Source organism: Schistocerca serialis, chromosome 3 (genome assembly GCF_023864345.2).
Source record: "Schistocerca serialis cubense isolate TAMUIC-IGC-003099 chromosome 3, iqSchSeri2.2, whole genome shotgun sequence".
In the NCBI taxonomy this organism is placed as follows: domain Eukaryota; kingdom Metazoa; phylum Arthropoda; class Insecta; order Orthoptera; family Acrididae; genus Schistocerca; species Schistocerca serialis.
Window position 1 is genome coordinate 405,720,961 of NC_064640.1, and position 144,179 is coordinate 405,865,139.

The following is a 144,179-nucleotide window of genomic DNA, read 5'->3' on the forward strand; positions in this document are numbered from 1 at the left end:
TATTTGTCTTGGAGAAGTGTTTCATCTTGAAAGTCTAGACTCTCCCAAAGAAGTCAATAATTCTGACGCATTATACTTACTAAGATTTGTGGACCTTTCGCTCTGAAATTTTAACCACTTTTCAAGATCAATGTCGCTTTTCAGTACTACCTTACGACTGAGAGGTTCGTATTTTGTTGTGGGGGATATTTCTTCCTTACTAAGGAAATACAGACTTCGAATTAACGATGACAATGCTTGGCGGTTTAAAGCTTTTTCATTTTAATTTTGTTTAAATATCTGTGTATGAATTGGAGCGTTTAATCCCTGTAATCTACAATTTTCAAGTGCAACGGCTCTTGCACGTTTTTCTGAGTTGGCGTGCTTTTCTAGTTTTCCCGTGCTTCCGGTAGCTTATTGAATTGAGTGAAAGGTACAGAAATGAACACTCCTATTTTCTGTAGAGCTTCGATATAGTTTTTTAAATGCATTTCATACAATTTGCAGAGAGCCCCACCCCGTAATCAAAGTACAACTCCCATTTTTTGCTGATACTTAATCTCGCGTTCAATACTTTGTTTAGAATTGCAATTTACAGATGAGCCAGAAGTAGCACATTCATCGTTTGAAAACTGTGGAAGGGAAACTGAATACTTGGTAGACCTACGCAATTCGTGACAATCACTAGCACTTCTTTCAGTAGACTCACGCTCGTCTTTGTCTTTTGCAGTACATGGTCTTTTATTAGAAAAGAAAGAAATTAAAGTTTGTTGTTTCGACATTGTATTTCGGCACTAACACTTCTTTTTATGTTATAAACTGACGAAGACTGCACGCAGTACACTACATAGTCACATCACACTTCCATAGTAGCCTGTCGACTGACAGTTACAACCTTACAACAGTTTCAACACTGCATTGAGTTTTTATACAACAATGAAAGCTTAGATTATACTCGTAAAGCAGCGTTGCCAAACGTCCCACTCATGGTGCATGTACCGCTTCTTTAGGCAAAAATTGTGTATCCCCATTGACATTGCGAAAATCATTGTCAAATGTACACAAATATTTGGACTCATCGATTAGGAAAAATCTATATGGCTATTAAATCTTGGAAATATTCCCAGTAACGTAATAAAAAAATTAAAACAATCTTTTATAATGTCAGATGCTACTTCCAATTCCGTAGCAATACCCGGGAACGTGTTTTGCGGCATCATATTTATTCTAAGGGCAAATAAAGGATAGATACGAGTGGCGGATAAGAATAAAGTTCGCAGCGAGTGTGGGCTGCGTAGCTAAGGGATTAGCTTACACGTTAGGCCGATTGGAGGTGCGGTGATGGAAGACATGAGAGACGAAAGGCTGACTTATTCCACAATCGGCGTTGCCAACACACCTTGCAACGTTTAGCTTTACCGCACACTTATTATACAGCAACTGCTAATTTGTTGGTGTTGGCAATAATAATAATAATAATAATAATAATAATAATAATAAACAGAAAAATCGACGCTAAGTGTTCCAAACCGAACCGATAAGTAACGAAACCAAACTATAGGGACCCAGCCGACATCTATTGTGTTACACATTCATTTGGCTTGTAAAAAAATGCATGTCATCACCACTTCTCCATAACTGACTCCAAACTTCGTTAGCAACAGCAGCTGGGGTAGTTTAAATTTTGTCGGAACGGTACAAGTTAACAGACCAGGTGATAATTTTTGTTTCACCACAACTATGAATTTCTTGGGGGGCGGGGGGGGGGGGACCCCCCCCCCCCCCGGGCCACCCCCTGTATTCATCACTGTAATAAACTGATTTGTAAGTGTAATCACCAACTTACTGTGAAAGTGCGCCAAGCTGGGAAACTTCAATTTTAACTAGTAAAAATACATTCTAGCTAGCAACATTTACTCTGCTATTATTCATACTAGAAATCTGAAAGAGTTCTGATAAATTTTCCACCTCAACGGCCACAGATCTCACTGGTGCACAGCACATCTCGAGACAGAGGTTTCTTTATGGAGGTTTTAACCATCCTCACGATCTGGGCAGTCAAGGCAAGATCGCCGTCCCTGTGACACACAATGTTCCACTGCTGCACTACATGGTGGTCGCTGAAGCATGCCCAGAGCTTACAGTGACAGGACTGGTGCCCATTACGGTATCAGCCCCAGCTCAGGAATCCTGGGGTCGCCAAGCCCATACCTAGCAAACGAAAGTTGAGTCCCTGAGTGCGTCTGTGCCAGAGTGTACTCACTGGTACAACACTCCTGTCCCATAAACTATCTGCATCTCCCTCCCCAACATCACCCACTCTTTTCTCTAACAAGGGAACCTCCCCATTGCACCCCCGTCAGATTTTGTTGTAAGTTGGCACAGTCGATATGCCTTGAAAAACTGAACACAGATCAACCGAGAAAACAGGAAGAAGTTGTGTGGAAGTATGAAAAAATTAAGCAAAATATATAAACTGAGTAGTCCATGCGCAAGATAGGCAACATCAAGGAGCACCTGGTTAGCGTGAACAGCTGCGGAACGAGAGGTCCTTGGTTCAAGTCGTCCCTCGAGGGAAAAAAGTTTACTTACTTTATTTTCGCAAAGTTATGATCTGTCCGTTCGTTCATTGACGTTTCTGTTCACTGTAATACACTCCTGGAAATGGAAAAAAGAACACATTGACACCGGTGTGTCAGACCCACCATACTTGCTCCGGACACTGCGAGAGGGCTGTACAAGCAATGATCACACGCACGGCACAGCGGACACACCAGGAACCGCGGTGTTGGCCGTCGAATGGCGCTAGCTGCGCAGCAGTTGTGTACCGCCGCCGTCAGTGTCAGCCAGTTTGCCGTGGCATACGGAGCTCCATCGCAGTCTATAACACTGGTAGCATGCCGCGACAGCGTGGACGTGAACCGTATGTGCAGTTGACGGACTTTGAGTGAGGGCGTATAGTGGGCATGCGGGAGGCCGGGTGGACGTACCACCGAATTGCTCAACACGAGGGGCGTGAGGTCTCCACAGTACATCGATGTTGTCGCCAGTGGTCGGCGGAAGGTGCACGTGCCCGTCGACCTGGGACCGGACCGCAGCGACGCACGGATGCACGCCAAGACCGTAGGATCCTACGCAGTGCCGTAGGGGACCGCACCGCCACTTCCCAGCAAATTAGGGACACTGTTGCTCCTGGGGTATCGGCGAGGACCATTCGCAACCGTCTCCATGAAGCTGGGCTACGGTCCCGCACACCGTTAGGCCGTCTTCCGCTCACGCCCCAACATCGTGCAGCCCGCCTCCAGTGGTGTCGCGACAGGCGTGAATGGAGGGACGAATGGAGACGTGTCGTCTTCAGCGATGAGAGTCGCTTCTGCCTTGGTGCCAATGATGGTCGTATGCGTGTTTGGCGCCGTGCAGGTGAGCGCCACAATCAGGACTGCATACGAACGAGGCACACAGGGCCAACATCCGGCATCATGGTGTAGGGAGCTATCTCCTACACTGGCCGTACACCACTGGTGATCGTCGAGGGGACACTGAATAGTGCACGGTACATCCAAACCGTCATCGAACCCATCGTTCTACCATTCCTAGACCGGCAAGGGAACTTGCTGTTCCAACAGGACAATGCACGTCCGCATGTATCCCGTGCCACCCAACGTGCTCTAGAAGTTGTAAGTCAACTACCCTGGCCAGCAAGATCTCCGGATCTGTCCCCCATTGAGCATGTTTGGGACTGGATGAAGCGTCGTCTCACGCGGTCTGCACGTCCAGCACGAACGCTGGTCCAACTGAGGCGCCAGGTGGAAATGGCATGGCAAGCCGTTCCACAGGACTACATCCAGCATCTCTACGATCGTCTCCATGGGAGAATAGCAGCCTGCATTGCTGCGAAAGGTGGATATACACTGTACTAGTGCCGACATTGTGCATGCTCTGTTGCCTGTGTCTATGTGCCTGTGGTTCTGTCAGTGTGATCATGTGATGTATCTGACCCCAGGAATGTGTCAATAAAGTTTCCCCTTCCTGAGACAATGAATTCACGGTGTTCTTATTTCAATTTCCAGGAGTGTAAATTTAGTGCCACCGCACCGCAAAACCGTGCGATTATTAGACAAAAGGACGCGCCTCTCCAATGGGAACCGAAAACGTTTGATCGCAAGGTCATAGCTCAACCGATTCCTCCACAGGAAAACACGTCTGATATATTCCATACGACACTGGTGACGGCATGTGCGTCACATGACAGGAATATGTTGTCGACCGACCTAACTTGTACACTTGGTGAATGGGTAAAAAGATTCTTCTACCTTGCCCGATTTAGGTTTTCTTGTGGATGTGATAATCACTTCCAAAAGAGTGATGAAAACATAAGAGTTTGTCACATGAAATGCAACAGTTTCACAGTCGCACAGTTTTCCCTGTGCTCTGTCAACACATATGTTTTTAACGTTTTCAAATTTTTCCGTGTGTAGACCGTCAAATCCTGCATATGTCCAAGCAAATCTGAACATGTCCTGGAATTTTGGAGAGCGAAGTTGATTATGTGCGAGTGCCTGAACTTTGATAATTGACACGATCACGTAAACAATACTGCTCTGTGTACCTCTGCAGCTTCGCAAAATCATAGAATCTTTTCACAAAGTATTTCACTTGCCAAAAACCATACACATCTAACGGTTACACAAGAGGTGTACAACCTGGAGGAATGGTAATCACGTCTACTCCCACACTAAAATTGTACAATGCCTGATCCTTCTGTCCTGTGTAGCTGTCAAGGAATAAGGCAAAATCTTTGTCGGCGTAAGGAGCAATCACACGTTCATTTAAGTATTTCACTAGTCTTTTCTCCATTTTTTCTGACGCACTGCAATTCACAATGACATTCGGCGTTTGCGCAAGTACCCTATTCACCTGCTGCTGAACTTGCGGTCCAAATACACCATTTTTTCCCTGCAGACATAAATAAAAATGTAGGTAAAAGAAATCCTGCTTTGTTTAGAGCATATTGTATGGCATAATTATGTGAAGTGGCATGCAGCTGATCAACAGTACATTCCGTGTCGCCTTCTCCAATTAACGATAACGTGTGAGTCGATTTCATTTCATGGTTAAAACCGGACTTACCTGTGTTGATAATATATACGTCATCATACTGTTGGAATCTGACGTTAGTTTCTGTAACAAACGTCTTGGAACACTCTAAAAGTTATTCCAGTTTATTCGCGTAGTTCTTGCTTACATATTTCGTAATCTTCCTGCTCGTAATTTTGTATTTTCTTTTGAACGTGACAAGCAAATGAGATGGAACCTTGAAGTCCAGGCCGATTTGTTTAGCGCAATGCAATCCCCAAATCTGTAGGTCTGTATCATGCACTGCACTTAATTCATTTCTGGCTTTAACAAATTGTCGGTATACATGGTTTTCTAGTTCACTGAACTTTTGTCTTCGGGTTCCACGACTTCTTTGCAATATTTAATTGTGATTTTTTCCTCCATCCCTTTAAATTTATTACTTCACTCCATCATCTAATTTGTGTCTTTTAATTGGTTTGGACAGTAACCTGTGTTTCAGCATTTCCTTCATATAACCCAAAGAAATACCATCAGATTGTGTTCTTCGTACGGATCGTCAACAATCTCATCATCTGGTACGTAAAGCCCCGCAGCAATCAGCAAGGTATCGTCATCACCACACGTACTGTTTATCAACAAATGTAGGAAATAATCATACAAGTGTTCGACAATCTTTCGATCCCGTAAGGAACTTTCAGATTCCTTACAGTTCGTAAAATATTCATTGACCTTGTTATTGAAGCCGCGAGCTATATTTGCTGGATTCATATTGCCCACGGAATACATCTCGCGTATTTAATGCACTCTCGTCCAAAGTAGCGAACAGTCAACTACCAGCCAGGGAGCCTCGTTAGCAGGAATACTCTCTCTTCCGTGCGCTGTAGTCGACTGACGTCTTGTGTTTCGATGTTAGTTTAGGCGTAGCGTCCCCATACTCGATTGATCTGTGTGCAGTTTTTCAAGGCCTATCCACTGTGCCAACTTATAACTAAATCCGAGGGGAGTACGATAGGGAGGTTACCTTGTAAGTCCCGGATAATGGTGGAGCAGCGCAACAGTTCAAAGCGGAGCTCCGCATGGGGCGGCTGCCGCAGCAGGCAGGCTCTCTTCGCTGTGTGGACAGTGAACACACAAGCGGGCCAATCTGCAGTCTTTCTCGAACGCTAGTAAAGAAACTAGTCGGGTGAAAAATATATTGATTCTCACACCTCTCATACATTTACTCGTCAGCTTCACGATGAGCTGCCTATCGTTTCGTTAATACATCTACATCTACATCTGTACTCCGCAAGCCACCTTACGGTGTGTGGCGGAGGGTACTTATTGTACCACTATCTGATCCCCCCTTCCCTGTTCCATTCACGAATTGTGCGTGGGAAGAACGACTGCTTGTAAGTCTCCGTATTTGCTCTAATTTCTCGGATCTTTTCGTTGTGATCATTACGCGAGATATATGTGGGCGGTAGTAATATGTTGCCCATCTCTTCCCGGAATGTGCTCTCTCGTAATTTCGATAATAAACCTCTCCGTATTGCGTAACGCCTTTCTTGAAGTGTCCGCCACTGGAGCTTGTTCAGCATCTCCGTAACGCTCTCGCGCTGACTAAATGTCCCCATGACGAATCGCGCTGCTTTTCGCTGGATCATGTCTATCTCTTCTATTAATCCAACCTGGTAAGGGTCCCATACTGATGAGCAATACTCAAGAATCGGACGAACAAGCGTTTTGTAAGCTACTTCTTTCGTCGATGAGTCACATTTTCTTAGAATTCTTCCTATGAATCTCAACCTGGCGCCTGCTTTTCCCACTATTTGTTTTATGTGATCATTCCACTTCAGATCGCTCCGGATAGTAACTCCTAAGTATTTTACGGTCGTTACCGCTTCCAATGATTTACCACCTATGGCATAATCGTACTGGAATGGATTTCTGCCCCTATGTATGCGCATTATATTACATTTATCTACGTTTAGGGAAAGCTGCCAGCTGTCGCACCATGCATTAATCCTCTGCAGGTCCTCCTGGAGTACGTACGAGTCTTCTGATGTTGCTACTTTCTTGTAGACAACCGTGTCATCTGCAAATAGCCTCACGGAGCTACCGATGTTGTCAACTAAGTCATTTATGTATATTGTAAACAATAAAGGTCCTATCACGCTTCCCTGCGGTACTCCCGAAATTACCTCTACATCTGCAGATTTTGAACCGTTAAGAATGACATGTTGTGTTCTTTCTTCTAGGAAATCCTGAATCCAATCACAAACCTGGTCCGATATTCCGTAAGCTCGTATTTTTTTCACTAAACGTAAGTGCGGAACCGTATCAAATGCCTTCCTGAAGTCCAGGAATACGGCATCAATCTGCTCGCCAGTGTCTACGGCACTGTGAATTTCTTGGGCAAATAGGGCGAGCTGAGTTTCACATGATCTCTGTTTGCGGAATCCATGTTGGTTATGATGAAGGAGATTTGTATTATCTAAGAACGTCATAATACGAGAACACAAAACATGTTCCATTATTCTACAACAGATTGACGTAAGCGAAATAGGCCTATAATTATTCGCATCTGATTTATGACCCTTCTTGAAAATGGGAACGACTTGCGCTTTCTTCCAGTCGCTAGGTACTTTACGTTCTTCCAGCGATCTACGATAAATTGCTGATAGAAAGGGGGCAAGTTCTTTAGCATAATCACTGTAGAATCTTAAGGGTATCTCGTCTGGTCCGGATGCTTTTCCGCTACTAAGTGATAGCAGTTGTTTTTCAATTCCGATATCGTTTATTTCAATATTTTCCATTTTGGCGTCCGTGCGACGGCTGAAGTCAGGGACCGTGTTACGATTTTCCGCAGTGAAACAGTTTCGGAACACTGAATTCAGTATTTCTGCCTTTCTTCGGTCGTCCTCTGTTTCGGTGCCATCGTGATCAACGAGTGACTGAATAGGGGATTTAGATCCGCTTACCGATTTTACATATGACCAAAACTTTTTAGGGTTCTTGTTTAGATTGTTTGCCAATGTTTTATGTTCGAATTCGTTGAATGCTTCTCTCATTGCTCTCTTTACGCTCTTTTTCGCTTCGTTCAGCTTTTCCTTATCAGCTATGATTCGACTACTCTTAAACCTATGATGAAGCTTTCTTTGTTTCCGTAGTACCTTTCGTACATGATTGTTATACCACGGTGGATCTTTCCCCTCGCTTTGGACCTTAGTCGGTACGAACTTATCTAAGGCGTACTGGACGATGTTTCTGAATTTTTTCCATTTTTGTTCCACATCCTCTTCCTCAGAAATGAACGTTTGATGGTGGTCACTCAGATATTCTGCGATTTGTGCCCTATCACTCTTGTTAAGCAAATATATTTTCCTTCCTTTCTTGGCATTTCTTATTACACTTGTAGTCATTGATGCAACCACTGACTTATGATCACTGATACCCTCTTCTACATTCACGGAGTCGAAAAGTTCCGGTCTATTTGTTGCTATGAGGTCTAAAACGTTAGCTTCACGAGTTGGTTCTCTAACTATCTGCTCGAAGTAATTCTCGGACAAGGCAGTCAGGATAATGTCACAAGAGTCTCTGTCCCTGGCTCCAGTTCTGATTGTGTGACTATCCCATTCTATACCTGGTAGATTGAAGTCTCCCCCTATTACAATAGTATGATCACGAAACTTCTTCACGACGTTCTGCAGGTTCTCTCTGAGGCGCTCAACTACTACGGTTGCTGATGCAGGTGGTCTATAGAAGCATCCGACTATCATATCTGACCCACCTTTGATACTTAACTTAACCCAGATTATTTCACATTCGCATTCGCTAATAACTTCACTGGATATTATTGAATTCTTTACTGCTATAAACACTCCTCCACCATTGGCGTTTATCCTATCCTTGCGGTATATATTCCATTCTGTGTCTAGGATTTCGTTACTGTTCACTTCCGGTTTTAACCAACTTTCCGTTCCTAATACTATATGCGCACTATTTCCTTCAATAAGAGATACTAATTCAGGAACCTTGCCCTGGATACTCCTGCAGTTTACCAATATTACGTTAACTTTTCCTGTTTTTGGTCTCTGAGGACGGACGTTCTTTATCAACGATGATAATGTCCTCTCTGGTAAGCCGTCAGGTATTTTATCGTTTCGCCCAAGGGGGGGTCCCTCTAACCTAAAAAACCCCCGTGTGCACGCCACACGTACTCTGCTACCCTAGTAGCTGCTTCCGGTGTGTAGTGCACGCCTGACCTGTCTAGGGGGGCCCTACAGTTCTCCACCCAATAACGGAGGTCGATGAATTTGCAACCATTATAGTCGCAGAGTCGTCTGAGCCTCTGGTTTAGACCCTCCACACGGCTCCAAACCAGAGGACCGCGATCGACTCTGGGCACTATGCTGCAGATATTAAGCTCAGCTTGCACTCCGCGTGCGATGCTGGTTGTCTTCACCAAATCAGCCAGCCGCCGGAAGGAACCAAGGATGGCCTCAGAACCCAAGCGGCAGGCGTCATTCGTTCCGACATGTGCTACTATCTGCAGCCGGTCACACCCAGTGCGTTCAATAGCTGCCGGAAGGGCCTCCTCCACATTACGGACGAGACCCCCCGGCAAGCACACCGAGTGCACACTGGCATTCTTCCCCGACCTACCCGCTATTTTCCTGAGGGGCTCCATAACCCGCCTAACGTTGGAGCTCCCTATAACTAATAGGCCCGCCCTCTGTGACTGTCGGGACCTTGCCGGAGAATCGGCCACTGGCCCAACAGGCGAGGCATCCTGTGGTGGCTCGGAAACGATGTCATCACCACTAGGAAGCACCCCGTACCTGTTGGAAAGGGGTAAGGCAGCTGCCACGCGGCCAGATCCCACCTTCGCCTTTCGGCCAGGCACGCGCGAGCCCACCACTGTCCGCCATTCACCCTGGAGTGATGGCTGACCGGTAAGATGCTCACTGCCGGAAGACGCAGCGACATCAGGGGTTCCATGTGATTCCAAGGCCACCGAAGTAGGCATAGGTCTCACCACAGTTGCCCCAACGCCACTACGAGCCGACGCCTGCGCCTCGAGCTCGATGAGCCTAACAGACAAAGCCTCCACCTGCCCCCGAAGAGTGGCCAATTCTCCTTGCGTCCGCTCACAACAACCACAGTCCCTACACATGACTATGTTTACCCTACTCTATACGGTGACAAATTCCCAAGATAATCTTCTGATGAGCTACTCTGATAATCAAGAAACACTCACTGAAATACGAGACGCGAAAACTACGCTAGGTTTTCCCAGAAAAATAGTTACAATTAATGTAGTATTTCGAAATTAAGTAACATACTGCACTAATCTCGAAAAGTTTCCATTGAAAAATAGAGGTCGCAATGGATTTGCGTTTGGTGCATGTTAGGTGATTTGTTTCTGCGTATGAAATGGGGCTAACACTGCATTAGTCTTTAAACTAAGGATATTGCCATAAGGATTTAAACTAAGGATGTCGCCATCTATCACCAGTCTCGAGAACATGGATCTTACGTAAAGCTCTTCATCCCGAACTAGCACGCCAACGAAAACGCCACAATGAAATATTCGTAACATTCCGTATACCTGAAACAGCTTGAGATATCGAAACAAGGAGGAGAATATTTTGCCCTATGATTAATAGGCGAAACTTCCATATCTAACTGATAAGTCATGCAACTACAAATTGTTCCAATGAAATAACGTCATTTTTAAGAGACATAGATAGCTGATGAAATTAGAATTATTACAGGGTCCTAGAAACCAGAAGTGGTTTTCGAAATATGGGTTTAAGTACTGTGGAGTCAGCTACGGAAATATTGGGTAACTGCCACCAGCCACTCCACATGCGAATATTTTCTTCTAAATACTGCAAAAGCTTTACGTAAATACAGAACTTCGCGGAAGTGCAGTCTGTGATGTCGACAGAAACCACACACATCTAAAATGCTAAGAAAATTCTGGTACAATGTTTTATTGTTATAAAATTTTCACTCACTCGTACTACAAGCACTTGCAGATCCTCAGGGGATACTCATTATAATCTGTTTTGGGGATATTGGAAGAAAGGGACGGTAGTAGATTTTATTCTGCTAGTGCATTGCGCTTGATGCAATATGGAGTGGGGGGGGGGGGGGGGCTAACACACCGCCAGACTTTCCACTACTAAATACAGGGTGTTTCAAAAATGACCGGTATATTTGAAACGGCAATAAAAACTAAACGAGCAGCGATAGAAATACACCGTTTGTTGCAATATGCTTGGGACAACAGTACATTTTCAGGCAGACGAACTTTCGAAATTACAGTAGTTACAATTTTCAACAACAGATGGCGCTGCGGTCTGGGAAACTCTATAGTACGATATTTTCCACATATCCACCATGCGTAGCAATAATATGGCGTAGTCTACGAATGAAATTACCCGAAACCTTTGACAACGTGTCTGGTGGAATGGCTTCACATGCAGATGAGATGTACTGCTTCAGCTGTTCAATTGTTTCTGGATTCTGGCTGTACACCTGGTCTTTCAAGTGTCCCCACAGAAAGAAGTCACAGGGGTTCATGTCTGGCGAATAGGGAGGCCAATCCACGCCGCCTCCTGTATGTTTCGGATAGCCCAAAGCAATCACACGATCATCGAAATATTCATTCAGGAAATTAAAGACGTCAGCCGTGCGATGTGACCGGGCACCATCTTGCATAAACCACGAGGTGTTCGCAGTGTCGTCTAAGGCAGTTTGTACCGCCACAAATTCACGAAGAATGTCCAGATAGCGTGATGCAGTAATCGTTTCGGATCTGAAAAATGGGCCAATGATTCCTTTGGAAGAAATGGCGGCCCAGACCAGTACTTTTTGAGGATGCAGGGACGATGGGACTGCAACATGGGGCTTTTCGGTTCCCCATATGCGCCAGTTCTGTTTATTGACGAAGCCGTCCAGGTAAAAATAAGCTTCGTCAGTAAACCAAATGCTGCCCACATGCATATCGCCGTCATCAATCCTGTGCACTATATCGTTAGCGAATGTCTCTCGTGCAGCAATGGTAGCGGCGCTGAGGGGTTGCCGCATTTGAATTTTGTATGGATAGAGGTGTAAACTCTGGCACATGAGACGATGCGTGGACGTTGGCGTCATTTGGACCGCAGCTGCAACACGGCGAACGGAAACCCGAGGCCGCTGTCGGATCACCTGCTGCACTAGCTGCGCGTTGCCCTCTGTGGTTGCCGTATGCGGTCGCCCTACCTTTCCAGCACGTTCATCCGTCACGTTCCCAGTCCGTTGAAATTTTTCAAACAGATCCTTTATTGTATCGCTTTTCGGTCCTTTGGTTACATTAAACCTCCGTTGAAAACTTCGTCTTGTTGCAACAACACTGTGTTCTAGGCGGTGGAATTCCAACACCAGAAAAATCCTCTGTTCTAAGGAATAAACCATGTTGTCTACAGCACACTTGCACGTTGTGAACAACACACGCTTGCTTACAGCAGAAAGACGACATACAGAATGGCGCACCCACAGACTGCATTGTCTTCTATATCTTTCACATCACTTGCAGCGCCATCTGTTGTTGAAAATTGTAACTACTGTAATTTCGAAAGTTTGTCCGCCTGAAAATGTACTTTTGTCCCAAGCATATTGCAACAAACGGTGTATTTCTATCGCTGCTCGTTTAGTTTTTATTGCCGTTTCAAATATACCGGTCATTTTTGAAACACCCTGTACATCAGTATTTTGTATTCATTGAAGATAAAGCACATCCATTCTGGGGGCATTTTATCAAAATTTACGTGTTTTTCATGCATGGAATTAATATTTCAACAAACACTTTTACAGACCACAACGATTTATATAATGAGCTTTTGTAATAATGAGCGCTCAGTGGAGCATATTTTGAAAGCTAATAGAAACGTCACCAAACTTGTTGACGAAATTGTAAAAAATATATGTTCTCCACAACACTGTCGTTGATCTACAAGGATCCTCAAGTGTCGATGAGCAAGTGAAAGTAACACTGGGCGTTCGATGAAAGACATTTATCAGACGGGAGGAAATTTAAACAGACCTTCAGATGAAGCTGTCCAAATGAAGTTTCGAAAACTTTTCTCACATAATACACGATTGATTTGCATGTGCTTCTCAGCTACGTTGCTTCACCTTTATTATCGCCTCTCGTTTTAAGACACTGCCGGAAGTAAGAGTTTACTGAAATGAATACTGAGCTTTTAGTCTGTAATTCTGTTGCCACTGCAACACAAAACTTATCCAAAATGAATCAGTTCTGTTGATAGTTGTTTCGCTGGTACCACAAAGAACGATGAGAAAAAACAACTGCTGGGTAGGCTTCTGCTGAAACCATTCTCTCGACAGAGACTCAAGCGCCAGCTGCTACCCACATCAACTGCCGTATGCTGCAGGCGTTGCCCAAACGCAGCCGGAGTCACTCGAAAAGCTCTGGTCGAAACGGGCAGCTCCACTACAACCGCAGCCTAACCCACAAGACAGCACCTCACTTGAAGCTCGACTCCTCTACTCAACCCAATACAACCCCTCTCATCAGTCGAGATATAATTTCAGTTGGCTGGGCTAATATAGCCATGAAGGTGTATGTGATGTGTTTCCAGTTATCTAGAAGCTTAACAATATTATCAGTCTTGTTTATGCTTCTATCGACCATTCAGTGCCTGAACTATGTGGATGTCATTAAAATTGTGCTGGAGAGTACTATTACAACTCACTATATAGCTGAATGTTGCAGAGTTTTTGTAACTTTTCCAAAGCAGTATTCCACTGTCCAAAAAAACGTATAAAGAAGTAGCCATCACACTTTCTTGCTGAAGATCCAATACTTACACACTGTGGGATGATTCCTCATGTTGCATATGTACATATCTTGTTTTTTACTGGTAACCTACATAAATTAGTGTTACCAGGTTTGAGGAAAGCAGTTGAACCGAGCGACAACTTATTTTAAGTACAAAAGGGTACAGCAATCACTCGCAAATAATGTTTATTTAGGTGTCTGGCCATTTTCCGTGTAGCAAATGTAAATGTTAAAGCCGTTTATATATGCACATAGTACCAACTGGACAGTGCATGTCAAAGCTTGCCATCACCCTCACACTCAACCATTGACATTAACAATAAAGTTGATAGTATGTGAACATATAAGTGGTTTTAATGTTTTAACTTACATTTACTGCACTGAAGATGGCCACACAGTGACTTAAATCTGGATATGCAATAAACGTTATTCACAACTGATTGCTGTGCCCTTTCTACGTGAAAGATAAATTAGTATATTGTGAGCCCCCAATAGACTACCTACAGTATATGTATGAAAAGTTGGTCACAGGCCCCCAAATAGCAACTGGTAAAGGTCAGCACCATTCGGAACAGTCTATCGACTGTTCTCTGATTCAGATTGTTGCCAACCTCAGCAACCCCAAAGTTGTGACACTGGAATTGCCTGACAGTGTCATTGTACTGCCTGCATGACAGGATGGTTGACTGATTAACAACAGTGATTGGACTTATATTTAAATGCACTACGCAACACAATTACAAATGTTTACTAAATGCCCTAATTGTAATTTTTCTTCTACTCATTGCTTTATATTACAGTAACTTTAATTTCACATTCCTTGCTACAAGTATGTACAGCATCTGAAGAAGACTGTCTTGGTTAATGAAACCGACCAACTGCAGGGACAGATTCCTGACTGGAAATGAAGGAAAAAAAAAGTCCTATGGACATGTGTCTGGAAATGCATTGTTGCCCCAGTAGATGGCTTGAATGAAAGTTCATCTGACCAGGTACCTTGTGTGTTTTATGCTGTGTGTTCGACATATTGCACTGTAAGCAGCAGAATGGACTGGCACTCATGTAGGAAACAAACTAACATGGTGATTTGTATGGGCAAGCATATAGAAATGGTGAAAAGGCAACAGGGCTATGGTATACCAAAACACCCCCCCCCCCCCCCCCCCCACAGACACTAACCACATCACACATTTCAAGCTCTTTTTGGGCATTTGTGTGATCATGGGTTCTTTCAGACAGATGCCCAAAACGGGCTTGAATGAAACTTTATTTTGCTCACTGCCAAATTCACCATCAATTAAAAGTAAGCATTTCTTGAAAATATTACTGCCTCTCTAAATAACTTTGTTTGTTACTTAGCAGGAAAACTACACTCTTAAGAAGCTCTTAACGTTACTTGATCTTTCTGGATTCTGTTGTTAGTACTTCAATGCGTATTGTTATTATTGGCCGAGAACTGCAGGCTGCATGAACACCTGATTTGGGCCACATGTGGCCCACAGGCTGAAGTTTGACAACCACTGCTATAAAGTATACTGCCACAAATCCTCCCAAATCCCTTCTCAGATGTAAGACACACACCAAAATGCATAGAAACAGAAATAGGCAAAAGAGTGAATTAGCAAATTTAAGAATCTTAACAGAAACCATACAGCAGAGTGGACTAGAAAAATTTGCATTAGAAGGTGTGTTGCTTAAATAAAAAATACCTACATTTGTTGATTTTCAGACTTTGTAATTTGAGAGAATGAAGTTTATTACACCTAGTTTCATATGATGTGATAACACAACGAACCTGTCAAAATCATGACAGAATTAGAAAAGTGATAACTTTGGCACCAAAATCTGGCTGCTGTAACATTTGCCACTAGATTGTTTCATCACATCATTCATGTTTGGTGCCAGCAGGCCATGCACCTAGAGTCAAGTAAACCATGTTTCTGACATTTCTTCAGCAAAAGCATTAATCTCATACAAGGCCCATAAGTTGAACAATAATCCATTTACACAAAATGAGTCAATAATTATGCATTTATCGCAACTTCTGTAGGTGTACCCTAAATGAACTTTGTTGTTGTCCTTAAAATGGAGCCAACAAATTATAGTCCAGTTAAAAAAAAATACTTACACTGATACGAGACATGGCAACCAGTACTTACCATAAGGATTAGGATATGACTCCTGTACTTACTAAACAAGACAGCCTCTACATAAGGCCACAAAAGTATAAGTCTGGAAATTTTCCATATTGCTAGGGCTCCACTCTAATTCAATTTGGTGGAAATTTTAAAGTATTTTGAGCTGTTACATCAGCCTACATTTTGAGAGATCAATCACCTACCTATACCCACTTTATAATTTTAATGAAAAGGGGGGGGGGGGGGCGGCAGCAGCAGAAGAAAGAGCTAACACAAAAGAGCATATTGTGAGACACTGGATATCTTATGTTTGGTAAAATTTAAAGAAAACATGAGTAAATACAATCAGATAAACAAATCACATAGTAGACAGTGCTTTCTAGACATACATACGTAACTACAACTTTTGGCATGTGGTACATTTGAAATCAAAGTGATCTGTCTAACCCTTACTAAATTGAGGGCTAGCGCTTTCTTCCACTGACCACTTCAATGTGTTTTAAAGAGCTACAGATTTGAGATTTAAGTAGCAGGCAAATGTAAACATTAGAGTGCAATCAATATAATAGATTTTTAGTTCATTTTAAGTATTTTACTCACCCCATTAAATAAAATTACATGACAGGCCACATATGATCTTCCCCTTGAGTACGCCAATCCAACGCCATAACCAACCATAATATTAAATTCATGCTTTTAAAAGACGATCAGCACATGGTACTGAACATATTATGTTAAATATCATTACTTTAACAAGGTAAGCTTGCAAACAACAGATCATAGAATGCAGGATTTCACAGCCAGTATCTGTGTTAGTGCTGATATTTGATTTATGGACATAAGGATATGGTCCAAGGCATAATTCTCTGCCTAAAGTTTCATCTAATGCTAGAGACATCAGCAGAAGCTTTAATGACTCAAAGCTGTCAGACTCAAGTTAAACAAGCCAAACTGACTGTATGTATCCACATGATGTGCAATTTGTGGCATCATAATACCACTGCCTAAGAGCATGGAGTGGCACCTACAGACGCCATGGAACTTGTAGTGGGCAAGCATTGAAGCTGTTCATTGCATTTAACACCATGGCACAACAAATCTAATTTCAATCCTCTTCCTTTTATCTTGAAATTTTTTGTGCTTTTGAATTTATGTGGCCTCTCCGTATGTCCTAATCTAGTAATTATTAGATCTTGCTAAAACCACAGTGTCAGAGTAACGAATTTGGTGGCTTCCCAGTCCTAGTGAACAATCTACTACCACTGAGTTATCACTCTTGCCCTGGTGACAGTTGCTCTTCTGCTCCTTAAGGTGGGTTTCATTCTGTAGTTCCTATGAAATTCATTCTTCCCATGAATCATGGACCTTGCTGTTGGTGGGGAGGCTTGCGTGCCTCAGTGATACAGGTAGCTGTACCATAGGTGCAACCATAATGAAGAGGTGTCCGTTGAGAGGTCAGACAAATGTATGGTTCCTCAAGAAGGGCAGCAGCCTTTTCAGTAGTTGCATGGGCAATAGTCTGGACGACTGACTGATCTGGCATTGTAACATCAACCAAAACGGCCTTGCTGTGCTGGTACTGTGAATGGCTGAAAGCAATGGGGAAACTCCAGCTGTAATTTTTTCTGATGGCATGCAGCTGTACTGTATGGTTAAATGATTATGGCGTCCTCTTGGGTAAAATATTCTAGAGGTAAAATAGTCCCCCACTCAGATCTCTGAGCAGACTCTACTCAGGAGGACATCGTTAGCAGGAGAAACAAAACTGGTGTTCTACAAATAGGAGTGTGGAATGTCGGATTCCTTGATCAGGCAGGTAGGTTAGAAAATTTAAAATGGGAAATGGAAATGTTAAAGTTAGATATAGTGGGAATTAGTGAAGTTCGATGGAAGAAGACTTCTGGTCAGGTGAATACATGGTTATAAATACAAAATCAAATATGGGTCATGCAGGAGTAGATTTAATAATGGGTTCAAATGGCTCTGAGCACTATGGGACTCAACTGCTGTGGTCATAAGTCCCCTAGAACTTAGAACTACTTAAACCTAACTAACCTAAGGACAGCACACAACACCCAGCCATCACGAGGCAGAGAAAATCCCTGACCCCGCCGGGAATCGAACCCGGGAACCCGGGCGTGGGAAGCGAGAACGCTACCGCACGACCACGAGATGCATTTAATAATGAATAAAAAAATAGAGACCCAGATAAGCTATTATGAACAGCATAGTGAAGGCATTATTATAGCCAAGATAGACACAAACCTCATGCCTACCACAGTAGTACAAGTTTACATGCCAACTAGCTCCACAGATGGCGAAAAGATTGAACAAACGTATAATGCAATAAAAGAAATTATTCAGATAGTTAAGGGAGATGAAAATTTAATAGTCATGGGGGACTGGAATTCAACAGTAGGAAAAGGAAGAGAACGAAAAGTAGTAGGTGAGTATGGACTGGGGGTAAGAAAAGAAAGAGGAAGCTGCCTGGTAGAATTTTGCACAGAGCACAACTGAATCATAGCTAACACTTGGTTTAAGAATCATGAAAGAGGGGCATATAGATGGAAGAGGCGTGGAGAGACAAAGGTTTCAGATAGATTATATAATGGTTACACAGTGATTTAGGAAGCAGGTTTTAATCGTAAGACATTTCCAGGGGCAGACGTGGACTCTCATCACAATTTATTGGTTATGAACTGTAGATTAAAACTGAAGAAACTGCAAAAAGGTAGGAATTTAGGATGATTGGACCTGGATAAACTGAAAGAACCAGAGGTTGTAGAGGGTTTCAGAGGGAGCATTAGGGAACGATTGAAAAGAACTGGGGAAAGAAATACAATAGAAGAAAACTGGGTAGCTTTGAGAGATGAAATAGTGAAGGCAGCAGAGTATCAAGTAGGTAAAAAGATGAAGGCTAGTAGAAATCCTTGGGTAAAGGAGGAGATATTGAATTTAATTGATGAAAGGAGAAAATATAAAAATGCAGTAAGTAAGCAGGCGAAAAGGAATACAAACGTCTCAAAAATCACATCAACAGGACGTGCAAAATGGCTAGAGGACAAATGTAAGGATGTAGAAGCATATATCAGTTGGGGTATAACAGATACTGTCTACATGAAAATTAGAGACCATCAGAGAAAAGAGAACTACCTGTATGAATATCAAGAGCTCAGATTGAAAACCAGTCGAAAACAAAGAAGGGAAAGCAGAAAGGTGGAAGGAGTATACCGGGTGAGTCACTAACTATTGCCACCAAGAATAACTCCGAAAGTACGATAGGAGCTGGAAAGTGTGTAGGACAGAAGTTGCGTGGGACAACGAGGGCCATAATATGATGGTGGTTTCTTGTTGCTAGGTGGGGTTGCTTCAGAGACATGGTCAGCTTTTTCTTTTTTTTTTAAAAAATAGGATGCTATAGTTTGTTACTTATTTTCTGATAGTAGTTATTGAGACGAATCCAATGATGTGTAAACAGTAATTTCTTTGAAGGTCACAAAGGTGGCATGAACGTCCATTTACAGAAAGTGTTCAAAGTGATAACTAGACCGCAGATTTTAGGTAAAAACCTATTTTGTTCCTGAGTTCCTATTTGCATAAAAGTTTGCACTTACGCGTTTCATGACTATTTACACTTAATAGCGTTAATTCTATAGGACCTAAAAAAGCCTATTTCGACGTTAGTGCCTATTTCGGCTTTAATATCCTAAAAATTGCGTATTTCATCATATAAGACAGTGGCTCCAAGGTTTTCCACACTATATAACAGATGGAAAAATATATTTTCTGCCCAGCGTGCAGCAAGGTGGCTAGTTGATATGCGCTCATGCTTCGTATTTGCCTAACACTTCGGTCTTTTTTATATCGCTGTCCCTGTTAATACCAAATACTCTTTATAGGTGTTTTATTATTCATATGTAAAAAATATGATCACGGATCTTTAGGTTAAAACCTATTTTTCTTCCTAAGATCCAATTTGCATATAAATTGGTACTTACGCGTTTCATAACTAACTAAACTGAATACAGTTAGTTCTATAGGACCTAAAATTGCGTATTTCGATGTTGACGCCTAATTTTGCCTATTTTGGCATCAAAATCCTAAAAAGTACCTATTTCGTTAATCTGACAGAGTTCTTGTGTTTTCAAAGATTAGAAAAAGGAAGTAAACTTAGGGCTTTACGTCTCGTCGAAGGCGAAGGTCGTTAGAGACTGTTTACAACTCCTTTCCTTGTCTTACTACCAACAGCACTCGGCACGGTTGAATGGTCGTCCATCGAACTACGCGCTGAGCGCGACAGTGCTTAACTTCGGTGAGCGAATGGGAACTGGTCAAAGATTTTAGTTACACATTAGAATCGAACGTGGGAGTACTAAATGTTATATTTGAAAATATTTCGTTCCTAGGATTCTGGCCAGCTGTGTATTTTCGCAAAGAAACGGTTTCATAGGCCTTAAGCTGAGCACGGATTAAAAAATCACAATGTTAATCACAAACGCCCTCTATAGCTAAATTACTGTCCTTCGCGCATCTTCTCACTGCTGTCTACAGGCAGTCCTATCAAACTACTCGGTTCTAGGCGCTCAGTCCGGAGCCGCACGACTGCTACGGTCGCAGGTTCGAATCCTGCCTCGGGCATGGATGTGTGTGATGTCCTTAGGTTAGTTAGGTTTAATTATTTCTAAGTTCTAGGGGACTGATGACCATAGATGTTAAGTCCCATATTGCTCAGAGCCATTTGAACCTATCAAACTACTCTGTGTCGTGAAAGGTATTATACGTGAATTTTCCGGTTCGAAAAATAATTTGCCAGTAGTGAGATGTTTTCATCAAAAGCACCGGTAGATTCCATTCGCTTGTTCAGAAGGGGCGACCATCTGTTAGGTGCCATATGTCCAGCAACGAGTACAGTACTTCCCCTACCGCTCCCAGGCACCGCAAAAAAAAAAAAAAAAAAAAAAAGAGGTCATCGTTCACTTTTTCCTAGCGAAAACAAATCAGTACATTGTGTAGCGACCAACGTGGTAAGTGTTACTGACGTTCTAAGTGCAAAAAAAAATTCTAGTTTGTGTGTGTGAGAATGCTACGCCATGCCGAAAACAGCTAGTTCAAAGTCTACTCATATAAGGCAGTGGCTGCAAGATTTTCCACATTATACAACAGATGGGAACATTATTTTCTGCCAAGCATGCAACAAGGAGGTTGTTGATGTTTTTCTTAGACTTCTTATTTTCCTGTTACTTAGGATTCTTTTTTATCGCTATCCTTCAGTAATACGAAATACTGTTTATATGCGATTCTAAACTGCATTTCCCTTTTCTCTCGGATTAGGTTTCGAGTGTTAAGAAATCTCACTTAACTCAGCATGCAGATGGAATCGCAAATAAAGCTAATGTTGAACGAAAGTCAAAATTGAAGGAAACTCTTTTAACCAATAAATCTGGTGAATCCTCAAAAAAAAAAAAAAAAAAAAAAAAAAAAAAAAAAAAAAAAAAAAAAAAAAACCCACACACACACATCCCCTTTCGGAAAAAAGAAAACCCTATTTTCAGAGGTTTTCTTGAGAAGTACTGCCATCAGTCTATTCCCGCAGAGTCAATTTTACGTAAGAATTATTTGGATTCAGCTTACAATGCTGCATTGCACAGAATCCGAGATGATGTTGGAGAAACTTGTATATGGATTTCTGTGGATGAAACTACTGACAGTCTTGGCCGTTACATTGCAAACCTGATTATTGGCAAGCTAGATCCAGATGCTCCATCCAGGGCTCATTTGATTTACTCAAAACAGCTTGCAAAAACTAACCAACAAGCAATAGCACAGTTTGTGAACAATGGGCTTAAGGTGCTATACCCAAACGGAGTGGATGAGAATAAGGTACTTCTGGCCGTCACTGATGCTGCTGCATATATGATAGGAGCGTTTCAACTATTAAAAGTATTCTACCCATTGATGCTGCACGTAACTTGTGTAGTGCATGGTATCAACCGCATAGCAGAGCAAGTAAGACTACAATTTCCTAAAGTAAATAAGTTATATCTATGGTGAAGAAAATTTTTGTTAAGGCACCATCAAGAATACAGGCATTCAAAGAACAGCTTCCAGATGTCCCATTGCCGCCAGAGCCTGTTGTCACCCTCTGGGGCATGTGGCTGATAGCAGCAGAATACTATAGTACGCATCTCTCAGCTATCCAGAAGGTGGTTGAAAATATACCGGAGGATGCTGCATCCGTAACTGCACCAATAGAGTTACTCAAAGATTCTTCTTTAAAACGGGACTTATCTTACATTAGGGCCGACTACACATTTATGGCAAGAATAATGTCACAATTAGAAGGCTCAGGGAGATCTATCTACGGCAATATTTCTTTGCTTGAAGAAGTCAAAATGAAAATTAATGAAGCGCCAGGTGAAGTAGAGGAAAAAGTAAGGGCAAACGGTTTTGCAGAAGAACACTGGCCTGAAGGAACTGTGTGCAGCTGCCGACATACTTAGTGGAAAATCCAGCACTTTTGACTGCAGCATTCCTGCCCAACATGTGCCGAAAATGAAGTACGCCCCTATCGCAACGTTCTTTTTCAGCGTATAAATTGATTCTGACTGACAAGTGCCACAGTTTTTCACTAGGAAACGTAGAAAAGATTTTGGTTATTTATTGTGAAGCCAACTATGGTCAGGATATGTGAAACTATGAGTGTATTAATTAAACCATTGCCACATCATTTTTACAGAGATCTTTATCTTGCAGGAACTCAAAAATATTTGGAGTTATGTTGAACACTAATGTTGTAGATTGCTGTGCTCTGTAACTGTGTAAATATTCATTCTCCTTGTTTTAATGACTAATAAGATGTTCATACTGTCAACACTGTGTATTTTAATTTATTTTTATTTTCTCTGCATCATTTTTATTAGAGCCTATTTTAGGTTTTATATGGCCTAAATGAACTACTGAAGGAGCCTATTTTAGGTGCCTAAAACACACTTTTTTATGACCTAAAAATCCGTGGTCTAGTGATAACCAGTGGTATATGCAGTGCTGCAATCTTTGTATCACGGACTGAGTAGTATTCCTTATCACATCGGTACTTATTGAAGCACATGCTCCGACAATACTCTCTCGCGTATCTTCAGGTGTAGCCGTGCGGTCTAAGGTGCCATGTCACGGATAGCACAGGACCCTCCTGCCAGAGGTTCGAGTCCTCCCTCGGGCATGGGTGTGTCTCTTGTTCTTAGCGTAAGTTTAAGTAATGCCTAAGTCTAGGGACTGATTACCTCAGCAGTTTAGTCCCTTAGGAATTCGCACACACATCTTGAGGTGTAGTTGGAATGTCTTTATCAACAATGTCTTTTACGAATCCCCACAAGGAAAAAATGCAGGTGTCAAGTTTGGAGAACGAGCCGGCCATGACATCTCCTCCACCTCCAATCCAATGATTTGGGCATTGTCTCTGCAACTTATTTCTAGCCATCAGCAAACAATGTGCTGGACACCCATCGTGTTGATAACACATTCTGTTCCTTGTTCGTAAAGGTATTTTTTCCAATAACAGAGCTAATGATTCTTGCAGAAATGTGGTGTACTTCTTACCATTTACATTTCCTTCGATGAAATTGGGGCCTATGATTCTGTCCTCCAGAATCCCGCACCATACATTCACTGACCACTGTTTTTGGTGTGCAGCCAACATGGATTTTCAGTTGCCCAATAATGCATGTTATGCAAATTAACATTTCCATGGCTCGTGAATGTAGCCTCGTCAGTAAATAAAACTGAATTAATAAATGTATCATCCCTCTGAATCTGAAGTTGAGCCCATCGGCAGAATTCAATGCAACACATACAATCCATACCAGTTAATTCTTGGTGGAGACTGACGTGGTAAGGATGATATTTACGGCGATGCAGAACACTAACACTACAACTCTGGCTCATGCCAGATTCCCTTGCGATTTGATGTGAACTAACACAATGATCTTGAACCACAATGGTGGGAGTACCGATTTCCGTTTCATCGTTAGTAACTTTCCTTTGCTGGATATGTATCTGATGCGTTAAAGATCCAGTTGTTCTGAATTTATCATACACATATTTAAATGTACGACGTGTAGGGCGAGTACATTGAGGATATCTTTCAGCGTATAAGTCTCTAGCTCTCACTGAATTTCATTGACATTCTCCATAAATGAGAAGCATATTGACTTGTGTTCTTCAAAGGAATACATCATTCACATTTGCCTGATTCAATGATACTAGTCTTACCATTCCTATTAGTGCTGTATTGTGAAACCGATGCTGGTGTGTTTATATGTCAATGGCACGTTTAATGGATATGCTGTATTCGACGAATATTTACTATTTGCACGAATATGAGAGAGAATTGTCAGAGCACGTGCTTTGATAAGTGCTGAAGTGATAAGAAATATCACTCAATCCATGATAAGAAGATTGCAGCACTGCACTGATACCAATGGTGATCACTTCGAACACCTTCTGTAAATGGACGTTCATGCCACCTTTTTGGCCTTCGTTAACCTTCAAAGACCTTACTGTTACACATCATTGGATTTATCTCGATAGCCGCTATCACAAAATAATTACCAAACTACAGCATCCCATTTAAAAAACAAAGTTGACCTTCACATGTCCGAGGCAACTCCACCTAGCAACAAAAAACGAATGTCATATTATGGTCCCCACCTTCCCATGCAACATTTGTCCCACAAACTTTTCAGCTACTATCATACTTTCAGAGTTATTCTTAGTGACAATAGTTAGTGACTTACCCTGTATGGAGGGTCCATACAAGGGAGACATACTGGACAGCAATATTATGGAGATGGAAGAGGACGTAGATGAAGATTAAATGGGAGATATGACGCTGCATGAAGAATCTGACAGAACACTGAAAGACCTATGTCGAAATAGGGCCCTGGGAGTGGACTACATTGAACTAGAACTACTGATAGCCTTTGGTGAGCCAGCGATGACATTTGGTGAGCAAGATCTATGAGACGGGTGAAATACTCGCCGACTTGCAAGAAGAATATAATAATTCGAATCCCAAATAAAGCAGGTGTTGACAGGTGTGAAAATTACCAAACTATCAGTTTAATAAGTCACAGTTGCAAAATACTAACACGAATTCTTTACAGATGAATGGAAAAACTGGTAGAAGCCGACCTCGAGGAAGATCAGTGTGGATTACATAGAAATGTTGAAACAGACGAGGCAATACTAACCCTATGACTTATCTTAAAACATAGGTTAAGGAAAGGCAAACCTATGTTTCTAGCATTTGTAGACTTAGAGAAAGCTTTTGACAATGTTGACTGGAATACTCTCTTTCCGATTCTGAAGGTGTCAGGGGTAAAATACAGGGAGCGAAAGGCTATTTACAATTTGTACAGAAACCAGACAGTAGTCAAAAGTCGAGGAGCATGAAAGTGAAGCAGTGGTTGAGAAGGGAGTGAGACGAGGTTGTAGTCTATCCCAATGGTATTCAATCTGTATATTGAGCAAGCAGTAATGGAAACGAAAGAAGAAGTAGGAATCAGAATGAATGGAGAAGAAATTAGAACTGAGATTTGCCGACAACATTGTAATTCTGTCAGAGACAGCAAAGGACCTGGAAGAGCAGTTGAACGGAATGGACAGTGCTTTGAAAGGAGGATGTAAGATGAACATCAACAAAAGCAAAATGACGATAATGGAATGTAGTCAAATTAAATCAGGTGATGGTGAGGGAATTAGATTAGGAAATGAGACACTTAAAGTAGTGTATGAGTATTTGGGAAGCAAAATAACTGATTATGGTCAAAATAGAGGAGATATAAAATGTAGACTGGCTATGGCCAGGAAAGCATTTCTGAAATATGGAAGTTTGTTAACATTGAGTGTCAGGAAGTCCTTTCTGAAAGTATTTGTATGGAGTGTAGCTATGTATGGAAGCGAAACATGAACGATAAATAGTTTGGACAAGAAGAGAATAGAAACTGTCAAAATGTGGTGCTACAGAAGAATGCTGAAGATTAGATGGGTAAATCATGTATTTAATGAAGAGGTACTGAATACAATTGGGACGAAGAGGAATTTGTGGCTCAACTAACTAGAAGAAGGGATCAGTAGTTAGGATATGTTCTGAGGCTTCAAGGGATCACCAGTTTAGTACTGGAGGGAAATGTGGAGGATAAAAATCATAGAGGGAGATCAAGAGATGAATACACTAAGCTGATTCAGAACGATGTAGGTTGCATTAGTTACTCAGAGATGAAGAGGCCTACACAGAATAGAGTAACATGGAGAGCTACATCATACCAGTGTCTAGACTGAAGACCGGAACAACATCATGAAATTCGTTTAATTTTTGTTATACAACTTCACAGAGAAAGAACCTCAATTTCAAAATTTTCTGGATAATATTAATTCTAGTAAGTTCACTATGGAAAAAGAGAAAAACTATATACATTTTTGGATGTACAGGTAATTAGAAAACCTGACGGACCTTTAGAGCATGAAGTCTACAGAAAGCCCACTGACATGGATAGATACCTTCACAAAAATTCCAATCATCATCCCAAGCAGGAAAGAGGAGTGATCAAAACATTAGTGAACCAGGTTTAAAGAATCTGATAACCACAGTACTTGGAGGGAGGACTCTACTTAAGAACAGTCTTTAGGAGAAACAGATATTGTGATAAATATATAAATAGGGAACTATATCTTAAAAGGTCTAGAGCTTCTAGTGAAAAAGACACTACAAAAGGAAAGGTTTTCCTTCTATTTGTAAAAACTACCACAAATTGCATCCGCTAAGCACTCATAAAACATGGTTTGATAGTGTTTAAAGCAAGAAATATGTGCAAATATCTGAACACTGTAAAGGACCTACACCCACTGCTTGCCATTGCTGGATTTTATAAAATTCTCTGCATCTTCAGCCAAGTGTACATGGGAACTATGAAGCATTGGCACCCATCTTAAGGACTACATGAGCAACTGTTGCCTGGGCAAGATGGGTAAATCAGCAATAGCAGGTTACGAACTAGGACTGGAAAACCATCAAATCTGTTTCTCTGACATTTCGGTTTAAGCAACATTTAATGATTATTACACTAGGATGTATGTAGGCAACAGAAATTTGAAAGCACAAAGCCAATTTCAATAAAAAGTAATAAGACTGAAATTAGACAAGTTGTGTGCCTTTGTGCTAAATAAAACAAACAGAGCCAACTCTTCACCACTAGAAGCTCCACGGCATACACTGGAGCAGCTCCATGACTGTAGGCAGAGGTCTGATGATGTCATGAATTGACCGATGCATGGATATACAGTATTATAAACAGATCAGTTTGCTGAGCTTGTTTGAGACTATCTACCTTCTGAGTTGTTCAAGCCTGTGATTATGTCTCAGAATCAGAATCTCCAGCACAGGAAGATGAAATATTAAGACATTTATGCCTTGGACCACAGAAAGCCTTATGCAAATAAATCGAATATACGCAGTAACATATATTCCTCAACTTTTGCATGAATACGGTAAATTGTTGGGTGTAAGAAGTGGTGCTCCAGTATGCTACACTTATGAAGCATTTGTGAGAAATTCAGGCTCACAGTTCTACCATGTAAATGCACCACCAGTCAAGCAGCAGAGTTAGGGCAACCAGCTAAGATAGGAGACTACAGGTCTACCCATACTGCATTTGAGTCTTCTTTTCTTCTTGTTCTAGTCGTCAACCAAACAATTATAACACTGCAACAAATCGTGTTTCTTTGGAAAGGAATAATAATACCACCACCACCACCACCACCACCACCACTGGGACATTCATGACGAGGTTTAGTAAGGTACTGTAGCGAAATGAACCATTATTATTGACACATTCATGCTCGTCTTAAAATGATATATCAGTTAAATCACTGCAGTCTGAATTCTTCATTGTCACTGGTGGGCTAACAGTATCCGAACTGAGGTTTATCGTGAGAGCACAAAAAGACCTAGAACAGAACTGGGTAAAGCACATTTTATTAAGGCCCTTACTGAAAAGCACATTTGGTTTTTAATAATGACAGCAGAAAAAACAGTACACTAACATTTAAAAAGAATAGCTTTTCAGACATACACTGATGAGCCAAAATACTGTTTCCAGCTGCTTAGTAGCTTGTTTGTCCGTCTTTGGAATGAAATACATAATTCATTCTGCATATCAGGGATCCAACAGTTTGTTGGTAGCTTTGTGGAGGTATGTGGCATGAGATGTCTATGCACAGGCCATGTGATTAACATAAATAATGGGCCGCTGATTAGCGTACTCGGTGATGGTGCCTGACAGCAAACCAGACGGGTTTCATGGAATATACACCAGGCGAACTTTGTCACTGAGGCATCAACGTGAATTCATTATAATGCTCCTCAAATCACTGTATCACAGTTCTGGCCCAAGACACGGACAATTATACTGCTGAAAGATGACACCACAGTCGGGGAAGACATCAAGCATGGAGGGACGCAGATGCTTCACAGCTGACAGCCTATGATTGATTGTCCTGTGTAAGCGCAGGAGAATGTCTCCCATAGCATAATAGTGCTCCCTTCAGCCCGCATCCATGACACACTTCATGTTTTGAACCGCTGTTCACCTCTATGACAGCATTTGTGGAGACAACCAACGACCTTATGTAGCAAAAATGTGATTCACCCGCAGAGCCAACAGCTTACCAGGTCAAAGCCTGATGGTCCCATGCCCACTACAATCTTAACTGACGATGCCACTGGGTCAACATGTAAACATGTATGCCTGGTCTGCTACAGAGCTCCATGTTCAACAATTTACGATGAATAGTGTGCTCTGAAAAACTTGGGTGTGCATAAGCATTGTGTTCTCTAAGCAGTGATCCAACAGTTCACCATCTATCTTACTATACAGAGCAGACAAGCCTCCGAACCCCACAATCTGTGGAGAGTCGTGAACGTCCGACCATTGTGTCAAGCGGTAGTAGTAGTAGTAGTAGTAGTAGTAGTAGTAGTAGTAGTTTCTCTGTCTTCCTACCTCTTTCCATAGCTGCTCACAACAGTAGCACGTGAACGTTTGACCAGCTTCGCTGTTTTCAAGATACTCATTCATTCACAGGCTCTTTGTAACAATAATCTGCCCTTTGTCAAAGTCACTTATCTCAATGTATTTCCCAGTTTGCAGCTCATATTGTTGCTAGGGTGATCTCCTGTTGTGTGTCTGCTCCTCTTACATACTTTTGTTACAATGTCACATGCTTGCAATGCCACCAGGTGGCATCCAGCATTGTGGTGGGCTGTGGTCATAATGTTTTGGCTAATCAGTGTAATTTTTCATACATACCTTATGTACATGAACATAAATATGAATAATGGAGCTATCAAATGATGCAGTACCAGGGATTGGAGTGTAATACAATTTTCATGACATGATGATGGTGATATTCCTTTCCAAATAAACACACTCACTGAACTGATACAAATATTTGGTGGAAGATTTTTTAAAAAAAAAACCATGCTCGACTCAAACACAGCAAATGCAGAGTTCTCGTCTTCTCTCATAGCCAGTTGGTGCTCTCATATGGTGCTCAACAGGCTCATTAAACCTTGATATCTCAAACACGTCTGAGAAGTGCATCTCATTAGAGCAGCATTTGTTAGATCCAAGTACGTGGTAGAGTCAAGCAAAAGATAAGGGAAACCTCACCTGTTGAGTGTGTAATTCCCTTGTAAGTAACAAATCTAAAATAATCACGAAGCCTGTCTTTAGCGTTTAATTTTATCGGTTTCAGAAAACAGTGCCAAGAGACTGTCAGGCTACTGTCGGTCTATTATTGTACGTAGACAACCTAAATCAATATGTTTAGTCTCTAGAGTGTTGTCTGGCCTGTCTATGATACATTTCTATTAAGATTTTTGCGCACAGTACTCATTTGTTAAATCCAGTAGCCTTGATGAAATGTATGTAGATTGAGCACGATAAAAGTGGATTATATGTAAATATGCCACTGAACCTTCTAATAACAAATAAAATAGAGAGAGAGAGAGAGAGAGAGAGAGAGAGAGAGAGAGAGAGAGAGAGAGAGAGAGAGAGAGAGAGAGAGAGAGAGACTGTAGCTTAATTCAGTCAATATACGAGTTGGAAACCACATGGTGATATACACAGCATTTCCAGTTTTCACATTTTCTGCAATCACTTTAGAAAAACATTTTTTTCCCTTCCTCACAGTTTTTCAGGGTCAAAGATTATCAATAAATGGAACAATGGTTACACATGTGGCAGTAACTATAAAGTTACAACAATCTGAAATGTACAACTGTATTTCAGCTACAGTTCATTGAAACAAACTCCAAGTAGGATACTTTTCTCAGATATCAATAGGCCGATAAAGTAAAAACAATGCATATAACATAAAAATCTCAGTTACTATTTGTACAATAAATAAATATATAATCAGTTTATGATACTTTGTTGAGAGTATGAGGCTATAGACACAGTAGACATTGTAACAATAAACAGACATTTAAGTTATGATTTATGGAACCAATAGTGTGTTTACCATTTAATATTCACTACGTTTAAATATCTTTTAATAATCACAAACACTATACAAGTAGTTTCCCAGCACAACTGCTTTCAGCCCCCCCCCCCCCCCTCCATATGCATTACAGAAGAGCCATTCAAACAAGTCACAAAAAGTTATTCTTGGTGTGGATGTATTTGGGGACAGTAAAGGGAGAAAATCACTAATTGTACACTACTGAAGCGTTGGTCTACGCGGTATGTTGAAAGAGTGCTAGGACCTCCCTCTCATTCAGACAGCATCCAATCACAGCTGCTGTTAAAAACTACTGTTTGTAAAACTTTTTGCACTGTAACACAGTTGTAAGTAGAGTGTCTGAAAATGATTCTGGAAACATTCAGTCTATATATTTGATAGTATGTAATGGGAATTGATGAAAATACATTCCCATACTGAGTACACAAAAATGTGTCCCAAATCTTCAAATGGATAAATCAGTCGTAATATTCAGTAGCTTCAGTACTCATCAGAATTCATAAATACTTCGAAACCAGTGTCAGAGGCTGAAGATTCATTAGCACTGTCATGAGCGATAACAGTGACATCTGCATCTCCAACAACTATTCGGAAACGAGCCCATTCAGTAGCTTCAGTACTCATCAGAATTCATAAATACTTCGAAATCAGTGTCAGAGGCTGAAGATTCATTAGCACTGTCATGAGCGATAACAGTGACATCTGCATCTCCAACAACTATTCGGAAACGAGCCCTTTGGTTACCTGGATCATCATCGTCATCGTCGTCATCATCCGGAAGAATATCAATATCATCATCGTCATCATCATCATCAACAGGCCTTCTGCACATTGGGCAGTTATCATTCTGCTCAAGCCATGGTATTATACAATTTTTGTGGTATAAATGGTCACAAGGCAGCTTATGTACTATTTCATCCAGTACAAAATCTAACAAGCACACTGAACATTTCAGACCTGAGTTAACTTGCTCCTCATTTATTGCAACTTCTGGAAGATCCTTGACCTCACGTTTCTGATTTCCAAATAACATTGCATTCACATAGGCAGCAAAAATTTCATCCATGTACTGCCTCATCTGTGTTCTCAATTGTGTCCGCCAATTTGGTTGAGTTCTTCTACGATGACCAGCAGCTACACTGTAATTTGGTCGCTCACCTCTTGGTCTAAGTGAATAAGGTTCCCTTTCTTGATTTGTACTGTTTCTTCTGATACCTCGGTCTGGCAAAGCACGACGTCTGAGCCTAGGGCAAGGTTGGTGACTAGCAGCTGCCTCGCCATGTTCATCTGCAACACTCATTTCTCTGCCATTTCTGGTTGGGCTGTCTGCCTCTCTGCCATGAGCTACAGGGGCACTTGCCTCCCTATCTTGGCTCTGAGTAGCATTAGTCTCCCTCACATGACTCCGGTGCCTGAGTCTTGGGCAAGGTTGACGACCACCAGCCACCTCACCATGTTCCTCTGTGACACTCGTTTCTCTGCCATTCCTGGTTGGACCATTCGCCTCTCTGCCACGAGGTGCAGATGCATTCCCCTCCCTACTGTGGCTATGAGTGTCATTTGTCTCTCTCGCATGGCTGCGAGGAGAACTTGCTACACGAACACGAGTGTACGGAACATCTCTTGTCACACTACGTCCCTGCCTATCACTTGGCACTGTACGACGACTGTGAGAGACATTCACATCCATAGCTTGACTGCAAGTGGCTCTCACTTCTCCATGATGAATGGGAGACATACTTGTCCCTCCAACAGATGGTTGTGGTATAACTGTATCTCTGTCAGATCTTTGTTGTTGTGAACTCTGCTGTTCATCACACTTTTGCAAAACAACAACCTCCCTACCAATTCTTTCATCAGAACTGGCACTGAAGCCTTGTCCATGTGGTGGTCGTGACACCCTGCTACGGGTACGCTGTGTGACTCCTCTTGGCATTAGTTCAAGTGCCGTGTTTGTCCCATCACCAGGAATGTGCAATGCATCCCATCTGCGAGACCGCGCTGTTGTACTTCTGAGACTATGTGCTGTAGGTTCAGTTGCACTTGTAGGGTCTTCCATTGCAATGTTATTAGTGTGGTTCTCCAACTGATCTGAAGTACACTCTGAATGAGTTACAGGTTGTACAGGGTTTGACAGCACTCCATTTAATCCCACATTGTGTTTCCTGTAACATCGAGGCTGCTCCACAACTGCTTCAGACATTAATGGACCTGTGAACAATGATACAGACAAGTAAATTAGCACTGAAGATAGGTAACAGGTGGATGTAGGTGGCTCAGTTTCATCAGATTGGGGGGGGGGGGGGACATATTACAATTACTCCTTCAAATTGACAACATGCTCTGGAGTCAAAACAACAAATAAAAAAGAAAGGAACAACATGCGCTCACTTTTAGACAATCCAAAATCGCAAAATACCTTCGCTATCAACTAGGGGGGAGAGAGAGGGGGGGGGGGAGTGAGGGAGGGAGGTGGGGGGGAAGGAGAGGGAGGGAGGGAGGGGGGGGGGAAAGAGAGAGAGAGAGAGAGAGAGAGAGAGAGAGAGAGAGAGAGAGAGGGGGGGGGGGGGTAATTCCAACCTCTTCAGCACTGGCTGCCTTGTGCTGAGAGGAGGATCCAAATGCATTAGTTCTGAAGCAGTTGTTGCCATATTAGCTATTTTTGTGTGCAGCATGCTCTGAAACTAGGCAGTCAAGTATGTGGTTAGTCAAAGTTTGGTGGTGGTCATTTATCCAAAACAACTGTTTAGCTTACATACCCACATAAAATAATCCATATTAATTGCAAGACAACTGGCATATGAAACAGCTGCTTTCACATGTGCCTAACTATGATTAGATACGAAATGCCTGAGATTGGATTGTGATAAGATGTAGTGGGAGTATATATGAAACATTTTAACAACTGGGCTGTCCACAGGTTAATGACAATGACAAGGCTGGTTCACGACTATAAGCTGTGTCTATGTAGTGTGGCCAATTGGTTGCTATTTTGGAGAATGAAAGTAGGATTTTAGGTGAGAGATTCTTTACTTCACACCACAATGAAAATTAGTTAAAGCTCTAGCAACAGATAATGTTGAGTTTAGCAAAGGCTGAGTGTCAGGGGTTCAAATGGCTCTAAGCATTATGGGACTTGAACATTTGAGGTCATCAGTTCTCTAGACTTAGAAACTACTTAAACCTAACTAACCTAAGTACATCATCACACATATCCATGCACAAGGCAGGATTCGAACCTGCTACCGTAGCAGGAACGTGGTTCCAGACTGAAGCGCCTAGAACCGCTCTGCCACATCAGCCGGCTTGAGTGTCAGGGGAAGCGCTAATCAATGAGAAAATTGCACTGGGTCATAGGTTTGTCAGTTTCAGATTACTCCTGAAAATGAAGGTGCCAATATAGTAGGGAAGGTACTTTTTGTGTGTGAATAAAAGGCAACTGTCAAAACAGAGATTGGTATGTGTGATATGGAGGAAGGTTCTTACAGAGCACAGAAGAAGTGAATGTCAGCTCTGACAAAGATTGATTGTTAAGCTGAGAAGAACGAAGTTAAGGAGATTTTGTAGTAAATTCTGACATTCTTAACGAAAAAGCAGAAGATTTCCTTATCATGGATCAAAATCAAGAAGATAGTACCAACGAATGTGGAACAGGTATGTGGCTTAAAGTATTGCAGGGAAGATTGTGGTTTAATGTCACATTGACAATCAGGTGGTTAGAGATCGAGAACAATCTCACAGATGGGAAAGAAATTGGCTGTCCCCTAGCAAAGGAATTATCTAACCATTTAACTTAAGTGATTAAGACAAATGGCAGAAGCATAAATATGGATGGTCAGACTGATTTGAATCACAGTCCTCCTGAATAAAAGTTTGGGGTCTTACTATTGCAAACCTCAATTTAAGATCAGATGAAATTCTACGGTTCCAGAGACTTTAAAAAGTCTAAAACATCTATAATGTTTATATGTAGACTTAAGTGATGAATGAAAATTTGAACCAAGGCAGGCATTCAAACCCAGGGTTCCTGTTCACTAGGCAAATGCACTAACCACTATGCCACCCTGGCACAGTGGCTTTGCACAACTTCACAAACTACCCTAGCACACCTCCTTCCTCAATCCAAATTCCCATTCATATCTCAGTCCACTTGGTATTCCCCCTACATTCTAACAGCAGTGCAGAGACTTGCCAACTGTATTGGAATAGCACCTCAGCATCCAATGATCTTGCTCTTGCCTGAAACCCAGGCATAGGTGATTTAATCAAGTGAAACTATATGGTTCCAGAGTGACGTAGTGGTTAGCACATCTGCGTAGTGAGCAGGAGACCCAGTTCGAATCCTGACCTCGGTACAAATTTTCATTCGTCACTTCAGTCTGTACATATACAACACTCTATGGCACTGAGATTGATTAGTATGGCCAAATAGGAAGGTACGCAGCTGCAAGCTTAAGGCATGTAATACACTGAGACAATAGGAATGACATCAGGGAACAATCTTCAGAGACTAGTATTCTGGAGGTGGGAAATGGCTCCTGTTCCAAGCTCGGCTGAGAGTGATGGATGATGTAGAATATTCATATTGAGGGACTAAATAACTATATGTGGCAGATGAAATAAATAATCAGCAAATATGTCCGCATGAAGATAGTAAAAGGGCACAATTACTGACATCACCGGCTTACTTACAACTACTACTTTACATCTGATACCTAACACAAACGGGACAGCTCAAGGTAATAGAAAAGTAGAATTAGTTCATGGACAATTCAAGGTAAGATACAGATTGACACACAGTGGCCTGCCATTCTGAAATCACAAAGCCATATAATTCAAGATCAGAAGATGCAACAAACTCATATTTACGTATATAAGCTGTTGATTAATGACGACACAATTAGGTAGACAAATTAGGAAAAAAATACAAAAACATACATTATAGTATTTAATTATGAATAATTTAAATAATTTCCATTGTAGTTGCGAGGTACATTCCGATGTTGAGGCTATACAGAAGCCGGCCGCGGTGGTCTCGCGGTTCTAGGCGCTCAGTCCAGACCCGCGCGACTGCTACGGTTGCAGGTTCAAATCCTGCCTCGGGCATGGATGTGTGTGATGTCCTTAGGTTAGTTAGGTTTAAGTAGTTCTAAGTTCTAGGGGACTGATGACCACAGATGTTAAGTCCCATAGTGCTCAGAGCCATTTGAGCCATACAGATGAGTCTTTAGAACAACAGGAACACAGGTGTGCAGGTAGTGGTAGACGGGGGGTAGTGAGCATGAAAGCACACTGGTGACCTGTTGTGTGATAGGAATGGTCGGTGGGAAGCGGTGGTGGAGCTTTCTATGGTAACCATTATGTGTTGAACAATAGCTTTAGCAAGGGATCAACCACATTAATAAATTGAATAGAAGTTAAAGAAATATTTAGTAAGATTGAGGACTTATTGTCACGTTGTTGAGTAATTTGTGTTACATGAACTTGTGTACCGAGTTTGGTTTACAATAAAATCATATCTTCCTGTTTTGAAGTGTACCTGCTCTGATATAGCTTGTACTTTCTATCAAAGGACTAATTAGGATGAACATTAATTTGCCACAAACTTTTACTGAAACATATACACCATGTGTCACCTAATTATACAAATAAATTTTTACCTGGTCCTCATCTATTGAAATTTCAGAGACTTTCAGCAAGATGCTGGAGTCCTACACTTAAAGGGAACAAGTAATAATAGTGATGCACCCCTAAGAGCCAAAAGTATTCAGTGCACTTAACTGTTCAGCCGGAAGTATTAAGTTTCGCAATTCTGCTGCCTGATCTGGTGTACCAGCTTGTACCTACAACATAAAAAAATCTCCTTTTAGTTCACAGTTAACATTGTATGATATTAATTTTTGTACATTCAGAAATATTGATCATTAACGCTTGTTATTTATTTCTCTGATGTTGTATCATGTATTCTCTACAGATGTAGAATTCTCAGAAGTTTTACCAAAATTAAGAAACAGTCTTCTTTACTTTTAGGAAACATTAATTATTACAACCAAGACGAGTAATTTTGTATACAAAAAGAAACATACACCTAAGGATATTCTGATTAGTGAACAGAAAGGACTGACACAAAGGAAAGTAAAAGTTTGCGTAAGAAGCTGGGGTGTGTGCTTGTGGCTGATGTACTGTGGTAATTCTTTAACGGAGAAAACGATAAGACAGACTGACTGCTGAACTGCAGAAACAATGTGGCTACACAAAGATGTTCACTAGTAATTATCGTTGGTGTCCCACGCATGTACATTGTTACAGTGAGAGGCGACTGGAGAGAAAAAAAAAAAAGAACCACAATGGATACATATTAATTAAACAGCAAACTAACAGGGATGCTGCCCTGCTCATCATCACTGATTTTGTCCAAATTTATGGGATATAAAGGGCTAGAAAATAATGAAAGAGACAGAAGTGGAGATCCAGATGGCCAAACGTTTACAGAAAATAGCGTTTTTAATGCAGGTCAAGTGAGGGATCAGCCATTTATCTCAACACTATTTCCACATAGCGGCTGGCGCAGTGGAAAGAGTACAGAACAGTAATCCCAGGATGGTGGGGTTCAAGTCTCTATGAGGGAACGTACTTTTTTATTTCCCATTTTCACATGAATTGCACTGAAAGTGCAATGTACTATAAAACCTTTATGGTAAATTATTGCCAACGGTCTATGCATGCCTAGACAGTACTGGCTCTTTTGGACCATGGATTCAAACATGGTGGATTATTAGGTGGCATAAGATAGGAATGTCATCACTACTTTGGCCACTCTGGAAAACTTGCAACAGCATTTTACAAAAATCTTGACTGGTGAAATGAAGCCCTTAGTGCAGGAGAACAAATTTCTTCTGTTAAATCTTCAGGGAACAAATCCCCAATTACACACAAATTTTTTTAGGACAAAGGATTTCCATCGTGCAGTATTAAATTAACCCCCCCCCCCACCACCACCACCACCACCACCACCACCACCACCACCACATTACGAACTCACATCCTGAGAAGACTTCATCAAAATGCTTTACACTGTAAACCACCACCAGCTATCCTCACCAATATTTGGTGAAATGATACATTACACACAGTTTGCTGCCAAATTGTGTGATTAAGAGTGAACCTTTAATGAATGTGAACCAAGATTGTTTTCTACAGAAACTTTAAAATAACCACGCAATAGTAAAAATGTGGTGTTTATACAGGGTGTATACGTGGACAAGGAAAAAAAATTCCTGGATTTTTTCCAGATCTCCCGGTTAAAAATACATTTTCTCCCGGGTGAAAATACACTTTTTTCATTGTAAGTGACAGTATACTTTCTCTTGGATCTGTAAAACTTATCCTTTGAATGGACACGGTTTTATACAGCAGCGTAGAATTTCCCTGCGCTTTAGGAAATGAAACTCGGGGGGGGGGAGGGAACACATTTTGGAAAGATCTTTGATGTGCAGCAACATGTACGTTGCATATTTTTGTGTTATGAAAGTATAAATTCGAATTCCACCAACAGGAAAAGTTAATGGTTTAAATTAATATTCATAGTGTTGCTATAGGAAAAGCAAAGCTTTCACATATAATATTTATCTCTAAGATTAATAAGCTACAAGAGAAGCTAAGCTTTCACATATAATGTTGATCTGTTTAGCGCATATTACACTTTAAGAGACATCACACAAATAGACGAGTAAAATTTTTAATAGCGACTTAAATCTCTGATCTTCTGGGCTCGAAATTCTTCTAAATGGCTCATCATCAATGAGTTGATTTTTAAAAGAGAGAAAACGTTCTGTGATTTAAGAAATTCATCGTACATTCTCGCACATAGTTCATGTGTAAAACGCAAATTTACTTTGAAAATAACTCTTTTCGAACAACAATTCGCAATATTTTCCTGCGACCTGTTAAAAATAGATTCATTTCAGCAGTTTCCAGAGAGACCCAGATAAGAAACGTTACCACACTTGCACAGCTACCCTTATACAGTGCACATTCATATGTCCAGATTCCCAATGACGTAGGCCTCGGCCTGACAGGAAGCTTTTCAGTGTGGTTTTCGTGACGTAAATTTTCTTAGAGTACCAGTACTGTATTATCGCATGTTTGCTTCTTTATTATGACATAATCCCATATGTGCTAGAAGATGAAAACGTGCACTTTAAATGCAGCGAACAGTTGAAACTAACCAATAGTGTGGAATTAAACACTTCGTTTCAAATACATTGGCTGCCTCAGCAGGAAAGCTTAATAAAAACCAAATTTCTTTAGCAAACCGACAAAACTAACTTTATTGTTCTGCAAGGTGACTAATGCGTAACTGTCAGAAAGGCGGAAATAAAATAAAATAAAATCTACAACTAGTAACATATTTTGGCCTTCCGTAATTAAAGTATGCAGTGCAGTGCCACGCCTCTTCAAACAACATTCTTATACCGCACGTCACTGTATTTCGCCCTGTGGAATTCAAGGGTGTATATTTTGTAATGGATGTCATCAAACTATTTCAGGACAGTGGAAATTAAACACCCTGCCCTCTTTTTATAATAAAAACACCTCGCAATTAGTACTGGGTAGGATTATTTGTAACCAGGAGAACAAGAATTCTTCAGAAAATCTGGACTCTTTATTGCCTATTAACTAGTAACTTGCTCTTCTGTGTGACAAAATTAAAGATAGGATACCTAAAACTAGTAAAGACAAGAAACAGGCAAGACAGTATATATTTCTTCAATCCTTAGGCCCTAGCAACTTTTCTCTCTAATCTTGCTACAGCTTTACATGGCGTGCTTTCCTTTCAGCAAAAGGACTATCACCTTATAAAGTTCGTGAAACGTTTTGCTACATGAAAAATAGAAATGTCGTCGTCTAATACCGAAAAATGTGTTAATACAAATAGTACCCAAGACTGGTATGGTTTCTCGATCTGATTACGTCTATTTTGTCACTGCGTGCTGGATAAAACAGAATAGGCCTTTCTAATATTGCATCAATTGCAACATACACCAAATACGCGAGACTGTTTTGGCAATGACGATCATTTTAATAATACGACAGAATATAATTCACTTAGCACCAGAATACCTATTTGGACTACTACAAGCAAAAGGCTTTACATTAGGAAATAGTTTCACATTTCATTCATATGCTCCAGTTTCTCACGCACAAGACCGAAAAGCAGTAGTAACAAATTTTTGTATAAATTTGAAATCGTCATATACTTCCATAATTTGTGTGATTCCCCGTTTCTTCTTCTGTGTTCTAACAAAGTCTTATCACTAGTTCTGTAACTATTTCTACCACTGTCAAAACTCATTCTCCGGTTAACTTTATTAACCCTGCCACAATCACCGGTTTAGTTCTGCAGCGATTATTCTCTGGTTAGGCGTTATTACGTCTTCGTGCAATGCGTTTTCCGCGCTACTCAGAATGGAACTTAAGCGGCTGCTAGCTGGGGACTACAACTGGCCCTGTCTAGTGTAAGGATCTGGTCGAATATTTTCTGTGAAAATTTCACTTTCTTGGATACACCGAGAAGATAATACGTAACCTTTCTCACTAGTTATTCCTGGTAGTCGTTTATTTCCATTCCGGTAGTCTGAATCTGTGGATTTCGCTAGTAATTATAACAACACTGAGCATTCGCAAACCGAATCAACCACATAAACAAGCAGCAGTTGGCATTCACTGGTTCGGCTTCATTCCGCTCAGCTCGCATAGCCCCGTCCCATATTGTCTGCAGGAAAGTTTATTTCTAGATGTGACGAGGATTCCCCTGGCAGAGACATCACGTACACTATGCACGCATTCAAAAAATCAACTTCTAATTGATTCAGAAATCAACTTAAAATGTGTCCAAAAACCAGCAGGGGTGCATTTCAAAATCATATGAGTAAATGACAGACCGACGTGCGCTGGATGCTAGTTGCTTAGTGAAACAAGGTTTTTCCTCTAGAATATGAATATGCCCCCTGCCTGCGAAATTGCCGCCCGGTTCAGATACCCCGGTTTGCTTCCACCCCCCCAAGAGATCCGGGCCTGCTGCGCACGCATGAATCTGGCAGCTTGGGCATGCCAGTAAATTTTTTCGGATACCATATGGCTGGTTGAAGCTACTGCTGCTTACGCAGCCAACAGCCACATTTCTGTAACCAGAAGCGGGAGAAGGTACTACTTGTATGCGACTTAACTGCGCATGTGTATGAGCCCGCTTGTAACTGATTAAATGAGTCGAATGTAAAGAGTTGTGACGTCACGCTCATTGGAGGCAGTTTGTTGTTAGAAAGCATTGCGTAGTCTTCCGAAAGCCTTCGACACATTTTGCTGTTCTCAGATGCTCGTACGAGCACTGTTGTTTTATATGGCGCATTTCCTTTGCAATTTAAGTTTTATTTTCGTTTTTTTTTCTCTCGTTCATGTTTTAATGCTGCAGTATTATTCTGCAATAGCGCGATACAGTAATATTCTTTGTTTAGAGTATCGGTTCTTACCAGTCCAAATTACAAAAATTTAACTGAAAACTAAAACAACAAAAAATTCCCGGAATTCTAAAAAATCCCCGGGTTTTCCCGGTTTTCTCCCGGATGAAAAAATTCCCGGGTTTTTCCCGGATCTCCCGGGTTGTATACACCCTGTTATAACTTGTAAAGGATGCCGAATAAATTACTGCTTTTCCATTTTTCACGATTTTCATCGCCCCAGCACATGTAAATCGTCGATTGTAATGTAATAAAAGTGATTTTATATAAGAAGTTGTCATGTATGCCTTACATTTATTTCCAATCCCACATTTTCATTTGCTTTTTGTTTTTATGGTTTTTGTGAAAGTATCATTAAATACTTGGCATGACTCTTAGTTAAAGATTTAAGAGGAACGGCTGAGAAATATATATTAACATATATTTCTCAAAGATATATTGTTGTTGTTGTTGTTGTTGTTGTCTTCAGTCCTGAGACTGGTTTGATGCAGCTCTCCATGCTACTCTATCCTGTGCAAGCTTCTTCATCTCCCAGTACCTACTGCAACCTACATCCTTCTGAATCTGTTTAGTGTATACATCTCTTGGTCTCCCTCTACAATTTTTACCTTCCACGCTGCCCTCCAATGCTAAATTTGTGATCCCTTGATGCCTCAGAACATGTCCTACCAACTGGTCCCTTCTTCTAGTCAAGTTGTCCCACAAACTCCTCTTCTCCCCAATCCTATTCAATACCACCTCATTAGTTACGTGATCTACCCATCTAATCTTCAGCATTCTTCTGCAGCACCCCATTTCGAAAGCTTCTATTCTCTTTTTGTCCAAACTATTTATCGTCCATGTTTCACTTCCATACATGGCTACACCGCATATAAATACTTTCAGAAATGACTTCCTGACACTTAAATCAATACTCGATGTTAACAAATTTCTCTTCTTCAGAAACGCTTTCCTTGCCATTGCCAGTCTACATTTTATATCCTCTCTACTTTGACCATCATCAGTTATTTTGCTCCCCAATTGGCAAAACTCCTTTACTACTTTAAGTGTCGCATTTCCTAATCTAATTCCCTCAGCATCACCCGACTTAATTCGACTACATTCCATTGTCCTCGTTTTGCTTCTGTTGATGTTCATCTTGTATCCTCCTTTCAAGACACTGTCCATTCCGTTCAACTGCTCTTCCAAGTCCTTCGCTGTCTCTGACAGAATTACAATGTCATCGGTGAACCTTAAAGTTTTTATTTCTTCTCCATGGATTTTAATACCTACTCCGAATTTTTCTTTTGTTTCCTTTACTGCTTGCACAATATAAAGATTGAATAACATCGGGGAGAGGCCACAATTCTGTCTCACTTCCCTCCCAACCGCTGCTTCCCTTTCTTGTCCCTAGACTCTTATAACTACCATCTGGTTTCTGTACAAATTGTAAATAGCCTTTCGTTCCCTGTATTTTAACTCTGCCACCTTTAGAATTTGAAAGAGTATTCCAGTCAACATTGTCAAAAGCTTTCTCTAAGTCTACAAATGCTAGAAATGTAGGTTTGCCTTTCCTTAATCTTTCTTCTAAGATAAGTCGTAAGGTCACTATTGCCTCACGTGTTCCAATATTTCTACGGAATCCAAACTGATCTTCCCCGAGGTCGGCTTCTACTAGTTTTTCCATTCGTCTGTAAAGAATTCGTGTTAGTATTTTGAAACTGTGACTTATTAAACTGATAGTTTGGTAATTTTCACATCTGTCAACACCTGCTTTCTTTGGGATTGGAATTATTATATTCTTCTTGAAGTCTGATGGCATTTCGCCTGCTCATATATCTTGCTCACCAGATGGTAGAGTTTTGTCAGGACTGGCTCTCCCACGGCAAATGCCTGATATTGGGGCTGTAGAGATCACCTAGCTCATCAATAAACAACTTTTTAAAAGAATTAGAAGTATTTTTAGATAAGGTAATACGTGAATTCCATTATATAGTTGTAGTGGGGGATCTAAATATTGATACATTAAAAGACTGTTGCCACACAAGAAGTTTCTGTTATCTGATCAATGCCTACAATCTCCAGTTAGGTGTACAAAGCCCAACAAGATGTTGCCAGACCTCACAAACACTGACGTTATCACGCAATTACTAATATTCCTCAGGGCAGACAAACAGAGCAAGTAATAAACGCTGCTATCTCAGACCTTTATGGACAAGTACTTGAAATACAAGGAATAAATGTTAACTGAGTAGAACTACTACTAGAATCTATACAGCTAAAAAAGCAGACTACATACATTAGTAAAGGGGCAAGATTGGAAGGAAAAACATTCCATACATAATGTTAATGAGAGCATTTTTGCTTGAAACTATGCTAGTATAATAATTGCTTGCCCCATTGTATCCAGGAGACTAAATAAGGGAATTACTAAGCATTGGATCACCTCAGGTATAAAATCAATGGAGAATCTAAAAATGGCATACAAAAATTGCCAGATAAACAAAGCTACAGCTAACATTGACACATATAACGAAAAGAGGAGAGCCTACAGTAGAATTAACAGAGGAACTAAAATTAAATTTTACCAGAATGAAATTTCAACATCTAAAAACATTTTGAAGATGGTATGGTCTCACAATTTTAGAGAAAGATGCTAAGGAATGTAGGGATCCAAATGATATCAGCAATATTTTTGATCAACATCAAGTTGGAGTACTGGAAAATTTATAACGCTTTACAATAGTTCCTAAACGCCAAGCAATATGTATAAGATATCCAATATTGCAGAATGTTTTTTCCAATGGCAACAAGTTAACCAGAGATAGCAAAAATAAGACACACTCTTAAAGTCCAAAAACACAGAATGTCTTCATTGGATACCTACCTGGGTAGTGAAGTACTGTTCTCAGTGGTTAGTGAGATATCTGACAGATTTAATAAACTCAGCCACATAAAATGGGATATTTCCTAAATATCTGAAAAAGATTAGGGTTGTGCCCATTTATAAGGGTGGTGGTGATGAAAATCCTGCAAACTACAGGCCAATTACTATCACAGCTGTCTTATCTCAAATTGTGGAAACAGCCTTGAAAGACAGAATATTAAATTTTATAGAGAACAACATACTAAATGAGGTACAGCTTGGTTCAGAAAATGTAGCTCTACCACCACAGGCACAGTTAACTTTGTAGCTGATGTTACTGGAGCGTTAGATCAACAAAGAAAAGTCTGTGGTATTTTCCTTGACCTCTCAAAGGCATTTGATTGTGTGTGTGTCACTGCAAACTAATTTAGGGGTAAGGCAGCTGATATATCAATTATAGAAGTAATACATAAAACAAGGGGCACTATTGTAAACATACACTAATTTTCAGGTAGCTAAGTATAGTGTACCTCAGGGGATCAGTGTTGGGCCCCCCTTTCCATTCTGTACGTAAATGATATGACACCAGCAGTATGTGACAATGTAATAATGTTTGCAGATGACTCTTCACTCAGAGTAAAAAGTGACCTGGTAAAAGAACTGGAATCCAGTGCTCTTGCAGATACGAGTAAGGCTTACAAATATTTCAGTGAAAACAACATGTTAGTAAATGCGAATGAGTTAACATATGAAAAACTACAAGTGAATAAAACTTCACAGACTGACAGTATTTCCCTTGAACTGTGTAATGCAGTTATCAAAGAAGTAAGGAATTATAAATTCTTGGATGTCATCGTTGATAAGCATTTGACATGTGAGGGTCATATAAGCAAAGTACACTCAAAATTATGCACTAACATATTCTTAATGAGAAAGATGTCTAGGACAGTATACACAGACTATTAACAAGGCACTATGGTTTAGTCTACCCTCACTTATACTGCATTTTAGTCTGGGGAAATGTTGCACATATGCATATCTGTAGGGTAGGCAAAGCTTCAAAAGAAGGCTGCTGGATGCATTGCAGATCTGACCCCAAGACAATCCTGCAGAAATAAATTCAGGAAACTATATACACCGAAGAGCCAAAGAAACTGGTACCCCTGCCTAACCTCGTGTAGGGCCCCTGTGAGCGCACAGAAGTGTTGCAACACGACATGGCATGGACTCAACTAATGTCTGAAGTAGTGCTGGAAGTAATTAACACTATGAATCCTGCAGGCCTGTCCATAAATCTGTAAGAGTACGAGGGGGTGGAGATCTCTTCTAAACAGCAAGCGGCAAGGCATCTGTAATGTGCTCAATAATGTTCATGTCTGGGGAGTCTGGTGGCCAGTGGAAGTGTTTAAACTCGGAAGAATGTCCCTGGAGCCACTCTACAGCAATTCTGGATGTGTGGGGTATCACACTGCTCTGCTGCAATTGCCAAAGTCTGTTGGAATGCACAATGGACAAGAATAGATGCAGGTGATCAGACAGGATGCTTATGTACATACCACATGTCAGAGTTTTATCTAAACGTATCAAGGGTCACATATCACTCCAACTGCACATGCCCCACACCATTATAGAGCCTCCAACTGCACATGCCCCACACCATTATAGAGCCTCCACCAGCTTGAACAGTCCCCTGCTCACATGCAGAGTCCACGCATTCATGAGGTTGTCTCCATACCCGTACGTATCCATCTGCCTGATACAATTTGAAGCAAGACGTCCGACCAGGCAATGTGATTTAAAAATCACCCAATAGCAAACAGAGACAAGTGGTCTGGCAGTGAACCAACGTCATGTTACCAGAAGTCCCTGTATGAGTTTCACCCCTGTGAATGCACATGTGTTTGCAAACCCAGCAGCAGCTGCTGACAGCCTGCCATGGACATAGCTAGTTTGGACAGGGAATTGTTCATTGAAGGGGTGAAGAACCATCCTGACATAAGACACACATTTATTAAGGAGTATTGTGATAGTATTAACAAAAGAGCCGCATGGTTTCAAGTGTGTGTAAAATTTTGTGAGGGTTTTGCTGCAAAACCGAATCAGGAAAGAAATTATGTAGGTAAATGTCACCATTTAACTATTTAATGTTCTGGAGGTGGCATTATTGCCTGAATGTTCATACTTAATACTTGAAATAGCACTAAGCAGCATATGCTTTGCCCCCTAGTGAGTGACCTTTCATCAGAACAAACCGATCTTCAGTCAACAACAACAGATTAAAATCAATTCTGTTATATCAGCTGATTCTATGTAATCAACGCTTTATTGTAATGCATTCAGAAAATATGTAATTGCACACATTTCAATAGATATAAACTGAATAGTCTTCCATACTTGGGAATAAACTGAATCAGTGTTCGCCACAGATTGTTATTGACCAGATTTTGATTTATTTGTCTTGCCACAGTATTTTACCAGCATTTCCTATAAAATCATCAGTGAAAACATTCCTTCTACTGTTCAGTCAACTTCCTCCTTGGGCTGATGTGCTTTCATTTTCCAGATCACATAGCCCCTACATACTTTAAGTGTGTTCAAAGTGAAAACATCTCTGGAACAGCAGTTCTAGTAAAAGACACAGCAACATAATGCAATTCTAACAGTAACATTAAGCTCAAAATTGATATGTCTGTGAAATATTCTCTATTTATTCCTTAGAATTCGAGATGTGCAATTCACATATCTCCGGGTACAACTTAAACAACAATTACAGCTCAATTTTTTTGTAGGAGTGGACAGTTCCAGTACATGTTCTCATGACAAAAATAGACTTCTCTAATAAAAAGAAAGGCACAGGAGGTTCAGTAGTTTCTAGTAGTGGTTGTCCTTCTGGTTGGCTTGCTTGGCCATTTCCAATCATTTTATACATCTTACAGTTTCAAATATACTGGTATCAGATTCTGTACCATGAGATCCAACTTCCACAAATAATTGGCACCTGCAACCACAAACAAGACTAGAGAAAGGAATTTATTTTAGTTCAAGAATTGAGAATCACTGAAATCTCAATTAACTGGTTTCGTGTTTTTGTCATCCAAGGTGCCTAAGTAGATGGGGAAGTTTGCATCCTTTTCAAATTCCCTAGCATTTTTCAACCATGTTTCCTCTGTGAGTTTTGGTCTGCACCCTTTGTGCAAAACTTCCCACACAGCTTTACAAATACAAACTTTCCTTACTGTTCTACACAGTGCTGGGTGGCCGACTCTGTATTGGTAGTACATACCAGAGTCCAGCCACTACCCAGATATCTGAAAAATAAATTACTACTAATGCTTTCCAGTTAATTCATCAAGTGACTGCATATTGATTCAAAAATAAAAAATTTACTTTCATCTTCTCTTAAATCTATAAACAGTGTCATGAATGCTTCGAGCAGCTGCGAACTAACCACTTAGCGAGTCCAAAACCTGTTGTGTTTCTTATACGTTAAATAAACAAACATTGTCCTGTTTCCTTCTGCCTAGGTGCATACTGACTGGCTTCGAACCTAGTAATGCTGCGCAGTTATTGCTACAATGCTGCCTCATGTGCACTGAAACAGTTTACGATATCGTGATCTTGCTGTGAGCTGTGCACAGCTGTTATGCGCTCATGTGCTTTGAGCCTAGGTAAGGTATATGGTGCAAGTGGCTTACGGCTTTGAGTAGCTTTCTATCTATTCTGTCTGGGTCGAGAAAGACCTGGCATTGTAGAACATTTCCTGGCATTTCACGTTATTGACCAAAGATTAAATGCTTAAAGTTTAGATTTGGAAACACAAAACTCATTAAGCATCCAACACAGCAAACATACACTGCATTTAAGTTTCTGTCCAGTATGATTTGTTGTGTTAAAGTTTCGTGAAGTGTGGCATCGGCAAATAAATATGCTACTTATAGATCTTATCATGAAGTTGGCTTTTGGAGATATTTAGTAGTTGGTTATGAAATAGAGATACAGTATGTAAACTTTTGGCAAGATTGTGATATTCGGCCCTCACCTGAAATCTTGGTTGTGGTGGCGACTTACCTGTAGTGTAGTCCAAAGAGTAGGTTAGTTCAGGACACAGTAAATATAGCAGCCTTCCCCAGCACGGATACCACAAGCCGCACCTGCAAATACAATATATTGAACTTTATTTCATTTATTTAAAGTAAAGAAAAAACTGCAAATAAGAAGTTTCCACTTGAGGACTCAACCCCACGACCCTCTGATTACCATTCTGTACTCATTCCACTTCAACCACTGCAGCTAAACTATGCTAACACAAATAGTAGATGGTCTCACCCAGCCTGCACCAAAACATGATATTTTCTCTGAACACTTGGCCACCTGAAGCTCCGACTTCTGTCACTCATTTCTGCCAAGTCCTGCATATACCATACATTTGGACGAAACTGGTGATGGCAAGTAGCCGCCCCCTCATAATATTTGGATATGGGAGGGCAGAATTTGTATTTTCAATGCACCTAAAAGTGCACATCTACACAAAGGTCACTTTTACACGTTATTATTGTTTTTATTAGAACATTTAGAATATTTATGGGGATTGAATAATTGTTTTAAGCGGTATTTTGGTGGTTTCTGTGACTCGCTAGCAATGCCCCTATCCTAACCATGCTGTACAATGCACCACCTAATGACAAGCACAGCTGAAACTGTAGCCCTTGTCAGAATCATCTAATGAATTGGGCGCCGACCAAAGTATCTACAACTACATAGATACTCCGCAATCCACTGCATGGCGCACGGTGGAGGGTGCCCCACACCACTACTGGTAATTTATTTTCCTGTTCAACTCGCAAATAGAATGAGAGAGAAATGACTATCCATCCATATGCTGCCATATTAGCCCTAATTTCTCTTATCTTCATGGTCCTTATGTACAATGTATGTTCAAAGCAATAGAATTGTTCTGCAGTCAGTTTCAAATGCCAGGTCTCTAAATTTCCTCAATAGTGTTCCTCTAAAAGAATGTTGTCTTCGCCCTAGGTATTCCCATTTGAGTTCCTAAAGCATGTCAGTAGCACTTGCATGTTGTTTGAACCTACCAGTAACAAATCTCACAGCCCGCCTCTGAATTGCTTTAATGTTTTCCTTTAATCACACCTGGCATGGATCCCAAACACTCGAGCATTATTCAAGAATAGGTTGCGCTAGCACCCTACATGCAGTCTAATTTGGAGATGATTCACACTTCTCTATCCCAATAAACCACAGTCAGCCATTTACCTTCCCTACCACAATCCTCACACACTCCTTCCATTTCATATCACTTTGCAATATTATGTGCAGATGTTTAAACAGCGTGACAGTGTCAAGCAGAACACTACTAATTGTTTACGGGTTTGTTTTTCCTACTCATCTGATCAACTTACATTTTTCTACATTCAAAGCTCGCCCCCATTCACCGCACCAACTAGAAATTTTTTCTAAACCATATTGTATCACCCTACAGTCACTGAACTTTGACACCTTATCAGTAAACTGCAGCAGACTGCTGCCCACCCTGTATGCCAAATCATTTATCTATGCAGGGTGTTACAAAAAGGTACGGCCAAACTTTCAGGAAACATTCCTCACACACAAAGAAAAAAAATATGTTATGTGCACATGTGTCCGGAAACGCTTACTTTCCATGTTAGAGCTCATTTTATTACTTCTCTTCAAATCACATTAATCATGGAATGGAAAGACACAGCAACAGAACGTACCAGCGTGACTTCAAACACTTTGTTACAGGAAATGTTCAAAATGTCCTCCGTTAGCGAGAATACATGCATCCACCCTCCATTGCATGGAATCCCCCATGCGCTGATGCAGCCCTGGAGAATGGCGTATTGTATCACAGCCGTCCACAATACAAGCACGAAGAGTCTCTACATTTGGTACCAGGGTTGCATAGACAAGAGCTTTCAAATGCCCCCATAAATGAAAGTCAAGATGGTTGAGGTTAGGAGAGCGTGGAGGCCATGGAATTGGTCCGCCTCTACCAATCCATCGGTCACCGAATCTGTTGTTGAGAAGCGTACGAACACTTCGACTGAAATGTGCAGGAGCTCCATCGTGCGTGAACCCCATGTTGTGTCGTACTTGTAAAGGCACATGTTCTAGCAGCACAGGTAGAGTATCCCGTATGATGATATGATAACGTGCTCCATTGAGCGTAGGTGGAAGAACATGGGGCCCAATCAAGACATCACCAACAATGCCTGCCCAAACGTTCACAGAAAATCTGTGTTGATGACGTGATTGCACAATTGTGTGCGGATTCTCTCAGGCCACACATATTGATTGTGAAAATTTACAATTTGATCACGTTGGATTGGTTGGTTGGTTGGTTGTTTCGGGGAAGGAGACCAGACGGCGAAGTCATCGGTCTCATCGGATTAGGGAAGGACGGGGAAGGAAGTCGGCCATGCCCTTTGAAAGGAACCATCCCGGCATTTGCCTGGAGCGATTTAGGGAAATCACGGAAAACCTAAATCAGGATGGCCGGACGCGGGATTGAACCGTCGTCCTCCCGAATGCCAGTCCAGTGTATAACCACTGCGCCACCTCGCTCGGTGATCACATTGGAATGAAGCCTCATTCGTAAAGAGAACATTTGCACTGAAATGAGGATTGACACTTTGTTGGATGAACCATTCGCAGAAGTGTACCCGTGGAGGCCAATCAGCTGCTGATAGTGCCTGCACACGCTGTACATGGCACGGAAACAACTGGTTCTCCCGTAGCACTCTCCATACAGTGACATGGTCAACGTTACCTTGTACAGCAGCAACTTCTCTGACGCTGACATTAGGCTTATCGTCGACTGCATGAAGAATTGCCTCATGCATTGCAGGTGTCCTCGTCGTTCTAGGCCTTCCCCAGTCGCGAGTCATAGGCTGGAATGTTCCGTGCTCGCTAAGACACCGATCAATTCCTTCGAAAGTCTTCCTGTCGGGACACCTTCATTATGGAAATCTATGTTGATACAAACGTACCGCGCCACAGCTATTGCCCCGTGCTAATCCATACATCAAATGGGCATCTGCCAACTCAGCATTTGTAAACATTGCACTGACTGCAAAACCACATTCATGATGAACACTAACCTGCTGATGTTACGTACTGATGTGCTTGATGCTAGTACTGTAGGGCAATGGGTCACATGTCAACACAAGCACCGAAGTCAACATTACCTTCCTTCAATTGGGCCACCTGGCGGTAAATCAAGGAAGTACAGTACATACTGACAAAACTAAAATGAGCTCTAACATGGAAATTATGCGTTTCCGGACACATGTCCACATAACATCCTTTCTTTATTTGTGTGTGAGGAATGTTTCCTGAAAGTTTGACCGTACCTTTTTGTAACACCCTGTATAGAGAATAATAGCAGTCTTATCACAATCCCCTGGGGCACTCCTGACTATATGCTCATCTCTGATGAAACATTCACCATTGAGGAAAACATACTGTTTTCTATAATTTAAGAATTCTTTGAGCTATTTGCTTATCTGTGACTCTGTTCCATATTCTTCTTCAACAGCCTGCAATAGGCCACTGTCAAACCACTACAGTTCATAGTATATCATGAGAGAAAGTCACAAGCCGAGTTTCGCACGAGTGGTGCTTGCTAAAAACCATGCTGATTCATGAACATACGATCCTCAGTCTCAAGAAAATTTATTATATTTGATCTGAGAATGTGCTCGAGGAGTCTGCAGCAAATCTATGTTAGGGATATTGGCCTGTAATTTTGCGGATCCATTTTTTGCCCTTCTTATATACAGGAGTCATCCGCTCTTTTTTCCAGTCATTTGGGACTTCATGTTGGGTTAGAGATTCATGATAAATGCAAGCTAGATAAAACTGAATTGAAAAATTGAATTGGGATTCCGTTCATACCCGACGACTTATTTGCTTTCAACTCTTTCAGTTGTTTCTCCCTGTCAGGGTTGCTTATTACTTTGTCATAAGTTCTATGGTCAAATGACAGTATATTTGTATGATTCTCCTGTTTGAATGATTTCTTAAATGTGATATTTAAAATTTTGGCTTTAGTTTTGCTATCTTCAACTGCCACACCAGACTGGTCAACAAGTGACTGGATGGAAGCATTTGACCTTCTTAGCAAATTGACATAGGAGCAGAATTTTCTCGGGCTCTCTGTCAGATCTTTTGCTAAGGTATGATGATGGTAGTTGTATGCCTTGTGCATAGATTTGTTCCACAGAAGCACAAATCTCTACTAACCTTTGCTTGTTGTCATTTGCATATTCTCTTTTGAACCAAGAGTATAACAGCCTCTACTTCCGCAGAATTTTCCTAATTTCATTATTAAATTATGGTGGGTCTTTTCCATCCTTGTTTACTTTGGCCTTCAGTGCTGTTGCACCATACAGCCATGCCACTATTTATCAAAAATTCTAATAACAAAAGACACAGTCTGGCAACTAGGAAAAATTTACCTGCAGCACCATGAGACACTACCTGTGGAAGATTGCTAGTGTTCACTTCGCCTCTGACCTGGCTGGATGGAAGTGCATCAACATGGGTTTCTCTACATTTCATACGTGTAATTATTGTACATGTATGTATTATCTTCTACAAAAAATTAGTATCAGGATGCCAATGTTTCCTTTGTGTAGTTACAAGGTAAAACCACAACTGAGAATTCCGAAATTTCATTTCAAGCCATGTAAAACAAAACTGCTTCCATTTTGCAATAGCTTGACCAGCAGATGAGAGGGCTATAAACTTCAGCAGCAGTGGGCCACTGCTACTTTTTGTTCTATTGGTGGATCAGGATTCTGGAATACAAGCTAGTACCAAATGATTGACACGTGGTTCCACAGAGAAGCTACACTGACGATGAACAGTCTTGCATATAGGTTTGGGGGCAGTTTTCTTCTACAGATCCCACTTGGAGAGTACCAAGGTTTCAGGAGCAGTATCACATGAAGGACAATTGGCGGGAAAAATTATTTTTGGAGCAGCAACATGGCTCCTTGCTTCGCAGTACAAAGAGATCTTGCACTGTTTAAAATCCATGCAAAGCAAGTACAGAAGATCCACTGCAACCAGACAGCTACAGTCTCAACAAAAGTCACTAATTCTGCAACTGTATGAGCAGCAGAAAGGGTTGCCCTGGGTTTAAGTGTGACTGTCTCAGGGAGGAAGACTCTGCCTTATGCAGGTTGGCAGCATCACGTAAGTACTACTATAGTGAAATTTCTTTGTAGAAACAGCTCTGCACGCTGCAGGCAAGAGCATCTGCCAAAACAACAGATTGAATTAGTCAACCTGTGCCTACTGTCAGCGATAAAGACTGGTCAGTCACTCTGTGGCACCCATGCCTTCAGCGCACTAGTGACCAGGATCAAGAACTATGTTCTCGAGAACCAACAGGAATCTAACACACATCCAAGAACAGTGAACTTCTGGTGTACTAGTACAACCTGCTTGGGAGGAAAGTGTACTAGGGTTACCACAAGTTTCCCCAAGTGAAATTCCCTGATTTCCAGACGGTTCTTACTATATTTCCCTGACAAATTTTGATATCTCAAAGGTAAGTTAAGACATAAGCTGACAATCTGTCTTTGCAGCTACGGTACAAGAAACAATAGTGCAAAAGAGGAAATATCTAAAACAACTTTCAAGCAGATTGCGTTTCCCGATGGGAGCAAAAATCTTAAGTACTAACATCAACTTCTTTTGTAATTAACTGTTTTTAAATGGAGAAAGCAAGCCAGATGATGTGTGTGTTTCATTAGGATCACTGATGTTATTTTATTCCCATAAAACGAAACACATTTGGTGACAAAAATATGCATTTGCTTGGAGTCACAAAAAAGATTTAAAATACCTTCACTGATTTAAGAAAGAACCTCAGAAAAATGTAGGCCTCTTGAAAGAAGTGTATACGGTGGGGAGGAATTGTGTAGGTGACCGCCAATAAAATTTGGTTTCACTATGTTCGTTATTGTCAATTATTACCCACTGTGTTATATCTATTACTTTACAGGTATTTTTTATTTTTCTTTCAAGAAATATATCAGTACATAGCGAATAAGCTGCCAGTGACTGACAATTTTCTTCTTATGACCCATACTTTCTAACACACAAGCCACTTTTTAAGTGCCAAAATGTACTAGAACACATAAAATGTCAATAAAACGCTATAATGTACAATGTACTTGCAGCAAGACAGTCTTAATTCCTGAAATCCGTCACCTGTTGCCTCTGACCTACTGAGGAGCAGCACAGTCCTAGGTCCATGAATAAACCATGAAAATCCCCTGCAGTATGCAACACACAAACTGATCCGGCCTGCGGGCAGAGCGGTCAGACTAGATCCATGGGCAGGGCCTGTACATTAGTGGGAACCAAATGGTTTTAGGTTGACAGGCTCGATCCATGACACATACTCACACGAACGGCCTGCAGTTTTTGCCTGTCACGGAAATCCACTTGTGTGGCCAGCTATTCACAAGCCACAGACTGCATCTTGATGAAATGAGACCACAGTGATCAATCCATGTAACAATCCATTACACAGCTCTACAAAATAAAATTTTTTTTTTCGTTGCCAGGGAAGTCTGAACGAAAATGGGATATTGTTATGATACTCATTCCGAGTATATTTGTACTTTTTCCAAATTGGCTCTGGTTTTTGAGATATAGGTTATTTGTGGAAATGAGAGTTTCATGTGGATAATATCAACTGCAGGGTCCATATATGGTGTAATGTATTTGCTACCTGTTTTTTAATTAGTGATTTTGTACTATCTTTATTAAACAATTGTGCTCAGGGAGTGCATCTGTGTGGTTGAGGATTACATCATGCAAACATCACACTGTCAGCATGTGTTCAGTCCTGTTGTGCGGTGCATGTGTTGAAGATATTGAGGGTTGTGCAGATTTGAATTCGGCGGTACTCGACATTCATTTGTTGGCCGAGGTAATCCCCGCAACGGCCGATAGGTAGCGTTCAGTGTAAACAAGAAAAATGGCGATGGTCGAAAGTCACACACATGTGCAGTGCAGCTTCAAGGAGATAGAACCTTTTCATCGTGACGTAGCAAATAAGAGGTGAGTATTCATTTCACACAAATTAATTAATGATGTTTGTTGGATGTGATTGACATGCAAATACAAGAAAGTTCTGCATAATATGTAGTATTTGTGCAATTTTGTTTTAGGAAAACATGAGTTCTTCACGCCGTCTTTGCGTGAACCACCCAGATGAGTTCTGCTACATTTGTGGTGAATACGTTCTTCGAAAGAACAGGAAGAATATCACTCCTTTTGTGAAGGAAGCGTATCTGGCATATTTTGGAATTAAACTTGGAGATCAAGACAAGGCGTGGGCACCCCCATAAAGTTTGTAAATGCTGTGTGGAGTGCTTACGGCAGTGGACAAAATGAAAAAGGAAAAGCTTAAACTTCGGAGTGCCTATGGTATGGCGAGAGCAGAAGAACCATACAGATGATTGCTATTTTTGCATTGTTAATGTGAAAGGTTTTAATAGGTTCAAAAAACGAAAGTGGGAATATCCCGATTTGGAGTCAGCAAGAAGACCGGTGGTGCACAGCAACGATGTTCCTGTACCAACCTTCACAACATTACCCACGCTAACATCATCAGATGACGATGTGCACGGTGAGGAATGTACAAGTAGTGGTTCGGAATACGAAGGACGTGAGACACAACCCCAGCAGTTCGACCAGAAGGAGCTCAGTGACTTGATACGAGAACACAATCTTTCAAAGCAAGCATCAGAACTCTTAGCATCCAGGCTTAAGGAAAAGAACTGTCTTCATCCAAGTGTTAAAATAACAGCTTACCGGACGAGAGAAGAAAACCTTCTTCCATACTTCAACCAAGAAGAGGTTATAGTGTATTGCAGCAATATACCTGGACTTTTACTTGAATTGGGGCTGCCGGAATATAGACCAGAGGACTGGCGTCTCTTCATAGACAGTTCCACTAGAAGTTTAAAATGTGTTCTCCTACACAATGGCAATTGTTACGCATCTATTGCAATTGCCCACTCAACAAAACTTTGTGAAGCATATGCTAACATCAAGATGGTTCTGCAGAAAATTCAGTATATGCAGCACCAGTGGCTGATTTGTGTTGATTTGAAAATGGTGAACTTCTTGCTTGGACAACAAAGTGGATACACAAAGCACCCATGTTTTATCTGCATGTGGGATAGTAGGGCAAAGCACGAACATTGGAAGCAGAAAACATGGCCTCCAAGGGAACATATGGCTGTTGGTGAAGCAAACATCATTAATGAACCTCTGGTTAGTAGGGACAAGATTGTTCTTCCACCATTACATATTAAGTTAGGACTAATGAAGCAATTCACCAAAGCTTTAGACAGAAATGGTAATTGCTTCACATACATCTGCAATACGTTCCCTGGACTCAGTAGTGAAAAACTTAAGGCAGGAATATTTGATGGTCCTCAAATTCGCAGGCTCATCAACGATACCAATTTTACAAGTGTCATGACTGTCACTGAAGCATCGGCCTGGAACAGTTTTGTCGCTGTTGTAAAATGTTTTTTGGGCAATCATAAAGCTCCCAATTACGAGGAACTGGTCAAAAACATGCTCACTAACTTTCAAAACTTAGGAGCTAACATGAGCATAAAATTGCACTTCCTTCACAGCCACTTGGATCGATTTCCTCGTAATCTAGGTGATTTCAGTGAGGAACAAGGAGAGCAGTTCCATCAAGATATGAAAGGAATAGAGGAAAGATATAAAGGAAGATGGGACAGGCATATGATGGCAGATTATTGCTGGAATCTGCAACGTGACTGTCCTGAAGAGACCTATAAAAGGAAAGCGTGCAGGAAGCGGTTCGTCATGGACGGAAAATGATATACTTATAGAGAAACTTTTCAATTATGTTTTATACGTGGACAAATGCCTATCAGGTTTTCATAGAAGCTATTTATAAAGATTATTTTCTTTTTTCATTGTAGTTTGTAGCGCTCGAGTTCAGTATTAGCAATTTTTTCTAATTTTTTGAATAAATCATGCATTATCTCAAAAACTAGAGCCAAACTGCATAAATGGTTGCTATATTCGTCCTCAGCACCACTAACCCATCCTAAAGCCACTCAAATATCCTTGGCAAGAAAATGAGAGTTGACCAATGTTATTATTGATTCCCACAGTGATCAATCCATGCATACTCTGAGAATCAATAATAATGAGAATAGGTAGCAACTCACCATAAAGATGATTGCTGAACCGCAGACAGGCACATAGAAAAGATAACCACACTCTCACAACCAAGTCATAGCTTTTGTCAGAAAGTGAGACGACGACACACATTCACCCACACACAACCTACGCACACACGGCCGCCGTCTACAGTCTCAGAATCAGATCCAAACAAACCACTTCTCATGCCTCCCTGCCTCTCATTGGCAGCTGCTAGGCTAGCAGCAACAAGTGGTGGCCACACTAACTGCAAGCTGAGGGGAGTGGAAGGAAGGGGAGAAGCAGTAGTAATGAGAAAATAGGGAATCGGCACACGTACTCAGCTGAACCCAGCCAGTGACGATGCAAGACACCTCAGCAAACAAACCATTTCATCTACCGAGACAAAAACAGATTTTTCCAAATTTCCCTGATATTTCCTTGACATGTTTGAAATTCCCTGACTTCAAGAAAATGTGGCAACCCTATGTACATTTCAGTTATGCAGCAAGTTGTACATATTCAAGTTTTCAGGTCTGTGATGTGTATGTGCGCTCTTCATTAAAATAACCTTGTAATTGTTGTTTTGGGGAGTCAAGTAGAGGCCAGCCACCAGCCAATTCTAGATCTTTCTTGAATGTCATGTACTTATGGCCTAACTTGTTTTGCAGATACAGTACATATATTGCTGCCATGTCAAGTATGGCTTAATGCAAGCCAGTAACACTTGTCACCCAGCACTACATTCCAAAGTTATTTTACTGGAGCTGCGGCATGCCTGCATGAATCTTGTGTGATTCCATGTCATCTGCCACACCTCTAAAGCCATAAATTGCTGCAAAAGTCGTCTTTGGACAGTTCACAAAGTAAGAAACACTATTATGCCACATATAAAAGAAAATACCCTTGAATTTGTAGAAAGAGACAAGACTGGAACATTTGAAGATATTTATGATAAAAAAAAATACATGACCATAAATGTTTGATTCAGACTTGGAACGGCAGTCATTTAAAAAATCTAAACATTAGCCGTATTAACAGTCACTTGTGATAAATTGTTACGCAAGTACCAGACAGTGAAATTATGCTATTCTTTCCGATACACCCTCTGTGACAGTTTCTTACAGTGCAAGCTACACACTGCAGCGATCGTGCAACAAACGAATCATCTTTGCGTGCATTCTGTACAAACTTATTAGCGAGACAGGGACAATTACTGTGTGAACTGCTTTATAGACTGTAGTTCTCCAGGCACACACACCCTCAGACTTACGTGATTCTGAGATAGTTTTTTTTTAATTTGGAAAAGTGGCACAACTTCATTTTTGAGAAGTGGAGAATTGTATGCAATGATCAATTTTAGTGATGTCATGTCTCAACTAAGGCCCACATCCCTCTTGTCACTTCAATGTATCATGGCATTAGCACCTTAACTTACAACCCCCTTCCAACTGCTCCATTATTTCTGGACAGTGCCATTACAGTTGTTAATTTCAAATTAACAACTTTATCCACATTACTGTCAACATTTGATTATGGGCATAAAGCTGCAGTCCAAGGCATAATTCTGTGCCTAACATTTCATCTTCCAATGCTTGAGACATCATCAGAGGCAGTTAGAAGCAGTTAGTCTCAAACAAGCTGAGCATGCCAAACTGTTTCTATGTATCCACCCAACGGTCTGTTAGTGACATCAGACTGCTGCCTAAGATTGCGCAGTCACAGAGACGTATGCTATGGAGCTTTTAGTGGGGAAGCATTGAAGCTGTTTATTATATTTAGCAGTAAGGTTCACAACTTGCCTAATTTCAATCCTCCTCCATTTCTGTTAAAATTTTTTCTGTGCTTTTGAATTTCTAAGCCCTCTCTGTACATCCTAGCATAGTACATAGTAGCTCTTCTAAAAAACCACTATCAGACAAACAAATCTGGTGATTTCTCATTCCTAGTTCATGATCTGCTACAGCTGATTTATCCATCTTGCTCAGTCAACAATTGCTCGTGTTCCTTAAGGCGGGTGTTAATGCTTCTTTTTGTAGTTCCTATAAACACTTGGCCACAAATGCAATTGGCGGGCATAGGTCCTTTGCAGTGTTCAAATACTCGCGTACCTTTCTCGTTGGCTTAAACACTTTGCCAAACCGTGTTTTCTGAGTACTTTGCTGATAGTTTTTACAAAGGAAGGAAAACTTTCCCTTTAATTGTATCTTTTTCATTCAAAGCTCTAGACCTTTTGGAATGTAGTACCCTATTTACCTCTGTGTTGCGGTACCCTCTCTTCTGAAGGCTGTTCTTAAATGATCGAGTTCATCCTCCAAGTACAATGGTTCACAGATTCTTCTAGCCCAGCCCACTAATATTTTGACCACTCCTCTTTTCTGCTTGGGTTGGAGATTGGAATTTTTGTGAAGGTATATCTGCGTCAGTGGGTTTTCTGTAGACTTTATGCCCTAAATTTCCGTCGGGTTTTCTAATTGCCTGTACATCCAAAAAAGAAATTTGATTGTCTTTCTCTTCTTCCATTGTGATATTTATATTATAATTAATATTATTCAGAGAATCTAGAAATTCAGAGTGTTATTTGTCTCCACAAGGCCATATAATGAAAGAACTCTGTGAAATTCTAAATTTTCCGAATAATAATTGTGGCTGCAAGTACCTTAAAGCCACTTTTACATGATCAACTTTCTCTCAGTTGATTGTTTCATTCCTGTACCGAGCCCCATCTCTTTCTAGTGCTTGTTTTTGTTTACGTGCCAGCACCACAATTAAGAGAGATGTGACAGCTGTCTGCTCTGAAGTTTGGCATGTTATCGCTGAAAATATGTTATGAGGGACTATTCTTTTTTTTAAAAAAAAATCTGAATATGGTAACAAAATGTAGGAACAAACAATGATTGAGTGTTTACTACTGCCCAAAGCAGAATTCCTAGTGGCAATTCTTGGCAAAGGTCAAGTGGTAAATTCCTTACACTCCTGAGAACTGAAAGATAGGAAAGTGTCATTCAAACATTTCAGAACATTTACTTGCTAGAGAAAATATGTACTTGTAGACCAATCACACAATATCTAGAACACAGTAAACCACCTTTTTACTTTATCCACTGTGTCTTATTTTTTTTTTCTAAGTACCAAATAACACCAAATATATATATATATATATATATATATATATATATATATATATATATATAAAAAACAAAGATGAGGTGACTTACCGAACAAAAGCGCTGGCAGGTCGATAGACACACAAACAAACACAAACATACACACAAAATTCAAGCTTTCGCAACAAACTGTTGCCTCATCAGGAAAGAGGGAAGGAGAGGGGAAGACGAAAGGAAGTGGGTTTTAAAGGAGAGGGTAAGGAGTCATTCCAATCCCGGGAGCGGAAAGACTTACCTTAGGGGGAAAAAAGGACAGGTATACACTCGCACACACGCACATATCCATCCACACATACAGACACAAGCAGACATATTTAAAGACAAAGAGTTTGGGCAGAGATGTCAGTCGAGGCAGAAGTGTAGAGGCAAAGAAGTTGTTGAAAGACAGGTGAGGTATGAGTGGCGGCAACTTGAAATTAGCGGAGATTGAGGCCTGGCGGATGACGAGAAGAGAGGATATACTGAAGGGCAAGTTCCCATCTCCGGAGTTCAGATAGGTTGGTGTTGGTGGGAAGTATCCAGATAACCCGGACGGTGTAACACTGTGCCAAGATGTGCTGGCCGTGCACCAAGGCATGTTTAGCCACAGGGTGATCCTGATTACCAACAAACACTGTCTGCCTGTGTCCACTCATGCGAATGGACAGTTTGTTGCTGGTCATTCCCACATAGAATGCGTCACAGTGTAGGCAGGTCAGTTGGTAAATCACGTGGGTGCTTTCACACGTGGCTCTGCCTTTGATCGTGTACACCTTCCGGGTTACAGGACTGGAGTAGGTGGTGGTGGGAGGGTGCATGGGACAGGTTTTGCATCGGGGGCGGTTACAAGGATAGGAGCCAGAGGGTAGGGAAGGTGGTTTGGGGATTTCATAGGGATGAACTAACAGGTTACGAAGGTTAGGTGGACGGCGGAAAGACACTCTTGGCGGAGTGGGGAGGATTTCATGAAGGATGGATCTCATTTCAGGGCAGGATTTGAGGAAGTCGTATCCCTGCTGGAGAGCCACATTCAGAGTCTGGTCCAGTCCCGGAAAGTATCCTGTCACAAGTGGGGCACTTTTGTGGTTCTTCTGTGGGGGATTCTGGGTTTGAGGGGACGAGGAAGTGGCTCTGGTTATTTGCTTCTGTACCAGGTCGGGAGGGTAGTTGCGGGATGCAAAAGCTGTTTTCAGGTTGTTGGTGTAAGGATTCAGGGATTCCGGACTGGAGCAGATTCGTTTGCCACGAAGACCTAGGCTGTAGGGAAGGGACCGTTTGATGTGGAATGGGTGGCAGCTGTCACCGACACCCCGCACCCCTACCTTCTACCTTCTTCCTAAAATCCACAAACCCAATCATCCCGGCCGCCCCATTGTAGCTGGTTACCAAGCCCCCACAGAACGTATCTCTGCCTACGTAGATCAACACCTTCAACCCTTTACATGCAGTCTCCCATCCTTCATCAAGGACACCAACCACTTCCTTGAACGCCTGGAATCCTTACCCAATCTGTTACCTCCGGAAACCATCCTTGTAACCATTGATGCCACGTCCTTATACACAAATATTCCGCACGTCCAGGGCCTCGCTGCGATGGAGCATTTCCTTTCACGCCGATCGCCTGCCACCCTACCTAAAACCTCTTTCCTCATCACCTTAGCCAGCTTCATCCTGACCCACAACTTCTTCACTTTTGAAGGCCAGACATACCAACAATTAAAGGGAACAGCCATGGGTACCAGGATGGCCCCCTCGTACGCCAACCTATTCATGGGTCGCTTAGAGGAAGCCTTCTTGGTTACCCAAGTCTGCCAACCCAAAGTTTGGTACAGATTTATTGATGACATCTTCATGATCTGGACTCACAGTGAAGAAGAACTCCAGAATTTCCTCTCCAACCTCAACTCCTTTGGTTCCATCAGTTTCACCTGGTCCTACTCCAAATCCCATGCCACTTTCCTTGACGTTGACCTCCACCTGTCCAATGGCCAACTTCACACGTCCGTCCACATCAAACCCACCAACAAGCAACAGTACCTCCATTACGACAGCTGCCACCCATTCCACATCAAACGGTCCCTTCCCTACAGCCTAGGTCTTCGTGGCAAACGAATCTGCTCCAGTCCGGAATCCCTGAATCATTACACCAACAACCTGAAAACAGCTTTCGCATCCCGCAACTACCCTCCCGACCTGGTACAGAAGCAAATAACCAGAGCCACTTCCTCGTCCCCTCAAACCCAGAATCCCCCCACAGAAGAACCACAAAAGTGCCCCACTTGTGACAGGATACTTTCCGGGACTGGACCAGACTCTGAATGTGGCTCTCCAGCAGGGATACGACTTCCTCAAATCCTGCCCTGAAATGAGATCCATCCTTCATGAAATCCTCCCCACTACGCCAAGAGTGTCTTTCCGCCGTCCACCTAACCTTCGTAACCTGTTAGTTCATCCCTATGAAATCCCCAAACCACCTTCCCTACCCTCTGGCTCCTATCCTTGTAACCGCCCCCGATGCAAAACCTGTCCCATGCACCCTCCCACCACCACCTACTCCAGTCCTGTAACCCGGAAGGTGTACACGATCAAAGGCAGAGCCACGTGTGAAAGCACCCACGTGATTTACCAACTGACCTGCCTACACTGTGACGCATTCTATGTGGGAATGACCAGCAACAAACTGTCCATTCGCATGAATGGACACAGGCAGACAGTGTTTGTTGGTAATCAGGATCACCCTGTGGCTAAACATGCCTTGGTGCACGGCCAGCACATCTTGGCACAGTGTTACACCGTCCGGGTTATCTGGATACTTCCCACCAACACCAACCTATCTGAACTCCGGAGATGGGAACTTGCCCTTCAGTGTATCCTCTCTTCTCGTCATCCGCCAGGCCTCAATCTCCGCTAATTTCAAGTTGCCGCCACTCATACCTCACCTGTCTTTCAACAACTTCTTTGCCTCTACACTTCTGCCTCGACTGACATCTCTGCCCAAACCCTTTGTCTTTAAATATGTCTGCTTGTGTCTGTATGTGTGGATGGATATGTGCGTGTGTGCGAGTGTATACCTGTCCTTTTTTCCCCCTAAGGTAAGTCTTTCCGCTCCCGGGATTGGAATGACTCCTTACCCTCTCCTTTAAAACCCACTTCCTTTCGTCTTCCCCTCTCCTTCCCTCTTTCCTGATGAGGCAACAGTTTGTTGCGAAAGCTTGAATTTTGTGTGTATGTTTGTGTTTGTTTGTGTGTCTATCGACCTGCCAGCGCTTTTGTTCGGTAAGTCACCTCATCTTTGTTTTTATATATAATTTTTCCCACGTGGAATGTTTCCTTCCATTATAGTGATATCATATATATATATATATAGACACACACACACACACACACACACACACACACACACACACACACACAAATTAAAGCACATTTATCTATCTATGATTATTGATTAATGAATCGTCAAACATATTCACAAACACACTGAAGCAGAGGTGTATACAGCGATGGAAGGTGACGAATTATCATTACTGTTAGAATAGTGTGATGCATTTCTTGCTATTCTGTATGGAAGGGATGCTGCTGGATCAGAAGGAATAGAAGTGGAACTTCTTTTGTCTGAGAAATGGAGAATACAGTTTTGCATATCTGTGATACTACGTAATTGCTCCATGGAAATTGTGGGGTTCCTCAGGTTTTGACTTTTGGTCAATGCAGTTGGAGAGACTAAATAATAAGGTTGCTGTCATATCAGACATATGGAAGAGTGTCACAGCAAACTGTCCAAAAATGTACATTCTTTGTCCATATATTTGTGCTGACAAGCAGTAATTCCTGTCTAAGTTTACATGTCGGGTCCCTCATTTCACGACTTAAAAGTTAACAAGTATGGACAGAAATACTGAATGGTTGTCGAGAGAGATTCCAAATATATGCTAAATTCTTTCACACGTCTTGATAAATATGAAACTTGTCACAGTGGTGAACGTCTTAGAGACTTTGTAAGGAAGAAACTTTTATGTCCCAACCTACCTAAAGAAAGAAATTTTATGTGAGAGAAATACTTCGCCTCACTTTCACTAGCTTGATATCTGGAAACAAACCTGACAAGCTCAGTTGGTATAATAAACAAAATTAGAAGGGAATTGCCTGAGTACATGAAGAAATCTCACGAGAACCTATGCAAAACTGCAGCTTTCAGAAAAGGTGATATGGCCTTCACAGTATATCAAGAAAAGCCAAGAATGTTTGTAATAATTCTCCATTCCTTGCATCAAAATGTACAAACTGAAATGGACTTTAAGCCTAACAGTGACCCACAACAATGAAACTACATACAGAGTAAATAATGTTGACCAGAAGACCCCCAAGTAGTCAACAAAAGATGGTGGAAGAATGTGGCCTGTTCAAATTTCTATAATACTCTAGATTTAAAAGGCATCAATGCTTGGCTTGGTTGGTTTTTTAAAAAGAGGGGCAGGGGGTGGGGGTGGGGGCAAGGGACCAAACTATGAGGTCATCGGTGTCTTGTTCTGAAGGAAACAATGCCACAAGGGTGAGAATAAGACAATGAGACTTACAACACAAAACAGAATGAAAGGAAAAATCACAAACAACGACTGAAGGGTAACAAACACTTAACTAGACTAAAGGGGACAAGAAAACCACAAAGACGCCAGGAACAGGTGGAAGAGATTAAAACAAGAAAGCATGTTACCATGGCTGGCTGACCATGAGGATAAAAAGGAAAAGCCAGCCACTCTGCAACACATTAAAACCTTCACCCTGAAAGCACTAAGTTGGAGGACATGCAGGGACAAAGGACATGTGCTAAAACTTGGAGAAAATGATAAAACTCGCCCTCACAAATAAAATGTAAAACTGAAGCTGCTGTTGAGGCATTGTCGCCCAACACCAAAGGTAGGGTGCTGGGAAAGTTATAAGTCCGCCGCAGAGCGGCTAAAAGTGGGCAGTCCAGCAAGAGATGAATGACCATGATTTGTCAGCCACAGCTACAGCTACAGCTACACCGAGGTGGGTCCTTGCCACGGAGGAGGTAACCATGTGTCAGCCACATATGGCCAATGTGGAGCCGACCGAGAATCACAGAGTCCCTGCAAGAGGCGCGCAGTCTTCCACACATTCACAGTTTCCTTAATGGCACGCAGGTTCTTGTGTGTACGGACGTTATGCCATTCCATCTCCCAAAGCCGCAGAACTTTGCGCCATAATACTGAACGCGGGTTAGTTTCAGAGAAGCCGATCTCCATAAGCGGTTTCTGTGTAGTCTGTTTGGCCAGCCTGTCGGCAAGTTTATTGCCTGGGATTTCGAAGTGACCTGGGATCCAGACAAACACCGCTGAATGACTGGATCATTCTAGGGCATAGATGGACTCATGGATGGTCGCTACCGAAGGATGACGAGGGTAGCACTGGTCGATAGTTTGTATGCTGCTTAAGGAGTCAGTACACAGGAGAAATGACTCGACAGGGCATGAGCGGATGTGCTCAAGAGCACGAGATATGACCGTCAGCTCTGCAGTGAAAACACTGCAGCCATCTGGTAAGGAGTGCTGTTCTATATGTCCTCCAAGAACATAGGCAAAGCCAACATGACCATCGATCATCGGTGTAAACCACTTCAGGGCCCCGGTACATGTCGAGAATCAGGAGGAAATGACAGCGGAGAGTCACAGGGTTAACCGAGTCCTTAGGGCCACTTGAAAGGTCCAGGCGAAGTCACAGGCTTGGTGTACACCATGGAGGTGATCGTGAATTAACCTGGACTCCAGTTCGGAGAGAAGGGATCGCACACAAACTGCAACTGTAAGCCCTGACCTGGGCCGCCCATGACGGAGATGGAAAAGGAGACGGTAATTCAGATGTGCAGGAGAACTATGAACGTATGTAACTTAACTGGAGAGCAATTGCACACACCTAACCTGCAATGGAGGGACTCCGGCCTCCACCAGGATGCTGGTCACTGGACTCGGCCTAAAAGCTTCTGTCGCTAGGTTAACACCACAGTGGTGCACTGGGCCGAGTAAATGCAATGCTGAGGAGCTCTTAAGAATCGATATGTCTCCACTACAGTGAGTGGATCGTCATTAAGGTAAAGTTGTGGTTCCAGATGAACAGTACGATGCTGTGGCCGAAAACTGGAAACCGTGAGCTAGAGCCCATGACTGCACCTTGTGGATGGCTCCCTGTAGACGCCACTCAGCACTAACAGTATTGGTGGAGCAGTACGAAATGCAGAAGTCGTCTGCATACAGAGAAGGCGAGACCGATGACCCTACAGCTGCTCCTAGACCATTAATGGCCCCACAAAAAATAGAGATACACTCAATACAGAGCCCTGTGGGACCACATTCTCCTGGATATGGGGGGGATCTATGGCAGGCACCAACTTTGACATGGAAAGTACGAAGGGACAGGAAATTCTGAATAAAGATCGGGAGTGGGCCTCGGTGACCCCACTCATATATTGTAGCAAGGATATGTCACTAGGTCATGTCATACACTTTTCGTAAATAAAAAAAATGCCGACAAGATGTTGGCATCTGGAAAAGGCTGTTCAGATGGCAGACTCGAGGGACACAAGATTATCAGTGGTAGAGCGACCAGGGTGGACGATGCCCTGACATGGAGCCAGTAGGCCACGTGACTAGAACCCAACCCAACTGCAGACACACCATTTGTTCCAGCAGCTTACAAAGAACATTGGTGAGGCTAATGGGCCAATAGCTATCCACATCAAGCTGGTTTTTACCGGGTTTGAGCACAGGAATGATGGTGCTCTCCCACCATTGCAATGGGAAGATGCCATTGCACCAGATCCGGTTGAAGATGAGGGATGTCACTTTTAGTCAGATTTGAGATGTTTAATCATCTGACTGTGGATCCAATTTGGCCCAGTAGTAGTGTCAGGGCAATGTGCAATGGCACTGAGGAGCTCCTGCTCTGTAAATGGAGCATTATAGGGTTCACTATGGCGTGTAGCGAACGAGAGGACGTTCCTTTACATCCGCCGTTTGAGGGGGCGAAAGGCGGGAGGGTAGTTCTCCGACACAGAGGCTCCAGCATAGTGCTCCATCGCGTTTGCGTCAGTAGATAACACACCATTTATGTTAATGCCCGGGGCACCTGTTGGGGTCTGGTACCCAAAAAGACATCTGATCTTCTTCCAGACTTGGAAAGGTGACATATGGCACCCAACGGTCAAAACATATCTCTCTCCCAACACTTCTGCTTCCATCTTTTGATAAGCTGGTCAACGGGGGCACGGAGCCGCTTAAAGGCTATGAGGTGCTCCAGGGAAGGGTGCCGCTTAAGCCGTTGTAGAGCTCACCAACACTCCGTAATTGCCTCAGTGACTTCCAGCGACCACCAAGGGACTGCCTTTCGCTGGGGGCACCCTAAAGAGTGAGAGATCGATTTTCCGCTGCAGTAACAATTGTTGTAGTACCTGCTCAATCATCACATTGATGTTACCATGTGGGGGAGAATCAACGGCAACCACAGAGGTGGAAGTTTCCCAGTCTGCCTTGTTTAAAGCCCATCTGGGTAGGTGTCCATGGGCCTCACACCGGAGCAGTGACAGGAAGATGGGGAAGTGGTCACTACCACACAGGTCATCATGTGCTATCCAGTAGATAGACAGGACAAATAATGGGCTGCAAATGGATAAGGCACCGATGGCAACCTGGTTATCCCTCAGACCCCGATGGATGTGCCAGACGAACTGAACACCTCGTCACTCTAAATTGCTGCACAGCTCGTCGTCAGACTGTAAAAGAAGTTCCCTGTGGAATATAATACCATGGACCATACTTAAACTCTTATGTGGCGTGATGGTAACAGGAACATCCCCAACTTGTTACTAGCGAGTAAAGCCCATGACTGGGCACTGGATGCTGTTTTTATCAAGACTGACTCTGAGCACGTTTTGGACAAGCCCTCCTTCATCGAAACAAAGGAGTCCCCATCACTTCTTGTACATATGAGGTACCGGGGTGAATAAGGTTCACTGCCATCCTTAGCCTGACTGAACGCTTAGGGACTACTGGTCTCTGATCGCCAGCAAGTGATGACGTGGTACACTTCATTGTGCGTCATACGCCCTGATGCCACCTACTCCGACCAGGGGTGGGGGGTGGGAGGCGGCGGGGGGGCCTCCCCACAGGCGCCACCCAGCCATAGCAGAGGCCTCCTGGCAGGATGGCCTTTGCTGAGAGTTCTGATGCCCCAGGGCGACAGGCACCTACACCTTGGCATATGTGGGGAGTTAACAGTGCAGGCATCAGCAGAATGATCTCTGTGTTGTCAGGGTGCTACAACCAACAGGGTACAGGGTACATGGTGGCCCCACCACAACAGACTGGCTACCATGCTGGATATGAGGTGCATAGAAGTCCATGGTCATCTTTGGCTCAGAAAGAGCGGCACTGCATAGTACATGGTGGAAAATGCACCCAGCAAGGTGTCCTCACCCAAGAGATGGAGAATGAGCTGGACTGCCATGTGACGACGAGAAAGTGGGCTAAAGATCTGAAGGCACAACGGACATGATGCACCACATAAGGCACCCTTCCCCAGTTGGCTCGCTCTTTGGAAAAATTTTGAAAATGGAGGTCAAACCCCATGGGGGACCATCATATAAAGGCCAAAACGTGAGAGACTCCTTTTAGTCGCATCTTACGACAGGCAGGAATACACCGGGCCTATTCCAATCCCTGGACCTGCAGGGGGAATGCTTGGTTTATCTACAGAAATATAACAAAGCACAAAATAACAACGCAAGATTTCCTTCACAAGCTCATGGTGGAATTTGCCAAATATTATACAGAAACCAAGGCCAGTCTGCAAAAAATGTTTGGAATCAAAAGTTAACTTATTTGTTTAGACAAATTGTAATGTTTAATTTTACATAATGTGTGTCAAAGTGTAGACCTCTATTAGATTATGGTAACATACTGTCTCAACACTAAATGTCCTTGCTTAATTGTAGAAAATATTTTGTTTAAAAAAGATTTTGTTATAATATTATGGACACTGGATTTTTAAATTGATTTGAACAAAAAATATGAAAATATTCAGTGTTTAGAGTTAAAAATAATAGATTATTGCTGCGACTATTTGTTACAAAAAACTTCATTTCCCAAAATAAGAGACTAAGAACGAGTTGTAAACACACTGACTACAGTTTGGATGTTTTTGTCCCGAAGACGGTTCTAGGGGATTGAAAAAAATCTAGCAGTTCTAGTGATAATTTTCAATGTTAGCAGATGCCACCATAGTCTCTTGTATCCGAGTATACAGAGTGTGCAGCATACTCTTAAAATTTTGGACTCCACACTCGGCGCAATCTACAGATCATTGGTGTCACTGACACACTCGTGTATTGATTGGTTGCTGACGTACAGGCAGGCACGAAAGGTGCACGCACTTCGAATGGTCGATTTTGACCAGAATATCGCCCATGCTGAGGCAGCTCATCCATGCGGCATGCAATAGAAGCCGAAGTTCGCCCGCTACACCTGACATCTGCGCCATGGCAGTTGAGGAGGGGGGGGGGGGGGCCAAAGACACTAACAAGGTAACACCAACTCAATCTCTTTTTTTAAAGGAGAGAAAACACACACTTGCAAGATATCAGCCTACCTACCAATCACAGGCGAACATTAGGGCTAAATTCTGATAGCATGCAGTTATAGCTGTCTGAAAGTACAGTTTTTTCAAACTTTTCTTGCACTGGTTGTTTGTCATTAGCTCTATCCCGCTACAGCCGCTTAATGGTCGAGCGTGAAGTACTGTACACAGAGCCCTTCTATTCGTGGGGTGTTGAACGCAATGGGAGTAGTAGGCAGACACAATTGTTCAGCGTGTTTTGAAGTACTGTTTGAGAACATGTTATTCTGCGTGAAAATTATTAAATACGTAACATGCCAACCTCACACACATATACGTTCAATAATAACAATATTCTAGTACTGATATTCTGCAGGCATGTATACACATCAAAATAAAAATGAATAAACCTAACTGAAGAATAATTATGAAATGAAGTTAATTCTTTTCTATTTACAATTTAACCATGTTAATCACACTGACGAATGGTGCATGTCCTGCAAACTAACTTCACTTTAACAGTGCCAACTTGAGAATCCAAAGAAAGTAAAGCACAACTGCGGTGTTAATAATGAAATAGCGCTAAGCTACTTCTTTAATGACACACCAATTCATTTACACTGTGTTTGTGAATTGCAACCTAAAAATGTTCAAAGCAAAGAGATCTCTGGCACCAACTAAAGGATAGAAACTGCGTACTTTGACACAATGAACAAAGCAATTTATCATCATTAAAACAGCATTTCACTCATTCCTTTGTATAGAGTATTTCGCTCTCGGGCGGAGTGTGTGACAGACAACCTGTGCGCGCAAAGTTTAAAAGCTATACTGTTAAGTCATAATTGCGTACTATTAGAATTATGGCCACAATTTTCGTGCGGGATCGACCACTGTGACATCTTTCACGTGTTTTTTCTCTTTAAAATACGATGAAGAGTTTTGATGTTTCCTTGTAACGAGGACAGCACGACTGCCTGTCGCCTGTGCTCCAGGAAGCAGAACCCGGCATCTGCTCGTCAAAAAGGGCGCTCGTGATGGCACACCTTAAAGTCTGTCAGTCCATCTCCCTGAAGCAGTCGACACACAGGACGAGTTAGCTAACGTGGTCGTGGCGCTCTAACAATTTTGTGACGATGCTTCCCTCTACTTCACGTTCAGGAGCCGTTTCTTCACGTGAAACACAAAAGTTCTTCGATATTTCGGCAACGTGCCACCTTAACTTAGAACCAATAAAAAGAAAAAACGCTCCCTACGTCACAAGTAGAATGTAGAGAACGCGTCGTTTTTGGTGCAACTTCTTGTAATAAAATGCCGGGAAACGTCACTGTGGCGGTTAAATAATTTCCGTATTTAGTTATTTTCACATTACAATTCGAGTGTTATGAACGTAAGCCGTTTTATGGCACAGACACACTGAAGTTCCATGACAAACGTGTAGTTCTCGTTAGGATTTGTTGTAATTAAATAGCAGTTAATAACATACCGGCGATTAAAGCTTCTAGAAGACCGTAACACAAAATACAACATCGTTCATTGCACAGCTCCACCGTAGCGTAGTTTGCAGGGGTTTCACGTTAGGGAAATAGCACAGTTCGAAAGTGGAAGGGTTAGCGTCCCACTGTATCTTTTTTTCACCTACGTGTTTTCTGAAAGATCGTGAGGCTCTCTTACAAAATTAATTGAAATAACTTCTGTAATATTTAATGTTATGTAAAACTAAGTACTCTTCCTGTGGGGAGTGAGTTTGTTCGATTTCGTCAGCTTTTATAAGCTGAAGTCATTTACATGTATCTTTCCTTTTTGTCTTATCACATGTTCAAGAGTACTGAAGTTTTTATTTATGTATACCACACACAGAACACGACTAGCATATGGGCAAGAGAGCTGAGAGCGCAAAATCACGTTAAGCAGTTCATCCCTTGAGCAGACGGCACTCTAGCAAGCGAAATTAGATAGCCGTCCGCGTGCACGTCAACCTACGCTGCCTCGTCCCGTGTGACGACCACTTAAGGAGGAAACACCCATGCCGACCGCACTGAAGCCGCTCCGAGCCGTCAAACAATGGCTGCTGCGCCTGACCGCTGTCACTTCTGGCGACCTGCCTGCACTCATATCCACACGCACTTTGGCCTTCGAGCGAGTCACGCAGCTCGCCATGGCGCCTCAATCGATTGTGATGCCGGCTGCCCAGGCAGCCACGCCCGCTGCCACTGCAGCTGCACTCTCTGGCGTCCGCATCGATGAGCAATGAGCACAAACACACCTTATCGGCATTGCTGGCAAAGAGCAGACAACCTACCTGTGAAGCGCAACATGACAACAAACAACGTGAAGAAGACCACACAAGCAAAGTACACATATCAAAAAAGTTTTGCATCATCCCGATTCCCAGAACTCCTGAAGATAGACGTTGACTGTGGATATTGTATCACACACACAGTCCCTTTGACTGTTCAGAGATGTCAATAAACCCGCTCCAAGATGTAAACAACCATACATGAGCTGCGCCTATTAGACAGAGCGGGTCCGACAGCCGATCACTTCCAGTCATACCAGGAAGGATGTACACGGCTCGTGTTGTGTGTAGTTCAACCATGCCTAGAAGATCAATACCACGGTTCGATCGCGTCCGCATTGTTACTTTGTGCCAGGGAGGGCTCTCAAACAAGGGAAGTATCCACGCGTCTCCGAGTGAACTAAAGCGATGTTGTTCGGACATGGAGGAGATAGAGACTGGAACTGTCGATGACATGCCTCGCTCAGGTCCCCCGTGGACAGTGGATGACCGCTAATTACGGATATGGCTCGGAGGAACCCTGACAGCAACACCGTGTTGAATAATGCTTTTCATGCAGCCACAGGACGTTGTGTTACGACTCAAGCTGTGCGCAATAGGCTGCACGATGCGCAACTTTACTCTCGACATCCATGGCGAGGTCAATTTTTGCAACCACGACACCGTGCAGTGCGGTACACATGGGCCCAACAACATGCCAAGTGGAACGCTCAGGATTGGTATCACGTTCTCTTCGCCGATGAGTGTCGCATATACCTTCAACCAGACAATCGTCAGAGACGTGTTTGGAGGCAACCTGGCTAGGCTGAACGCCTTAGATACACTGTCCAGTGAGTGCAGCAAGGTGGAGGTTCCCTGCCGTTTTGGGGTGACATTATGTGGAGCCGACGTACGCCGCTGGTGGTCATGGAAGGTGTTGTAACGGCTGTACGATACGTCAATGTCATCATCCAACCAATAGTGCAACCATATCGGCGGCATATTGGCGAGGCATTCGTCTTCATGGACGACAATTCGCGTCCCCATCGTGCACATCTTGTGAATGACTTCCTTCAGGATAACATCGCTCGACTAGACTGGCCAGCATGTTCTCCAGACATGAACCCTTTCGAACAAGCCTGGGATAGATTGGAAAGGGCTGTTTATGGACGATGTGACCCACCAACCAATCAGAGATCTACACCGAATCGCCGTTGAGGACGGGGGCAATCTAGACCAACAGTGCCTTGATGAACTTGCGGATAGTATGCCAGAACGAATACAGGCATGCATCAATGCAAGAGGAGGTGCTACTGGGTATTAGAGGTACCAGTGTGTACCGCGGTCTGGACCACCACCTCTGAAGGTCTCGCTGTACGGTGGTGCTGTTTTCATGAGCAATAAAAAGAGCGGAAATGATGTTTATGTTGATCGCTATTCAAATTTTCTGTACAGTTTCTGGTACTCTCGACACGGAGGTGATGCAAAACTTTTTTTTGATGTGTGTAGATTTAGGAGGAACAGCAAACCTGCTTAACCTCTGCAACAAACAGGAGAGACGGGCAATCCATGATAAAGACCCGACCGACCAAGCTTGCTTGAGTCTGTAATAGTTTTCTGAATCAAAGTTTCTGATGTCTCCAGCAGTGGAAGATGAAACGTTAGACGGAGAATTATGCCTTGGTTCACGGCCTTACGCTCATAAATCAAATATCAGTAATAACGGAAAGCCTGCATTCTTTGTTTATCTAAATATGTGGGGACATACCTACTGCAACCTAAGCAAAAGAATTTGAGAACTTAACTACAGCATTAGACGGAAAATTAAATAACTACAATACTTTATTCAGAAAATTTTTCCTCAAAAAATTTTATACTTTGTTGTTTTCATAATAATTTTCAAATCTAATGGAACAGCTCTTGGTGAAACTATGTGGGGATTCTGTTAATACAACTATACTGTGTGGATGATCAAATATTTTTTTAAAAGCATTTTTAATATTACGTAGTTTTTTAAAGCAACAGAATGAGAGAAACCAGTTGCCAAAATTCCCGTAGTAAGTGGTAGCTGAAAATAACTAATATACATCAGAGAACAACTGTTCTCGTTTCGGTCTCTTGTCCAGGCGACAAGACCTGATCCGCAACGTGAAACGGGAGGCCTTGATCTCGAATGTAAAATTTCAATACTCAACACCAGTTTTAGAGAACTTCTCAGTTCTCCAATTATCTGAAACTATTTCAAGGACTGGCACACTCAAAATCAGTGCCCACCCCTGTCTTTCAGTCACGTCGACGCGCGTTCCGCTGTCGCCGGGCTCAAAGCAGGATGCGATGAAATATAATCACTTTGTAGCACCCATTGCTAACAAGTCACCTTCCAAGTGTGCGATGTGATCACAAATATCTCCTCCCCCCCCCCCCCCCCCCCCCAACGACTCCACGGTGACAAGTCGATCCAAACGATTGAAAGAACGCCAATTAGGCTTCACACAAAAACGGTTGCAACAGCTACTGTATAAGGAAGTGCTGCGAGAAGGGAAACCACCACTGTTTCTGTGCCACACCTTTCTGGTGACAGGCCCAGAACTGATTGATGGGCTCCTACGCTACGCACCACGGGAAAATTTATTCAAATGACAAATACATATAAACATTATTACTCATCACTGACAATACTGATTCACACCATTATTCATTTATACAAATAAAAATATTTATTTGTACTTATAATGGTAAATTAATTACAAATTTAAAATAAAGATTTATTGCTTCAATTCTTTATTATTTATACAAATGTTCTTTTTGCTTTTAGATTAGTTTTAAGGACACCTTTTATCAAAGATCACTTTAGAAAATTTTTCATTTTGAAACAATTGCAACTGTTGCAAATGATAGATAAAAACTATGTTTCATTGATTTCTAAGACGGTACTAGCATGATATCTTCTGGAAAATCTTATTTATTTCATGACGGAAATCACAAATTAAAGTCAGTTCTACAAGAAAGTGTATGCCGTTGCTTGAATGAAATAAAAGACACTATTACAAAATATGTTTACATGAAAATATGTTATTACCTAATAGTTACATCAATCGCCGCCATTATCGATTATAACTTGGCACCTTTCTGATACACCGAGTATTTGATGTGCGAAATAGTTGGGGTCCAAACAACTTCAATAAGAAATATCGTCCAGCAAATTCAGTGGCGATCCGACCGCATCTTGGCACTGGTCGCGCACTTTTTAACGGAATTTCCTTTCTAATACACTACGCAACAAAATATAACTTTTTTTCAAAGGCCAAAATAGTTGATTTATATGGATTTGAATGTGCTGAAGCTGAAAATTATAAAAATCTAAATTAGCTCATGTATGGAAGTTTTTGAAAATTATTTTTTCACATATAATAGTGGGTCCTACACTAACAAGCGTAGCACTGCCCAACACGTTTACTTACCAAACATTTGACGTATCACAAATATGAAGCCCGTTTTTTTACAGAATGGCTCTACTTTTTAGATACAAGGCGTTGAAGTAAATATTTTTCACTGAAATACTGATACATATATCCTTCATATTTTACTCAATTTTTTTGATAATGCAGAACATAAAAGCTCCAGTTTTTTCCTTTTTTTTTAGATATTTTATAGGCTATATCACTGAAATATGAGCAAATTCACGAATCACGTGGAAAAATACATTAAAGTGCTTTAGACCAAGTACATGAAAAGCTAAAGTTAATTAAATTCAATTAAAGATTCGCTATTAACAGCTGCCTTGCTTTGCAACACGTTTTCTCTTGGCCTGACGCTTATGGAAGAGATTCTTTATGCAAAGCTGAAATCTGCAAACACTGAAGACATGAATCTTCCTTGATATCTATGTTCCATTACCGAGATTTGTTGGTGAAACTTCTCACCATGTTCATCACTAAACGCCCGACAATCTTCAGGCAAAAATTCGATATGTGATCGAATGAAGTGCTTTTTGAGTGACCTGTTGAATTTCAGTTTCTCAAATGCAGATATGACTCACAAACTGAACGTAATTTTCAGCCCTCCTACTGCCCAAGAACAGCGCTGTAACTTCTCGAAAGCACAGCCACACGTTGGCTCATCAGGGCAGAATATACTACATTGCTACTCTCCAAGGGCACTACGTAACTGTGGACCAATGAATACTCCCTGCCTGATATTCTCAGCACTTAGTCCAGGGAATTTTCCCCACAAGTATTCAAATGCTCGTTTGTTGTTCTTATTCACTGCTTTTGCAAATGACTCCATCAATTATAGCTTTATATGTTGTGGCAGTAACAAGACTTTACTGATTTACACATGGCTCCCATTTGAAACTTTCTTACCAGGCAATAAAACGTTTCGTCATGGCCAGTCCACATGTTTGTAACGCATGTCATCAGCACAACCATCCCACTCACAAATGCAGCAACAGTATGGGAACCTGGCGTACAATGAGACATGGGGAACAGTGAGAAAGCATGAAAGTGAAGCAACACTGGAACCTTACTGTTGGAATGCGGTACTAACATGCTTCTAGCCAATACCTTTTGTTTTCAAATTTAACAGCCTGTAGTTGAGTTTTGAATGTTGGATGTTGTTTTGGTGGTTTGTTGTGATCTTCCTCAAAGCATATTATTTGTTTTATCTGCCAGAGAACAAATCAGATGAGTTAAGTTAGTGTATAAAATGAGAAGCTCTATTTTGATATATTAACACAGAAAATTTCTTAATTGTGAATTGATGTAATTCCAGTTTTAGAAAATGGACACATGGGTAACAGTGAGACACTTATTTCTGTGTTCCCTGCACAGAATCCCATATTTGTATGTTCAAAATTACAGTAGTTTTGACCGAATTTGCTTTATGTTTCAGAACTCCATCATGGGATCGTAAAAGAAAAGCTCAGGTAAGTACATTTACATCTGAATGTATGAGACAAGCCATAGACTTTGTAATAAGTGGGCGTAGCATTCAATCTGTCGATAATAAGTTGCCATTTCAGACATTGGAACAATATGTAAAGAAATATAAGGACTCAATCAATGAAGAAGTCCACATGACTCCTATTATTGTGATAGACTGGTCTTCAGTGATGAAGAAGATCAGTCTTGGTGTCATACCTTATGGAAACTAGCCTGTGAACTAGCTGTAAAGAATAATAAGAGAATAACCAAGACCTGTAATGCCAACAGATTTGCTGGGGTGGATTGGATATGGGGATTTCTTAAATGGCACCCAACACCATCAATACAAATGCCTGAAAGGTGCAGTCTATCAAGGGCAACTGAATTCAAGAAACAACATAAAAGTGTTTTTTGATAGCTAGAAGATGATGATAAAGTGATGCCGCAGTTTTGCCGATGGAACATGGATCTTTAATCTGGATGAAACTGGCACAACAACAGATAAAACCTGCAAAGATTGCTGCTGAATGAGGAGTAAAGCAAGTATGCAAAGTGACAAGTGCTGAAAAAGGGGCATTAGTAACAACTTGCTGGGTACCGAGTGCTGTGGGGAACAGTCTTCCGCCAGTCCTAGTCTTTCCCAGAGTGCATTTTAAAGAGTACATGTTGGATGTGGCACCCCCTGGAAGCCTGGGTCTAGCTTCACCCTCTGGTTGGAATGTGAAACTTTTTTATGAAGTGATTAAACATTTCATAAAACAATCAGCCAGCTCCAAAGGAAAATCCTTCTCTATTAATTTATAACAACCATGACAGCTATCTATTATTAATGTCTTAAACCTGTCAGAAGATATTGGTGTCACTATCTTGACTGTTCCACCACATTCAACAAACTAGCTTCAGCCACTTGATGTCTGAATATTTAAACATTCTGAACTAGCATATAATGATATGATCGACTCCTGGTTAATGCAACACCCATGAAAACCAGTCATGATCAATGAAATTGCTGCCTGAGTAGGGAGTGCTCATCAGAAAGGTGTTACTCCTTCAATAATCATGCATACCTCAAAGTTTTCTGGCTTTCTCGGAAGATTTCCAGATTTTGGGGTAGTCTTTTGGTTTTCCAGATGAACTTTGTTTCTTTCCGGATTTTTAATTCACAGGCTTGTTCCTGACCTCTGCATTCATATCGCATTTCCATTTTGACTTTCGATAATAGCTGCTATTCTGAGATGCGAGTGTTTGAAATTAGACTGAAAGTTCACCAGTAATATTATTAATAACCCCTTCTCACAGAATACTGCTGCATTTTTGTCATTAACTCTGTGTGTTTGAAACACCGCCAGCGAAAGTAGATCAAACATTCTATCAATCACATCTCACAGATTATCGCTGCATACTCTGTGCTTTGCCTGCATATTAGCAGAAAAGCTTTGTTTATGCTTTGTTTTTACGGTGTTTGCTGCAAATTTTGTGCGATTTAGCGTTTTCGTGACGAGTTCAACTAAGAAACAATATCATCGGTCTTTCAGGGATGCAATGTTCTGCTGAATTTCCATGTGTTATGCAATCGCGGAGAGGTGAAACATTCACAAAATGTTCCATGTGATATAAACAGTGCTTATGGAGGAAGAACTGAATTAATAAATTATATTCAATCTGTTAAACAGGTCTCCAATACGAATATGAAGGATAACAGTAGGAAATTTGAGTCATTTGTTACCACTCCTGGATGTAATAAGAGCAGAATGTCGGTTTCACTTCATTTTTAATTGAACATAATATTACGTTACCTGCTGCTGATCATGCTGGTGCCCTCTTCAAGAAAACGTTCTCTGGTTCGGAAATTTCAAGAAGATACGGTTTTGGTCGTACAAAGACTTCACATATTTTCAAGAAATGAACTCATTAGTTGCTTGCAATGTGAACCATTTACTTTGGCTACAAATGGGAGCAATGACAGTGATGCTAAGCTTTATCCCTTAGTCGTCACCTGTTTTGAGGAAGAGCACGACAAGATAGTTACTCTGGTGCTGTATGTCCCAGTCTCGGTGGGCAATTAAACAGGACACAATATTGGGAATTTGTCAATTTCACGGTTACAAAATACCTACTGAAAATTGTGTGGCATTCTGTTCCAACAATGCTCCAGTCATGATTGGAAAGAAAAAAATGGGGTTGCTGCTGTTTTAAGAGAAGCACAACCATATGTCTTTGTGCTGGGTTGGTCATGTCATTTGATTAACTTGGCTGCTGAGAAAGGTGCAAGCAGTTTGCCTGTTAGGACTGATGAACTTTTAGTTGATGTTTTCTATTATTTAGAGAAGAGTTGCAAGAGGAACAAACACCGTAAGAAGTTCTAAGAGCTTCACAACAAGGAAACTAAAAAGATATTAAAATATGTCTGCACAAGATGGATATATATAGGGAAGTGTCTGCAGAGATTGTTGTCCGAGCAGTGGAATCCTTTAGTTTTGTTATTTAAAGATGAGGTGCGTGTTGGTGCTCAGTGTGCATTAAGTAGCGTTACATCATTTACAATCCCAAAAGCTGAGCTTGGTGGTTCTGAAGACCATGGAAAGAGGAAGGCTATCGAGTCATCTGAATTGGTTGCCCCCAAGAGATTTGTATCTGCCACAAAATCTGAAACTCCTGTGCTGAAGAACAACAACATTATTCAAACCTGTGAAGAAAAACTGCTTATGTTTCACTCTTCAGGCTTAAACAATGCATACCGTGCTTTCCTGTGTGCTGTCATTCCTGTATTTGAGAATCTTAATTCTGAACTTCAGAGTGCTTCCCCCTCAAATTCATAAACTGTTAGAACAAATGACAAACCTATTACAGCAGATTTAGGTTTGTTAAACCTAAAGTTATAAAGAGTTCAGTGTTACAGAAAATTCAGTATCATCTTGTTGAGAATGAGAGAGAGAATGATGATCTAGTTATTGGCGTTCAGACAAATTTGGTGAAGAAACTTAGTGATAAAACAAATCAACATTCTTTTCATCTGTCAGGGCTTGCTTCTGCACTGCATGGGATTATATCACAAACAATTTTCCCCCCTCAGCAATGAAGTACTGAAGCATGCAAAAGTTGCAGAAGTTTCTAAAATTGAGGATGCCAAGTTTTCTTCTGTAGAATGGTTTCCATCATTGCTGCCGATGAAGGGAAGTGAGTCAGCCGAGGAAGCAGTGTTCAGCTTGGTGAAGAAGGATCGTAATCAGTTTAGGTCTTCCATGTCGAATCAAACTCTGGGATACATTTCTGCTCTGAAAACGAGAAGCAGTGGTCCATGTTACATGAATAGTTTTCCTTGAAAATTTCTGAAGAAAGTTACTCATCTTCATCTCTCCTCTGCAACCTGGATGGAATACAGCCAGTGTTCCGTTAACTTGAGAAAATTTTGTAAATAAGTGTTAGTAAATGTTCAGTTTAGTAGTTTTAACAGCATTGCTCATAACGTGGATTGCAAGATCAAGTGCAGAAAAGCTCATTTTTGTGTAGCATGTGGGCTGTTCCCAATGTTAAGTGACAACCGATGAACACTCGTCAGCAAGTGACGTGTTTAAGTACCTAACTTCAGAGTTCAGAAATAGTGGTCTTAAAATGTAGCCTACATTATGTGTGTTAACATAATTTGTAATCTCTTTCTGTGTAGTCTTTTCTTGCTATGTTTGAACACCTTAAATTTTTGCAATTTGGGGTCTTCTGGAATTTTTCCCTACGATGACAATATCTTCATTGAAACAGATTTCTTGCCAAGTTCCATTACTAACAGACCTTTACCATCCATATCACCAGGAACCAGCAGTTCCAATTCTAGAGAGCCAATGTCTCATCAACCAAATTACAAACTACAAGAAGCTCCAAGTACACTTGTTGGGGAATCACAAGTTTCTGCAGGTTCATTTACAACCCCCAGAGGAAGTAAGAGGCTATCCCAAAGCAGATGAGAGAAAGAATACACAGAATGGAAGAAAACAGGACATAAGCATCATAGCCACAGATAATACAGAAAAGAACCTTGTAGAAGCAAGACAGACATCCAAGGCATGGCAGAAACCACAGCAGCCTACAACTGTTGAATCAAGGAAAAAGTCTATAGAAAGGGATCTTTTTATTGAAGAGACTTCAGAAGACGGAGGAGGAGGAGGAGGAGGAGGAGAATTAGAGCTGTGTAACAGTTCAGATTATGAAACATGGGAACCACACACAGATCTTCAGGGTTTTATGAACGGGGACGGGAACCTGATGATTATGTTTTGAGTGAATTCAAAAATAAAACACAAGTTGTGCACTTTACTAAAAAAGTAACCAAGAAAAGACACAAAGAAGGAGACAGAAGCTAGTTTTTTAAGGAAAAATTCTATAGCTGTAGGAAAATTTGTTGTTCCTCTTGTGTCAGATGTTTCTCCCATTCCCATTGGAAACATGAAGATGATCCTCCCAAAACCCAAATTTCGAAGTGGCATTAAAAGACAGCAATCTTCTTCCAGTTTTGGAATTAATTTCAGTCTTGTAAATGTCAGTAGGTTTAATATTTTCACATTATTTCCTTGTATCACTCCTCCCCATCAATTGTCTCAATGTGCCCCATATTCAGGAAACAGGCAGACAAAGTACACTTTCTTTAACAATTGTGCATAAATTATTTAATACAAGGTGAGGCAGTGAAACGGCACGATTTTGTAAAACCACCAAAGATTTATTTACAAGTAAAATCAAAATAGTTGAACATGGATCTCAAGTACAAGAGTGGAAATTAAAGATTTAACTTAAAAACAATCATTTTTTAAATATGGTGTCAGTGAGGTGTCGTCCTTGGTTTTGCACACATTGTCTAAGCCTGAGATGAAATTGTCCCATGACGTTTCGTAGCATCTGTACTGGAATGTTGTTAATTTCCTGTCGAATTCGCTCCTTCAGGTCTTCTTTTGTTCTTGGTGGATTTTCCTGGAAGACTTTGCACTTGAGGTAGCCCCAAAGAAAAAAGTCTGGTGCCGTCAGATCTGGTGAACGGGCAGGCCAGGGGAAATCGCCATTCCTGCTGATTAGACGTCGTGGAAATGCAAGTCTGAGCAATTCCATTGAGACATTAGCAGTATGGCTTGTTGCACCATCTTGCTGGAAGAGTGTTTCAGCATCTGGATCATGTTGATCAATTCCAGGCAGACCAAAAATGGTCAACATGTCAGCATAACGTCCAGAGGTTACCGTCACTGTGTTGCCATCTTCATCTTCAAAAAAATAGGGCCCCACGATTCCACGAGATGACATTGCGCACCAGACTGTTACTTTTTCAGAATGGAGAGGTTTTTCATGAAGTTCGTGCGGGTTATCTGAGGACCAATATCTGAAGTTTTGCTTATTTACGTACCCACTAAGATGAAATTGGGCTTCATCACTCATCCATAAGTTATGCACTCTTTCTTCATTTCGTTCAATAACGTTAAGCATTGACTGGCAAAAGCGTATACGGTTATTGTAGTCATTAGGTTTAAGGGCTTGCACTACCTGAATTTTGTATGGATGATAGTGAAGGTCACTCTTCAAAATCCGTCTTACTGATCGATTGCTGAGACCAAGTTCTGCGCTGTGCTGTCTCGCGGATTTTCGCGGACTTCGTCCCAACGCTTCGCGCACACGATTAATGTTCTCGGGTGTCCGGATTGTTTTTGTGCTGCCGCCTCTTTTCTTTGTTGTGCTAGCAGTAGCTTCAAAGGTTTAACCCAGGTTTCCTTGATGGCACGGGAGCCCGTGGCGGCAGGTTGAATTCACGACGAAAGGCGCGTTGAGCACCAACCACACTATCTGCGTTTTTGTAATATGCCTTTACGGCATATGCACGTTGCGCACTCGACCAACGCTCCATGGCTACTGAAACTTCCACCACTCTAGACGCCCAAGGTCACTTCCCCCACTCTCGCAACCCCCTTCCGCGCCCGACAACCACTATCGAAATCGTGCCGTTTCACTGCCTCACCCTGTATCTGATCTTGTTTCATTCTGAAGGCAAATTGTATACCCGAAGCTTGCACTGACATGTAGTACTAGGAAAAGTTTGACATTTAAATAAATCATGTTAACTAGTAGCAATAGAAAAAAGGTCTATAACTCCTACTCGTGTTCCCCTACTTCCTTTAACCACATTGTAGGCCCATAAGCTTACCAGTGACTTAAATCGGCACATATGAGCCATTGATGCCCATCATAGTCGAAGCTATGTAAAACATGTCATCGTGATGTAATTTTCCTTTTCTGGGGCTGCATATGCCACTGGGACAGAAGGAAGCACATAGCCATTTTGTAATAGCATGGCTTTCAAATCAATTTTTGAATCACTTATGAAAAGTCTCCAATTGTCCTGTTTGTATAAGATTGAGATCTTGCATAGAACCTTTTACAACATCCATACATTATGTCATTACAATTGTTGTGATGAAAAACTTTCCAAGTGGCTTTTGATGGTGGTGTATAGTACATACTACAGCTTTATCTTTCAGAAGATTCCACTTCATGAAATTAGAAGCTAATAGTTCTGACTTTTTTTGGAAGGTTCTAGTCTCTAACAAGATTACCGAGTTAACTCTGCTTGATTTTGTGCATTTCCCTACATGACAATGGTGTAAGGGTGGAATCGTTAAATGTGGAAGGATGGTATGTATCTGACTGGTCTTCATTCTCACTGTTAGTAGAAAAGGTTATTGTTGTGGCTACTGGAAGACCTGGAACTGGAAGACACACTAGATGAGGCACTGGTCACACCACACTTAGTACATTCAGATACTGAACAATGCTCTTTTCTCTTATCAATCCTTTTAGAGGAGGCACCAAGCAGAAGTAGCAAACTGTTACATGATCACACCACAAGGCCAGCACTGCAAAATTCATGGAAACTTTTTTCCTTCCAGCCATGAATTTAGAATTGATGAACATATATGATACAAGAAACTATGAGGAGCCCACGAGTTTGATTGGTCCCCTACACAGCACCTGAAATATAGGAAATAAGTTTTATTGACTGAATGTGACAATGTTTGCTTCCTCTGTCCAAAAATTGCACCTCCATATAAGTAAAACAAATTGTTGGGGGTTATTACCACATTTGCAGGTCATAAAAGCAGTTTTGATTCCACACAGTAATTCTGAAACTCATGTAAAAGTCACAATACACAATGGAGCACTCTGGAAGGCAAGCAATCTCAGACTGTGTTAATTAGAAATAAAACACTGAGATAATATCACATGGAGGGCATGTTCATCATTTGCTAGATCTGAGGAGGTGGTCAAGGTCATCACCCCATCTTGCAACACGCATACCTTATAATGACGTAAAACAGCATTCATGTGCAATTTCAGTTGTATACCTGATAAGACAAGAAAACGAGAGAGAAAAAAACAGAAACATAGCACGAAAACAGAAGGTAAAAAACAAAAGCTGTCATTTTTTAATTCAGTGTACCCAAATCTACACAGATTGCATATTTTTCTTTAAAAATTTTGTTGTTGAACAGTGTTACACATAAAACACCCTTCTGTCAACAAACTTTCAAGAGCGTTCAATTCAACATATCACGCAGATACAGCACAGCATGACCGTCAGAAAGCACCTTGATGTACTAGCCAAAAAGCAGGGTAGTTGTATAATTTTACCCCACCCAAAAACCCATTAAACGACAAAAGACCCAATTATATTTAATTATGAAAACTGAATTAACATACAAAATGATGCATAGTTGGCATTGCATAAATTAAAAAGAGCCATCATATTTACTGAAGATAGCTGTTAACTATTACAAAGATTTATTTTATTGATATTGTATTTTAACTTTTCTTGCAATATGAGAAACACAGTTAAATGACATTTACACTTACACAAAGCAAACTAACTTGATGTAGAATCATAATGACTGTACAGTACAATTTATTCCTTTTTGGAAGCAGTCGCATTATAATGTGACAGCCTGTCAAAAGCATGAATAACCACCTTTTGCAGTGTGAGACATGCATGAAGACAGTCAATAAGGTTTTGGAAGGTACCGACAGCAGGGATGTGGAGCCATTAGCCCAGTCAGTGAAGATCGAAAAAAGATAGATTGGAGGGGGGGGGGGGGGGGGGAGGGAGGGAAATTGGATAGTCTCAACTTCTTGTACATTGTTAAGAGGTAGTCTCCTGAACAACATACTAAAAATCCTGACTGATAGGATGTGAGCATTATGGTGGGAGAGTTTTGAAGGTAACTTCATGTTTTTCTCCAGCACCTCTAAAACCACAGCTTCTTGCAAAAATTTCTCCCAGTAAAAAATTGAATGACATGAAAGTTCCTACAAAAAAGGTCCTATCCATTTTTTCTCTAGGACTAATAGTTTCCACATTGCAGGAGATGGAAAAATCACAGATTATTAAAAACACTGTTTTAACTGTATAAAATTAATGTTTACCTTTAATGAAGCAGGTTAAAAACAAGTATTAAACATGTGTAGCACGTCTAAGTGCAGGAGAACCCTATTAAGGGATAAATTCGGTTCCTGGGGTGTAACAGGGTGAAGTGGTAGATGTGTAGGGTAGAAGCACAAGGGACGGTAGATCGCTGGATTGTGTTCATGCACTTCTCTCCTCCATAGGTCCATAAATTGAAGAGCGAGCAGGTGAGTCTCCAGTATCCACCCCAGTACGTCACAAGAAGCTACTGCAGGGTGTCTCACAAAGGTATGTCGAATAACCTTACGTATTACTGTCAATGCTGTCTGTAGACACACCCACGGATGTTTATTTTCCACAAAATGCGATAACACTACATGGAATGCAGATATGAGTTACAAGTAACAGTAATGCAAGAAACTCTCATGGACAGAATCTATGAAAGTCTCTTTGTTTTACACCGCTAGAGGGGAAACGAGTCTTAGTCATCCTGCACAGCAGCTGTAGTGTTCTTCCAGGAAAGGTAACATCCCCCCCACTATGAATGCTCCTCGATTTTCAGATTACAGACAGACTATACCTCTGCAGTATTTCCTTTCCAGTTCTCTTCTGTGAGTAGACAAAATAACTTCACCAAGCTCACATTTATATAGTGGAGTTCTTTCCATTTACTAAGCGAGTACTATTTTGCAGTTGTTAAGTGTGTTATGTAGAAAAGCTCAACAGCAGAGCTGTCAACTGTCTACCACACTGAAGAGCCTAGTAGAAGTGTAACATGCTCTCAGTCTGTATTCAACAGTGTTGATTTCATGGTTTCCAGTATCACTGTCTGGAATACTTTCCACAGCATGACGGGTATCACATGCATCACACCCCTAGCCTCAACTCTTCCAATGTCTGAGGAGACTCACACGCATAAATTGCATTCCTCTACAACAGAAGTAGGTCATGTACGTGAAATAGGACTTAAGATATCTCAACATAAGTCAAGCAATGCATTACAGCAGATAACTGTTCTAAACTTGAACATGATCAGTCCCACTCCATCACACATATTCACAAAAACCTTTGAAGAAACACTGTGGTTATGTGCTGACAACTCAGTGCAGCCCACTCTGCAAGTGCCAGCAGTTCCTGAAAGGAAAAGATCTATGCAACCTGCCAGTACTGACATAAAGAAAGCGAGAGAAGAGCACTAAGTTTCTGGTCATTTATTAATTCACCACAAGTGATAACAACACTATTATATGGCTTGATTATTATATGATTGAGAGGAGCAAGGAGTCATATTTACCAATCCAATCCCTTTCTGACCAACACTACATAGGTCACTGACAACACACAAATTAAACATATCACATCCATTGTTTAAGAAATGTATTTTACATAAAAGGTCATTCAACACCCGCAAATATTACTCATTTAAGAATGAGTTCAAATTGCTCTGAGCACTATGGGACTTAACATCTTAGGACATCAGTCCCCTAGAACTTAGAACTACTTAAACCTAACTAACCTAAGGACATCACACACATCCATGCCCGAGGCAAGATTCGAACCTGCGACTGTAGCAGTCAAGCGGTTCCGGACTAAAGTGCCTAGAACCGCTCTGCCACCGCGGCCGGCACTCATTTGATAAACTGAAGATAACTGCACTATATATAACCACATGCTAACTGAAGTTGTATAATAGAACAGGACAGCATATGCTGGGGAAGTACAGTTGTGTCTCAACTGAAAATCGGAACAGCACTCATTGTGGAGGAAGTTGCCATTCCCAGAATAACACAACAGTTACCATAGAGAATGACTAAAAATCAATTTACCATCTAACAGTGTACAAGAGTGTGCAGTAATTTATGCAGATTCCACCCATGTACGTTACTTGTATTTGTATTATTAGTAACTCATATCTGCATTACAAGTTTTAACGCACTCTGGAAAGTAAACACCCCTTGAACATGTCTGCGCACAGCATCACCAGTGATTCATAAGGACAAATTAACACACTAAACAGCATGGTGCAGACACCTGGCAGTGGCGAGTCAGGCAGGTGGTGAAGGCAGGATGCGAGCAATTCACACTGAAGTGGCGCTGAGAGACGCGGTATGGTCATGCTAGGAATGGATCAGAATGTGTCGTCTTCATCAGACAAAGATACTGATGCACTTGATCTTTTGTAACTCTTAAATGTTGAGCTGTGAAGAAGATATTGGATACAACTGTTTTTGGTAAAAACAGGGAAGAAGTATGGCACATTTCACATAGTGAAAGAACTGAACATGTATCCCAAACATTACCAGCATTTTTACAGACTGTCTTAGGAGTGTTTCTCTATTGTGTCAGACAAAGTGAAGGACAGCATTCAGTGAGAAGCAACAAAACTGGAATGTTTTTACAATTCCTATTTTCATATGATCTTCATCTGAACATAAACCTCTAACTCTGCTGTTGGACTTGGGATTGTCGATCTCTATAGTTTTAAAATTAAAATAACTGTAAATGCAATGTTAACTTAAAATGTGATTCTAACCAAGTACATAAATCACATACGAAAGAGAAACAGGAATCACAAAATCATATAGTGAGGCCTTAACGTCAAGTTTGGTGTGACATAGCTCGTCATAGCCAACCGTCAAAATATATCTGTTATTTACTCAGTACTAGGAAGTATCATGTCTCTCTTTCCATTATTAAAAACAATTTTGATATGTTAGCTATATATCACAAACAGCAATATGTGACCTAAAATCCATCACTATAAAATGTCCAGTGACTACATTCTTCACTGAAAACACTTCACAATATTACCAGTGGTTTACATATTTGTGGAGTATCACAATAACTATGGGCAGTAACAAAAATAAAACCAGTTTACTATCAAACTGTGATGTCGAGACTAAATTGTGGAAAAATTGTCTTTTTACCAAATGGTTTCCTCAAAACTGAATGAGAATGACTGCATGGCAGAGAACACACATGAATACTGAAACAGTTTTTTTTTAATTTTTTATGCAAAATTTAAAAGTTGACCTGAAAAACTAACTAGACAGATGGATGTAGTTAAACTTCATCTATGTAATTTTTTTGATGTGCTTCGGATGACTTCAGATTATTGTAATGAAAACAGCAGTGCACCACTAACATCTCCACCACACATCATTTCAGTGTACACTCATGGGTTCAAACTGACATGGCGCAGGCCACAAAGTGACGCATCTCTGCCACACCACTTCCGTGTGAATTGCTTCATTTGGTAACACAGAGGTGACTTGAAACAGTGCTACATCCCCGTCAATTGTCTGTGCCAGATCATCTCTGTATGAATTGGGCCTAAAGCGCACAGAGGGTCTGCATAACTTTGTGAAAATTTCTGTAATTGCTTCTTGTGACATTGTGGGGAATCACCTGCTTGATCTACAGTTGCACACCGATAAAGGACGTAAGTGTGTGAAATAATCAACCTACTTACCTTCCCTCGTGCTTCTACCCCACACATCCCCTCCTCACCCTACTACACCCACAGAACACAATTTATTGCTTAATACACCTCTACTGCACTTAGGCATGGTACACACATTTATTGTTCCCAACTCTGTTCATTTAAAAATAAACATTAATTTCATACTGTTAAAATATTATTTTTAATAATCTTGTGATTTTTCCATCCCCTGCAAGATGGAAACTATTAGTCCCAGAGAAATATTTAATAGGACCTCTCTTTTATGAAATTTAATGTACTGGGAAACTTTTTGTCACTAGGAGCTGTGGTTTTATAGTTACCTGAGAAAACCATGAAAAAGTTAGCTTTAGAAGACTCTCCATACTAACACACCTGACCGGTCAGAATTTTTTGTATGTTGTTCGGTACACTCTCTCTTAGAACTGTGCAAAAAATTGTGACTACACAATCTTTAGTCCCATATATTCCTTCATTAGCTGGACATGTTAACTTCAGTTCCATGGCCAGCTGTGATAGGTATCTCTGTTGCGGACCCACGACAAGAACAGCCGGATGGAAGTGGCCCCACAGATTCTTGATTTGGTTCAAATCTGGAAGTTTGGCGGCTAGGGGAGTACAGTAAACTCATCCTGTTGCTTTTGAAACCGTGTAAGTACACTGCAAGCTGTGTGACATGCTGCACAGCCATGCTGGCATATGCAGTCATGCTGAGGAAAAACAAATTGTATGTAAGGGTTGGACATAGTCCCCAACAATAGAAGCATACATGTGTTGATCCACTGTGCCTTTCAGAATGATGAGATCAGCCAGAGAATGCTGTGAAAATGATCCCCAGACCATTATTTTCCCGCCTGGTTGCAAGGTGTTTGCTTTTAGGTGTTTCATGACGTATACGGAAATGGCAATCTGTCGGATGGCACATAAAATATGACTCTTCTCAAAAGGTTACCTGTCGCCACTCAGGAGACATCTGCTTGTGATACTCGCATGCAAACTGCGGCCTTTGTTGTCAATGAACAGCAGCCAGCATGGGTCCATGAACCAGGTGCCTGCTGCGGAAGGCTATATGCAGCAACGTTGGCTGAACAGGTATTGAGGAGATAGTGTTTTTACTCCCTGGGTTCATCTGGGCGATCAGTTACTCAACAGTTGCCCATCTATTTGCCCTGTACACATTTCTTCAGCTGTTTTTCACTCATCAATGTGTAGCCCACGGTGCACCACAGTTGCCTTGACACCAGTTTTGAATAGCGCCATTTAGCCATGCACGGTACACTTTAACCACAGTGGCAGGCAAACAGTTTAGAAACTTAGCAGTTTTGGAAATGCTTCCACCCTTGGCCCGAAAGCCAATGACCATGCCCTTTTGAACGTCAGATAAATCACTCTATTTCCACATTATGAAACAATTGCACTGATTTCCACATAGTGCTTTATACACCCTCCACTGCCAGTGCTGCCACTTGTCATCTGTGAGTGTTTATTGCTTATTGAGATCAGACATAGGCAGTGGTCACCATGTAACTGAGGTGTATTTATAGATCTTCACTAATTTCTCACGTCTTTTCTCTCCTACATTATTTCTCAATTTTGACAAAATAAGCCCTTAGGTAGAGAAGATTCTGTCAATGGATGCCGTGCTGGCACAGCAAGAAATGAGGCACTAATAAAGTAGTTGTAAGAATAGGTTAGAATTTTGAATAAATTTAGCAGAGGCATATAAAGTGAACTATTTAATTACCAATATGAAAAAATATCCAATTGTACCCATAGGTGTTTTTTTTGTTTTGTTTTTTTAATATACCTGAGTTTCTCTCAAAGCTGCCAAAAAGCCAGATGGTTGGTTGATGTGAAGCAATCACATGACACTAGACACTTAGGCAGACCCGCAATGCTATTCAGTGCGACACAAAGAGGTCTCGCATATTATCTTACCGATTGTATGTTTTTTACCACTCTAGACTTTGTCAAAGTCTAGAATCAGTTCCCAGTAACCACTGAGGATATATACAAAACAGCTATTAGAACATTTGGATCCCCCTGCTGCCGTACTTATCCCCTTCACCATCCCACCAGGTCTCGAAGTCCTCACATGACCTAGTCATCCAGTCATCGGTGGTACCATGGCACTGGAGGCTCAACACTTTATATGGCCCAGTGTGCCAAAAGACCGCTGCACATGGATCCAATAATGCTTCCCCTACTAGAATTGCATAGTGAAAATGCTAGTCAAGGTACCTTGTTACTTCTCTCTTGCAACCACCTATATAGTGAGTTTAAAATTAGTTGCAACTTCTGATATTTGGCTGCCTGGAGAGGGATGTGATGCCATTGCCCAGGTAACACCAATGGTGAGCCGGCTTTCCCTTCACGCAGCTAGCGGACCAACTGGTTACGTGCCTCTGTTGCCACACCTTGAATAAACAGCACACATTAAATGCATCAACATTTGTCAGCTCTCACTGTAACGACGTATTTTCTGGCATTTAAGCATTCTGTAGTCCTCAGGTATTATGAGCAAATGTTTTGTGTTGGCATTGTAATAATAACAACAGTGCAGTACATCTGAATACTAAATTTTCAATAAAAGTGTCATCAGAGAACATGTTCACAGGCTGGAAAGACAACATTCTTCTGCAAAAGATTCATGGATTACCAAGCTGTTGTGATGCATTAAACTCCAACAATGCCATGAAGGAAAGCGGATATTTCGTGGGTACAAAGAAATGTTCCACGAAACAAAGGTGAACCTAGCATGTATAAGGCAAAGGAAATCGAACTTTTGGTGCTGTAGAATAGTTTAATCAGGCTTCCTCCGTATCATGCTCAATTAAATCCAATGGAGTATATGGGTCTAGGTCAAAAATAATGTGGCAAAAAACAACAAGAAATTTACGCTCAGTGAGGATGAAATGCTGATGAAAGAAGCCACTGAAAATGTTGCACGACATGACTGGTCTCGATCTGTCAGCCATGCCCAGAAGGCAGTTGAGGAGACATTGATTCATGAAGGACTGTGGTTAGTCTTGATTAATAATAACTTCTCTTTGTGTCATGTCAAAATCTGCCTCTTTTGTCAAAACACAGTGCAGTTCAGAAATATTAGTCTTACTAACATTCCAATGCAGTTGAAATTCCAACAATATCCTGAAATAGTGTTTTATGAAACAAACAACTGAGTTCTAGTCAAGTCAATAGATTATGAAACAGCAAATTTTTAGTATAAAAATAAAGTCTTAACGTCTTCATTTATACTGTCACAAAATCCACAGCAGTTCTTGTTTCGCCAGCTATCGATGGTTCTAAACAATTACATTATTTCACTGAAAAAAAATCTGTAGTTATTTGAATATCGAGGTAGACATGGAAGTTTCGCATGTTGATTGTATGGCAAAACACTCTCGTCTTTGCATGCTATGATTTGCAAATATCTTGTTTGGATGCCTCAAACCATTTATGAGATACGAGGAATTTATGAATATTTTATTCTAGTTTTTACACTGACGCACAAGTTTGTCACGGAGTGTTTTACATATGTTACATTTTCTTGAAATTGGAAACAGATGGCGATATCTTTACAAGTTTAAAGAATAATTCAATATATCATCTACGTTTAAAACACAGCAACATGTAACCTCTCATACAACAAACACAAATTCACAGTGATACCTCTTTTTCTCTGGAAACAAAGAATTTCTTGCAGTAGTTTACCCACTATCGAAATATCACAATAACAGTGACCATTAACGAAATGATAGCTGGTTCATCACAAAGCTGACGAATTAAGCAATAAGATATGCGAGTATTAGAGTTTATAACCAAATAGTTTCTTTAAAAACGTTTGAGAAAGATCACAGATCGGTCAGTTTGGGTGGCTTTCTGTTGACGCAGGCAAGCAAGCCTGACAGGTTTCATGCCTAGGAGGCCTGGCATTATACTGTGGACCTGCTGACGCGCCAGCTCACTCTGGCAACTACGCTTCCCTTCACTCACTCCATACTTAACTGTCAAAAGCTGAAACTTATTTTAAATGCACTATAGGGCCTGACAGAGGCTGAGGTAGCCGTAAATCTTAGAACTGAAAATCAAACAACAAAGAGCGTGAACCGTGCTTTCATTTTTGGCTGCATAGTGTCTGCAGCTGCACCAGGTGAAATGGACGGCAGTAGTATTTTGTACCATGTACAACCATATACCATTCATTTCACTCAAAACAGAACCATATAATAACAATAATAATATAATAATAATAAATGTCACACCATCGCTCACCCTAGACAACTGATGCATACCTATAATGAAGTGCTAATGTTACCTTCGGTTTGAGAACTTGGGCATGTTCCCTACCACAACATACAAATTGCACCTTTACCATCAAACAATTTCATAGTGAGACTGTTAAGCTTTGACATGGGAATAGTATGTTCTACAAAAGACCTCATTGTTCTTAAAAATAAAATAAAAAAATAAAAGTAAACCAACTTTCTTTAACTTGATGCTACCAGTGCCACAAACTGTGGCATCGCTTCAGCCACATAGTTTTGTATTATTTCTGGTTTCCACCATACCATCACTTAAAATATGTAGATACAAGTAAACACGAGTTCTTGATTTGAGGGCTATAAAATATGTTGACACTATGGCACTGCTTCTCAGTTCCTGGTGCCACAGAATCATGCACGAAAAGTTCTATAACTGAAGAAAAATGTGTACTAAAATGGAATTAGGAGTTAATTTAACATCCATCTTTCTTCTGAAGTCATTTACAGCCTTAAAAAAAGAACCAATGGGTGCCACAGCAAATTCATAGCTACAATTATTACAGATATTAAACTTAAGATGAGCAAGCACATTTACGATATTTACACTTCAATATATTCATGCTATGTATAGTGTTTCTGTGATCTGTGGCAACATGGTGCTGTTCTTTTCTCTCAATGAGGCAGACTTTGCATTTGCAAGAAGACAGCAGAAGATTTGTCAAGGTATCCCTTGTTCTCCACTGCAGAACTGAGATGAAAGAAATAATCATTTACTGCAAATTAACCCCGTAATGTGATGCAAAGAAAATGTTAGTACCCATCTATAAGTAGAAAGTTACAGAATATTTATTGTATTGTGTTTGGGTGTTTTATATTAAAGCTGGTGAATGCAATTATTTTAGGCACTGGTGGCCAATGAACTATGATACAATAAGAGTTATTTGAACGGAAAAAATGAACTTAGTTTTCTTATTTTTTGAAGAAATTTATATGCTATAAGAAATTGAAAACTGATGTGTAGAAGTTTTAAGATGAATCAAAATGAAACTCATTTGACAGCAAGAAATCCAGTCATTCTTGTATGTCTTCTTTCTTCTGTGTTGAACGATATGAACAAGCCTGAAATTCTAATAAAAAAAAATTTGTCAAAAGAATCAAGAATTGGGGATAATTTATGTCATAGATGAATTATCCCCCATTGTGATTTCATGTACTCACACTAGCTAAGTCAATTCCATATACAGTCATTTAAACTTTGGGAAACAGTATTACTTCACGACCAATCTATAAATAATAATGGAGCCTTAAGCTGCTCACCAGGAACATGACAATCTACAGCCCCTCGCTAACTACCGATTTCAGAAGGAGCTAGGTGTCAACTGATGACTTCAAAATGGCATAGAGATATGGCTTACACATTATCTACCATCAGATGAGTGTCCACATACACCAGAAATTAGTGTCATATGTACCTATTATAGTCCAACAATGAAGTAATATTGATTTATTTTAATGCTATTTTCTCTGCCTTAATTTGTCTGAATTGTGACAGAAGAAACTCTGTACAGAAAGGAGCAGTCTCACTAATTCAAAATTAACAGTAAATATACCTAATTAAGTCTGTTGTACAATTTAGTGAAAAACTGGAAGGGGGGACAGAGCTGAATATGCTATACATAGTATTTAACCAAAAATGCAGTAAAAGTGAATTTACAATGTACTGTGGATTTTCTGCTGTGTGCTACTGTTGGCAAGAAGAATGATGGGAGGTGAGCACAACAAATCACTTGTCAGTTGTTGTAGCCATTCAATGTTCATTCATAATTCCCTATGGTTCATAAATTCAGTTTGCTGGTATTTTTTTAGGTTGGAATTTATCTACACCCTCAACATTTTTGACAAAATCAGAAATAAGACATAAAAGTAAGTTACAAACATAATTTCTTGCTACACTGCATATCAATCTATTATGGCAGTCGTATTTTTGTGGTAGCATTCATTGGCTTTGCCAATTCAACCAAATTGTCATATTCCAACCTAACCTTGGCCCTGGGCTACACTGCAGGTCAGTGTCAACCCATCGAGTTTTCTTCCTGCTCTCCATCCCAGAAAGAATTTTATTTGCATATCCTGAAAAGGAAATAATTAGATTCAATGATTCTCACTGTCTTAACATATAGTATCACTCGACTGACTACAACCAACAGAAACAAATTGCCAACAGCAGCACACAGCAAAGAGTATGGTGTACAGTACGTACACTTTAGCCGTTTGTTACAAAGATATAATTTCTTATCTAACTTAGTTGATGTTTTGCAAATAAAAGTGACAAGTTCCACGTCAGACACATGTATTTAATTTATCATTAATATCTATGCTGAAACATATAGCCCACTTTCTAACCTGTGGGGTAACCTAACAACCTTTCTGTCAATAACACTTGGAATAGTTCCATAGAATACAGTAACAGGCCCGATTGCTGACAAACAGCCCATCATCCATAAAATTGACTTGTTTACACAAATTTTGTAACGAAGAAAAAGTAGAGGATAGTAAGAAGTCTGAAAGTCTGGGAGGTCTTGATGGTTCTTTATCATGACGAAAACTCTGACAAGATCGGCTTCTTACACTGACATGGCTTACGGCTATGTTGCCTTGCAATCATGGGATATTGTTATGGATCCCCCCTCTATGAACCTGGATATAGTTCCTTTGATCGTATGCAGTTGAGAAGATCACAGACGGGTCATTTTGATAAATATAACTGAAGCTGTAACTGTAGCAGCACAAACATATTTTCCAGTTCCCACAAACAGAAGTGCCCATTACATTCTTCTCAACTGAATGAACTAAATGCCATCAGCAGCCTCCCCACAGCTTCTTTATGGCATAAAAATGTGGGCTCTTTGTTGCCATCAAATGTTATGCTATGGAAACAATTAGCTATTGTCTTTGCAGTAACAGCCACTGTGTCCGACTCCATGGTCTAGTGGTAACATGTATGGTTGGAAACCCAAAAGTCACGGGATCGAATCCCAGTGGGACTGTAAAGTTTTTCATTCTGCCTTTAACCTAGCCTACAGCTCTCATTCAAGAAAAGATATCTTGGGTTAACCATTGTTGAGGACTAGATATGCCAGGTACAGCACATGGTTTGAATTCCACATTAAACTGTAGGTGCCCTATCCCCAGTAGATTTAGTGGGGTAGCTGCGAAAGTTGCATCCAATAGATGTGCACTATGCAGCTGAACAACCATTTTGAGAGACTCCCAGCCAATCATGCCATACTATTTATCAGCTGCAAAAGTTAAAATAGCCCTATCACTCATTATGGCTGAGGTAGGTTACCTGCCTTTACTGGAGACCATCCTCATTGGCTCTCATACTCTTGTCAACACATTTTTCTGCTCACTTTAATTTTTCACTGTGCTTTCACACATGAACAGAAAGGCTGCTGGGTTTTCTCCTGATAGTCCAATCTTTAACCCACACAGTGCTGCCTAACTGTACCTTACTGCAGTGTGACAGTAATTCCATGTGACCACATGTTGCTTCTTACAACGATCTGAGATCTTTAGTACATGTTTCTCAAGGCATGGTGGATTACACTTCAGTCAGACCCACCAAGCACTTTCTTTGTGTTCTACCCAACCAGCAGTCTATACAACATCCATATGAGAACCATGTCTTCCACGACAGCACTGTTGTATAAAACATTCACAGACTTCTTGTCACATCAATTCAGGGTACAACCTTGAGCTTTCGATGATTTCCACCATAGTGATCATCAGGAGCAACTGACTGTCAAAATTGCTGCTGTAGTGGCCTTATACAGCCCAAGGACAGCTTCTGATAGACTGGTAGCTACGTCATGGTGTTGCAGATGGGGTCAACGCTGCACTGATGGTGCAACTGCTCCCAACATAGCATAAACATTGCAACTATTATCTATGGTTCTTCTCTGCAGCAAGAGCTCACTTCCATCTGCCACTAAGATTATATTCACCATCACAATTTAAAATTTTCTCACACATTCTTATTTGTACAGCCCCTTTAATTGTAGAGTCCCATTAAGCGGAAGCCTGGGGCAAAACTTTTGTTTTGTCAAATAGTGTTTCGTGTTTGTTTGAGAGGCTGTGCTGTCCAGCTTGCTCCACTGAGCACAAATTTTGGCAATCTATATAATTTCAAACTAGTGAGTAGACCAGAAGTGTGGTATGTACCACTCCACCCATAGCCCTCTAGTCACCAAGGTAATCTTCCTTTAGAGAGTAGGACCTTAGCACACAATTTTGGAGCGTGTCTCATACAGACACACTGACATTCACTGTGGTGTGTGTGTGTGTGTGTGTGTGTGTGTGTGTGTGTGTGTGTGTGTGTGTCAGTTTCTCCGAGCATGTTCTAAATCTATGCATGTTCCATAGAATTATGGGAGCCATTGGTTAGTGTGCTTTTCTTTTTCCCTTTCCCATTCAGCAATAGTGACATGCAGTAAATGACAGGAGAAAATGTCATTGGCTATCCAGTTTCTCCATAAGGAGATCAATGTCAGAACCATGCCATCACCATAAGAAAGTGATGACTGGCTTTATTGTGTGTTTATTTAATAGTTCATTTCCTTAACTATTATCGTTCCATTTCCCGATTAAAGGCCTTGCATAGTCATAGAGATATAGACAGCATCAACATGGGTCACATATGTATCCCGCTAGCTGTATCATTCACACACTTAAGTTTCACATTTGAAATTTTTTCTGTTGATCTCTTACATTTCGCTTGGATTTCCTTATACTTTCCTTAACAATGTGGTTGTCTTGGACAATTTAAATCTAGAGTTTGTGATTATTAGGTTAAACGTAAGGGCCGCTATTGACTCCACATTTTCAAACTGACAGCTGCGATGTTCAACACAGTTCTCGTATCAGATGGGCACACGTAACATACAGGATCTGAATAAAATTGGCAGCACTGTCATTCGCAATAGCAGTTGCTTCACTGAGCTCACAACTTTTAAATATAGAGACAGCTTATTAGGTTCAAATTGCTTCCCCATGTTTCTCCTTCACACAAATTAATATTCACTACAGTCAACCACAGTGACATAACAGTTACTATATGCTTAACATCATGTTTACACAAAATAGACTCGAGATATCATTTTACAACCTAGCTGCGACATGAAAACACATTTAATTCTCCGTGTAAGAGGAATTTGAAAGCTATAGACAAAATAGCTGTGTCAAGATAATTAGCAACTGTTTTGATCTTTAATACAATTTTCATTTATTCTTCAGTTTCGGTTGCACATTTTAATTACATGTGCATGTTCCAATCACTCTGGATTATCTTCAGATGTAAGTAGTTGCATCAGCATCCCATCTTGGACGGTCAAACTCTCATATCAGAGTACAGTACTCTGGTATCAGGATTGGATCAGACAAGATGGGTTGCTGACAACTACTTAGATCTGAAGATGATTCAGAATGGTGAAAGCTTGTCAAGTAACTAAAAATGTGCAACTTCAACTGAAGAATAAATTGGGACTGTTTTGAATTAGAAACAATACAGGAGATTTGCATAATTTTATTCAGATGACTGAACATAAGATAATTCCTGTATAAAAGGAAAATAATGCTCTGAAAAGTGAAGCAGAGGCCTATATGCAAAGACAGTACTGCAGCATCCCGATGGCTAATGCCCGTAACATGAATCAACTTGATATTCACCTTATACGCATTGTTTGATATTAGTTGTTAACTTTGACCACTGACATAATGTTAATGGTTGCTCCAGTGTTATGTTTTGGTACATATTTTCACAGTTTGCTTGTTAGTGGGTGAAGTCAATGTATGTGAAAGCAAATGACCTGGTGTAGTGACAGACTGATTAGTAGCTTAGTCTGCTTAAAAAATTTGTCACTGATAACACGATATAGTCAATATGTTTACAATGTGTGTCACATTTCCTATGTAACTGCCCAAAGCCAACGACTATATCAAATACCCTCTTTATTGGTATTGTGTTAGTCTGTGCCCGATATAATTCATGAAAAGCAAAAAAACTTTTTCATAACAATTAAGCACATGAAATATGAGGCTAATTGCCTTACTGCATGAATCTAACACCTATTCTTCATCGTCGCATTTGTGCCTTGAGAATGGCAGGGTGTGCTCCTGTCGAAATATCGGCGGTGGTCGACGACGTCACCCGGCATTAAACCCTTAAGTTATTTGAATCTATTCACTACTTTAAACTTCACCATTTCAAGAGGTACTTTATGAATAATTATTGATTACTTTTCATGTGTTCACAAATTATTTTTATACTGTTATACTGGTAAGAATTATACTGAAGAGCAGAGAACAAAGGAGGGTATTAGTATATTAACTTATGATATTTTTCACCTACTTTGATCACTTCATATAAAGAACATCAGGGGGGGAGGGGGGGGGGGGGAATCTCAAAATATTTAGTTGGTCACCTCTTTGGAAGCTGTTTTATTACACAAAAGGAAGATTAAGGTTTAATGTCCAATCAATGGTGGCTTCATTAGCAACTGATGACAAACTATGATTAGGGAAGGAAATTGTTCAGTCTCTTTCGAAAGAGGAATCCAAGGATTTGTCTAAAGTGTGTTACTGAAACCACGGGAAAATATGAGTCGGGATGGGGATTTTAATCACCGTCCTTGCAAATGAGGCTGCAGTGTCTTACCGCTGTGCCTCCTCACTCAGTACTTCAGTGAAAAAAAAACAAATGATAACGTTCTGAACAGTTACTATATTTTGGAAGCCAAATAATTGCTCATTTTTAATTACCTTCTCACAACACGCATTAATAGCACATTATCTGTTCATAGCACCACAATTAAACATATCATTACTGCACTAGAACTGAGCTATCTTACTATTTCAGCAGATTTGCTTTCTGAATAAATTAATGATGCATCTAGTCAGTTGATTAACATTCAACATTAATTTATAGACAACTCCTCTGACTGGTAGCATAAAATTAAACCCTTAAAATACAACAATACTTCACCAAGTGAGCACAACAGAGATAATATATAATTTTACATTACGTTTGCATTGGTCTCACAAAATCTAGTTATTTTGATTTCTGCTTTATTGTGAAAAGCACTTCTGATGGCAAATGAAACAACAAGCCGTTAATACGATTGATTACAGCTTCAAATAAACGTACTCAGGTCCACTGAAGTGGTTATTTACTACGGTGAAGATTTTAATCCCAGTATATACATACTTCTCTTAAAATTACTGTCCATATGCCACAACCGTGTGTGTGTGTGTGTGTGTGTGTGTGTGTAATGCTTCCTACCAGAGAGTTAAAAACCATATTCACTTCTCTTTCTCTTTTATATATTCATTATACACATCCCACCATTCCTCGTCATCTCCAGGACAAGGAATCTTTGATTAAGGAGTTAAGATGTGACATTCATTTCCTATCCCACATATCAGTGACCTATGTATGTGGTTCTTATACTGTATCATAACTCATCAAGCTAAACATTAATGTTCACAAAGACAATACTAGAACCGTTTCCTACACAATGATCATCCAAGTGATAATGGACCATGAAATTATTGCCCATGCCTAATATTTATTTTCATGGGCAACTTACCCCAGGTGTTAATTAATCAGAACCAAATTGGAGCCCTATGTCTAATAACTTTTTCATGGGCCCACCACTAAGAACAGTAAGACATTATTTAGTCTCTTGCAAAATTACTGTCACAAAGCACCAATTACAATGTGGTACCTACCAGCAGGAAAAAGTTCTCCAAGTTTTTTGATGCAATACTGATCACAGTTTCAGGATTTTAATTTAATGAGCATATCATGATTACAATAACCTGAACATCCTAACCTTTCAGCATGAAATGAACAATACAAGCATTCTTCAAATCTCACATTACAGTTCAAAATGTATGTGAAGTGCAGATCTTTTATATCACCCACATTGTGATGAAAGTAAAACGACACAGCACAACAGAGTACATTTTTAAATTTTAGTCCTGTTCAGCAACACAAGGAAAACTGCATGAAGAGGAATGTAGTAAGGTGCAACAGACCTTGAAATAAAATCCAACAGTGAGAAACAAGTAACCTTCCATCAAACAGCCTTAGAGTAAATCTTGAGCAGTTCAATAAAATAAAAAGGTAATGCCTTCTTTAGAAAATACACACACACACACACACACACACACACACACACACACACACACACACAAAAGGGTATTGCTTACAACACAAAAAGAAAAAACACAAAAGGTGGATTTCAGTAACTGTGTTTTGCAACAGAGTAGTTCGAAACTAGTCAACTAGCTGATATAATTGGAAAAATAACACTCTTAGCAACTGGGCGAGGCCATCTATTGTACAAACACATAAGTACAAAGACTACACTGAAATTACAGCTATAGCTAGACCAGGAAGTCTAATATCTAGATCTGTTCAAATATTTCACTTACTGCAATTCCACAGAGGTGTGATGCGTATCAAAGGGTGTCAGCTGATTGTGTGAATCTCCTTCCAAATTTTATTAATCAAACTAATCACAAAGAAATTTATCCGGATATTACTGTATGAAATTAGAAATAATTGGAGATGTTACAATGCATTTGATACTTAAAGAATTAGTAAAATAAAAATGAACGTGTGAGCGAAAGAAATAATACATGTATATTACTAAAAAGTTGTTTCTTAATGACAGCACGCCATGAACATTAAAGTGGGAGACAGTCAACAGAATGATCGAAGCATAGTACAAAACTGATATTTTTAAAAATTGCGCTTACCATGTCCTGCGTATAAATAATGTTTCTGCTGGGGTTTCCCAGTTTCTGAGAGATCCGTTTGTATGTTTCACGCTCTACACATGATTAGGAGATAACACACTGAATATATTTATACGAATTATTGAGTTATGCATTTTCGTTCTATAAACAAACATTTTCGTGCTATGTGACATTCTTTATGAATGACTTGACTCTCAATTAGGCACATCACAGCACAATATCGTTGTGGTGCGACTAAATAATAATAATAATAATAATAATAATAATAATAATAATAATAATAATAATAATAATAATCTGTCGTCATTAACTACCCTGTTATCTTTGATCCTTTAAGAATTTTGACAGCACACAATTATCGCAGAGCAAGTTTTGTCGACGCTACCTTCAGTCTTACTCAAACATACAAATATGTCTTTAATTTCAGTAGTACGTGGATAATATTACTTGTCTTATTATATCACCCAATTTAATATTATGGACTTCGACGACTAATGACGTTAGAAAATTTCGTATGTCACGCCGTTTGTTTATGTATCAAAGAAGAATATAATTAAGTTTAGCAACACTTTCAAACTCTTCAATTATAATTACTTTACAAATTAAAAGTAATGCTCACATCAGCACAGCAATTTTCTGTTAGTATCGAAATAAACAAAACATAAAAATGAGATTTAGAGAAAAGTAACTTTGCATATTGATTCCCTGCTGGCCTCCCGTAACCAACCAACTTAAGTTTTAGTGAAAGCCAATTCGCACGAGACAGTAAGATACGGAGAAGAGCCAAAAAATAGTAAAATCTTATCAACAGAACAAATATAATCAAGCTTAACGTAAGACTAAAGGCCAATCACTAAACGTAGCAAGTTCTGCAGAACTTAAAAAGAGAAGAAAAAAATATATATGAATTCAAGCATGTTTATCTTGCTTATAGAAAGCACTCACAACGCGCAGCACAAACTAAATTTTACACATGAATCTGTCTTTCATCTACATACCTCTCTTCCCCTACAAATCTAAACAACCACAATGGCGCTACCACACCTCCAAAGCACACAATACAGCATATAATACGAAGACAGAACCCTTCCAGTTGTTTGAGAATTCTTACGCATGCGCAAATTAGTTGACAACTGCTGTCGAAGTATACATCGGAAACGGTTCGATTCGTAATGCGTCGATACGTCTGCTATGAGATGATTGCGCCAGTTTTTCCCACGCAAAACGGAAATATGCAATGATTGCTGGCCCCAGTAGCAGTGGTGGCTTTAGCTATATGTCACATGTGTGGGCCAGATTAGCTATAAAAGGGGATAAATATCAAGGACAAAACATTAGCCTTTTAATATCACTCAAATCCGCCAGTAACTTCATTATAATAGACATCATTAAGTACCAAATATGGTTCGGAAGGAGATCACGTTTAAGTCCGTGTACTGTGTATTCATAGCCACTGTATACTTATAGTTATTTTGTTCATTTATGTATCAGCACCAACGAGATAAAATGTCATTGAGTAGCTATACGTTCACGATACTTGTAGAAAACTGAACTTCTGTCTGCCATTTTTTTCTTTAGTCAGTGGCATCATCTGGTTTGTCATGCTCCCTCGAAAATTCGATTCCGCTGCCTTTAGCTTGTTTTAGCTAGCATTATTTTTTCTCGAGAAACAGTAAACAATGTTGTTTATTATATTATGTCATGTAGTACTGTGTTTTATTGACCCAAAAAATCACAATATTGTACAATTCGTACATATGCTATTGTACAAGTCAAGTATACATTTTTACAAGTATTTTTTTTATAATTTATTTGTCACAGTTTTGATTTGGTACATTTAAGTCAGCGCAATATCACAAGAAGATAACAGACATCACACTAGATTACAGTCTAACATTGTGCTTTCACTTGTTAGGTGGGCTGCAACTTCTTTTTACAATTCGATGAAATGCAGTGTAACAGTATACAATGGCGGTAACAAGCAAAGTTTTAGTAAAAATATGGATAACCTTTCCGATGCGGACAAAATCGCAAGAAGATTCAAAACCTCAAGATGGCTTCACTAGTTGCTGGCAAACAGAATGTAAATAATTGTAATTGGGGCATGTACGATCTGAAAATTATGAGGTAAGCATCGAAATAAATTGTGATTGTATAATAAAAACAGTGGCTGAGAATTTTTGTTGATACTGTAACTGTACAGTGACAGACTGAAAAACATGGAAGAGAATATTTAAAAAAATATGTGTGACAAAAAGAGATTTAAGAGATAATAAATTAGATTATTAACATGCAATTTACACAACATTTCCAATTTCTGTAAGTTTGCTGTGGCCAGATGTACAAGGCTCTCTTTTGCTACCCATCAATACTTCCTACGCACCCTCCCCTAAATCTACATAGCCCGATATGTTCTTTCCACTCCAAACGAACTATCTAGAGGGCAGTGAAAACATGGAGTTTTCAATGGGAACAACATAAACAATACTAATTAACGAACAGAGAACAAGTTCTATATCAGAAATCGTAGCAGATTTACTTACATGACTATATTTTCCGATATATGCACTCCCTACTAACAGTAAAATACTGAAAAACATTTCCAACCCTGTATCAGAAACTCCAGTACATGTATGTACATAAACTGTCTTCTGCGATACTCACTCTCTCTTAAACAGCAAAACATTGAAAATATTTGCATTCTTGTACTGGAAATTAAAGTAAATCTACAGTTTGTTCACAAGTAGGTGAAAAATTTCTGAGGGGAGCAGGGAGTGACGGAAGCAAGCTCTACCCACTGTCTCCCAGCGCATTGGCTGTCCAATGGTCATGGATGGCAAGGGGAGAAGAGGCCACATTTACATCACACAGTGCTAGCACTACACTTGCACACACATATTGGTATCAATTTATGCTACAAGTGGCTTTGAATGAGGATGATTGTTGCTTCAACTTCCGTATCAGTTCTTGAAGAAAATCAAGAATTTAAAAGAAAGGCATTAGAAGAACTTCCATTCTGACAATAAAAAGGAGACAGCACAACAGTAACTTTGTAATGACTACAAAGCAAGATTCTGTTTTAGTTCATAGCCAAGGTTGGCAGCAGCTGGACACAAAACATGAACATGCCATGGTCAACCGAATTCTGCCGACTCAGAACTAGAGAGCTCTTGTTCTTCTCTCTGTAAATAAACTGAATATACATAAGCTACCTTTTCCCATACATGTATACTTTGCCGACGACAACAACCTGAATGGTAGCATACCAATACAAATGGCACCCATGTTCCAACATGCCATGCACCAAAATCAAATTATACCTCAAAACATGTATTTTGAATAGTATATTCACTTTATATTCTCCTAGAAAAGAGCAAAATTGATATCACTGAGATAAAAGTGAAAAACAGTGAAATACAAAATAACAAGCGGATCTGTAATTACTTTAAAAGCAGATTGATCCATCTGCTGTCGTGACTGATGAGGAAATCAGCCACTCTTTTCTACAAAATAGTCATTGTCACAGTCCTTTGTGTTGCAAGAACAGAAAAATAAATTGCGTGTGTTCATCAGGCACTGAATTCCTCGAACAACGTTGTAGACTTCACATGCACAAAAAATGTTCATTCACATGATGCAGAGTAAAAGTCTCTACTATTTGAATTACTTTGTACAAATCATGTAACATACGTTTATATTGCTCTAACAATTTAAGCAATGAAAATAAATTGTCAGTCTTTATGCTGGTTTCCTGTTCATGACTTATGATAAGATTTTTTTAATATCTCAATATCTGCCTCCAACGATTCAGTATTGGATGAATAATTTTATGCCAATGGCAGTAGCATTTGTTTATCTATAGAAATTTCCTTGGGGTTTAGAAAAGTGATTTCATTTATTATTCTAGAAGGTTAAACAAAACATTTGTCAAGTTCACTGGATGCTGTTGCTGTGATCTTTAGTCCTGAGCAGTGGTGTACATGTTCTGCTTCTAACCCACCCATGTTTGCCCGTTGGCCAGGCGGGCAGGCCACCGCGCGTTGTCAACAGAACGGGCAGGCTGCTTCACTCCCAGCCAAGCCAAACAGAACGCAACCCGGGCAGGATGCGGGAAACTTGCTTGCCTGCCCATATAACTGCTGAGCTGCTCTAAGCAGCCGTTTAGTCTGCACGCATCATTGTCGTCTTATGAACGTTAATTAAAAGTTTTTATTTTACCTGAGCACCAAAAGACAAACCCCAACATTATATATATAAATTTCAGGTAAAAAAATATTGGGTTTTATTTGTACATTTCGTAGTGTGCATGGTAGAGGTTACTTTACCTAACACAATTCGACAAATTGTACATTTTTATTACGATCTTGATGAAATATGCCACACTCGATATTCAAAGCAGGATGAAGGGCGCTGACTGCTTAAAATTCTGAATGGGGCACGGCAGAGGGTATTTTAATTACACACTTCTACACCAACCTACAGTTTTATTCCGATCTTGAAGAAATTTTGCACACGTTGACCATCAATAGGAACATCACTGTCTACATAATATTTCGGACAGTGCATGGATTAGAGTACCTTACAAATGATTTTGACATTATTTGCAGGTTACCATGAAAGTTGGCTCTTGTACGCATGTTTCCATGGAGGTGGTTTTTGAATATTTCCATCTTTGTATATATATATATATATATATATATATTGAAATGAAGTCTCTATGATCTTTTTGAAATTTGAGAGATGTTTGACACATTCACAGTCATCATGTTTGACAATTCGCGCACAGCAAATGTTGTTTAACAGTTGCAAACCACTTTTGGTTGAGCGAACGTGTTATATTGGCTGCAAAAAACCTTGATGTTAACGAAATGAATTTTCAGATTCAAAATATGATACCTGGCGAATTGATGACATACAAGTCGACTTATTCCGTTACTAACCAAGATGATGTAGTCAACTATCCTACGGAATTTTTAAATTCGCTGGATTTGCCCGGATTACCGCCTCCCAATCTGCATTTAAGTCAGATCGGCAATCATTATGTTGCGAAAGGTAAACCAGCCACGTCTTTGTAATTTCACCCGGCTTGCGGTGAAGAAATTAAAGAACAACGTAATCGCAGCCACAATCTTAAAAGGAAAGTACAAAGGTGAAGACAGTTTGATTCCACGTATCACTATGATTCCGACTGACATGCCATTCGACTTTAAACGGTTATAATTTCCCGTGCAGCTTGCATTTGCTATGTGGACAGATAAATCACAAGGGCAGTCGTTATATATTTGTTGCATCAATCTTGAAAATCATGTTTTTCACATGGCCAATTGTATGTCGCATATTCCCCTCTTGGGACACCTTCAACATCATTTGTTTACATACCAGAAATCAAAACTATCAGTGCTGCATATCGAAAAGTATTACAATAAATGCTACCTAGCAATAAACTTTGACACTGCTTCACTGATCACCACACAAGTTGACAGATACACACTCCTGGAAATGGAAAAAAGAACACATTGACACCGGTGTGTCAGACCCACCATACTTGCTCCGGACACTGCGAGAGGGCTGTACAAGCAATGATCACACGCACGGCACAGCGGACACACCAGGAACCGCGGTGTTGGCCGTCGAATGGCGCTAGCTGCACAGCATTTGTGCACCGCCGCCGTCAGTGTCAGCCAGTTTGCCGTGGCATACGGAGCTCCATCGCAGTCTTTAACACTGGTAGCATGCCGCGACAGCGTGGACGTGAACCGTATGTGCAGTTGACGGACTTTGAGCGAGGGCGTATAGTGGGCATGCGGGAGGCCGGGTGGACGTACCGCCGAATTGCTCAACACGTGGGGCGTGAGGTCTCCACAGTACATCGATGTTGTCGCCAGTGGTCGGCGGAAGGTGCACGTGCCCGTCGACCTGGGACCGGACCGCAGCGACGCACGGATGCACGCCAAGACCATAGGATCCTACGCAGTGCCGTAGGGGACCGCACCGCCACTTCCCAGCAAATTAGGGACACTGTTGCTCCTGGGGTATCGGCGAGGACCATTCGCAACCGTCTCCATGAAGCTGGGCTACGGTCCCGCACACCGTTAGGCCGTCTTCCGCTCACACCCCAACATCGTGCAGCCCGCCTCCAGTGGTGTCGCGACAGGCGTGAATGGAGGGACGAATGGAGACGTGTCGTCTTCAGCGATGAGAGTCGCTTCTGCCTTGGTGCCAATGATGGTCGTATGCGTGTTTGGCGCCGTGCAGGTGAGCGCCACAATCAGGTCTGCATACGACCGAGGCACACAGGGCCAACACCCGGCATCATGGTGTGGGGAGCGATCTTCTACACTGGCCGTACACCACTGGTGATTGTCGAGGGGACACTGAATAGTGCACGGTACATACAAACCGTCATCGAACCCATCGTTCTACCATTCCTAGACCGGCAAGGGAACTTGCTGTTCCAACAGGACAATGCACGTCCGCATGTATCCCGTGCCACCCAACGTGCTCTAGAAGGTGTAAGTCAACTACCCTGGCCAGCAAGATCTCCGGATCTGTCCCCCATTGAGCATGTTTGGGACTGGATGAAGCGTCGTCTCACGCGGTCTACACGTCCAGCACGAACGCTGGTCCAACTGAGGCGCCAGGTGGAAATGACACGGCAAGCCGTTCCACAGGACTACATCCATCATCTCTACGATCGTCTCCATGGGAGAATAGGAGTCTGCATTGCTGCGAAAGGTGGATATACACTGTACTAGTGCCGACATTGTGCATGCTCTGTTGCCTGTGTCTATGTGCCTGTGGTTCTGTCAGTGTGATCATGTGATGTATCTGACCCCAGGAATGTGTCAATAAAGTTTCCCCTTCCTGGGACAATGAATTCACGGTGTTCTTATTTCAATTTCCAGGAGTGTATATGAGTTTTCATAGATAGGTGAAGAGGAGATGAACTGAGGTGGCGGAATCCAACAGAGAGAGGACGAGGAGAAGGGTAGAGGGTGGGAGAGATGGGCCAAGGGATGGGGAGGGGGGGAGGTGAACAGAGAGATAGTGGGAGAGGAATAAATGGATAGAGAGAAAATAGTGGAGGGAAGATGGACTATGAGAGTATGGAATAAATAAATGCCCAGGCAACGTGTGGTTTTCAGCTAGATGTCAAATATAAAAGGATTTCTTTGAGACTTCACAATCTCTCAATACTGGAAATTCTCAATTCTAACCACCATCAGATCACATCTCAAACAGATTTGTGTAGCAAGCAGAACAATCACTGAAAATGGGGCTCCTTTGTACACTAAAAGCTACAGATAACCGCCAGGGGCATAGATAACAGGTAGGGGGCGGGGAGTAGAACGCAATGCAGTCTGTGTTGCGGTTTTCAACACTAAAGAAGTGAACCTCCACCCCCCAAAAAGAAGATTGGTCCCCTCCCCTAAAGAATAAATTATCTACGACCCTGATAACCACTGTACTGCAATGAGAACCAAATTAAGATTTTGGAAGTCTAGATTCTTTAACTTTAGTATGTTTCAGCCAAGTATGACACCAGTTATACAAATATTTAACCACTTTTCCAGGATGTATTTTACTGGTTCTGTGAATTCATTCAAAGTTGGCAAAATCATTCTAAATTGCCGAAATGCATTTTAACAAAGTTGAACCACTTGTTTCGTATCCAGTTCGTCTAAAAACTGTAGTACTGGGAATACAATGGCGACTCTGAGCCATTTTTCGCGGCGTCAACGTTTGCGCCATGAGAGTCCACAATTGTAGTCTAGGTCTGCGTCATGAGGGACCATAGTTCGGACCCTCATGATGCAGACTTAGACGACGAGTGTTTACTTGCATGATGCAAACCTAAACGACAACTGCAGACCCTCATAACACAGACCTAAACGACGAGTCTGAACCCTCATGACGCAGACGTAGACGCTGTGGAGTGTAACTCAGTGTTTCCATTATATTCCTACTACAATACATTCGTGGAAAAGGCGCTCTTCATTTTAAAAGCATTTGTAGTGTCTAGGTCTTGAGCATCTAGACCCTCCTTGTGGGATTACCCTTAATATACACTCCTGGAAATTGAAATAAGAACACCGTGAATTCATTGTCCCAGGAAGGGGAAACTTTATTGACACATTCCTGGGGTCAGATACATCACATGATCACACTGACAGAACCACAGGCACATAGACACAGGCAACAGAGCATGCACAATGTCGGCACTAGTACAGTGTATATCCACCTTTCGCAGCAATGCAGGCTGCTATTCTCCCATGGAGACGATCGTAGAGATGCTGGATGTAGTCCTGTGGAACGGCTTGCCATGCCATTTCCACCTGGCGCCTCAGTTGGACCAGCGTTCGTGCTGGACGTGCAGACCGCGTGAGACGACGCTTCATCCAGTCCCAAACATGCTCAATGGGGGACAGATCCAGAGATCTTGCTGGCCATGGTAGTTGACTTACACCTTCTAGAGCACGTTGGGTGGCACGGGATACATGCGGACGTGCATTGTCCTGTCGGAACAGCAAGTTCCCCTGCCGGTCTAGGAATGGTAGAACGATGGGTTCGATGACGGTTTGGATGTACCGTGCACTATTCAGTGTCCCCTCGACGATCACCAGTGGTGTACGGCCAGTGTAGGAGATCGCTCCCCACACCATGATGCCGGGTGTTGGCCCTGTGTGCCTTGGTCGTATGCAGTCCTGATTGTGGCGCTCACCTGCACGGCGCCAAACACGCATACGACCATCATTGGCACCAAGGCAGAAGCGACTCTCATCGCTGAAGACGACACGTCTCCATTCGTCCCTCCATTCACGCCTGTCGCGACACCACTGGAGGCGGGCTGCACGATGTTGGGGCGTGAGCGGAAGACGGCCTAACGGTGTGCGGGACCGTAGCCCAGCTTCATGGAGACGGTTGCGAATGGTCCTCCCCGATACCCCAGGAGCAACAGTGTCCCTAATTTGCTGGGAAGTGGCGGTGCTTTCCCCTACGGCACTGCGTAGGATCCTACGGTCTTGGCGTGCATCCGTGCGTCGCTGCGGTCCGGTCCCAGGTCGACGGGCACGTGCACCTTCCGCCGACCACTGGCGACAACATCGATGTACTGTGGAGACCTCACGCCCCACGTGTTGAGCAATTCGGCGGTACGTCCACCCGGCCTCCCGCGTGCCCACTATACGCCCTCGCTCAAAGTCCGTCAACTGCACATACGGTTCACGTCCACGCTGTCGCGGCATGCTACCAGTGTTAAAGACTGCGATGGAGCTCCGTATGCCACGGCAAACTGGCTGACACTGACGGCGGCGGTGCACAAATGCTGCGCAGCTAGCGCCATTCGACGGCCAACACCGCGGTTCCTGGTGTGTCCGCTGTGCCGTGCGTGTGATCATTGCTTGTACAGCCCTCTCGCAGTGTCCGGAGCAAGTATGGTGGGTCTGACACACCGGTGTCAATGTGTTCTTTTTTCCATTTCCAGGAGTGTAGAAATACAGGAAGAAAATTACATTTCGCAATGTGTGTGGAACTCAACAAAATAAATTGTAATTTAAACTCATAATGTGTATTGCCTTAATCCACAAATGAATATTTTGTTTTGCAGAACACTTTTCAATACAAAATATTTACAAATTTTCCTTCAGTTCCCCTGAAAGTATTATTTAGGCCAAACCAGATACTCCTAAAAAAAATTGGCTACTTTTGCAAACACAAGTAACAGAAAGTGGTTTATATACAATAATAAATGTCACTTGGGAGGATTGAAAACAAAAAGTTTAGTCTAAAATAAAAATGAACTGTATGCATTACAAAATTTCTATCTCAGAAATTGACGCCCAGAATGCAAAAGTAAGAAAACTGCACTCTTAATTAGTAAATTTGCACTCAAACTCATAGTTTCCTGTTTAATGTTCTACTGTATTCTTAATGTGTCTGCTGATTAGTGTTCAAATTAATTACGACGAGATCGTTAAGTCTGTCTGCATTAAGACGTGATCGTTTTTCGATAATTGGGTTTCCAGTGCAACTAAAAATTCTTTCACTAGAGGCACTAGTGGCTGGTATATTTAATATTTTTCTTGCCATACACGCAACTGGAGGAAGTCGTTGGGAGTTATTTTTCCACCACTGTAGAAATCTCCCTCGTTCACACAGTGTTCTTGCAAGTATCTGCTAACTTCATCATGTAGGAGAGGAGACTCTTCTGCCCAGTCCTCAAATTTCGCCATTTTGTACGGTCCTGGATTTGTTACTTGTGTGCAATATTGGGCACTTGTACTGAAACTATACTGGTTTCAATTAATATTTGCAGAATAATTTGAAGATCGTACTACACATAGTAGAAATTATAATAGTTTTTAGATGATGCTATCATTCATCATCCAGTAAAGTCTCGAGAAGATCAAAACTAACTGCAGTTGGCAATAAATAATGAAAACAGCGAGGTTATCCGTGTGTGTATTAAACAAAGTCCGTTAAACTTCGTTTACAAGATCAACCACTCAAATCTAAAGGCTGTAGATTCTACTTAATACCTCTGATTAAAATTACGACCTACTTACATAGGAATGGACTCACAGAAAATGTTATAGGCGTATTAATGATAAAACTCTTTTGGAGCATTGCTACCCAGTTGGAGAGCCTTTTCTGGTACGATTGATGGAGGATGTCGAAAGAGTCTAAGGAAGGGCAGCTCGTTTGGTATTATCGTGGAACAGGGGAAAGAGTGTCGCGGAAATTATACAGGAGTTGGGGTGGGAATCATTACAAAAATGGCGTTTTTTGACGTTGCGCGATCTATAAACGAAATTTCGATCACAAACTTACACTTCCGAATTCGCAGATATATTGTTGAGTCCCATCTACAGTGGAAGAAATGATCATCAGAATAAAATACAAAAAGGCAGTGCTCAGACGGAGAGAGGCAGGTGTTTTATCCCGCGCGAAATTCGAGAATAGGAGACAAATCGGTTGAAAGTGGCTCGATGAACCCTCAACCAAGCACATGTATGTGACTTACAGAGTGCCGATGTACATGTAGATGAAGAATATAAGCATTATCTTAGGAGCTTACCTTCAGCACACATCTGTCGTGCTGCTTGGTAAACATCAATTTTTTCATCCTCGGTTAACTTTCTAGTTAGGCACCATAAACGTTGCAATTTTATGCTACATACTAACGCACATTTTCTGTTCTAGGAAGGCACCGGCGGCCTGTTTCAAAGGTTTCATGTCCTGAAAATACATTTTATCAACATATATATTTCACAAATGGTTCTATAATATTCCGATGGAATAAAATTACAAACCTCTTCATCGTTATCCCATACAGTACAGTGAGCTTTTAAGGCATAAAACCATGGCAGAACTAAATGTAGTGTTGGCTCCTTGTCACCCTCTAGATCAACTGTGGCTTCTCTAAATGGCTTAAGAAATGCTAGAAGCTGGCCAGTTATATGGTGGTCATAACCCAGCATCTTATGAGAGACACCTTCACTGAATCAATCTGAAATGGACTGATACAAGCATGTCAAAATAACTATTCCAACGAGTTGAAACCCACTACTTTAAAGATGAGTTCAGTCTCACACAGAGACCTCTTCTCTTGAAGTAGGAAACCGGAGCCCGCACTGTATTAAGAATGGCTAATATATTTGGAACATTTTCTTTCAAAAAGTGTTCGCTCAGAACATGTTTCAAGATTGTGTTTATACTATGAGCCATGCATGGAAGACGCTGATATATTTCGAGAGCTTTGACAATGTTACTGCCTTGGTCTGTGACAAACGTAATTTTGGCAATGTCTTCACGAGAAACACCCATAGTTTCTAAGCGATCTTCCAACTCGTTTCGAATATTCGAGCCAGTTTTTGGGCAGTCAGGAAACGCAGAGCACATCAGTACATATTTATCCAAACGCCAGTCTGAATTTATGTAATGCATTGTCACGGACATATAATGCACCCCTTTGTAATTGTCTGTCCATAGATTAATTATACTGGCACATATACCAGAACGAATCGCATGCACTACATCTGGGAGCATTTTGCTGTGCACTTTATCAGCTAAGGTTTGAACTTTCCTAGCTACTGTCACTCGGGAAGGCATGATATTTTCAATATCAACTAAGCCATATTTTTTACCTATGTCGAGCAGTGTCTGTCCTAAATTAAGAAATCCTTCTCCCTCTATGCTGCTAAATGGTCTCAGGTCCTTAGCACACATTTCGACGCACTTTTCGGCCACTAAATCTTTGTCCTCTTTCAAGATATTTACAGAGTGAGGGAACTGCTTGTCAAATTTGCACACATATCGTAACATAATCGAGGTTCCCGAATAAGTACTTAAGAATTTTTTACAAAGTTTATTTGAAGTGGCCTCATAAACACACGAAAACGTTTCCCATGCGGCACTTGTGCTCTGTTTCGTTACCAGCATGTATTCGCCAGTTGTCAATTTTTTTTCAATCTCACTAAAGTTCGACCTATTCATTGTGCTGCCCCCACCATTGCGATAAATGAACTGCGGGCTAACTACCTGGCTACTCTAGTCACGGTAGCTTGACAGCACAACCTGTTGTCAGGCGCAGCAAGCTGAGTGGGTCCCGTGAAGCTTGGCAGGCCTGCTGGAATCCAGGTAGCCCAGGCTTGCGGGAGCCCAAGTCGGCCGCATTGCCCACTATGCCTCAGTACACGCGCACTCTTGTGTTTACGTCGCGGCAGGCTGACCTGCATAAATGGTTGCAGAGGAGCTAGGGGCAAGCAGGCTGCAAGGGGAATTTGTACACCTCTGGTCCTGAGACTGGTTTGATGCAGCTCTCCATGCTCCTCTATCATGTGCAAGCCTCCTCATCTCTGAGTAACTAATGCAACTTATATCTCTCTGAATTTGCTTACTGTATTCATCTTTTGGTCTCCCTCTATTATTTTTACCCTCCACACTTCCATCCAGTACTAAATTGGTGATCCCTTGATGTCTCAGAAAACAAGCTCTATATCAGAAATCGTAGCAGATCTACTTACATGACTATATTTTCCGATATATGCACTCCCTACTAACAGTAAAATACTGAAAAACATTTCCAACCCTGTATCAGAAACTTCAGTACATCTATGGACATAAACTGTCTTCTGCGATGCTCACACTCTCTTAAACAGCAAAACATTGAGAATATTTGCATTCTTGTATTGGAAATTAAAGTAAATCTACTAGCCAATCCCTTCTTTTAGTCGGATTGCACCTCAAATTTCTCTTCTCCCCAGTGCTATTCAGTACCAAGTCATTAGTTACATGATCTACCCATCGAATATTCAGCATTATTCTGTAGCACCACATTTCAAAAGCTTTTATTCTCTTCTTGTCCAAGCTGTTTATCATCCATGTCTCACTTCCATACATGGCTACACTTCATACAAGTACTTTCAGAAAGGATTTCCAGACACTTAAATCTATCAAATTTCCCTTCTTCAGAAACGCTTTTCTTGCCATTGCCAGTCTACATTTTATATCCTCCCTGCTTCGACCAGCATCAGTTATTTTGCTTCCCTAATAGCAAAACTCATTTACTACTTTAAGTGTCTCATATACAATCTAATTCCAACGGAATTACCTGATTTAATTCGACTACATTCCATTATCCTTGTTTTGCTTTTGTTGATGTTCATCTTATATATTCCTTTCAAGATCCTGTCCATTCTGTTCAATTGCTCTTCCAACTTCTTTGCCGTCCCTGACAGAATTATAATGTCATTGGAAAATCTCAATTTTTTTATTTCTTGTCCCTGGACTTCAATTCCTACTCCAGATTTTTCTTTTGTTTCCTTTACTGCTTGCTCAATATACGGAGTAACATCGAGGATAAGCTACAACACTGTCTCAGTCCCTTCTCAAGCACTGCTTCCCTTTCACGCTCCTTGACTCATATAACTCCCATCTGGTTTCTGTACAAATTGCCACACTGGGTAGCCACGTGATCTGAGGCGTCTTTTCATGGTCCACGTGGCTCCCCCTGTCAGAGGTTGGAGCCCTGCCTTGGGCATGGGTGTGTGCTGTCTTTAGCATAATTTAGTTTAAGTTACATTAAATAGTGTGTAAGCTTAGGGACTGAAGGCCTCAGCAGTTTGGTCCCATAAGACCTTACCACAAATTTACAAAAAAAAAAAAGTCTATACAAATTGTAAATAGCCTGTTGCTCCCTGTATTTTACCCTGGTCACCTTTAGAATGTGAAAGAGAGTATTCCAATCAACATTGTCAAAAGTTTTCTTTAAGTCTACAAATGCTGTAAACGTAGGTTTGCCGTTCCAGAACCAATCTTCTATGAGAAGTCACAGGGTCAGTATTGTCTCGCATGTTCCTACACTTCTCTGGAATCCAAGCTGTTCTTCCCTGAGGTCGGCTTCTACCAGTTTTTATATTATTCTGGGAAGGATTTTTGTTAGTATTTTGCAGCTGTGGCTCATTAAAGTGATAGTTTGGTAATTTTCACAGCTGTCAACACCTGCTTTCTTTGGAATTGGGATTATTAGATTCTTCTTGAAGTCTGAGGCTATTTCACTTGTCTTATACATATTGCTCACCAATTGGAAGGCTTTTGTCATGACTGGCTCACTGAAGGCTATCAGTAGTTCTAAGGGAATGTTGCCCACTCCCAGGGCCCTGTTTCGAGTTAAACATTTCAGTGCTTTGTCAATTTCTTCATTCAGCTTCATATGTCCCTTCTCATCTTCCTCTATGTCCTCTTCCATTTCCGTAATATTGCCCTCAAGTGTATTTCCCTTGTATAGACCCTCTATATATTCCTTCCACCTTTCTACTTTCCCTTCTTTATTTACAGCTCGTTTTCCATCTGAGCTCTTGATATTTATAGAGGTAGTTCTCTTTTTTCAAAAGGTCTCTTTAATTTTCATATAGACGGTATTTGTCTTGCCCCTTCTGATATATGTTTCTACATCCTTACATTTGTTCTCTAGCCATTCCTGCTTAACCATTTTGTACTGCCTGCCAATCTCACTTTTTAGATGTTTGTATTCCCTTTCGCCTGCTTCATTTATTGAATTTTTATATTTTCTTCTTCCATCGACTGAATTCAATATGTCTAGTGTTACCCAAGGATTCCTACTAGCCCTCTTCTTTTTACCTACTTGATCCTCTGTTGCCTTCACTATTTCATCTCTCAAAGCTTCCTATTCTTCTTCTACTGTATTCCTTTCCCTGTTGTCGTCAATTGTTCCCTACTGCTCTCCTGAAAGCCTCTAAAACCTATAGTTCTTTCAGTTTATTCAGGTGCCATCTGCTTAAATTCCGGCCTTTTTGCAGTTTCTTAAGTTTAAATCTGCAGTTCATAACCAATAAGCAGTGGTGAGAGTCCACATCTGCCTGTGGAAATATCTTACAATTTAAAATATTGGTTGCTAAATCTCTGTCTAACCATGATATAATCAATCTGATACCTTCCAGTGTCTCCAAATCTCTTCCACATATAGAGCCTTCTCTCAAGATTCTTAAACCGTGTTAGCTATGATAAAGTTGTGCTCTGTGCGAAATTCTACCAAGTGGCTTCCTCTTTCATTTCTTTCTCCCAGTGCATATTCACCTACTACTTTTCTTTCTCTTCCTTTTCCTACCATCGAATTCTAGTCCTCAATGACCATTAAATTTTTGGCTCCCTTAACTCTCTGAAGAATTTCCTTTATCTCTTCATACATCTCCTCAATCTCCTCCTCAGCCAGCTGGCATATAAACTTGTAGTACTGTGGTGGGAATGGGCATCATGACTATCTTGGATACAGTAATGTGGTCACTATGCTGTTCATAGCAGCTTATCCACATTCCTATTTTTTTTACTCATTATTAAACCCACTCCTGCATTAGCTGTATTTGATTTTGTATTTATAGCTCTGTATTCACAACAGTACTGTTCCCCCTGCCACCAAACTTCTCTAATTCCCACTATATCTATCTCTAACCTATCAATTTCCCTTTTTAAATTTTCTAATTTACCTGCCCAATTAAGGGATCTGACATTCCACACTCTGATCTGTAGAATGCCAGTTTTGTTTCTCCTGATAACTACATCCTCCTGGGTAATCCCCACACAGAGACCTGAGTGGGGGACTATTTTACCTCTGTAATATTTTACTGAAGAGGATGCCATCTTCATTTAACAATACAGTAGAGTCGCAAGCCCTTGGTAAAAATTACCGCTTTCAGCCATTCACAGTAGCAGCACAGCAAGGCCGTTTTGCTTGATGTTACAAGGCCAGATCAGTCAATGATCCTGACTGTTGGCCCTGAAACTACCGAGAGGGTTGCTGCCCCTCTTCAGGAACCATACATTTGTCTGGTCTCTCAACATATACCCTTCCATTGTGGTTGCACCTATATCTGTATCGCTGAGGCAAGCACGCCTCCCCACCAATGGCAAGGTCCATGGTTCATGTGGGGGTTCATTGTCTATTATACTAAAACTTTATAAAATGCTAAAGATTTGAAATCAGTTGTTTGTACAGGTTTAAGGCTGTCTTTATTTGGCATGTCACAAATATGCTTGCTGGATTTTGTAACTTTCGAATTCTGTCAAGAGAAGAGGAATCTGTGGGACTGCAACGCCTATTTTTATTGCCACATCTACACTTTCTTACCACACATGAGTGAAACCTGATGATGCTGCACACATTTCATTGAAATAATCTCTTGTAGCTTCTACAGTGAAGATTCGATTATCTGGTCTTCAATTGTACAGATTTGAGATTATCCGTATTGTCAACCATGAGGAAATACCCTTGGAGTGGAGTCTGTGGCTTCACGTACATGTCAATATGCCTCTACCCGCTCATGCTCCATGCGATCTGTGACCTATGCTTTTCACTATTGTTTGAATTAGACAGTTAGGAATCGCTATGCCACTGGGCGGTAGCATGTCTGTGCTTAAAAATATCAAAGCGCAATAGTGTGATGTTATCTGTTAAAGATAAAACAAATATTACTGATTCATTAAAAAGGAGAAGCCAGTCGAAAGTACTAATAAGTGCACTATAGGTGCTTCTGCAATAAGCGATGTCAAAAAGAATATGGATTCAATTTTGACGTACACCTGCAAACTTAATAGTGAAGATGGAAATAAACATCGAAAAGTAACAAAGTAACTGAAAAATAAACTTCTGCAAGAAGCTTTGTATTGTCAGTTTTTACAAAAGCGATCATGTATCATTGTGAACTATCCTTAGAAAGATAACCATATAACAGCATACCTAAATGATAAGCATATTTGGGTGATGTAAGTTGTGTTTCCAGAGTTAATAATACAAAAATCGCTTTTCTTCATACATTCAGTTATCTGGATTTTCGATTATCCGAATGACATGAAAACAATTAGTCCAAACAATCGAGTCTCCACAGCACTAAGTTGATTGCAGCTATAATATCCCAATGCTGAAGGAAATCTGTTGTGCCATGTGATTATACATCACGGTTGCAGCATGTAAGACATGGCCACTGCCTTCTCGAGCACTGTGTGTCAGCACTCCAGTGGCAGAAGTGCGACATGCTTCAAAATTCTCACAGTGGGGGAGTCACTAGAGAAGCAGCAGTCATACTGATGGAGTCGACGGAGCCACTTAGGAGGCAGTAACATATGATTAAGTCGTGTCATTGTGGTCCGGAAGGATAGTCGTCTGGTAGGCCTCCTGGAGTGTGGAGCAGGGTTCCTCTCAGTTGCGACACTGTTACTGTGATAGTGTTTACAAGAGATGAATTTTGGCTGCAGACCTGGACACTAGTGATTACACTGAGTTATGTTTCACCTCGTTATCAGACTAAATCTTGTAAGTTGTAATTAATCCTGTCTTTCCACTTCACAGTTTCTACCTGGGACACAACAAATTCAAATAGTGACTTGCATTTTCCTGGCAAACATGTGAACAGGAATAAATGAAAGATGAAAGAAAAGTTTACCTTTACACTAAATTCCCCTTTTCCAATCCTAATTTTTATTTGTGTAACAACAAACATTTTATGCACTGCAGACCCACTCATAAACACAAAGTCCCTGCAGCATCATGAAAATATCTTTAACTGACTTCAACCCTGTGCATATTGCTACTATAACAATATTTAACTTATGGTTCATACCTTGTGTATAGATGACTTGTGGGACTCCCCCACTTAAAAGAGATTGAACACATGCACAAGAACCACTCCTACTTCCAGCTCTATCATATGTTTGTGCAACACAGTAATTTAAATTTACTCTATAATTCAAAGAAGAATCAACCACTCCTTTTTCTTTCATGCTCAAAGCCTAGAAACTGATCGTGTATGCTTCCACCTCAATAATATCACAATGATATAATAATCAATATAATTGACTGTTGTCCCATTTTTGAATACTCCATTGGCCATCAACCATGTACTGGACTCTTTCACTTCAAGTAAGAAATGTAATATCATGGTATTGTTCATGGTGCTAATAGTTTCATTTTGTATATCATGATTTGTGTATTTTTTCCTTTTATATTCAAGTTTTTTCCTAACATTTGTATTTTTTCCCTGTAAGTTCCATTAATTATAATAAATTCAATTATTTGCACTGTTTTTCGATTCATTATAACTTCGTTGAGCTGTTCCTTGATGGACTTTGTAGCAAAGTTCATCATACTTACAGGCATTTCAATGACTTTCCTTTAAATACTACACTATTTTTTGTAGTAAATACATTTCTCTCTTCCTTTTACATGAGACTTTAATTCGCTGGTTCTCCAGGAATCCATGCATCCTCCATTTACATGAATTTCTAGAGCACATTTTTCTACTAGCAAAGCAGCAACTGAAACGTTCTGTCCAGGCTCACATTTTAAATTTTTGTAAGACTACCTACCAACTACAGACCTTTTGTATGTGAAATTATCCTTATACAACTTAAAGCCAGAATCAGACTCTGTTGCTCTTTTCTGTTTAGTGAAACCCTCACTTCCATTTCACTTTTTGTGTCTTGAATGTAGGGTGGAAAAATCGACGTAGAAAACAAAATGCAGAATTATTCATGATATTACATTCCAGAGATGGATTAATTTTGTTCCAACTTACAACAATTTTCTTCTTGTGTCTCCAAATAAGCGAAAAGGAAAATGCCTTAATAGAGGTTTTTTTCATTCATCAGCATGATTCTTCAGTGTATCACAAATTGAAGCAGATAGCTTAGAGTTGCATAGAAAATAAATATTTATCTTCGTTTTCACTGATTTTTTCATTTTACAACTCTTTTAATTGCTTTCCCGCTTCTGTTTGATCATCATCAAACATAATATTTCCTGCTTTCCTACTTAACTTTCTGGATCATGAAAACTAACCTCTGCAGTTACAGGCAGAGATGCTGTAATGTCCTTATTTGCTTCAATAACTTTTTGAAATCGACTGAAGGAATTGGATGTTATAGACTGTTTTGACATGTTACTATGTTTGCTTTCAGTAACACATACAGTTAACTACAGAAAACGAAACAGACTATGATGATACAAAAAATGCTGTTATTGAAGACTATGAATGCAAAGTATAAAATATATGCCCAAAACACAAAACAGAAATTGGGTAAGAATTATTCATTCAATGGATCGATTGACTAGTTCATTTGCTTGTTGCTCTGCATGTACTGATCAATGGATAGGTCGATGTAACTTTTGATCATAAAATCAACTTCAAATGTTTCTGTTATATTTTATGGATTTAATATGGGATAATACAACATTGTTTAACAAATTAACAGACTTATTTTCCACATGCTTATAAATGAATACAATTTATTTTACATTTATGAAATAAAGTTTCACCTTGGACTTCGATTCTGAAACTTGTCTGTCTTATCTGGCTGGATCAGAGGTTGGGCCAAGAAAATTTTCAGTGGGCTGGCCCACCCATGGCATCATCAGTTTGAATGTGTAAAATAGAAATTTTAGTCTCTCAATCACACAATTACTGCAAGAGGACTACAAATTTTTGTGGGAAGACAACAACCAACTATGTACAAAACATAATTTTTAATTTAATGCAATTATGTTTGTTTGAGAGATACACCATCAGAACATTATGCAGCCTTCCAGGAATGGTAATTGTATGCTTGAAACTTGTAAAACCTAGTCTTACCACTTCTCTAAGATTACCATACCACCTTTCTAAGATTACCATCAGATGCCTGCATACTTCGAAACGTGATAACAACAAATTCACATGGTAATCACACTCAAGTCCAAATCCAAATGCAGGGTCATGAATGAAGTACAACACTTAGTATTGAAAACGCATTAAATAGGAAAATCAGTGTACAGCTGGAAGAGAAGTGAACCCCTGGGCAGGGAGTGCTAGCATCTATACAAACACAGAATATTCCAAAATGTACCATCATCAGAAACATATGAAATTTTGAGAACCTTCCAGAAATGATACACACTAAACAACAAATAATTGTTGGTGGATGTGTTTAAACTGCAACCCCCAGCACTGATGCTAGCCACTACACCATACTGCATGGCCCACTGCTTGATCCATTGGTCCCTTTCCTGGAGAATGAGCGAATTAAAGTCTCATGTGAGAGGAGGAGAGAAACGTATTTACTACAAAAAATAGTGTAGTGTTTAAAGGAAAGTCATTAAAATGCCAAAAGTATACATTTCCTGACAGAGATTAATAATACAGGAAATAAGATTGAAACTATATGGTTTTTTGTCAAACAGGAGACAGGGCAGCCAGTCATTGTACAAGATGTAGGAATCAACATGGATTCCGGAAACAGCGATCGTGTGGGACCCAACTCGCTTTATTTGTTCATGAGACCCAGAAAATATTAGATACAGGCTCCCAGGTAGATGCTATTTTTCTTGACTTCCGGAAGGCGTTCGATAAAGTTCCGCACTGTCGCCTGATAAACAAAGTAAGAGCCTACGGAATATCAGACCAGCTGTGTGGCTGGATTGAAGAGTTTTTAGCAAACAGAAGACAGCATGTTGTTATCAATGGAGAGACGTCTACAGACGTTAAAGTAACCTCTGGCATGCCACAGGGGAGTGTTATGGGACCATTGCTTTTCACAATATACATATAAATGACCTAGTAGATAGTGTTGGAAGTCCCATGCGGCTTTTCGCGGATGATGCTGTAGTACACAGAGAAGTTGCAGCATTAGAAAATTGTAGCGAAATGCAGGAAGATCTGCAGCGGATAGGCACTTGGTGCAGGGAGTGGCAACTGACCCTTAACATAGACAAATGTAATGTATTGCGAATACATAGAAAGAAGGATTCTTTATTGTATGATGATATGATAGCGGAACAAACACTGGTAGCAGTAACTTCTGTAAAATATCTGGGAGTATGCGTGTGGAAAGATTTGAAGTGGAATGATCATGTAAAATTAATTGTTGGTAAGGCGGGTACCAGGTTGAGATTCATTGGGAGAGTCCTTAGAAAATGTAGTCCATCAACAAAGGAGGTGGCTTACAAAACACTCGTTCGACCTATACTTGAGTATTGCTCATCTGTGTGGGATCCGTACCAGATCGGGTTGACGGAGGAGATAGAGAAGATCCAAAGAAGAGCGGCGTGTTTCGTCACAGGGTTATTTGGTAACCGTGATAGCGTTACGGAGATGTTTAACAAACTCAATTGGCAGACTCTGCAAGAGAGGCGCTCTGCATCGCGGTGTAGCTTGCTCGCCAGGTTTCGAGAGGGTGCGTTTCTGGATGAGGTATCGAATATATTGCTTCCCCCTACTTATACCTCCCGAGGAGATCACGAATGTAAAATTAGAGAGATTAGAGCGCGCACGGAGGCTTTCAGACAGTCGTTCTTCCCGCGAACCATACGCGACTGGAACAGGAAAGGGAGGTAATCACAGTGGCACGTAAAGTGCCCTCCGCCACACACCGTTGGGTGGCTTGCGGAGAATAAATGTAGATGTAGATGTAGATAGTGTCTATAGCTACCACATTTTGATGTTAAGGCCCCTGCAGACGTAGTTATGAGGATACAAGCTACGTTAGAGAGATTTCTTGTGATAATTTTAATTGTTTTTATAGTGTTATTTGTGCCTCGTGTATGACCACATGCTGTGTTACTTACGTTACGCAAAAGTTAATTCCACTTCTGCAATCCTATGTAAAGAGTTGTAGTGCTGATCCATACTATTTGAGATCCAATTACAACCAGTGATTCATTTTAGCTGGGAAGCTTAGTAATTTTAGAGATTGTTTAGAAATGAACCGACTGTGTTGAAGTGTTGCACCCATCACGTATCTTCTCGTAACTGTGTACAGTTTTACAAATTTTTCTGCATTAAAGTAATCTTTTACATCAGATCTTGCCCTGAGTTCCATGGTAAGGCCAACAATAATACTTGTTCCACTCCCTGGATTTAGCTACATATCCACATGTTGCACCAAAGTTAATAATTAAGTATTCCATTGTTCACTGCAGAAAGTAAATTCTATATGTTTTGTGTAATTAGAGGTTTCACTGTACTGGTAATGAACCAGACAATTAATACGTGGGCACTTGATGACTTTGCAGAAATTTGCTGGCCACTTTCAAGTAGATCTTCGTGCACGCCCTATACTGCTCTAATTGCATGTACACGTAGTGGAATTGGTGTGTAAAGTGTAGTTGAGTGAATCGTTCAGTTTCCTTTCCATTATTTTCTAAGAGAAGGCATGAGTGATCATAATCATGTACCTCGTGAGACCATTGCTTGTAAGTTCCGCAGCTGTACCGTCAAGGTAATACAAGATATGTAGAATATATTGCATAGAAAGTATTATAAATTTTGCAGCTACTGTTTTTCCAGTTTTAATATAAATAAATGCAAATTTTCAGCAAACAAAATTTTGTAAAATTGTTGAAACCCCTTCTTTGGCAAATCGTAATGAATCTAGTTTCACCCCATAATTTAAACGATTGTCACTATTATTGAATTAATAGTTGCAACAGAGTTCAATGAATGAGTTAATGAATGAACCTATGCCAATGCCAATGATAAGATTACAAGCTCCCACTTAACTTACATATAACTTCATGGTAACTCGGCCCATTAATATTACCCATTGTGCATGTAATTAAGTTGTTTAAGAAGTTTGGTAAAAGGTCGATCTCTACCTATGTTTATAATAGTTTCTCAGGTGTTTGATTAGAACAACTGAAGTCACATTCTTATCCATGAGGTAAAACGTGTAGTGGGACATGAAGTGAACCTATAAATAAAATTTCATTGTGCCATTTATATAGAAGAACCAGGTGGTAATCTTACAAAATGATGCATTGAGCATGTAACTAACTAATTAACCAGCCTACTGTTTGAGACGTTTTCACTGTAGCTGACTACAGCATCTTGGATCTGTGTCTTGTCAATGGTTCTCTGTATGGCTGCACAGGAGGATCCTCACATTCCAGCCATTTTTTTCACATTCTCTTCATTATGATAAGCACTGAAGGTAGTGCTTCCCATTGAAGCTCCGTAATCATCGAGTGGATCTCCAGTTTCCTTGAATGAGAAGCCCCTGTTATGCATCGAGAAAGTAAGCAAATATTGCAGTGAAATTTTCTTAGTCCATACAGAATGGCATTTCTCAAGCCCATGCAAGTACCATCATGAGCTAACGACTAGGTGTAAACATTGTTACACAGTTAGTTAGGCAGCAAGAGCACAACGTTAATACTTCTGTTTGTGAGTGGGAGGGTTAGACGAGTGGAGATCAACCTGACTCCATTACTCTTGAAACAATTATATAAGAAATGCTAAGGAGGATGCAACAACATCTCTCAGGCGTTTAAAAAGCAGTTAAGGCACTGAAACGAATTTGTTAAACACATGTTGCAGAACAGAAGACCACTGACAACATGTAAAGTGCAGAACCGTTTTGGTCATGATGAATGATGTGAAAAGCAAAGCCTTTCCTCAATGTCGTGAATAATACACCTTGCTACACTGGAGTCAGTCGATCAGTAGGACCGATGGCACTCATACCGTCTGCACTAGATTCTCTGATTTTTGTATTGTAACATCTTGTGTATGAGATTGTTCTAGTACCAGACATAGTCCTGCTACTTTGAGAGATGACCACCGATTCGTAGCCACAGATGATAGAAGCCAGCCTCCAGTACTAGGCATCACTGATGTATAGTCCAGGGGCCTACCAGCTTCGTTCCAGCCTGGGGAACTAACTGCTCTAAACTCCACCTTTGCCTGGGTCACATGGCCTATTGAACTGGCAGGCCAAGATCAGTATTCAGCACCACCTCAGAGAATTTGACATCACAGTCCATGTGATGGGATAACACAAGCAATGACATGAGAAGGATGGAGCACTCTCAGAATGGCGTGTGAGACGCAGTACACACACTCCGTGGTCATTGCCATCTCCAAGCAGAGCTAGCGGCAAGGCGCACTCCACACAAGTTGTAGCAACCCACTTACTAGCCATCACTGGCCGTAGCACAGTGTTGACACAGTGAGATATGGCAGCCTGAGTCAGCCACTGGGTTCAGCAGATTCCTCGCTGGCTTGATGAGCCACTAACCACCACCAAAGCTATGGCAAGGAGATGAATTTGGAGAAAAAAAGAAGTAATGTTTAATCCATTATATTATATTTGGTGATATTGTACAGGTTCACCAGCTTTCTCCTGACAAACAGTAGGGGTTTCCAGCCCAGGACCGGGCTATCCCTGCACCCCATTGTTGATCTGTTCCTCAGGACTATAGTAGATCTTTATTTGGAGGACATGGATAATATGTCTTTCGTTTTGTCTTCTTGATGAAGGGTCATAATCTTCGACTTGATATGTGGCATCCAAGAAACGAAGAAGCACATAATACAGAACAAAGTAGTGTCTTAGTAACTTTCTGATAATCCCACTTTCGACACAGGAATAAAATTCTGTACCAAGTCTCCCAGGCGGTATCCTACTGGCTGGTGCTTCGCATCTCACTTTTTTGGTCCTTGGAATGATGTGTTTCACGTAGTCATAGTGAGTACTGTCTGGTTGAAATGGGAACAATGTATCAATTGCCGTTCAGGCTTTGTGACTGTGGAGCAAAAACAGCAGTGTGAAGCATGTAGTGTCTTGCAATGCAGTGTTGTATGCAAATGTCATGATGATCGTAATCCAATCTCTTTGTTCGGCAACAAAATACATTCAGAGGATATCTACCATATCTACCAATGTCTTATTAAAGCGTTCCATAAAGCTATTCTCCTGTGGGTGCTAGGCAGTTTTCATCCAGCGGTGGTGTCACAATGTGAAATTACCTCTCATACTAGCCTTGAAAGGAAACCTTTTCCACAATCACAGGTCATAGTAAGGGGAGTAGGACAGCAGTGAATATTTCAGATGACCTTGTATATCATGTTACACTGATAAGCACATCTGATGTTGTGTTACACACCTGGGCACCTAGGTGCCCTCCCCCCACTCCCTTTCTCTTGGGCACCACTAGGAATTACAGGAATTGATAATGGTCACCCAAAGGAACCTCCTAGGCAACTGTGCTAGTTTTATTAAAGGTCATGACGTAAATCGATATCGGTCACATTGTCCTACCCAAACTCCTTATGCAAGTGGACCTGATACTGGTCATGACATAAAATTGGTGAGAACTCCTCTCAGATAATGAGTAAAATGGCGGCATGGAGTGGCTGTGTGGTTAGAGGTACCATGTCACTGACTGCACGGCCCTTCTCGCCAGAGGTTCGAGTCCTCCCTTGGGCGTGGGTGTGTGTGTATTGTTCTTAGCATAGGTTAGTTTAAGTTAGTTGAAGTAGTGTGTAAATCTACGGACCGATGACCTCTGCAGTTTGTTCCCTTAAGAACTCATACACATTTGAACATTTTTTAATAAAACGGCGAGAAACCCCTCTCTTCCCCCTGGAACAATGAGGATCAAGCATCTCATCTTCCCCTTCCACCGTCGGCCGCTGTGGCCGAGCGGTTCTAGGCACTTCAGTCCATAACCACGCTGCTGCTATGCTCGCAGGTTCGAATCCGGCCTCGGGCATGGATGTGTGTGATGTCCTTAGGTTAGTTAGGTTTATGTAGTTCTAAGTCTAGGGGACTGATGACCTCAGATGTTAAGTCCCATAGCGCTTAGAGCCATTTGAACCATTTGAACCCCTTCCACATTCCCACCTTCATCCTTTATAATTAGGACACTTGGTTGGGTGCAGTTCACTCAAGAGTTGAGTAGTGTATGGAGATGATCAGGCAGTGTTTATTCGTTAGTAACAAATTACATGAAGTCCCATCACTTGAGTTCTATTTGTTAATAATAGTTTAATATTACATCACTCGAGGCGCTAGTGGAGAGCACAACCTGCCTGATATGTAAATGCTCTTATTCTTTCACAATTTTATGTATTTATCCATACTTTCTACAGAGGTTTGTATTTTCCCCAATTTTATGTATTTTTCACCCATTCTATTATTTTTCCAGGTTTTTCACAATCAGACGTATTTTTCCACATTTCTCGTATTTTATACAATTACGTAAGATCCAGCCCACTGTTCCTAATGTCGCATCAGTGTCATGATCCTCTCTGCCAAACAAAATGCAGCATGTGTCCGAATTATTTATCATTGCTGTTATAGCACACCCTTGTCATCTTTATCTTATGTAACTGAAATATTTGAGGGGACACCACAAGAAGAGATTGTAGGCTGTGTGTATTTGTTAATAGCAAATTACCTCAGTTGAGGCCTATTTGTTAAAAATAATTTAATATTTCATCATTTGAGGCACCAGCAACACCATACCAAAGTAGATATATAAGTAATCTCATTTTACAGTATTTTCCACAATTTTACACATTTTATCCAATTGTGTGAGATGAGTCTCGTTGTCATATCAACACCACGCCACATCATGTCTCGACATCATTATGTCACGACACATCACGACACCACGTGAATGTCACATTGTGTTGTGTCAACTCCATGATGCTCTCAAATACAATGCAGCATAGGCCTAATTTATTTATCATTGCTAAGCCACCATTCAGTTACTAGTGTGTGTGCAATGTCATAGTGTGTGTGTTAGAAACGAAAACATACTCTCCATTACTAGTGTGTGTGTGTGTGTGTGTGTGTGTGTGTGTGTGTGTGTGATGTCACAGTATAAGTGCTCCGAATGAACACATTCGTAGAAATTATTGGCATAATGTCATGTTAATGACGTCATAGCACATTCTAAAGAACAACCGATTTCTAATCAGAGATATTGTATGTATAAGAAATACCACGCCCCGATAGATAAATCCCTGCCAAACCACCACTACATTGCTAGATTTTTTATGTCATAGTAAAAGTCTGATGCTTCTAACCAAAGGTACTACATGTGATGCACAGTGCTACAAAAAATATTGATCTAGAGATACAGCTGACCAGTACTTCGACAACTGCAGGAAAAAGCATGTCGCCTGTGGGACAGCCCACCCCTCAAATTCTGATATGTGGGCTGTAGCAACGAACATTAACCCTCCAAACCACTAATGACTGAGAAAGTTGTGGTGTAATCTTCTTTGGTCTGGTGGCTGACATGAAAGAAACTGCTGCTTTATCATTTTTGAGCAAGTGATCTTCCACTCATGGTAATAATGGCAAACAGATCCCAACATGTCCATAGAAATATCAAAGACGTTTATAAATACTCATCTAGATTACAAGCAGCTCTCCCCAGCAATCACAGGTCCAATGTGCCAAGTGAGATGCTGGTAAGGTATGAAACTCTTCAAGCGGCTGCAGCTGGTAAGGTATCAAACAGTTCAAGTGGCCACAGCCTTCACTGAGTAAACAGCTGCAAATGAGAAACTTCTACATATCTGACAAACACAGAGCCATACCATCTCCCCAGTCATGGTAGACAAAGTTTCATAATTATATGTATAATTGTCTCCGGTCTCGTGGCTCACACAAAAGACAGTCAGTCATTCATGGAAATAGCATACTGCCTAGGCAAAACAGTCATAACTTGCAGACGTCTACACATTCACCAGAGGAAATTGGTGAACGCTGTTGCAGATAAACGCTGCTAACAGTTTAAGTGCCAAGCACTTCATACCCATCCCCTTTTCTCTCTAGACCAATAATAAATAAAGCTCACTCCTCACCCAACCATTATGCTTTTACAACTTGTGCTTTTGTGTGGACATTTTCAGTGGGGCAGCACTCCCAGATGGAGTGAGTACACGTAATTATAATTACGATATCTAAACGAAATAAATCCTGCAGTTTTATTAGTTTTTGGCGATCCTATAAGACTAATAAATACAATCCTGCAAGGAGCTGACTGTGGACGAGATCCGCCAGGGTCTCAGCCAGAATAAAAAGTCTCGCAATATTAGTGATGCTATGCCACTTGTTAAAAGACGTCGAAATACTCCGAAGTATACACACTACAGTAGGGGGACAAAAGGGGTGCCACCCCACTCTCCATTGTTTGCCAAATTTATTCAACATGGCGGCGATGACGTCATCCAAGATGACGGCATGTGGACTTGGCAACAGCGCATAACGTCATCCAAGATGGCGGATTTTGGCGGGAGAATAGTCCCATTGTGCTATGTCCACTAACCTAACCTCAAGAAAAAATGGCGGCAAGTTTGAATTTTAGCGGGAAAATAGTCCAATTGTGCTACGTCCACTAACCTAAGCCTCCAGAAGAAAAAAAATGGCGGGAAGTTTTAATTCCAACAGGATAATCATGCAAAGACCGTACTTGTCTTTATTATTATTATTGATTATCATTCATTAACATTCATTATTATTTATTACTATTTATTATCATTCATTATCATTTTTTATCATTTATTATTATTTATTATTATTGACCTGTCTCCACTAGAAATTCCCTCCAAATTCAAATTCCAACACGATAATGGCTGCAAAACCTAACCTTTGTTTATTATTATTCATTATTATTTATTAACATTCATTATCATTCACTGTCATTCATTACCATTTATTATCATTGATTATCATTTATTATTATAGGCCTACCTCCACTAGAAAATTGCCCCAAATTCAAATTCCAACACGATATTCTCTCGAAAACTGTACTTCTATGTATTATTATCATTTATTGTTCATTCAAGATGTCCGATTTTCTCGGTGAGAAAGCCATTTTCCTTACATCCATAACAAAAATCTATAACAAGTTCAAATCCCAACACCATAATTGATCACACGTAAGAGCTTTCTCCGTCACTTATCTTTTTTTTCACTGGTAGCCTATCATTATCACGTCAAATAATAAACTGCTCTTATACTAACGTAATTCACGTCCTTTGATTTTGCAGGGGGGGGGAAGGGACTGAAGACTTTATTTCAAGCAGTACGGTCATCACTTGTTCTCCAACTCAGTCAGCACACACATCTTTGATATCGCAGTGCAGTCACCACGACATCCGCACTCTAACTAAATTAGTTCAAATCCTCGCCACCCCTGGCTAGCGCGCAGAGACACTGCCTACGCCTGTCACGTGAGGCGGCCGGCCATTAGCGCGGGTGGCGAGCCCAGCGATCGCTCCCACGTCGAAAACATGTTTTCACTGGACACGCTGGAACTTATCGAGTTTGACGTCACAGTGGCCCATTGTCCGCTCACCACGTGTATTCCTCGCCTGCACACGTTTCCCGCCAAAATTGTCTCCCTCGGTGCTGAATCAAACAAAGGTCGGCCGTTTCCCTGCAAAACTTTTGGCGCCACGTTCAAACCTGTCGATGCCGACCGCTCACCGTCAACCACGTGTCCCTGTGCGAGCGAGAACGCAGTGCTACACTTTTGTCGGCAAAGTTTGCTCGACAGTGGAATCCGCCATGACTGTATAACAGCACGTTTGGACCGCACTAGAACGCCCGCTAATTGACTCGCAATCGCGCGCACGTAATAACTGTACAATCGCTGCGCCGCCGTCCCGCTTACGTCACACACCCTCCATACACGCGACGGACATAGCCTTCTTTAAATACCTGGAAAATGACTCTTTATTTCAGACATTACAGTCATGCGGGTGTGTTCCAACTGACTTCTCCATGCTCACACAGCGAAACTCCAGAGCGCAGCTGACGTACGCGCGGCCGGCTGAGCCCGCTCCATCGGCAGCTCCCTGGCCGGCTGATGTCAAGCACACCCCCACGGCCAGCGCACCAGCTAGGCGGCGAGCGGCGCCTCAGGGCCCTACCACAAACGGTCAGCCGCGCCCGCGAGCACTTAACGCTGGACACGATGGAACCTGTCGATCCCGGGTTCCCGGGTTCGATTCCCGGCGGGGTCAGGGATTTTCTCTTCCTCGTGATGACTGGGTGTTGTGTGATGTCCTTAGGTTAGTTAGGTTTAAGTAGTTCTAAGTTCTAGGGGACTGATGACCATAGATGTTAAGTCCCATAGTGCTCAGAGCCATTTGAACCATTTGAACCTGTCGACCACGTGCCAGACAAAGGATATGTTTCGCACCCGTGTTTCACCGCTCGCACCACCCTACTATATTAAATAATTCAATTTATAATTTAATATACGTATGCAAACGTGTTCAACTCCCTAATTTCAACTACTTTTCGAGGACCAGACCGCCACCTCCCCCTCCTCCTAGGAACCAGCGCCAAGTTTCAAATCTACCAGTAAACAAAGCTCACTTGCGCTTCCACCACCAACCTAAGAAAATTATTTCACACTAAGCCACCAGCACTCACCGCTCCCTACACGTTTCTGGTAAAACGGACTCACCCTGCAGTAAGTCCATGGATGGAGGAACGAATTTACTTTATTTAAGAATGGATTATACCTATCACACCGACATGTCCCACATCATACAGACCTGCAAAACACTTCTACATATCTCATTTATAATGTTCTACAAACACACTTGCTAATTGTAAACAGTTAAAAATAACTCATAGCACAGCCTACAGACATGCGAACCGCTCGTAAATAATGCAAAACATTTACCTCCAAATAGCCAAACAACTGCTAATTTTCGGAAATAATTTCAGTTCATAGGCTGATGGAAGGAGGAACGAGTGTACTTTATTTATTTGCAACATATCGTTTTGAAACTTTTAACTCTCATAGGTTTCGGTATGTAAGGCTGACATAAGGCAGTTTCTGAACTCCAGTTGTGTACTACACTTGGCAACACAACCACACCCATCAAGATATTCATTCCAATTCAGACCTGTAACACCTCTACAGATAAATTTGTCCAGTTATTTGTCTAGTCACTGACATTCTGACCAGATTGCCGTTATTACGCAAAAACAGCTCAGACTGTGCTGTGCTGCTCGGGGAAGTAAGGAAGGACTGAACTCTATTTATTTGGAGCCTTATTATTTAGTCGTGGAGTATATTTGTCACAAAACACCCGCACTGATCCCACTGTGGTCATCGGACACAGGCCACAAACACGTAAACAACTCCTAATTTCACCACACAATAGGAAACAGCTCTTAAATAATGCAGTACACAATATCAGCAGACGAGCTCTGTACTCTTAAACTCTCCAAATAAAGCACCGCACAGTGCACAGACATGTTCGCAAAATAATGCAACAGACGCGCCCAAGCACCACCAGCTGCCAAACCGACCAAAAGTCTCTGCTCGGCCTCCCCCAAACATGACCTCAACACAGTCGCATTCGCACCTATCACCGGAGAAATTGATATCGCCTATGCGCCTTAGATTACGCTCCAAGGCAGGCCTCGCGCGCGTGCGGTAGGCGAGGAAGGGGATTCCGAGATGGTGACGGAAAACCAGCGCTGCAGGCGCGTGTAATCATTGAGAACACTCTATTTATTTTTCTTGAACAACTTATTTAACCATACAGTGTATCTATCACGTTATCACAAAACACCAATCCCACATGTGCCCTTGGCCATGTTGCACAGCCCACAGACACGCACCCAATCATAATTTCAGTACACACTATAGCAAACTGCTACTAAATAATACATCACACAGATGTGTAGATACGCTCAGTACTAGTAAACTATCCTAATAACGCATAGCAGACCCTACAGATCCGCTCGAAAAATAACTGAGCAGACGTGCGCAGGTACCCCCACTCTGCACCCTGCCCACAGGATTGTGAAGTCACCCATCCGTCTGATTTCAGACCTCGCACAGCCCCTGCTCGGCTTCCGCAAGCGTGAGTTGGCGCGGTCAACGCGCTCGTCAGCGGTCAAAGCATACACATACGTCCGTCCAGGACCGCGACCCCGAGCCGCGACCACCGAACGCGGGTGAAAGTCAACTTTGTATCAACGTAGCATAATTCCAAAGCGCAGCCTCCATACGCTAGACACATCATAGCAGCACATGTCTTCACCTCCTATGACACTGTAGCACACTGCACATTGCTCCTCACACGACATTACACGGCCCTTTAACTAAACATACCTACACATCCCTGGAGTTCAGAAACTGCCTTATGTCAGACTTACATATCGAAACCTGTTGTTGTTGTTGTTGTGGTCTTCAGTCCTGAGACTCGTTTGATGCAACTCTCCACGCTAATCTAACCTGTGCAAGTTCCTTCATCTCCCAGTAGCTACTGCAACCTACCTCCTTCTGAATCTGATTAGTGTATTCATCTCTTGGTCTACCTCTACGATTTTTACCCTCCACGCTGCCCTCCAATGCTAAATTTGTGATCACTTGATGCCTCAGGACATGTCCTACCAACCGATCCCTTCTTCTTGTCAAGTTGTGCCACAAACTTCTCTTCTCCCCAATCCTATTCAGTACCTCCTCATTAGTTACGTGATCCACCCACATAATCTTCAACATTCTTCTGTAGCACCACATTTCGAAAGCTTCTATTCTCTTCTTGTCCAAAACTATTTATTGTCCATGTTTCACTTCCATACATGGCTACACTCCATACAAATACTATCAGAAACGACTTCCTGACACTTAAATCTATACCCGATGTTAACAAATTTCTCTTCTTCAGAAACGCTTTCCTTGCCATTGCCTGTCTACATTTTATATCCTCTCTACTTCGACCATCATCAGTTATTTTGCTCCCCAAATGGCAAAACTCCTTTACTACTTTAAGTGTCTCATTTCCTAATCTAATTCCCTCAGCATCACCTGACTTAATTCGATTACATTCCATTATCCTCGTTTTGCTTTTGTTGATGTTCATTTTATATCCTCTTTTCAAGACACTGTCCATTCCGTTCAGCTGCTCTTCCAAGTCCTTTGCTGTCTCTGATAGAATTACAATGTCATCGGCGAACCTCAAAGTTTTTATTTTTTCTCCCTGGATTTTAATACCTACTCCGAATTTTTCTTTTGTTTCCTTTACTGCTTGCTCAATATACAGATTGAATAACGTCGGGGAGAGGCTACAACCCTGTCTCACTCCCTTCCCAACCACTGCTTCCCTTTCATGACCCTCGACTCTTATAATTGCCATTTGGTTTCTGTACAAATTGTAAATAGCCTTTCGCTCCCTGTATTTTACCCCTGCCACCTTTAGAATTTGAAAGAGAGTATTCCAGTCAACATTGTCAAAAGCTTTCTCTAGGTCTACAAATGCTAGAAACGTAGGTTTTCCTTTTCTTAATCTAGCTTCTAAGATAAGTCGTAGGGTCAGTATTGCCTCACGTGTTCCAACATTTCTACGGAATCCAAACTGATTTTCCCCGAGGTCGGCTTCCACCAGTATTTCCATTCGTCTGTAAATAATTCGTGTTAGTATTTTGCAGCTGTGACTTATTAAACTGATAGTTCGGTAATTTTCACATCTGTTAACACCTGCTTTCTTTGGGATTGGAATTATTATATTCTTCTTGAAGTCTGAGGGTATTTCGCCTGTCTCGTTTATCTTGCTCACCAGATGGTAGAGTTTTGTCAGGACTGGCTCTCCCAAGGCCGTCAGTAGTTCTAATGGAATGTTGTCTACTCCCGGGGCCTTGTTTCGACTCAGGTCTTTCAGTGCTCTGTCAAACTCCTCACGCAGTATCGTATCTCCCATTTCATCTTCATGTACATCCTCTTCCATTTCCATAATATTGTCCTCAAGTACATCGCCCTTGTATAGACCCCCTATATACTCCTTCCACCTTACTGCTTTCCCTTCTTTGATTAGAACTGGGTTTCCAACTGAGCTCTTGATATTCATGCAAGTGGCTCTCTTTCCTCCAAAGATCTCTTTAATTTTCCTGTAGGCTGTATCTATCTTACCCCTAGTGAGATAAGCCGCCACATCCTTACATTTGTTCTCTAGCCATGCCTGCTTAGCCATTTTGCACTTCCTGTCAATCTCATTTTTGAGACATTTGTATTCCTTTTTGCCTGCTTCATTTACTGCATTTTTAAATTTTCTCCTTTCATCAATTAAATTCAATATTTCTTCTGTTACCCAAGGATTTCTATTAGCCCTCGTCTTTTTACCTACTTGATCCTCTGCTGCCTTCACTACTTCATCCCTCAGAGCTACCCATTCTTCTTCTACTGTATCTCTTTCCCCCACTCCGGTCAATTCTTCCCTTATGCTCTCCCTGAAACGCTGTACAACCTCTGGTTTAGTCAGTTTATCCAGGTCCCATCTCCTTAAATTCCCACCTTTTTGCAATTTCTTCAGTTTTAATCTACAGTTCATAACCAATAGATTGTGGTCAGAGTCCACATCTGCCCCTGGAAATGTCCTACAATTTAAAACCTGGTTCCTAAATCTCTGTCTTACCATTATATAATCTATCTGATACCTTTTAGTATCTCCAGGATTCTTCCATGTATACAACCTTCTTTTATGATTATTGAACCAAGTGTTAGCTATGATTACGTTATGTTCTGTGCAAAATTCTACCAGGTGGCTTCCTCTTTCATTTCTTAGCCCCAATCCATATTCACCTACTATGTTTCCTTCTCTCCCTTTTCCTACTGTCGAATTCCAGTCACCCATGACTATTAAATTTTCGTCTCCCTTCACTACTTGAATAATTTCTTTTATCTCATCATACATTTCTTCAATTTCTTCGTCATCTGCAGAGCTAGTTGGCATATAAACTAGTGTAGTAGGCATGGGCTTCGTGTCTATCTTGGCCACAATAATACGTTCACTATGCTGTTTGTAGTAGCTTACCCACACTCCTATTTTTTTATTCATTATTAAACCTACTCCTGCATTACCCCTATTTGATTTAGTATTTATAACCCTGTATTCACCTGATCAAAAGTCTTGTTGGAAACCTATGAGAGGTAAAAGTTTCAAAAAGATATGTTACAAATAAATACAGTACACTCGTTCCTCCTTCCATCAGCCTATGAACTGAAATTAATCCGAAAATTAGCAGTTGTTTGGCTATTTGGAGGTAAATGTTTTGCATTATTTCCGAGCGGTTCGCATGTCTGTAGGTTGTGCTATGAGTTATTTTTAACTGTTTACAATTAGCAAGCGTTTGTGTAGAACATTATAAATGAGATATGTAGGAGTGTTTTGCAGGTCTGTATGATGTGGGACATGTCGGTGTGATAGGTATAATCCATTCCTAAATAAAGTAAATTCGTTCCTCCATCCATGGACTTACTGCAGGGTGAGTCCGTTTTACGAGAAACGTGTAGGGAGTGGTTGAGTGCTGGTGGCTTAGTTTGAAATAATTTTCTTAGGTTGGTGGCGGGAGCACAAGTGAGCTTTGTTTACTTGCAGATTTGAAACTTGGCGCTGGTTCCTAGGAGGAGAAGGAGGTGGCGGTCTGGTCCTCGAAAAGTAGTTGAAATTAGGGAGTTGAACACGTTTGCATACGTATATGAAACTGTAAATTGGATTATTTAATATAGTGGGGTGGTGAGAGCGAATTAGCGAGCGTTCTCACGACAAGCAAATGCGCTGTTATACGGTCATGGCGGATTCCAGTGTCGGTGAAACTCTGGCTTCAAACGTATCCTTTGTCCGGCACGTGGTCAACTGGTTCCATCGTGTCCAGCGTTAAGCGCTCGCGGGCGCGGCTGACAGTTTGTGGTAGGGCCCTGAGGCGCCGCTCGCAGCCTAGCTGGTGCGCTGATCATGGGGGTGTGCTTGACATCAGCCGGCCAGGGAGCTGCCGATGGAGCGGGCTCAGCCGGCCGCGCGTACGTCAGCTGCGCTCTGGAGTTTCGCTGTGTGAGCATGGAGAAGTCAGTTGGAACACACCTGCATGACTGTAATGTCTGAAATAAAGAGTCATTTTCCACGTCTTTACAGAAGGCTATGTCCGTCGCGTGTATGGATGGTGTGTGACGTAAGCGGGGCGGCGGCGCATCGATTGTACAGTTATTGCGCGCGCGCGAGTGCGAGTCAATTAGTGGGCGTTCTAGTGCGGTCCAAACGCGCTGTTATACAGTAATGGTGGATTCCACTGTCGAGCAAACTTTGCCGCCAAAAGTGTAGCACTGCGTTGTCGCTCGCACAGGGACATGTGGTGGACGGTGAGCGGTCGGCATCGACAGGTTTGAACGTGGCGCTGAAAGTGGTGAGTGGACAAGGGGCCGCTGTGACGGCAAACTCGACAAGTTCCAGCGTGTCCAGTGAAGACATGTTTACGACGTGGGAGCGATCGCTGGGCTCGCCACCCGCGCTAGTGGCCGGCCGCCTCACGTAACAGGCGTAGGCAGTGTCTCCGAGCGCTGGCCAGGGGTGGCGAGGATTTGAACTAATTCAGTTGGAGCGCGGATGTTGTGGTGACTGCACTGCGATATCAAAGATGTGTGTGCTGACTGTGTTGGAGAACAGTGATGACCGTACTGCTTGAAATAAAGTCATCAGTCCCTTCCCCCCTGCAAAATCAAAGGACGTAAATTACGTTACTATAGAGCAGCTTATTATTTGATGCGATTATGGTAGGCTACCAGTGAAAAAAAAGATAAGTGACGGAGAAAGTTCTTACGTGTGATCAATTATGGTGTTGCGATTTGAACTTGTGATAGATTTTTGTTATGGATGTAAGGAAAATGGCTTTCTCACCGAGAAAATCGGACATCTTGAATGAATAATAAATGATAATAATACATAGAAGTACAGTTTTCGAGAGAATAACGTGTTGGAATTTGAATTTGGGGCAATTTTCTAGTGGAGGTAGGCCTATAGTAATAAATGATAATCAATGATAATAAATGGTAACGAATGACAATGAATGATAATGAATGTTAATAAATAATAATGAATAATAATAAACAAAGGTTAGGTTTTGCAGCCATTATCGTGTTGGAATTTGAATTTGGAGGGAATTTCTAGTGGAGACAGGTCAATAATAATAAGTAATAATAAATGATAAAAAATGATAATGAATGATAATAAAAAATAATAAATAATAATGAATGTTAATGAATGATAATCAATAATAATAATAAAGACAGGTACGGTCTTTGCATGATTATCCTGTTGGAATTAAAACTTCCCACCATTTTTTTTCTTCTGGAGGCTTAGGTTAGTGGACGTAGCACAATTGGACTATTTTCCCGCTAAAATTCAAACTTGCCGCCATTTTTTCTTGAGGTTAGGTTAGTGGACATAGCACAATGCGACTATTCTCCCGCCAAAATCCGCCATCTTGGACGACGTTATGCGCTGTTGCCAAGTCTACATGCCGTCATCTTGGATGACGTCATCGCCGCCATGTTGAATAAATTTGGCAATAATGGAGGCACCCCCCTTGTCACCTTACTCACTACTGGCCATTAAAGTTGCTACACCACGAAGATGACGCGCTACAGACGTGAAATTTAACTGACTGGAAGAAGATGCTGTGATATGCAAATGATTAGCTTTTGAGAGCATTCACACAAGGTTGGCGCCGGTGGCGACACCTACAACGTGCTGACATGAGGAAAGTTTCCAACCGATTTCTCATACACAAACAGCAGTTGACCGGCGTTCCCTGGTGAAACTTTGTTGTGCTGCCTCGTATAAGGAGGAGAAATGCGTACCATCACGTTTCCGACTTTGATAATGGTCGGATTGTAGCCTATGGCGATTGCGGTTTATTGTATCGCGACATTGCTGCTCGCGTTGGTCGAGATCCAATAACTGTTAGCAGAATATGGAATCGGTGGGTTCTGGAGGATAATACGGAACGCAGTGCTGGATCCCAACGGCCTCGTATCACTACCAGTCGAGATGACAGGCATCTTATCCGCATGGCTGTAACGGATCGTGCAGACACGTCTCGATGCCTGAGTCAACAGATGGGGACTTTTGCAAGACAACAACCATCTGCACGAACAGTTCGACGACGTTTGCAGCAGCGTGGACTATCAGCTTGGAGACCATGGCTGTGGTTGCCCTCGATGCTGCATCACAGACAGGAGCGCCTGCGAAGGTGTACTCAATGACGAACCTGGGTGCACGAATGGCAAAATGTCATTTTTTCGGATGAATCCAGGCTCTATTTACAGCGTCATGATGGTCGCATCCGTGTTTGGCGACATCGCTGTGAACGCACATTGGAAGCGTGTATTCGTCATAGCCATACTGGCGTATCACCCGGCATGACGGTATGGGGTGCCATTGGTTACACGTCTCGGTCACCTCTTGTTTGCAGTGACGGCACTTTGAACCGTGGAAGTTACATTTCAGATGTGTTACGACCTGTGGCTCTACCTTTCCATCGATCGCTGCGAAACCCAACATTTCAGCAGGATAATGCACGACCGCATGTTGCAGGTCCTGTACGGGCCTTTCTGGATACAGAAAATGTTCGACTGCTGCCCTAGCCAGCACATTCTCCAGATCTCTCACCAACTGAAAACGTGTGGTCAATGGTGGCCGAGCAACTGGCTCGTCACAATACGCCAGTCACTACTCTTGATGAACTGTGGTATCGTGTTGAAGTTGCATGGGCAGCTGTACCCGTACACGCCATCCAAGCTCTGTTTGACTCAATGCCCAGGTGTATCAAGGCCGTTATTACGGCCAGAAGTGGTTGTTCTGGGTACTGATTTGTCAGGATCTATGCACCGAAATTGCGTGAAAATGTAATCACATGTCAGTTCTAGTATAATATATCTGTCCAATGAATACCCGTTTATCATCTGCATTTCTTCTTGGTGTAGCAATTTTAATGGCCAGTAGTGTACGTCCTCACCACACGCAAATCGAGACTCAGCAATGGCCACAGTGTGCCAAAAATAAACTGTTTCTTCATAAGCAGGTCACAGTGCTTCCCCCACAATACTACAGAAAAAATGAGAACTTAGAGAAATGTAGCGTTCGTGCATCATCTGCCGATAAATTGATTCTCCAAATAGCAATCAACCTACCACCAACATTATTCGAAACGCAACCAACACACACACAATGACTTCTGGAAAAGAATGCGTTGTACATTCCTGATAACAGTACAAACTTCACCATATTTGTGACGAGATACTGTAAGTCTCAGCCAGCGCTACTGAGTCAGGGGCCGCAGGGCCAAAACCGACGCTGTGAACCTGGGAACAGTGACCAGACAGCGATCGTCCATAACCGAATGGAGGGAATCCCCGACATTTTTGTGTTGCTAGCAGTAACGGCCAACAGATTCCTTTTCCCCAGCCCATGATCACTATCTCCGGAAGACCGAGCCCAAAATGCGGCCATTACGAAACGATATCTGAGGAGTGTCCCACACACTAGCAGTGGCGTTTCTAATCATCAGAGCCTACTGAGAAAACTATCAGCGTACAACTGTCGAAATGCGAAGCTGCTAGAGGAAGCTGTATGAATGTGAATGCACTAAAATTATTTTTATTGCACTTCTATGAGCTACTGGATTTATCCATATAGTCTTACTTTCAAAAAAGCATTACTTAGTGGCAAAAAACATCCCTACTTGTACTCGATACAATTCACTGAAGCGCCAAATAAACTAGTATAGGCACTCGTATTCAAATACAGATATATGTAAACAGGCAGAATACGGCGCTGCGGTCGCCAATGCCTATATAAGGCAACAAGTGTCTGGCGCAGTTGTTCTCTCAGTTACTGCTGCTACATTGACAGAATATCAAGGTTCAAACGGTTCAAATGGCTCTGAGCACTATGGGACTTAACATCTGAGGTCATCAGTCCCCTAGAACTTAGAACTACTTAAACCTAACTAACATAAGGGCATCACACACATCCATGCCCGAGGCAGGATTCGAACCTGCGACCGTAGCCGTCGCGCGGTTCCGGCCTGAAGCGCCTAGAACCGCTCGGCCACCGCGGCCGGCTGGGACACAGCATCTCCGAAGTAGTGATGAAGTGGGAATTTTCCTGTACGAGCATATCACGAGTGTACCATGAATCTCTGGAATCTGGTAAAACATCAAATCTCCGACATCTCTGCGGCCAGAGAAAGATCCTACAAGAACGGGACCAAAGACGACTGAAGAGAATCGTACAACGTGACAGAAGTGCAACCCTTCCCAAATTGCTGCAGACTTCAATGCTGGGCCATCAACTATTGTCAGCGTGCGAACCATTCAATGAAACATCATCGATATGGGCTTCCCGAGCCGAAGGCCCACTTGTGTACCCTTAATGACTGCGCGACACGCCCGTCAACATCGACATTGGACTGTTGATGGCTGGAAACATGTTGCTTGGTCGCACGAGTCTCGCTTCAAATTGTATTGAACAGATGGACGTGTACGGATAAGGAGATAACCTTTGATACGTGTAGATACGACTCAGCCAGTCACACGTATTTAAGCATCCTGTCTGACTATCTAGATCCATTAATGTCAATTGTGTATTCTGACGGACTTGGGCAATTCCAGCAGGACAATGGGACAACTCACACGTCCAGAGTTGCTACAGAGTGGTTCCAGGAACACTGTTCTGAGTTTAAACACTTCCACTGGCTACCAAACTCCCCAGACATGAACATTATTGAGCATATCTGGGATGCCTTGCAACGTGCTGTTCAGAAGAGATCTCTACTCCCTCGTTACCTTACGAATTTGTGGACAGCCCTGCAGGATTCATGGTGTCAGTTTCCTCCAGCACTGTTGTGCCACTTCTGTGTGCTTTTGGGGGCCCTACACGATAGTAGGCAAGTTTACCAGTTTCTCTGGCTCTTCAGTGTAATAGCATAAGATGTAATGTGTTGGACATTAAGATTTTACCATGAATCTATCTCTCTCCCGTTTCCCTTAGATTTTTACTGTTCTGACAAAACCCCATCTAGAACACTGTCGTCAATTACTAATCGCAAATCAGGCAATATGAGTCAGTTTCAGTGCCTGAGGCTTCTGAAAGGAGAGGAGGCTGTAGAAAGAATGTAACTAAATCATTATATAATTGTCTTCTAAGACGGTAAATGTGACATCTTGTTTCAAAAAAGTGATCATAATCCTTGGATGTATCGTATTCCTCCTGTGGGACTCTGCTGGATAATTTGTTTAGGGATCACACATTACAGACAGAGAGCGCGATAATTACATTACACACCTATTAACCCAAGCTGGTAAAGGCCTCAGACTGACGAGGAAAAATCTGTAATGTGTTTTTATAAGATTGCTGATCCACTGCGTAGGAATGTATCGTTTGTCTCAGTAATACACAGTTTACTAACTAGAAGACTTTTTCCCAAAATACCAATGACATAACGCTGGACTTGGTACCAGTAGCTTCAAACAACATGTTAGCATTACGTAAACTCAAATCTAATACGCTCGTTTCACGAACAACATTACTGAGAAGTGATATTTGTAACGAGCGTACTTTTTTTATGATAAGACGATCGACGTGCTTCTCTCTAGCAACGTTTTTTGTGAGTGGCACAAGGTAATACACTGATTGCGTGTGTCTTGGGAAGAGACACTTCATGTTCACGTGATCCTCTTACACGCAATTAGCGATCTAGAGTTCGGATAAGCTTTTAAAAAAATTGTTCGGAATTATACGTATGTACACGTATGACTCAGTAAAATAAACTTCTATGAAAATATTCTGTCGATAATAATATCCCACATTCATAAATCGAACCTGGTACGTGTCTCAGACTATCGATCAACTCCCACATTTTGT

The 144,179-nt window shown here is 41.2% G+C and overlaps 1 protein-coding gene across 5 annotated transcripts; it reads right to left on the minus strand.

Moving 5' to 3' along the window:
• Nucleotides 1-30,351: 30,351 nt before the first annotated feature.
• On the minus strand, nucleotides 30,352-103,285 carry LOC126470263 (E3 ubiquitin-protein ligase RNF12-like). Of its 5 annotated transcripts, none has more exons than XM_050098000.1 (5): nucleotides 103,170-103,195; nucleotides 95,391-95,478; nucleotides 48,008-48,119; nucleotides 36,388-36,449; nucleotides 30,352-32,817 (listed from the first exon to the last, which is right to left on the minus strand). In XM_050098000.1, the coding sequence occupies exon 5, from the start codon at nucleotides 32,807-32,809 to the stop codon at nucleotides 31,220-31,222; it is 1,590 nt and encodes a 529-aa protein (XP_049953957.1). In that variant the 5' UTR covers nucleotides 32,810-32,817; nucleotides 36,388-36,449; nucleotides 48,008-48,119; nucleotides 95,391-95,478; nucleotides 103,170-103,195; the 3' UTR covers nucleotides 30,352-31,219. The 5 variants fall into 5 exon arrangements, with proteins under 5 accessions (XP_049953957.1, XP_049953955.1, XP_049953958.1 ...); XM_050097998.1 differs by having other exon boundaries at nucleotides 48,037-48,119; nucleotides 103,170-103,194; XM_050098001.1 differs by lacking the exon at nucleotides 95,391-95,478 and having other exon boundaries at nucleotides 103,170-103,285.
• Between the last annotated feature and the right edge of the window lie 40,894 nt (nucleotides 103,286-144,179).

What these genes read in the sequence shown, in the direction of transcription:
- LOC126470263 (XM_050098001.1), bottom strand. Translation starts at nt 32,809, where the DNA reads ATGTCTGAAGCAGTTGTGGAGCAGCCTCGATGTTACAGGAAACACAAT.